This window comes from Macaca fascicularis, chromosome 1 (assembly GCF_037993035.2).
Source record: "Macaca fascicularis isolate 582-1 chromosome 1, T2T-MFA8v1.1".
Classification (NCBI taxonomy): Eukaryota; Metazoa; Chordata; class Mammalia; order Primates; family Cercopithecidae; genus Macaca; species Macaca fascicularis.
In genome coordinates, this window is record NC_088375.1 from 194,784,457 (window position 1) to 194,928,635 (window position 144,179).

The window sequence follows — 144,179 nt, forward strand, 5'->3', positions numbered from 1 at the left end:
TAGAGCTTCCAAGGCCACAGCGAGGGGTTTGGAATCATCCTCTGTTTTCAGAGGGTGATTAACCAGATGCTGTCTTGAGGTCTAGAGATAAGTTTATACTTCTTGTTAGGTTTTTTGAGGCCATGAATTAGATATTCAGGCACCAAGACCCAAGGCAGAGCAGAGTTGCAGAGCCTGACAATGGTTTTGGAATTGAGCAGAAGATGGTGTCAGTAAAGTTGGGCTTGCCAAAGACAAATAGGAAGAATTGGGGGATCAGCTAGCAGCATCCACAATCCCACTATCAGATAAGGCAACAGACTCACTCAGGCAGGTCAGTGCTTTTGCAGGGCGACAGACAACTCCTCTGTGCTGGCTCCTAAAGGAGGAGTCAATACATGGTTATACCCATTTTGTTGGTCCCACCCTAAGAACGAATCTTTTGGATATTAAAGGGACACAGCATGGTTTAGGCCAGCGCTAAGCATAGGAGAAACTACAGGTGGGGAATGGGAGAGTAACATCCCCGTACCCTGGAGTGTTCAAAAGGAGAGCCATCTTCCACCTTTATCTAAGATCCATCCATTCGATCATTTATTCCAACAACTCTTGGTCGTGTGCTTCTGCTCTGAATTGTTTTAGTTGTCATGTCAGGAATATAGTATTAAACAAGACAAAGTTTTTTTGTTTTTTTTTTTTTGAGACGGAGTCTCGCTCTGTCGCCCAGGCTGAGTGCAGTGGCGCAATCTCGGCTCACTGCAAGCTCCGCCTCCCGGGTTCACGCCATTCTCCTGCCTCAGCCTCCTGAGTAGCTGGGACCACAGGCGCCCGCCACCTCGCCCGGCTAGTTTTTTTGTATTTTTTAGTAGAGACGGGGTTTCACCGTGTTAGCCAGGATGGTCTCGATCTCCTGACCTCGTGATCCGCCCATCTCGGCCTCCCAAAGTGCTGGGATTACAGGCTTGAGCCACCGCGACCGGCCGACAAAGTTCTTTATGTCACTTCCAAAGCAGGTAATAAACAAATGGATATATAATATAATGTTAGGTGGAAAACTAAATGGTAAAGAGGATAAAGAGTGATAGGAGCATATACAGCTGGCCCTCCATATCTGCAGGTTCTCTGTCAGCAGATTCAACCAACCGGGGATGGAAAATATTTGGGGAAAAAAAGAGGGTGGTTGTGTCTGTACTGAATATGTATGGACTTTTTTTTTTCTTGTCATTATTCCCCAAACAATATAGTATAGCAGCTATTTACACAGCATTTACATTATATTAGGTATTATAAGAAATCTAGAAATGATTTAAAGCATATGGGAGGATGTGCATAGGTTACATGCAAATAGTATGCCATTTTATATAAGTGACTTCAGCTCCTTGGACTTTGGTATCAGAGGAGATCCTAGAACCAATTCCCCATGGATCCTGAGGGATGACTATATATTGCTTGGGGAAAGCTCTAAGGAGGTGACCTTTGAACAGAGATCAGAATGAAGTGAGGGTGAAAGCCATGCAAATACTTAGAGGAAGAGCAGTTCAGGTAGAAGGAACAGCAGATGTCTTGAGGTGGGAGTTGACCTGGTGGCCTCATAGAAGCAGGAGGCCAGTGTGCTAGAGCTCAGTGAATGAGGGGTGGTGGGGTGAGGGATGCAACCAGAGGCGTAAGGCTGGGAGTGTGGATGTAGTTAAGGAGTTAATGGCCTTAAAGGTCATCATAAGGATATTTGGTTGTATTCTTTTTTTTAAAGAAGGAGCCTCATTCTGTCGCCCAGACTGGAGTGCAGTGGCATGATCTTGGCTCACTGCAACCTCCGCCTCCTGAGTTCATGCGATTCTCCTGCCTCAGCCTCTCGAGTAGCTGGGATTACAGGTGCCTGCCACCATGCCTGGCTAATTTTTGTATTTTTAGTATAGATGGAGTTTCACCATGTTGGCCAGGCTGGTCTCGAACTCCTGACCTCAGGTGATCTGCCTGCCTCGGCCTCCCAAAGTGCTAAAATTACAGACGCGAGCCACCGCTATTGTTTTTAAAGTCATGGCACTAGAGGACATTATCTAGGGAATAAGTATAATCAGAGAAGAGACCGCAGGTCTAAGTGGTGACACTCTACCTTTAGAGGTTAGGAACAGGAGAAGCAAGTAGAATGAGAAGGCAGAATAATATTTCATTGCATGCATAGACCGCATTTTGTTAACCCATTCATTCTTCGATGAATGCGTGGCTTGTTTCCACGTTTTGGCTATTGTGAATAATACTGCTGTGAACACGGGTGTTCAAACATTTCTTCAAGACTCTGCTTTCAATTGTTTGAGTATATATATCCAGAAATAGAAATGCGGATCATATAGTAATTCTATTTTTAATTTTCTGAGGAACCACCATACTGTTTTATCCAGCAGCTATACCATTTCACATCCTCGCCAATGATGTACGAGGGTTAGAGTTTATCCACGTCCTCAGCAACACTTGCTATTTTCTGTGGTTTTTTTTTTTTTTTTTTTTTTGAGACGGAGTCTCGCTCTGTGGCCCAGGCTGGAGTGCAGTGGCCGGATCTCAGCTCACTGCAAGCTCCGCCTCCCGGGTTCACGCCATTCTCCTGCCTCAGCCTCCCGAGTAGCTTATTGTTAGTGTATCAAAATGCAACTGATTTTTGTGTGCTAACTTTGTATCTTGCTACTTTGCTGAATTCATGTATTAGTTCTGACAGGTTTTTATTCTTGTTTAACTTTCTTTGGTGTTTAAGATCAGAAGGTACATGTACAGGTTTGTTACAAAGAAATTTTGCATGATTCTGAGGTTTGGAGTATGAATGAATCTGTCACCCAGATAGTGAGCATAGTACCCAATAGGTAGCTTTTCAACCCTTGCTCCACTCCCTCACTTCCTGCTCTTGTATTTCCCAGTGTTTTGTATTTCCCAGTGAACTGTATTTCCCATTGTTCCCATCTTTATGTCCAAGTTTACCCAATGTTTAGTTCCCACTTCTTTTTTTTTTTTTTTTTTTTTTTTTTGAGACAGAGTCTCGCTTAGTCGCCCAGGCTGGAGTGCAATGGCGCGATCTCTGCTCACTGCAAGCTCCGCCTCCCGGGTTCACGCCATTCTCCTGCCTCAGCCTCCCAAGTAGCTGGGACTACAGGCGCCCGCCGCTTCGCCCGGCTAATTTTTTGCATTTTTAGTAGAAGCGGGGTTTCACCGTGTTAGCCAGGATGGTCTCGATCTCCTGACCTTGTGATCCGCCTGTCTCGGCTTCCCAAAGTGCTGGGATTACAGGCGTGAGCCACCGCGCCCGGCCTAGTTCCCACTTCTAAGTGAAAACATGAGATATTTGGTTTTCTGTTTCTGCATTAGCTTGCTTAGGATAATGGTCTCCAACTGCATCCACATTGCTGCAAAGGACATGATTTTATTCTTTTTTATGGCTGCTAATATTCCATTGCATATATGTACCACGTTTTTTAAATCCAATCCACATTGATGGGCACTTGGGTTGATTCAATGTCTTTGCTATTGTGAATAGCACTGTAATGAACATAGAGGTGCATATGTATTTTTGGTAGAATTACTTATTTTCCTTTGGGCACATACCCAGTAATGAAATTGCTGGGTGCAATGGTAGTTCAATTATTAGTTCATTAAGAAATCTCCAGGCTGGGCATGCTGGCTCATGCCAGCATAATCCCAGCACTTTGGGAGGCCAAGGTGGTTGGATCACTTGAGGTCAGGAGTTTGAGACCAGCCTGGCCAACATGGCAAAAACCTGTCTCTACTAAAAATACAAAAATTAGCCAGGCATGGTGCCGCGCACTTGTAGTCCCAGTTACTCTGGAGGCTGAGGCATGAGAATCGCTTGAACCCAGGAGGTGAAGGTCGCAGTGAGCCAAGATTGCACCACTGCACTCCAGCCTGGGTGACAGAGCAAGATTCTGTCTCAAAAAAAAAAAAAAAAAAAAAGAAATCTCCAAACTGCTCTCCACAGTGGCTAAGCTAATTTACATTCCCACCAACAGTGTATAAGTGTTCCCTTTTCTTTACAGCCTCACCAACATCTATTATTTTTCGACTTTTTAACAAAAGCCATTCTGACTAGTTGAAATGGCATTTCATTGTGGTTTTGATTTACATTTCTCTGATGGTTAGTGATGATGAGCATTTTTTCGTATGTTTATTGGCCATCTGTAAGTCTTTTTTTTTGAGAAGCCTGTTCGTGTCCTTTGCCTACTTTTTAATGGAGTTATTTGTTTTTGCTTACTGATTTAAGTTCCTTATACATTTTGGATATTAGAACTTTGTTGCATTCATAGTTAGTGAATATTTTCTCCCATTCTGTAGGTTGTCTGTTTCCTCCTTTGATAGTTTCTCTTGCTGTGCAGAAGCTCTTTTGTTGAATTAAGTCCCACTTGTCAAATTTTGCTCTTGTTGAAATTGCTTTTGAGAACTTAGCCATAAATTATTTGCCAAGGCCAATATCAAGAAGGGTATTTCCTAGGTTTTCTTCCAGGACTTTTATAGTTTTAGGTTTTACATTTAAGTCCTTAATCCACCTTGAGTTAATTTTTATATATGGTGACAGGTAGGGGTTTGATTTCCTTCTTCTACATACAGATAGCCAGTTATCCCAACACCATTTATCAAATAGGGAGTCTTTTCCCCATTGTTTTTTTTTTTTTTTTTTTTTTGAGACTGAGTCTGGCTCTGTCGCCCAGGCTGGAGTGCAGTGGCCGGATCTCAGCTCACTGCAAGCTCCACCTCCCGGGTTTACGCCATTCTCCTGCCTCAGCCTCCCGAGTAGCTGGGACCACAGGCGCCCGCCACTTCGCCCGGCTAGTTTTTTTGTATTTTTTAGTAGAGACGGGGTTTCACCGTGTTAGCCAGGATGGTCTCGATCTCCTGACCTCGTGATCCGCCCGTCTCGGCCTCCCAAAGTGCTGGGATTACAGGCTTGAGCCACCGCGCCCGGCCCCATTGTTTTTTCTTGTTGTTGTTAGATAGGGTCTCACTCTGTCACCCAGGCTGCAGTGCAGTGGCATGATCACAGCTCACTGCAGCCCCTACTTCCTGAGCTCAAGCAATTCTTCACCTCAGCCTCCTGGGTGGCTGAGACTACAGGTGTGTGCAACCATGCCTGGCTAATTTTTAAATTTTTTATAGAGATGAGGTTTCACTATGTTGCCCAGGCTTGTCTTGAACTTCTGGGCTCAAGAAATTCTCCTCGCCTCAACCTCCTTAAGTGCTGGAATTATGGGCTTGAGCCACTGCGCTGGGCCCCATTGCTTGTTTTTGTCGATTTTGTCCAAGATCATATAGTTGTACATGTGTGGTTTAATTTTTGAGTTCTCTATTCTGTTTCCTTGGTTTATGTGACTGTGTTTGTACCCATACCGTGCTATTTTGGTTACTGTAGCCGTGTAGCCTAAGTTTGAAGTTGTGTAATGTGCTGTCTCTGATGTTTTTATTTTTGCTAAGGATTGCTTTGGTGATTCTGGCTCTTTTTCGATTCCATATGCATCTTAGAATATTTTTTTCCAATTCTGTGAGAAATGATTTTGGTGGTTTGATAGAAATAGTATTGAACCTGTAGATTGCTTTGGGCAGTATTGCCATTTTAATGATGTTGATTTTTCCAGTTCATGAGCAGGGATACTTTCCCATTTATATGTATCATATCTAGTCTCTTTCAGCAATGTTTTGTAGTTCTCCTTGTAGAGATCTTTCACCTCCTTGGTTAGGGATGTTCCTAGGCATTTTATTCTTTTTGTGGCTGTTGTAAATGGAATTGTGTTCTTGATTTGGCTCTCTGCTTGAATGTTATTGGTGTATATATATGCTAGTGATTTTTGTATCCTGAAGCTTTACTGAAGTCGTTTATCAGTTCTAGGGGTTATTTGGCAGAGTCTTTAGGGTTTTCAAGGCATAGAATCACACCATCAGTGAAGAGATAGTTTGACTTCTTCTTTCCTTATTTTGTTGTTTTTTATTTCTTTCTCTTACCTGATTGCTCTTCCCAGGGCTTCCAGTACTATGTTCTGGAAGACATCCTTGTCTTCCAGGACATAGTGGACATCCTATGGACATCCTTGTCTTGTCCCAGTTCTCAAGGGGAATACTTCAGCTTTTGCTGGCTCAGTATGATGTTAGCTGTGGGTTTGTCATGGATGGCTCTTACTATTTTGACGTATGTTCCTTTGATGCCTAGTTTGGTGAGAATTTTATCATGAATAGATGTCAGATTTCATCAAAAAGTTTCCTGCATCTATTGAGATGATTGCATGCTTTTTGTTTTTAGTTCTGTTTATGCAGTGAATCACATTCATTGATTTGCGTATGTTGAACCAACCTTGCATCCCAGAAATGAAGCTTACTCGATCACGGTGAATTAACTTTTTGATGTGCTGCTGGATTTGGTTTGCCAATATTTTGTTGAGGATTTTTGCATCTATGTTCACCAGGGATATTGGCCGAAGTTTTTTTTTTTTTTTTTCCTTTCTTTCTTCTTCTTCTTCTTCTTCTTTTTTTTTTTTTTTTTTTTTGAGACAGAGTTTCATCCTTGTTGCCCAGACTGGAGTGCAGTGGCACGATCTTGGCTCACTGTAACCTCTGCTTCCTGGGTTCAAGCAATTCTCCTGCCCCAGCTTCCTGAGTAACTGGGATTACAGGCACACATCACCATGCCTGGAAAATTTTTGTATTTTTAGTAGAGACAGGGCTTCATCATGTTGGCCAGGCTGCTCTTGAATTCCTGTCCTCAGGTGATCCACTCGCCTTGGCCTCCCAAATTGTTGGGATTACAGGCATAAGCCACTGTGTCTGGCTGTTTTTTTTTTTTTTATTATGCCTGTCAGATTTTGGTATCAGGATGATACTGATTTCACAGAATGAGTTAGGGAGGAGTCCCTCCTCCTTGAGTTTTTGGAATTGTTTCAGTAGGATTGGTACCAGCTCTTCTTTGTGCATCTGGTAGAATTTGGCTGTCAATCCATCTGGTCCAGAGCTTTTTTTTTTTTTTTTTTTTTTTGGAGTTTTGCTCTTGTCTCCCAGGCTAGAGTGCAGTGGCACAATCTCGGCTTACTGCAATCTCCGCCTCGCAGGTTCAGCTCACTGCAACCTCCACCTCCCAGGTTCAAGGGATTCTCCTGCCTCAGCCTCCTGAGTAGCTGGGATTATAGGCACCTGCCACCATGGCTGGCTAATTTTTGTATTTTTAGTAGAGACGGGGTTTCATCATGTTGGCCAGGATCGTCTCAAACTCCTGACCTCAGCTTCAGCCTCCCAAAGTGCTGGGATTACAGGCATGAGCCACCATGCCCGGCCCCAGGGCTTTTTTTGATTGGTAGGTTTTATGTTACTGATTTAATTTCAGAACTCCTTATTGGTCTGTTCAGGTTCTCAGTTTCTTCCTTGTTCAGTCTTGGGAGGTGTATGTTTCTAGGAATTTATCCATTTCCTCTAGAGTTTTTTAGTGGTGTGCATAGAGGTATTCATAATAGTTTCTGAAGATCTTTTGTATTTTTGTGGGATTGGTTGTATTGTCATCTTTGTTATTTTTGATTGTGCTTATTTGGGTCTTCTGTCTTTTTTCTTTGTTAATCTAGCTAGTGGTGCATTACATTGATCTAGTTTCATATGTTGAACCATCCTTGCATTCCAGGAATAAATCCTACTTGGTCATGATGTATAATGCTTTTAATATGCTGCTGAATTTGGTTTGCTAGTATTTTGTTGAGGAGTTTTGCATTAATGTTCTTAAAAAAACATTGTTCCATAGCTTTCTTTTTTTAATCTGGCTTTTAAAATTAGGGTAATTCTGGCCTCATAGAGTGAGTTAGGAAGTGTTCCCTCCTCTTCCAGGTTTTGGAAAAGTTTGAGAAGGATTGGTGTTTGTTCTTCTTTAAATATTAGGTAGAATTCACTGGTAAAGCCATCACGTCCAGGGATTTTCTTTGTTAGGAGATTTTTTTTTAAGACTCCTGGAGACAATTTTTTTTTTTTTTCAGACAGCGTCTCACTCTGTCACCCAAGCTCTGAAGTGCAGTGGCGTGATCTTGGCTCACTGCAACCTCTGCCTCCTGGGTTCAAGCAATTCTCCTACTTCAGCCGCCTAAGTAGCTGAGATGACTGGCATGTGCCAACACACCTGACTAATTTTTTTGTATTTTTAGTAGAGATGGGGTTTCACCATGTTGGCCAGGCTGGTCTCGAACTCCTGATCTGGTGATCCACCTACTTTGCACCTACCCAAAGTGCTAGGATTACAGGCTTGAGCCACTATGCCCAGCCGAGATTTTTTATTACTGATTCAACCTCTTTATTAGTTACAGCTCTGTTAAGATTTTTTTTTTTTTTTTTTTTTTTTTTTTTTTTTTTTTGAGACAAGGTCCCATTCTGTCCTCCAGGCTGGAGTGCAGTGGCATGATTATAGCTCACTCACTGCAGCCTCAAACTCCTGAGCTCAAATGATACTCCTGCCTTAGCCTCCTTAGTAGCTGGGACTACAGGCATGCCCAGCTAATTTTTATGTTTTTTGTAGAGACAGGTCCTCACTATGTTGCCCAAGCTGGTGATTTGCATTTTTTAAACGTTAACCTCTCTAGTGCCTATACCCAACTTTCTTCCTGTGCTAGAGGATACAGAGCTTCAGCCTGGGCTTCTTCAGTAGCTGTAGATGGGTAGACTGCAGGCTCCCTAGATCCTCCTTCCACGCTTTCCTCAGACTAGATTCTGGAACTGTTGTCCTTTGAGGATTTGTGTATTTTGCAATGTCTGCCTTTGATGCTCATTCAATTATTATATAGGAACTTGTCGAGCACTAACCTTATGCGAGATCTTCTGAACACTAAGTGAATTAGACCTAGCCTCTGCTTTTGAGAACTTGCTAGTCTAAAGGTGAGACAATGAGGTAAGTAGATGGGTGCAGATACTCTGAATAAGTTGAGGACAGAGTGGGTAAGAGAGAACACAGGAGTAGGTATCTAGGAAAGAAATCACGCTTGAGATGAGGATTAGGGGACATGGGCAGTTCTTTTCAGAATCAACAAATTTTAGACAATCGAAAGTGAGATTTAAGTTAATTATTGGGTAATTTATTCAAGTGTTACATTAAAAACAATTTAAGAAACCAATTGGTACAAATGGGTCTTTATTCTTCCACCCTTATAAAGGTACCTGGTACTGGTACCTTTTGCTCTAACACTAAAGTATGAGAATGTCTCTCTAAAGAAGTAATGATTTGCCTGGAGAGGACTCCTTGAGAGAACATTTAGCTTGAGAGAAAGTAGATCAGACTTGCATAAAAAGAAGGATGGGATTAAAAAAAAAAAAAAAAAAAAAAGTGGCAGCTTCACTCAGGAGTAATTCATGTAATGCACTTCACCCTCATGATGGAGTCAGTTTTGGGGTCATCAGACTGCCTGACTACTCCCTACCCATGCATTCTACAAAGAAGCCTCCCTGATTATGTGGTTCTGCTTGCATAGAGCCCATGATGAAGGAATAGGCCTAGAGGAAAAATACACATGTAGAAGAAATTCATGCCATCTCTCTATATAGGAATCTGAGTGGGCAGCCAAACATTCAAAGAGAAAAAAAAGCAAAAACAAAATAGGTTTCCTAAAAAGCGGTAAGACTTACCACCACTAAAAATAAATGTTTGGCCGGGCATAGCGGCTCACGACTATAATCCCAGCACTTTGGGAGGCCAAGGTGGGTGGATAACCTGAGGTCAGGAGTGTGAGACCAGCCTGACCAATATGATGAAACCCTGTCTCTACTAAAAATACAAAAATTAGCCGGCATGATGGCATGCACCTGTAATCCCAGCTACTCAGGAGGCTAAGGCAGGAAAATCGCTTGAACTCGAGAGGTGGAGCTTGCAGTGAGCCAAGATCACGCCATTGGATTCCAGCCTGGGCAACAAGAGCGAAACTCCATCTAAAAAAAAAAAATACAATAAATGTCTTCAAAATTGGCTGGGCGAGGTGGCTCACACCTGTAATCCCAGCACTTTGGGAGGCCGAGGTGGGTGGATCACCTGAGGTCAGGAGTTCGAGACTGGCCTGGCCAACATGGTGAAACCCTGTCTCTACTAAAAATACAAAATCGGGCATGGTGGTGGACTCCTGTAATCCCAACTACTCAGGAGGCTGAGGCCGGAGAATCGCTTAAACCCGAGAGGCAGAAGTGGCAATGAGCTGAGATTGCACCACTGCACTCCATCCTGGGCAACAAGAGCAAAATCCTGCCTCGGAAAAAAAAAAAAAAAAAAAAAAAAGTCTTGAAAATTGTAAGGGAAAAAGAATAGGACCCTAGAATTGTTACAGAGAAACAGAGCCAGACACTAGTTAAAGGCAGTAAAGACAAATATTCAGTGCTATTGTAATAGGGAAGAGAAGTTCAGTAAAACTGAGCTCAATCTTAATACAGCAAATACAGCTAAGGATTCATAGCCAACAGGTAGACCGGATGAGTCAGTGAATAGAAATTTTCTAAGAGGAGACATCAAGGGTAGGGAGATTCTTGGTAAACTGGCCTAACGGGATTCTTGCTAGAGGCAGGCAAAGAACTTAGACATCAATGGTGGGGAATGAGGATCATGATCAAATATCATTGGTGATTAGATTTCAAGGATGAGGGGATTCTCTCTCTAAACTGATTTAGCAAGGTTGCTCTAAAACTGGGTAAAGCAGGCTGAGGACAGACAGATTAGGGCCTGTCTTCAGTTGAAAAGAAGGCTCAGAGGAGCCTGTCGAATGTGTGGTCAAAGAGAGAGTCTTTGTTAGAATTTGATATGTATTCACACACACTGCCAAACAATTATAAAGGCAAAGTAAGGAATATGTCAGAACTCAGAATGTTTAGTGCTACACACTCTATGTGGAAAATCACCCAAAGATAGACTTTAGCAAAATGAAAATGGAATCTAACAAAGAGGACCCTATGGGATGTAAGTAATAGAGGTATATGACCTGACAAAGTGAACAAAAGTTGGGGGGAAAATTATAAAAGATCTATTCGATTTTTTTTTTTTTTTTTTGATGGAGTCTCACTCTGTCGCCCAGGCTGGAGAATGCAGCGGCTCAATCTCAGCTCACTGCAACCTCCGCCTCCTGGGTTTAGGAGATCTCCTGCCTCAGCCTCCCGAGTAGCTGGGATTACAGGTGCGCACCACCACACCTAGCTAATTTTTGTATCTTTAGTACAGACAGGGTTTCATTATGTTGGCCAGGCTGGTCTCAAACTCCTGACCTCAGGTGATCTGCCCACTTTGGTCTCCCAAAGTGCTGGGATTACAGGCATGAGCCACCATGCCTCGTAATCCATTAGATTTTGATGTGTGGAAGGCTCCCTTTTGAGTTACAAAGTCTTAGTAACACAGTAATATATTTCCATCACTAAGGCTTTAATCACACCACTTGGCTCTAGAGCAAATATATAGAGGATTATAAGATAGTAAATTCTGAGTTTGAGTTTTTAATTTTTGGCCCATCTATATACAAATCACAAAATATTTTTAGTTCCAGAAAATAATATAAACATTACACTTTTCTCCCCCCACCGAGATGGAGTCTTGCTCTGTGGCCCAGGCTGGAATGCAAAGGCAGGATCTTGGCTCACTGCAACCTCCGCCTCCCAGGTTCAAGCAATTCTCCTGCCTCAGCCTCCTGAGTATCTGGGATTATAGGCATGCGCCACCACGCCCAGCTAATTTTTATGTTATTAGTAGAGACAGGTTTCACCATGTTGGTTAGGCTGGTCTCGGACTCCTGACCTCAAGTGATCCACCCACCTCGGCCTCCCAAAGTGCTGGGATTACAGGCATGAGCCACCGCGCCCGGCCAACATTACACATTTTTGTAATATTAACAAAAATTTAGAGATGGAAAGGAGAGGTGGAAAGAAAGGCAAGTTTTCTCATTTCTGTATCTTTCGCTATGGGGAGATACAGTATAAAGGTGGTAAATCAATAAATAATTAAATTAATTGAATCAAATTAAAATAATTATATTAATGATAAACGTTAGGAAAACGAAAAAGCAGAAATTGTTAACAGAATTGCCTCTAGGATGTAAGATTTAATAAGAAATGTGTAGAAAAACAAAACAAAACTAAAATAAATGTGGAGGAAAAGAGACTTTATTTTCTCTTTTATGCCCTTCATAAAATGTAAATATTGCATGTCTGTATGTGTATACCTGGTAAAAATTTTCAAAAACTTTAAAAGTTGTCTTAATGCTATGAAAAAAATTAATATTCTTTTCCATTGGGCAACAAAATAGATAAAAGTGGCCAGGCCTGGTGGCTCGTGCATGTAATCCCAGCACTTTGGGAGGCCAAGGCAGGTGGGGCGCCTGAGGTCAGGAGTTCGAGACCAGCCTGGCCAACATAGTGAAACCTCATCTCTACTAAAAATACAAAAATTAGCTGGGCGTGGTGGTGTGCACCTGTAGTCCCAGCTACTTGGGAGGCTGAGGCAGGAGAATCCCTTGAACTCAGGAGGCAGAGGTTGCAGTGAGCCAAGATTAAGCCACTATATTCCAGCCTGGGCGACAGAGTGAGACTCTGTCTCAAAAATAAAAAAGAAAGGAAGGGAAGGGAAGGGAAGGGAGGAAGGAAGGAAGAAAATATAAAAAGCATTTTCTCAAAAGATTTTACTATAGATGGCATGTCTAATATAATTTACTCACTTTTATGATCAGTTTTGTAGCCCTCAACAGCTAACAAACCAAGAAATCTTAATGTTGCTTTTATCCATTGCTGCCACTAGGTAACGGCATCATTGTCTTTTTTCATGGCCCAGATAATAGAATTAGGTTGTTTTTCAGTCCAAAAGTATTTAGTATTAATATATTTAGTCACTTGGTGAAATTTCTGCTCATTTTGTTGAAAAGCCAGTAAGTCTCTAGATCTTGCTTATTCATAAGTATGCTTTTTAATAGCAAGCAGCTTTATTAAAAATTTTAATCTGTAAAAAGTGTTTTCATTTCTCATGTCAAAAAAGAAAACTGAAACCGATGAGCATTCAGATACTTCTCTATGTTCCATTGTTCCTTGAATTATAGTCTATTCAGGGAAGAATATGCACCTTATTAACTTTCAGTACTAGTTAGGTTGAAATTCAGGCTTTGCAATTTCTCACTTCTTGTTACTATATTAATAAGCTTCAGTGGCTGTTTACTAAAATGACAGTCAAGAATTGACTTACACTGGGAGAACTTATTTGTCTCTCACTGAATGGTTCCTCTTTAAACCAAATCCAGAAGAAGTAGGAACTCTGTAGGTATTTTTCTACATGGATACTTTTAACTGTTTGATTGGAAAATGTTGTGGGGCTCTGAGGAGGTCAATGGAAGAGATGGACCAAGACTTGAGCTTTGTGGGATGGGTTGCATTTGTTTAATACAGATAAAGATGGCAAGCCTGTTCCAGATGGTAAAATGATTTGGGCATTTCCAGATGGTAAAATGATTTGGGCAAAGGAACAGCAGCAGGAATTTTCAGGGAATACTCTTTATATTAACAGATTAATTGTGTTATTATTAAATGTGGGAAGTAGGTTTGGGAAGATAGTTTGGGTTCTTATTTTGAATACAAAAGCTTGAACTACATCCTGAAGACTAGGGAGAAGTGTTGAAGGTTTGTTTTATGCTTTGTTGTAAGAAAAATCAACTTATTGTTCTTGTGAAAATAATATATTTTCATTGCAAATCATTTAAGCAATGCAAAAGAAAAAGGAAAACCTCCCTGAAATCTCATTGTTTGACAATTATACATCAGTAAAGCTGGGGGAAAATATTTTTTTAAAAAAACAACTCCCAAGTCCCACCATCTAAAAATAGTCATTATTAACATTTGATTAACATCATTCTAAATATCTTTTTATGCCTTTATATGAATAGAATGATAGATAAATAGGTATATAGACAAAGGTACTTCAAAATGGTATCATAGGTGTGTTATTAAAAAATAAAAAGTATTATATTCAAGTTTACTTGAATTTAACAGAATTGAGTTACAGTTAATTGAATTCTGTTAATCCTGAATTCTAATTTAAGTTAATTGAATTAAAGAATTCAAAAATTCAAGTTTACTTGAATTAAAGAAGCTAAAAGGAATAAAAAGGAAAAAAGCAATAAGTATAAGAAGAAACTTTAAAAATTTGGACTTCAAATAAGGGTTAGGAAAAGTGATTTTGACATTATGTTGTTTTGTTTATTTGAATTTAATTTAATTTAATTTTAATTTTATTTTATGAGACAGGGTCGTGCTCTGTCACCCAGACAGCAATGCAGTGGCATTGCAGCCTTGAACTCCTCCCACCCCAACCTCCCAAGTAGCTGGGACCACAGGCATGCGCCACTACACCCAGCTAATTTTTTTATTTTTGTGTTTTAGGAATGGGGTCTTGCAATATGCCCATACTGGTCTTGAACTCCTGAGCTCAAGTAAATCCTTCTGCTACAGCTTCCCTAGTTGCTGGGATTACAGGCAACTGCCCAGCTCTAGTTAAGAATACATTTTAAATTAGAATCTACTGTGAGCCCAAAGAGAGCACACTCGTACTATACTATCTTCCATTACCCCCCCGACAGGGCCCAGTGTTTCTTAGTCATACTATTTTACACTGTTAATTCATATAATATGTACATGGTATAAAGCAATGATGCACACAGGTATTCAGTATTAATTCTGTATTTAAACAGATTCAATGATCATCACAAATCCTTGTACCAAGACTTCTTAATTCTTGAAGTCTTAATTTTGCCCTATTTCTTAATTGGCTGAATTTCACTTTCAAGCATTTCCTCAAGAAGAATTTGAGAGAGCTCTTTTTTTTTTTTTTTTTTTTTTTGAGACAGATTTTCACTCTTGTTGCCCAGGCTGGAGTGCAACAGCATGATCTTGGCTCACCGCAACCTCCGCCTCCCAGGTTCAAGTGATTCTCCTGCCTCAGCCTCCCTAGTATCTGGGATCATAGGCATGTTCCACCATGCCCAGCTAATTTTGCATTTTTTTTTTTTTTTGAGACAGAGTCTTGCTCTGTCGCCCAGGCTGGGGTGCAGTGGCCAGATATCAGCTCACTGCAAGCTCCGCCTCCCGGGTTTAGACCATTCTCCTGCCTCAGCCTCCCGAGTAGCTGGGACTACAGGCGCCCGCCACCTCGCCCGGCTAGTTTTTTGTATTTTTTAGTAGAGACGGGGTTTCACCGTGTTAGCCAGGATGGTCTCGATCTCCTGACCTCGTGATCCGCCCGTCTCGGCCTCCCAAAGTGCTGGGATTACAGGCTTGAGCCACCGCGCCCGGCCTAATTTTGCATTTTTAATAGAGACGGGATTTCTCCATGTTGGTCAGGCTGGTCTCAAATTCCCAGCCTCAGGCGAGCTGCCCACTTTGTCCTCCCAAAGTGCTGTGATTACAGGCGTGAGCCACCATGCCCGGCCAGAGAGAGCTCTTTTCTCTGCTCTTTTGTATTTGTGGGAATCTGCCTAGTATCTTCATTTCCAAATGACATCTTGGCTGGGTATAATATTCTTGGACCATACTTTTGTTCTTTCAGAATTCTGTAGCCTGTGCTCCATTGGCTTCTGTCTCTGGAATGTTGTTGTTGAGAAATGTAAGGATAGCCTGAGTTTTTCTCCTTGCAGGCATTCTACTTTTTCTGCCTGGATATCTGAAGTTCAATAAGTTAATTACAATATTTTTCAAGGCAGAATATTCTGTATCAAGTGCTTTCTGTCTTGACCTTTCAAGCTGTAGATTAGTACTTCATTTTGGTGCAAACTTTTGTTTTTATATTTTTGAATACTTCTGTTCCATTTAATGAGTTCTCAATTTCAGGGACACCAATAACTGCTGTCTTCCATATCTACTGATTTCTACCTGATTGTTTTAATATCTTTGTGTTTTCATCTACCATTATTTTGATTATTTAAAATCTTTTTACATATCAATAATTTCATTTATGGGGTGTAAACGTCTTAAAAAAAGAAAAGAAAAAACTAATTCCACTTCTAGCCATGTCTATTGGTTCCTTGTTTTGAGGTATTTATTAGTCTTTGGATTCTCAAATGTGCAATTTCCCTATTCATCTTCTTCAGTTGTTTTATTATCTTGGTTTTGAGTTCTTATTCTATTAAGCTCATTTTCTTCTCTTTTTTTTTTTAAGAGACAGGGTCTTGACAGCCCAGGCTGGAGTACACTCATTTTATGTGTACAAACCAATGATTTTTAGCAAATTTATAGAGTTGTACAGCCATCATATATATATGTACATAAATACATAGTTATTTTCTTAGGCCCTATTTAACTTACTCTCCCAGTTCTAAAATGTATTTACCTACTTACCTATGCCTACTGCATGCCAACATGACTAGAGGCAGCTTTTCAGAACTCTTGGATAGTTCTGTTCCTGTCAATTGAGCTACTTGCCTACTAAATGACTTTGGGCTTACTTATTTATTAATATATCAGTGATATTTGCTATCATAATTTAGTTAAATTTTTGAAAACATGAACTATGAGCATAAAGAGAAAAGAGATGTTGCTGTGAAAACCAAGTTGAACGCACTGGAAAGGCTTATTAAAGGCAAGTTGTTAAAAAAGATTGTTAAAGTAACTCTGGGTCAGAAATCTGAGAGTGGAAATTCTTCCACCTAGAATAATTTCACATCCAAACACTGTAGCTCACACCTGTAATCCCAGCACTTTGAGAGGCTGAGGCGGGAGGATTCCTTGAGCCCAGGAGTTCCAGGCTGCAGTAAGCTATGATTGTGTCACTGTACTCCAACTTGGGGAATAGAGCAAGACCCTGTCGGAAAAAAAAAAAAAATGTCATCATAGCACTATTCATCATAGCAAAGACATGGAATTAACCTAAGTGCCCATCAACAGTAGACTGGATAAAGAAAATGTGGTAGGTATACACCATGGAATACTACACAGCCAAAAAAGGAATGAGATAATGCCGTCTGCAGCAACATAGATGGAACTGGAGGTCATGATCCTAAGCAAACTAATGCAGGAACAGAAAACCAAATACCACATGTTCTCACTTATAAGTGGGAGCTAAACATTAAGTACACATGGACACAAAGAAGGGAACAATAGACACTGGGGCCTACGTGAGGGTGGAAGGGGGAAGAGAGAGAGGATCGAAAAGTTACTTATTGGGTACTATGTTCATTACAGTGGTGACAAAATAAAGCGTACACCCAACCTCCTTGACACACAATTTACTTATATAGCAAACCTACATATGTAACCCTGAATCGAAAATAAAAGTAAAAAACAAAAAGAGTTTTGGCCTGGCACAGTGGCTCACACCTGTAATCCTAGAATTTTGGAGGCTGAGTGGGGCAGATTGCCTGAGCTCAGGAGTTCGAGACCAGCCTGGGCAACATGGCAAAACCCCATCTCTACTAAAAATACAAAAAATTAGCCGGGCATGGTGGTGGCATGCCTGTAATCCCAGCTACTCGGGAGGCAGAGGCATGAGAATCACTTGAACTCGGGAGGTGGAGGTTACAGTGAGCCGAGATCACGCCACTGTACTCCAGCCTGGGCGACAAGAGCGAAACTCTGTCTCAAAGAAAAAAAAATGCAGAATCATAAAGAATTATACAATACAGTATACAGTTTTGTCTTAAGAAAAATAAGCTTATTGCCGGGCGCGGTGGCTCAAGCCTGTAATCCCAGCACTTTGGGAGGCCGAGGCGGGTGGATCACGAGGTCAGGAGATCGAGACTATCCTGGCTAACATGGTGAAACCCCGTCTCTACTAAAAATACAAAAAACTAGCCGGGCGTGGTGGCGGGCGCCTGTAGTCTCAGCTACTTGGGAGGCTGAGGCGGGAGAATGGCGTGAACCCGGGAGGCGGAGCTTGCAGTGAGCCAAGATCAAGCCACTGCACTCCAGCCTGGGAGACACAGCGAGACTCCGTCTCAAAAAAAAAAAAAAAAAAGAAAAAAAAAGAAAAATAAGCTTATTGTATAAGCATTTTCTTTTAACTTAAGACTTACAAATTGAAGTAGCTTCAGGATTTTTCCATGAATATAGCCGTCTGAATGAAGTTTCCTGCCTTTAATGAACTATTTATAATTTCTTTTTTTTTTTTTTTTTTTTTTTTTTTGAGACGGAGTCTCACTCTGTCGCCCAGGCTGGAGTGCAGTGGCCGGATCTCAGCTCACCACAAGCTCCGCCTCCCGGGTTCCCGCCATTCTCCTGCCTCAGCCTCCCGAGTAGCTGGGACTACAGGCGCCCACCACCTCGCCCGGCTAGTTTTTTGTATTTTTTTTAGTAGAGACGGGGTTTCACCGGGTTAGCCAGGATGGTCTCGATCTCCTGACCTCGTGATCCGCCCGTCTCGGCCTCCCAAAGTGCTGGGATTACAGGCTTGAGCCACCGCGCCCGGCCGAACTATTTATAATTTCTTTAAAGGTTTCTTTAAACTGGAGCAATAAATCCCGTGGGTTTGTAATCAACTTTTCTTTTACAACATACTAAAGACATTTTTCATATCATTTTATGCAAATGTACCTCATTTTTCTTTTTTGAGAGAGACAAAAAAGAAACAAAAACCCCCTGTTGCCCAGAGGGTAGTGCAATGGCAAGATCATAGCTCAATGCAGCCTTGAACTCCTGGGCTCAAGTGATCCTCCCACCTCGGCTTCCCTAGTAGCTAGGATTACAGGCACATACCACTACCCCTGGCTAATTAAAAAAAAAATTTTTTTTTTTTTTTTTGGGTGGAGATGGGGTCTTGCTATGTTGCCTGGGCTGTATTCACTTTTTATTTATTTATTTATTTATTTATTTTGAGACAGAGTTTCGCTCTTGTTGCCCAGGCTGGAGTACAATGGCATGATCTCAGCTCACCGCAACGTCTGCCTCCCAGGTTCAAGCAATTCTCCTGCCTCAGCCTCCTGAGTAGCTGGGATTACAGGCATGCACCACCACGCCTGGCTAATTTGGTATTTTTAGTAGAGACGGGATTTCTCCATATTGGTCAGGCTGGTCTTGAACTCCCGACCTCAGGTGATCTGCCCACCTCGGCCTCCCAAAGTGCTGGGATTATAGGTGTGAGCCACCGCTCCTGGCCCTATACTCACTTTTTATAAAACTGGCCTCATATTATTCCATTGTATAGTGGATACACTCTAATTTCTTTACAAATTCTTTACACTATTTTTTTGATGGTTTTTTTTTTTTTTTTTTTTTTTTGAGACGGAGTCTCGCGCTGTCACCCAGGCTGGAGTGCAGTGGCCGGATCTCAGCTCACTGCAAGCTCCGCCTCCCGGGTTCACGCCATTCTCCTGCCTCAGCCTCCCGAGTAGCTGGGACTACAGGCGCCCGCCACCTCGCCCGGCTAGTTTTTTGTATTTTTTAGTAGAGACGGGGTTTCACCGTGTTAACCAGGATGGTCTCGATCTCCCGACCTCGTGATCCGCCCGTCTCGGCCTCCCAAAGTGCTGGGATTACAGGCTTGAGCCACCGCGCCCGGCCTTTTTTGATGTTTTGTTGAAAAAACTTGAGCAGAGAACTGAGATTATGAAGGTGGACTGAGGGATGAATCTGGCAATAGAGCATAAAATGGATTAAAGAGGAGAGAATGGAAAAGGAAATGATTGATGAGAGACCCTTGAAATAATCCAGCTGAGATTAGGCCAGTTAGTGGCCATGGGTTTTCCCCTCACTCTTATGCATCCAACATATGCTTTCGTCCGTCTTGAAGTCCCGACATTTCTAGAAAACACAGTTGTCTTTCTCCTCTCTACCTTAGCTCATCTCAGTCCTTCTGAATTTCATCTTTGCTTGTTGAAATCCTACCTCTCCTTCAATATCCAGAACAAACCCCACACCCTGCCATGATTGGTCCTGGCTGGAAATTGTCCCTCCTCCCTTTCTTCCTTCCTTTGTGCATGTTTCTTCCAAAGGCAGTACAGGGCAGTGGTGAAGAGCAACGACTTTGGACCCACCAATTTGCTATCTCTGTGCCCTTGGGCACCTTACTCAATGCCAGTTCTCAGTGCCTCAGTGTCCTCACCTGTCAGAGGGGGAGGAGTGCATACAGCGTTGTTATGAGGAGCAAATCAGTTAAAGTTTGTAAGAATAGTGCCTGATAGTATCTGATCAGCGCTGAATAAATGTTAGCAATTGTTTTCATTCACCGCAGAGGGCGGTCTACGAGAGCGCGGAGCCCCACTCGGCCAGCGGGGCCTGGCGGGGGACCTGTCGCGCTGAAAGCTCCAGGGTACGGCCAACGCCCATCAGGCTGCGCATCCGTTCGGGATGCGCAGGTTGCAGTCTGCAGCCGGCGGCGCCACGCCCAGGTGGGCGGAGCGCGGCTCCGGGAGGCGCGAGCCCGCGGTCATGTGACACAGTGAAGATGGCGTCGCCCAGCTGCCTGTGGCTCTTGGCTGTCGCCCTCCTGCCATGGACCTGCGCTGCCCGGGCGTTGCATCATCTGGACCCGCCGGCGCCGCTGCCGTTGGTGATCTGGCATGGGATGGGTGAGTGAGTGAGAAGCTGAAAAGGGTTTGGCGATTCTCTCTCCTCCTAGCCTCGGTTCGCATCTGCAAAATGCGGGTGTAGAGGGCGAGGACCTGGCCCCACAGCTCGCGGCTGCCTCGACATTTTAGGATTTGAAGGATTTGAAGGATCTGCATTGGAAAGAGAGAAGGGGAAGGAGCCGTCCTTTGATGAGCTCAAAGAGAGCCGCGCACGGCGTTGAGGTTTTACATGCTGTCCTTGATTAATCCTTACAGTAGTGGCGTCAGGATGCGGCATCTCGCACTTGATCAGGCTAGGTGAGCTGCGGCTGGCTACATAACTGGCGCATCTACCCTTTTATTTATTCCTTCACACATTGAACAGAGCTTTGTTAGGCACCTACAGTTCATTTACAAGTTGAGTAACCCTTATCTGAAATGCTTGGGACTGTGAAGTATTTCGGATTTTTAAAAAAATGTTTGCATATATACAACAAGATATCTTGGGGGTTGGACCCAAGGAAATTCATTTATTTTTCGTATACACCTTATACACATACCTGGAAGTTAATGTTTTTTTTTTTTTCCCCTGAGACAGAGTCTCGCTCTGTCGCCCAGGCTGGAGTGCAGTGGCCGGATCTCAGCTCACTGCAAGCTCCGCCTCCCGGGTTTATGCCATTCTCCTGCCTCAGCCTCCCGAGTAGCTGGGACTACAGGCGCCCGCCACCTCGCCCGGCTAGTTTTTTGTATTTTTTTTTTAGTAGAGACGGGGTTTCACTGTGTTAGGCAGGATGGTCTCGATCTCCTGACCTTGTGATCCCCCCGTCTCGGCCTCCCAAAGTGCTGGGATTACAGGCTTGAGCCACCGCGCCCGGCCTGCTGGAAGTGAATTTTATGCAATGTTTTAAATAATTTTGGCTGGGCGCGGTGGCTCAAGCCTGTAATCCCAGCACTTTGGGAGGCCGAGACGGGGGGATCACGAGGTCAGGAGATCGAGACCATCCTGGCTAACACGGTGAAACCCCGTCTCTACTAAGAAATACAAAAAACTAGCCGGGCGAGGTGGCGGGCGCCTGTAGTCCCAGCTACTCGGGAGGCTGAGGCCGGAGAATGGCGTGAACCCGGGAGGTGGAGCTTGCAGTGAGCTGAGATCCGGCCACTGCACTCCAGCCTGGGCGACAGAGCGAGACTCCGTCTCAAAAAAATAAATAAATAAATAAATAAATAAATAATTTTGTGCAACCTGTCACATGAGATCAGGCGTGGAAATTTCCAATTGTGGCATTATGTCTGCTCTGAAAAACTTTCAGATTTTGGATTTCGCATTTTCAGATTAGGATGCTCAACCTATATTAATTTAACACAGTTATTGAGCACCTACTAGGTGCTGAGGATACAGTAGGGAACTAAACAGGCTAAAGTCTTTGTTCTTTTGGAACCTACTCTCCAGTAGGAGGAGCAGATTATAAAGAAATTAATAAGTAAAACATAACATATCAAATGGTGATAAGTGCAATGGAGAAAAGTATAGTAGGGTGTAGGATAAAGATGAGGTGGGGGCTTGCACTTTTAATAAAGCAAAGTTGGGAAAGAATTCATTAAAAAAGTGACATCTGAATGCAAAACAGGTGGATGAGGACAGTTGCCATTTGGCTATCTGGTAGAAGGAACAGTAAATGGGAAAGCCCTGATGCAGAAGTATGTCTGGTATATTCAACAGACAGCATTCAGGTCAGTGTGGCTGGAAATGAGTGAGCAAGGGGAAGAAGTTAGGAGTTTAGTTTGGAAGGGAGGGGCAGTTACAGAAGTTATTGGGCCTAGTAAGACTAATGCAGGGACTTTGGCTAGAGTGTCATGGGGAACTTTGTGACCACATGAGTGACATGATCTGACACATTTTTTTTTTTTCTCTTTTTTTTTTTTGAGACGGAGTCTCGCTCTGTCGCCCAGGCTGGAGTGCAGTGGCCAGATCTCTGCTCACTGCAAGCTCCGCCTCCCGGGTTTGCGCAATTCTCCTGCCTCAGTCTCCCGAGCAGCTGGGACTACAGGCGCCCGCCACCTTGCCCGGCTTATTTTTTTGTATTTTTAGTAGAGACGGGGTTTCACCGTGTTAGCCAGGATGGTCTCGATCTCCTGACCTCGTGATCCACCCGTCTCGGCCTCCCAAAGTGCTGGGATTACAGGCTTGAGCCACCGCGCCCGGCCGATCTGACACATTTTTAAAGAATCACTTTAGTTGCTGTATTGAGAATAGATTGTAGGGGTTCATGGATAGTCACAGGGAGACAGGTTAGGAAACTATTGCAATAATTTAAACAAGAGATGATGATGGCTTGAAACTGTAGAGTAACAATAGAGGTGTTGAGAAGTGGTCAAAGTTTGGATAGATTTTGAAGGTGGATCGCTAACAGATCAGACTTGGAATAAGAGAGAAAGAAAGGAGCCAAGGATGACTCCACAAGTTTTGGCCTGGACAATTGGAAGGGTGAAGTTTTCATTTTACCAAGATGGGGAAGCCTGTAGGACAAGCTGACTTAGGGTGGGGGAAAGATCAAGAGTCTGCTTTTGGGCTTACTAAACTCGAAATCCTCATGAGACATCCAGGAAGTGTTGTAGAGGCATGGAGCGTGGAGTCTAGGACAGAGATACCGGCTGGAGATTTAAGTAGGGAGTCTTCGGCATACAGCTAGTAGTTAAAGGCCTGGTGAGATCACCTAGGAAATGAGTGTACACAGAGGACTGAGCCCTGAGGTACTCCATTCCCTTTGGAGGTGGAGGAAATGAGGAGAAACTAGCAAAGGAGACTATATCCGAACAACCAGTGAAGTGGAGGGGTCAGGAAAGCTCAGTGTCCTTGACGCCAAGTGAAGAAAGTGTTTCAGGAGGAAGGGCATGATCAACTGCATCAAATGTTGATAGGTCCTGAGTAACTGTATCAAATGTTAATGGGTCAAGGAAGATAAAGGCTGACAACTGATTATTGGATTTAGCAATATAAAGATGACTAATCTTGACAAAAGCAGTTTTGGGAGAGTGGTGACAGTGAGAGCTTCATTGGGATGGGTTACAGAAAAATATTCAGAGTAATTAGAGTGAGCAAATACAAACACTTTCAAGGTTCTGCACCAGGCCCTGGGGCTACTACTGTGGGGTCAAAAGAGGACACAAGTTAGGAGCTTTGTGTTTTCCCAGAGCTCACAGTCAGTTGCAGGGGAGGCAGAGGCAGTTAAGTAACCTACAATTACAGCTCAGTGTGGAGAACATTGTTTTCAGAGAAATAAAAGGAATAGACGATTCTCTAGGCAATAGCCTTTTCTTCTTCTAAAATTGGTGCTTAAGCTTTCTTGCAGGTTGAAAATGGAATGAGTAAGTTCGAAATGGGAAATGATCTCACTCCACTTCTCCTACTCAGTAGCCAGTTTGCTTCCTGTTCCTAGTTCTAGTTCCTTGAAATAGAAGAAACAAGTCTGGGATTAGGACAAGATGAAGAGGCTCCTGAAATGCAAATTTTAAGGATGCACTCACTCTCAAATTCAGGGTCAGCACTTACATAAACCTGAGAATGAGTGCCTCCTTAAATTTTGTGCCCTAGAGCAGGGGTCCCCAACTCCCTGGGTCGGGTCTGTGACCTGTTAGGAACTAGGCCACACAGCAGGAGGTGAGTGAGCCTGGAGCCTTACGGCCATGAGCTCTACCTCCTCTCAGGTCAGCAGTGGCATTAGATTCTCATAGGCGCTCAAATCCTGTTGTGAACTGCGCATGTGAGGGATCTGGGTTGCGTGCTCCTTATCAGAAAATAACGAATGCCTGATGATCTGAGGTGGAACAGTTTTGAAAAATTGTCTTCCACGAAACTGGTCCCTGGTGCCAAAAGTTGAGGACCGCTGTCCTAGATGCTTCATTTGCCTCACCCTAGTCCTGGCCCTGAAGACAAAACTTTGCATCTCTTCACCCCAAATATCCTGTGTGATAGGGGAAGGGAATGTGTACCTGTGCTTATTTTTCATTTGTAAATATGGTGTCTTAATTATCCTATATGGGCTTTTTGGGTTTTTTGAGACAGGGTCTCATTTTGTTGCCCAAACTGGTCTCAAACTCTTGGCCTCAAGCAACCCTCCTGCCTCGTCTTACCAAAGCGCTGGGATGATAGGTATGAGCCACCATGCTTGGCCTATATGGAATTTTTTTTTTTTTTTTTTTGAGATGGAGCCTTGCTCTGTTGCCCAGGCTGGAGTGCAGTGGCATGATCTTGGCTCACTGAAACCTCCACCCTTCAGGTTCAAGTGATTCTTCTGCCTCAGCCCCCCAAGTTACTGGGACTACAGACATGCGCCTCCACACCCGGCTAATTTTTGTATTTTTAGTAGAGATGGGGTTTCACCATGTTGCCCAGGCTGGTCTCGAGCTCCTGACCTCGTGATCCACCCACCTCGGCCTCCCAAAGTGCTGGGATTACAGACGTGAGCCACGACACCCAGCTCCTGTATGGACTTTTTTTTTTTTTTTTTTTGAGACGGAGTCTCGCTCTGTCGCCCAGGCTGGAGTACAGTGGCGCGATCTCCGCTCACTTCAAGCTCCGGCTCCCGGGTTCGCGCCATTCTCCTGCCTCAGCCTCCCGAGTAGCTGGGACTACAGGCGCCGCCACCTCGCCCGGCTAATTTTTTTGTATTTTAAGTAGAAACGGGGTTTCACCGTGTTAGCCAGGATGGTCTCGATCTCCTGACCTCGTGATCCGCCCGTCTCGGCCTCCCAAAGTGCTGGGATTACAGGCTTGAGCCACCGCGCCTGGCTTACTGTATGGACTTTTGAAGCTTGTTATTACTTAATGAACAGGAGCTAAGCAAAAAGTGTTCTTTCTTCTATTTTTTAAAATTGAGGTAAAAATTCATATAAATTTAACCATTTTAAATTGTGCAATTCAGTGGCATTTAGTGTATTTGCTATGTGCAACTAACACTTCTCTCTTTTTCAACGCCCCAGGAAAACACACATAGCCATTAAGCAATCACTCCCTGTTCTCCCCTCCTACTACTTCTTGATAATCTCCAACTTAGTTTTCTGTATATCAGTGGATCTGCCTATTCTTTTTGATCATATAAAAGGAATCATGCATTCTGTGACCTTTTGAGTCTGGCTTGTTTCACTTAGTGTAATGTTTTTGAGGTTCATTCAAGTTGTAGCATGTGTCAGCACTTTCTTCCTTTTTATAACTGAGTAATATTCCATTGTGTGAATATACCACATTTTGTTCAGTCATTCATTCATGGCCTTCTGGATGGTTTCTCCCTTTTGACTATTACAAATATTGCTGCTGTTAACATCTATATGCAAGCTTCTGTGTAGACGTGTGTTTTTATTTCTTTTGGGTGTATAACTAGGAGTTGAATTGCTGAGTCATTTAGTAATTGTATGTTTAACTTTTTGAGAAACCACCAAACTGTTTTTCACAGTGGCTGCTTATTACATTCCCACCAGCAATGTCCAAGGGATCCCGTTTTTCTACATCCTTGACAATACTTGTTGGTTTCTATTAAAAAGTATTATTAAAGACATCCTAGTCTGTGCGAAATGGTATCTCATTGTGGTTTTGGTTTGCATTTCACATGCTTTTCACATGCTAGTTGTTAGACATTTGTATATCTTCTTTGGAAAAATATCTGTTTAATTCCTTTTCCCGTTTTTTTTTTTTTTTTTTTTTTTTTGAGACAGAGTCTCGCTCTGTCCCCCGGCTGGAGTGCAGTGGCGCGATCTCGGCTCACTGCACGCTCCGCCTCCCGGGTTCCTGCCATTCTCCTGCCTCAGCCTCCCAAGTAGCTGGGACTACAGGCACCCGCCACCGCGCCCGGCTAATTTTTTTGTATTTTTTGTAGAGACGGGGTTTCACCGTGGTCTCGATCTCCTGACCTTGTGATCCGCCCGCCTCGGCCTCCCAAAGTGCTGGGATTACAGGCGTGAGCCACCGCGCCCGGCCCTTTTCCCGTTTTTAAATTAGGTTATCCTTGAGTTGTAAGTGAGTTATAAATTCCTAGTATATTCTGGATATTAAGCCCTTATTGGATAAATGTTTTGCAAATATTTTCTTCCATTCTGTACATTGTTTTCACATTCTTGATAATGCTCTTTGAGGCCTCAAAGTTTTTAAAGAGTAAATAATATTTTGACTTATGAGTTTCCATCATTGTTTTTTGTTGGCTAGGAGACAGCTGTTGCAATCCCTTAAGCATGGGTGCTATTAAAAAAATGGTTGAGAAGAAAATACCTGGAATTTACGTCTTATCTTTAGAGATTGGGAAGACCTTGATGGAGGTAAGGCGCTTCACAGCTGTTCCTTTGAGGAGTTGCTGACTGCTTTCATAGCATATACTGTTGAAATGCTTTGCCTTGTGTTTTTAGCAGCAAATCATACAATGATACTTTCACCCTTGAGTGGCTCGTGTGAGGATACCAACCTAAACGAGTTTACCTCTTAGAGAAGATGTCAGTGGTTGTTTTCAGTCCCATCCTGTCACTTGTCTCTGGCTTCTTTTTTAGGACGTGGAAAACAGCTTCTTCTTGAATGTCAATTCCCAAGTAACAACAGTGTGTCAGACACTTGCTAAGGATCCTAAATTGCAGCAAGGCTACAATGCTATGGGATTCTCCCAGGGAGGCCAATTTCTGTAAGTTCCTTTTTGTTACATTGTACCACTTATATGGAATGGATTTTTTTTTTCTTTTATTCAGATAAATCCACTCCTTCACAATTCAAGATTGTCACCTATCTTGGAAGGGAAATTTCCTAAAACGTTCCCGTGTATGAAGCTTTATGGAACTTAATTTCTCTTCTTTTTTTTTGAGACGGAGTTTTGCTCTTGTTGCCCAGGCTGGAGTGCAGTGGTGTGATCTTGGTTCACTGCAACCTCCACGTCCTAGGTTCAAGCGATTCTCCTGCCTCAGCCTCCCGAGTAGCTGGGACTACAGGTGCTCACCACCATACCTAGCTAATTTTTTGTATTTTTAGTTGAGATGGGGTTTCACCATGTTGTCTAGGCTGGTCTCAAACTCCTGACCTCATGTGATCCACCCACCTTGGCCTCCCAAAGTGCTGGAATTACAGGTGTGAGCCACCGTGCCCGGCCAGAGCTTAATTTATTTTCTATGAAAGTTGAAAGAAAGATTTGCATTCGCCTATATCAGAGGAAAATCCTGAAACTCTGTGGGTTTGGGGAACCACAGAGGATGACCAGCTTAATCTGTGATGCCGATTGTGGATACCTTTCCATCTGACAGTCGGAGCTGAAACTCCCTTTTATTCCATAGGAGGGCAGTGGCTCAGAGATGCCCTTCACCTCCCATGATCAATCTGATCTCAGTTGGGGGACAACATCAAGGTAACTTTGCCTCTTTGCTTTCTTTTTTCTCTGTTCTAACCCACATGACCATGTGATTTTAAAAAAATCTAGGAACTGTATTTGCACAAGACATCAGCCATCCTTGCAAAATCCTGTTTCTCTAGCTTTTAACAAACTAGCCAGCATTGCTGGAGACATAGGAAGAGACGTAGGATTCCAGAGGCCTGTATCACTAGGTTGACATCTACTTCTCTCCAATTTTGTTGACACGATTGCATGGAAGTGAGATGGTTATAGCCAGCCACATGGCAGGCGGTGGTTGAGGAGTTAGGAAGATCGAGTGACCTTTCCTGTTCTCTGACTTGGTGATATCCTCTTGAATTTAGGCTTAGGCAAAGAATAGTGTGTAAGCTCTTTTGTCTTTAAATTTAAACCCTTTGAGAAACAGCAGGTTTTCTGTTTAGACAGAATTCCATACTTTTGGGGAAGGATGTGTCTTTAGAATGGAATTTCATCTCTGTTGCGATGGGTATAGCTATTAGCTGGTATAATGTGGGAGCAGAATGATTCTCCATATAATCAGGAAACCTGGACTCACCCAATTAACTATTAGTCATAGGCAAGTAATTTGGTATCTTAGGTTCCACTCACAGAGGAAACCAAAATATGGTCCTGCCTGTCTTATAGGAATTTTTCAGAGGATAAAGTGAAATAATAGGTAGGAAAACACTTTTTAAAAGTATAAGGATTATACAAACACAAGTTGGTAAAACAAGCTTTATTATTCATTCAACAAATATTTATTGAAAACCTACTATATGCCAGGAACAAGACAGACAAGGTCCTTACGTTCATGAAATATATACACACACGCATGTGCACATATATACACATACATACATAGACATATGCACATATATACACACATACATAGACGTATATATGCACATACATGCACTTATATACACACATATATATACACACATATATATATGTACACGATAAAATAGAGGATAGCCGGGCACGAGGTGATGTATACCTGTAGTCCCTGCTACTTGGGAGGTTGAGGCTGGAGGATCATTTGAAGCCAGGAGTTCGAGGCACTGTGGCATGCTATAATTGTGCCTGTGAATAGCCATTGCACTTTAGTCTGGGCAACATAGCAAGACCCAAACTCTTGGAAAAAAACAAGAACAACAGGATACTGTGTGAAGGACACACTAATGGTTGTAGCACTTAAAGGAGTGGGCTCTGGGGCCAAACTGCCTGTGTCTGATCCTTATCCCTTATTGTCTAACCTTGGACAAGGTATTTAACCTCTCAGTTTTACAGTTTTCTATCTGTGATATGGGGAAAATAATGATATCTACTCCACAGGCTGGTTGTGGGGATTACATTAATTATTGCCAGTATTTTGCTCAGAACTATTCGTGGTACTCAAAACAGTGTTATTGATGAGGATGCTAAGGATGAAGTATAACTGGGGGAGGGGAAGGAAATGAGGATGGGTACTATTTGAGGTAAGCCGGTCAGATATGACTTGCCTAGGACCAAGACCTGAGAGCTGAAAATGAGTCCAGCCATGTGATGCAGCACATCCTCCAGGGATGAGCAGGTACAAAGATCCTTAGGCGGGAAGGAGTGTAAGCAGCACCAGGAGGAAGCTGGTGATGGTATTCGTTCTCTGCACTTTATTTTCATGAGGAACAAGTGAATGAGATCAGAGTTTGGTCCTGTTCGTTTTGTTTCTCACAGCGCCTTGTGCATAGTGGGTATTGGATACATGATTACTGAAGGAATGAATATTTGTCATCTACCTCTGTAGGTGTTTTTGGACTCCCTCGATGCCCAGGAGAGAGCTCTCACATCTGTGACTTTATCAGAAAAACACTGAATGCTGGCGCGTACTCCAAAGTTGTTCAGGAACGGTATGTATAGTTAGCTGAAAAGATTACACACCTGTCACCGTGTGAAAATACCATGCTGACTTTCATGCTCACAGTGATTCCAGCAGTAGTTCCTTATGACATTCAAATGAGATCTTTTTTTTATTGAAACAGAGTTTCGCTCTTTTTGCCCAGGCTGGAGTGCAGTGGCGTGATCTTGGCTCACTGAAGCCTCCACCTCCCAGGTTCAAGCAAGTCTCCTGCCTCAGCCTCCAAGTAGCTGGGGTTACAGGCATGTGCCACCACGCCCGGCTAATTTTGTATTTTCAGAAGAGACAGGGTTTCTCCAAGTTGGTCAGGCTGGTCTCCAACTCCTGACCTAAGGTGATCCACCCGCCTTGGCCTCCCAAAGTGCTGGGATTACAGGCATGAGCCACCGCGCCCGGACTTCAAATGAGATCTTTTTGTACCATCTGCTCAATTTCGTTGTAAACCTAAACTTGCTCCAAAAAGTCTATTAATTAAAAAACAAAGAAAGACAAACAAGGGCATTTTTCTATGTAAGAAGAATGTAATTATAACAGAATGAATTCCCATCTTTAAAAAACAAACAGAAAGCCTTTAGAAAATACTAAGCTCAAGGAATTATTGTTGGTATTTACAGGACAGATTCTTTATGTTGGTAGCTACTCCCTACATCACTGTCCCTGACTCCTCAAATGTGTTTGGGTATTTAGCATGGCCAGCCTGGCACGATGGCTCACACTTGTAACCCCAACTCTTTAAGAGGCCAAGGCAGGAGGATTGCTTGAAGCCAGAAGTTCAAGACAAGTCTGAGCAACTTAGTGAGACCCCTGTCTCTATTAAAATCTATTTAAAAAAAAAAAGATGCAGAATTACTTTTGTAGTGTGTGCTTGTTCATTTGTTTCCAAACTTAATTGTATATCAGAACCACAGGGAAATTCATTAAAAATGGATTCCCGGGCTCTATCCTTAGAAGTTGTAGGCCGGGCATGGTGGCTCACGCCTGTAATCCCAGCACTTTGGGAGGCAGAGGCGGGTGGATCATGAGGTCAGGAGTTTGAGACCAGCCTGACCAACATGGTGAAACCCTGTCTCTACTACAAATACAAAAATTAGCTGAGCACGGTGGTGCCTGTAATCTCAGCTACTCAGGAGGCTGAGGCAGGAGAATCGCTTAAAAAACCCAGGAGGCGGAGCTTGCAGTGAGCCGAGATTGCGCATCGCACTCTAGCCTGGGTGACAGAGGGAGACTCTGTCTCAAAAAAAAAAAAAACAAACAAACAGAAGTTGTGATGGTAGGTCTGATGTTCTCTAGATGATAGCTGGAGTTTGGGATCGACTAATATCCTGTGGGTTTTCCAAGTGTCTCATTCTTGTCAAATAACTACTTTTTATTACAGTATATTCTTGAAGCCATTTTCCAAGATACAGCCTTGTGACTGACTCATGTTGGAACAACCTACAGCTAGCTGTCTTTTCTCTTCCCACTCATTGGCTACACAAATAGCCACAAAGCTGTTTTGGGTCAACAGTACCACCTGATGGTTTTTATAGAAAACTAAGATACTCTGTACCTCTGTCTCCTTTTTTTACCCTCATGCTACACCAGGCTCTCCCCTTTGCCTGGTTTGATTGGCTGTGGCTAATCACAACTTAATTATTTATATTCTACATATTCTTTGCTCTCATGGATTTGCATGGTATTTAGACTTCATTCTTCCTCCTTTACTCTTGATTCTCACTCTTGCCCAGTTGCCTCCAAAAAGCCTATACTTTTCTTTCTTTGTGTGAACCAAAACAGCTCTTGGCAATCAGAATTCTGTTAGTGATGCTAAGTAAGCAGTCCATCGGGGGTGACAAGTGACACGTAAATACTGATTAAGGTGGGTGCGGTGGCTCATGCCTGTTATCCCAGCACTTTGGGAGGCCTTGGTAGGCAGATCACTTGAGGCCTGGAGTTCGAGACCAGCCTGGCCAACATGACGAAACTCCATCTCTACTAAAAATACAAAAATTAGCTAGGTGTGGTGGCGCACACCTGTAGTCTCAGCTACTCTGGAGGCTGAGGCTAGAGAATCACTTGCACCCAGGAGGCGGAAGTTGCAGTGAGCTGAGATTGCGCCTCTGCACCCCAGCCTAGGTGACAGAGTGAGACTGTGTCTCAAAAAATAAAAATAAAAGATACTGATTAAAAGCAGTAGATTGATGTGTTTATCTTCCTCCTTAAATTTTAATGAAGTGATAGCAGAAGAATAAAAAGTGATAAACCCACAAGAGCAGAGAGAACAGGGAGAAAGGAGGTAAGAGACCATAAAAAATGCCAACATGTTTTTGAAAGCAAGCAAGCAGATGAATGAGTGTGAGAACTGTTTTAGCAGAGCAGATGGTGAAGGCTTAAAGTAACAAGGAGAAATCATTTTGTCTTTGTGATACTGTCCTAGGTTGCCCCTGGTATTAGGGAAGATTAATTCTGGTTGCAAGAAGGAAACCATATCAAGCCAAAGTAAATTTTAAAAGAAAGTAATACTCTGTTGGTGCCTAAGGCCTCACAGGGCCTGGAATCAAGAATTGGGAGCCACGAGGAGCCAGGGTATTCGCTCTCCATTGCCATTGTTGCTTCTCTTTCTGTGTCGCTGCTGCTTCTCTCCATGCAGACCAGCTTCCCCTGCCACCCACATGATGGAAGGTGGCCTCGCACAGCTTCCAAATGTTTAATCTTCTGTTAGGAGATTGTCTCAGTTTGAGGCTAGAATCTCTCTGTCCTGATTCAGATTCTTCAGGAAGGGACCATGCCCCGGCTCAGGTCAGGTGTCCACCTCTGCTCTCATTAACTGTGGCCAGAAAAGTGGAACCATGCATACTCCTCATACCCACCTCCCTGTAAACCAGTAGGCGGGGCAGGAAGAGTGCAAGAGTGGGCCTTAGGCAGAGACCCCAAAAGAGGTCTTCCACATTCTTCAGATAACTTAACCTTAGCAAAGCAAACGTGATATCCTAATCCGCACAGTAACTGGTGAGGAAGCTCCTGGCTTGGCATGATGAGGGCAATGAGGAATGGTGTAACAGTTCTCGCTCTCCTTCCTGGATGTAAAATCTACCCTCTAGTTCCCTTTTGCCTTCGCAGGTTGCTCTCTGCCATGCCCCGCCCCATGCTGTACCCTCCCACCCCTACACTCCCTGCCACAATGAATACTTCAGTGTTGCCCTGGCCTCGGCCTTGGCCTCCATCTTCCCCTGTTCCAGCTCGGGGGAAGCTAGAGCTTTACATATCCTGTTTAATTTTCTTTTTTTTTTTTTTTTTTTTTTTTTGAGACGGAGTCTCGCTCTGTCACCCAGGCTGGAGTGCGGTGGCCGGATCTCAGCTCACTGCAAGCTCCGCCTCCCGGGTTCACGCCATTCTCCTGCCTCAGCCTCCCGAGTAGCTGGGACTATAGGCGCCCGCCACCTCGCCTGGCTAGTTTTTTGTGTTTTTTTTTTTAGTAGAGACGGGGTTTCACCGTGTTAGCCAGGATGGTCTCGATCTCCTGACCTCGTGATCCGCCCGTCTCGGCCTCCCAAAGTGCTGGGATTACAGGCGTGAGCCACCACGCCCGGCCTATCCTGTTTAATTTTCATAGCAACTTGCCCTCCCCAGGTCTGCTCGGGGCCCTGCTCCCAGTTTGCACCCCACCCGCAGTGGATCTCAGAGTGCTTGTCCCCAGTTGTCCCGTTTTCCCCACGTCTTTGTCCTCAGCTGATGAACTTGCAACTTTGTTTTCTGGAAATATTGAGGCATCTACTCAGGCTGTCTCAGAGACTTTTCAGCCATTCAGAAAAGTTACAGAGTAATGTACCAAACTACAGGCATACCTCAGAGATACTGAGGATTCGGTTCTACACCACCACGATAAAGTAAATACTATAATACAGCAAGTCACACAAATTTATTGGTTTCCCAGTGCATATAAAAGCTATGTTTACACTATACTGAAGGCTGTTAAGTGTGCAGTAGCATTATGCCTAAAAAAAGTACATGCCTTAATTAGAAAATACTGTAATGCTAAAAAATGCTAATGATCATTTGAGTCTTCAGCAAGTGATCTTTTTGCTGGTGGAGGGTCTTGCCTGGATGTTGATGGCTGCTGACTGATCAGGGTGGTGGTTGCTGAAGGTGGGGATGGCTGTGCTAATTTCTTAAAGTGAGACAATGATGAACTTTGTATCAATTGACTCTTCCTTTCATGAAAGATTTCTTTGTAGCCTACGATGCTATTTGGTAGCATTTTGGCCACAGTAGAACATCTTTCAGAACTGGACTCAGTCCTCAAACCCTGCCACTGCTTTTATGTAAGCTTATGTAATATTTATTCTAAATCCTTTGTTGTCATTTCATCAGTGTTCATAGCATCTTCACCAGGAATAGATTCCATCTCAAGAAGCCACTTTTTTGCTCATCCGTAAGAAGCAATTCCTTATCTGTTGTATGAGATTGCAGCAATTCAGTCACATCGTCAGGTTCCACTTCTAATTCTAGTTCTCTTGCTATTTCCACATCTGCAGTTACTTCCTTCATTGAAGTCTTGAATCCCTCAGCCACTCATGAGGGTTGGAATCAACTTTTAAACTCCTGTTACTATTGATATTTTGACCTCTTCCTGTGAATCATGAATTTTTGTTCGTTTTTGAGACAAAGTCTCACTCTGTCACCCAAGTTGGAGTGCAGTGGTGCCATTACAGCTCACTGCAACCCAGCCTCAACCTCCCAGGCTCAAGTGATCCTCACACTTCAGCCTCCTGAGCAGCTGAGACTACAGGTGTTAGCCACTACACCCCACTAATTTTTAAATTTTTTTGTAGAGATGGGATCTCGTTTATGTTGCCCAGGCTAGTCTCAAACTCCTGGGCTCCATTGATGTTCCCTCCTCACCCTCCCAAAGTGAATGGTACCCAGCCCATTAATGTTCTTAATGGCATCTAGAATGATACATCATTTCCATGAGGTCTTCCATTTACTTTGCCCAGATGTATCAAAGGAATCACTGTCTATGCAGCTACAACCTTGTAAATGTATTTCTTAAATAATAAGACTTGAAAGTTGAAATTACTGCTTGATCCATGGGCTGTAGAATGGATGTGCTATGGCAGGCATGAAGACACATTAATCTCTTTGTACCTCTCCATCAGAGCTCTTGGGTGACCAGGTGCTTTTTAATGAGCTGTAATATTTGTTTGTTTTTTAAGTTTGTTTTTAAACTTTTTTAAATTAAAAAACATAGTTTTTGAGACAGGGTTGTGCTCTGTTGCCCAGGTTAGAGTGCAGTGGTGTGATCACAGCTCACTGCAGCCTTCACCTTCTGGACTCAAGCCATCGTCCCACTTCAGCCTCCTGAATAGCTAGGACTGCAGGCATGCACCACCATGCTCGGCTAATTTTAGAAAGAATTTTCTTTCGTAGAGGTGGGGTCTTGCTATGTTGCCCAAGCTAGTCTTGAACTCCTGGCCTCAAACAGTCCTCCTACCTTGGCCTCCCAAAGTGCTGGCATTACAGGTGTGAGCCACCATGCCCAGCTGCGTGGTAATGTTTTGAAAGGAATCTTTTTTTCTGAGCAATAGGTCTCAACAGTGGGCTTAAAATAGTCAGCAAACCACACTGTAAACAGATCTGCTGTCATCCAGGCTTTGTGTTCCATTTATAGAGCACAGGCATAGTCATTTAGCATAGTTCTTAAGGGCCCTAGGATTTAAAAACCAAGCATTGGCTTCAACTTAAAGTCATCAGCTCCATTCGGCACTCACAAGAGAGTCAGCCGGTCCTTTGACGTTTTGAAGCCAGGCATTGACTTCTCCTCTATAGCTGTGAAAGTCCTAGATGGCATCTTCTTCCAATATAAGACTGTCTCATCTACACTGAAAATTCGTTGTTCATGGTAGCCACCTTCATTAAGTATCTCAGCTAGATCTCCTGGATAACTTACTGCAGCGTCTACATCAGCACTTGCTGCCCCGTCTTGCACTCTCACGTTATGGAGATGGTTTCTTTCCTTGAACCTTATAAACCAACCTCTGCTAGCTTCACACTTTTTTTTTTCTGCAGCTTCCTCACCTCTCTCAGCCTTCATTAAATTGAAGAGAGTTAGGTCGTTGCTCTGGATTAGGCTTTGGCTTAAGGGAATGTTGTGGCTGGTTTGATCTTCTATCTAGACCACTCACATTTTCTTTTTTTTTTTTTTTTTTGAGACGGAGTCTCGCTCTGTCACCCAGGCTGGAGTGTGGTGGCCAGATCTCAGCTCACTGCAAGCTCCGCCTCCCGGGTTCACGCCATTCTCCCGCCTCAGCCTCCCGAGTAGCTGGGACCACAGGCGCCCGCCACCTCGCCCGGCTAGTTTTTTTTTTTTTTTTTTGTATTTTTTAGTAGAGACGGGGTTTCACCGTGTTAGCCAGGACGGTCTCGATCTCCTGACCTCGTGATCCACCCGTCTTGGCCTCCCAAAGTGCTGGGATTACAGGCTTGAGCCACCGCGCCCGGCCGACCACTCACATTTTCTCCATATCCGCAATAAGACTGTTTTGCTTCCTTACTATTTGTGTGTTCACTGAAGTAACACTTCTAATTTTCCTCAAGAACTTTTTTTTTTTTTTTTGCATTCTATAAATGTTCAGAGTTCTAAACCTTTAAAAGGTTTCAAATACATGTATAAACACATTCTAGAATGTCACTCTGACTGTTGCTTCCTTTCACTTCAGTCTTATCTGCTCCTCTGACGTAGCTGGCTCCGTTGGGCTGTACGCCGCCCTGCCCCGCTGAGTGGGGTTTTCAGGACCACTGCCTCTGGGCAGCTCTTCCACTCTGGCTGGGGAGCTTATGTTGTAGAAATTTGTGTTTCACTCCCTGCCAACCTGGGATAGAGTTTGTTCGAATTTCCCCATGTGAGGCCTTGTGGTAACAGTGCCCGTTTTGAGGAGGCTGGAAGGGAAGGGAAAGTGGAGAGAGATTGGAAAGAAGTATAAAGAGTCCCCTTTGCTCCAGTTCCCAACAAGTTCCTCATCTCCATCTGAAACCACCTTAGCCTGGACCTTATTGTCTATATCACTATCAGGCTTTTGGTCAAAGCCATTCGACAAGTCTCTAGAAAGTTCCAAGCTTTCCCACATTTTCCTGTCTTCTTCTGAGGCCTCCAAACTGTGCCAACCTCTGCCTGGTACCCAGTTCCAAAGTCGCTTCCACATTTTTGGGTAACTTTTCAGTAGCACCCCACTCTGCTGGTACTTATTTACTATATTAGTCTGTTTTCACGCTATTGATAAAGACACACCCGAGACTGGGCAAATAGAGGTTTATAGTGGACTTACAGTTCCATGTGGCTGGGGAAGCCTCACAATCATGGCGGAAGGTGAAAGGCACATCTCACATGACAGCAGACAAAAGAAGAGAGCTTGGGCAGGGAAACTCCCCTCTTAATTTTATTTTTTATTTGTTATTTTTTTGAGATGGAATCTCGCTCTGTCTCCCAGGCTGGAGTGCAATGGCGTGATATTGGCTCACTGCAACCTATTCTTCCCAGGTTCAAGCGATTCTCCCTCCCTCACCCTCCCGAGTAGCTGGGATTACAGGCACATGTCACCATGCCTGGCTAATTTTTCGTATTTTTGGTAGAGACGGGGTTTCCTCATGTTGGCCAGGTTGGTCTCAAACTCCTGACCTCAGGTGATCTGCCCTCCTTGGCCTCTCAGAGTGCTGAGATTATAGGCATGAGCCACGGAACCCAGCCCAGCTCCCCTCTTTGAAACCATCAGATCTCATGAGACTTATTCTCTATCAAGAGAACAGCACAGGAAAGACCCACCCCTATAATTCAGTCACCTCCCGTGACATATGGGAATTGTGGGAGTTACAATTCAAGGTGAGATTTGGGTGAGGACACAGCCAAACTATATCAGCATGATAAGTACGACAAACCCCAGTGTCACAGGGGAAGCAAATATTGATGAACCCTTTGCCTGCATCTTTTACAATTTCTGTACTATGCTGAATAGTCCTTGTCTCAACAAGGTGTCTTGTTGACAGACTGTTTTATAGGTGCAAGTCTTGTCTTCTGTATTAAAGGGTAAGGCCTGGGACTTGAGGGCTTTGGCCTTTTGTCCTTGTTTTTTGAGACGGAGTCTCACTCCGTCGCCCAGACTGAAGTGCAGTGACGCGATCTCGGCTCATTGCAACCTCTGCCGCCGGGGTTCAAGCAATTCTCCGGCCTCAGCCTCCTGAGTAGCTGGGATTATAGGCGCCTGCCACCGCGCCCAGCTAATTTTTGTAGTTTTAGTATAGACGGGGTTTCACCATCTTGGTCAGGCTGGTCTTGAACTCCTGACCTTGTGATCCACCTGCCTCAGCCTCCCAAAGTGCTGGGATTACAGGCATGAGCCACTCCTGGCCGGCCTTTTGTCCTTTTAAAGTCTCTTGGTGGCCTTTGCACTGAGCGTGCCCGAGGCATACTGACTGACCTGCAGCTTGATCACCTCATTCTTTTTTCTTCCTACAGCCTCGTGCAAGCTGAATACTGGCATGACCCCATAAAAGAGGATGTATATCGCAACCACAGCATCTTCTTGGCAGATATAAATCAGGAGCGGGTAAGCACCCAAACCCTGTTCCCATAGATGTGCGTTCTTTTTCCTGTTTAGGTCCTCATAAACAAATCAGTGGTGACTACCCAAACTGTCCTGGGCAGATCCTAGGAAACAGAAGTTCTGTTTTTTTGGGAGGCAGTGCCTTTGAGATTCAGTTCCTTTTAGAGAGGTTGAAATTCAATTGCCTTTCTTCCCTTAAGTTCTTTCCCTCTCCCAGTGTTGAAACACACAGGATAAGCTCAGTAGGTTGCTGACTGGGCTAGGTGGAAATTCACAGCTGCTGTCTCAATGAGGGAAGCTTTCCTGATGGATCAGTTTGGGGGTGGATTTTTCTCTAGAGATTTACCTAGACGAGAGATACAGTAGGCACTGAGTATGTCCCAGACACAAACATGGTTTGGTAGGTTCTGGTAAACTAGATGGCTCAGTTTATATTAGACTCATCTGGAGAGTCTTTTGGTTTTTTGTTTTTAAACAGAAAGTTTGAAGGGAAAAACAAACCAAACAAAAAACAACACAGAACCACCCAGAATTTGCAGAACCACCCAGAATTTGCAGAACCACCCAGAATTTGCAGTTTCTTATTTTGTCTTGGCTTTCTCTGACTAGAAGCCTCTCACCTATGTGATGGACACCTATGGAGTGTGGTGTAAATTCATACTTGTACCTGTATGCCATGGCCGGTGGCATGTCAGTCAGATAGGAAGGCCAGGCGCGGTGTCTTACGCCTGTAATCCTAGCATTTTGGGAGGCCGAGGTGGGCAGATCACTTGAGGTCAGGAGTTTGAGACCAGCCTGGCCGACATAGTGAAACCCCACCTCTACTAAAAATACAAAATTAGCTGGACGTGGTGGCGGCCACCTGTAATCCCAGCTACTCGGGAGGCTGAGGCAGGAGAATTGCTTGAACCCGGGAGGCAGAGGTTGCAGTGAGCTGAGATGGTGCCACTGCACTCGGGCCTGGGAGACAGAGCGAGACTCCATCTCAAAAAAAAAAAAAAAAAAAAAAAAAGGGCTGTATAAGCAATCCCATGACTGGGTATATACCCAAAGGAAAACAAATTGTCCTACCAAAAAGACACTTGCACTCATGTTTATTGCAGCACTGTTCACCATAGCAAAGACATGAAACCAACCTAGGTGCCCATCAGCGGTGGACTGGATAAAGAAAATGTGGTACATATACACCATGGAATATTGCACAGTCATAAAAGAGAATGAAATCCTGTTCTTTGCAGCAACGTGGATGCAGCTGGAGGCCATTATCCTAAGCAAATGAACACAGAAACAGAAGACCAAATATTACATGCTCTCACTTATTATTGGGAGCTAAACATTGGGTACACGTGGATATAAAGATGGGAGCAATAGACACTGGAGACTCCAAAAGCTGGGAGGGAGGGGCTAGGGCTGAAAAACTTCCTGTTGGGCACTGTGTTCACTATTTGGGTGAAAGGATCAACAGAACTCCAAACCTCAGCATCACACAATATACCCTTGTAACAAAACTGCACATGTACCCCCCTGAATCTAAAATAACATAAAGGGTTTTTTTTTGTTTTGTGTTTTAGAGGGAAAAAAAAAAAAAAAAAAAAAAAAAAAAAAAAAAGCTGTACAGGTATATCCTAGGCAGGAAGCTGGAAAACAGCCCATATCCATGGGGAAGAAACATGGTGGCACAGGGTCAGGGAGACCAGAGAACTGGAAGGCTTTACTCCCCCTGCTGGTATCTGATGGTAATGACCTTAGGTGTTGCTGGCCTTTCTTTCAGGGTATCAATGAGTCCTACAAGAAAAACCTGATGGCCCTGAAGAAGTTTGTGATGGTGAAATTCCTCAATGATTCCATTGTGGACCCTGTAGATTCGGAGGTGAGACACTACTTAGGCCACATGCCAGGAGAGTAAATGGCATTAAAATAGAGCTGCCAGCCGGGCATAGTGGCTCATGCCTGTAATCCCAGCACTCTGGGAGGCCAAGGCAGGCAGATCACCTGAGGTCAGGAGTTCAAGACCAGCCTGGCCAACTTGGTGAAACCCCATCGCTACTCAAAATACACAAAGAAATTAACCAGGCGTGGTGGCAGCCACCTGTAATCCCTGCTGCTTAGGAAGCTGAGGCAGGAGAATCGCTTGAACCCAGGAGGCAGAGCTTGCAGTGAGCCAAGATCGTGCCACTGCACTCCAGCCTGGTTGACAGAGTAAGACTCTGTCTCAAAAAGAAAATAAAATGAAATTGAAATGAAATGAAATGAAAAAATACAGCTGCCTGCTGGGGGAAAAAACCTGCAGTCCCTTCCACCAACTTTTGTATAGAACAGTTCTTCACCTGAGGTCCATAAGCGGGACACTGAAGATTGTAATCTACCCCCCAACCCCAAAATTCTATGCAAAATTATGTAATTGCATTCTCTGGGGAAGGGTCTATAATTTTAATCCGTTTTCCAGAGACCAGAGGCCCAAAAAGTGTTCAGAATCAGCAGCCCAAAATATATCAGTTCCTAAGCTTGGCCTCCAAGGTCTGCCTTGATCTGGCTTCACCCTGTTTTCCAGCCTGATCCTCCTTGTCTGCACACTTCATACACTCTTGATCAAGCCATATTGTACTACTTGTGCTTTTTCTCTCGTATGCAAACTTTGTTCATGTTTTTCTGTCTCTAGAATGTACTTCCTTGGCTTCTCCACCTGACAGCTCCTATTCGTCTGTCAAGGACAGGATGCCATCCCCCTTCCAAGCAGAATGTGATCCCTTTTGTAGATCATCAGCCTGTGTTAGGACACTCCTCACGTTATGTCACACCACCAGGGATTGGCTGATTGTGGCCCACAGGCCCAGTCCATCCTGCTACCTGTTTTGGTGTTCCCCACACGTGAAGAATGGTTTTTACATTTTTTAATGGTTGGGGGAAAGAATTTGACATATAAAGATTATGTAAAATTTATTTAGACATAGAAAGTATTTTGACATATAAAGATTATGTAAAATTTAAATTCAGTGTCCTCATTGGAACAGTTTTACTTTTTACATACTGTCTGTGGCTGCTTTTGTTACAGTGGCAGCAGTGAGTAGTTGCAACCATATGGCCCTTAAAGCCTAAAATATTTTGTATCTGGCCTTTACAAAAACATTTGCTGACCTCTGTGCTCAACAGTGAATTGTTTCTGTGCCTTGCAAGACTGGGAGGTTTTTGGAAACAGATGATAGATTCATCCTTGAATGTCTAGAGCTCAGCCCAGGAATTTTTCACATTTATTGCTTAATAAATGTAGGAAGCAGAAATTCTGGGGAAGTGGAAAGCAGCCCCTCAGAAAGATTTAACTCATCCCTCGGGCTCCACCCTTAAGAAGAGATGACTCAGACGCACCCTATCCATTTTTCCTTCTTGCTACAGCTTTATGATGTTCACTTTGTTGGCAGTTTTGGCTTCTAACCAGTCTCAAATTAGTTTGGCAGTATGTGCTGTGTGTCATATCTGACCTTATTTCTTTTGCTTCTTCTGCAGTGGTTTGGATTTTACAGAAGTGGCCAAGCCAAGGAAACCATTCCCTTACAGGAGACCTCCCTGTACACACAGGTAACTGGCGGGGAATCTATCTTGGGAGGTTGTGCTGTCTTTTTCAGCTCCCAGTTCTTGAAGCTGCTAGGTTCTTTGGTGCTGGAGCCCTGCCCTGTACACCTCAGAGCACTAGGTACTCCTGAAACACCTGACTTATGTCCAATATGGGTGAAGCTTGTTAGGCTCTTGATTATTGCTCTAGCTTATCCGGCACTGCGTTACAGAAATTCACTACATCCTGAAACCTTACGGTTTCCAAGGAAGAACAGGAGAAACCTCATGTCTGATTCCCTTTTTTTGATAAAAAGGTTTTAAAACTAGCTGCCTTTGCTGAGGTGCGTCTGCTACAAATCCAGGAAGCCTCCAGGCATGATGAGGGGCATTCTTTTTTTTTTTTTTGAGATGGAGTCTCACTCTGTCTCCCAGGCTGGAGTGCAGTGGAGCAATCTTTGCTCACTGCAACCTCTGCCTCCCGGGTTCAAGCAGTTCTCCTGCCTCAGCCCCCTTAGTAGCTGGGATTACAGGTGTGTGCCACCATGCCCGGCTAATTTTTATATTTTTAGGAGAGATGGGGTTTCGCCATGTTGGCCAGGCTGGTCTCGAACTCCTGACCTCAGGTGATCCACCCATCTCGGCCTCCCAAAGTGCTGGGATTACAGGTGTGAGCCACTGTGCCTGGCCAAGGAACATTACTTTTAAACATTAACAGATGTGAAATCCTGTTTCTAAATTACACACTACAAGGGAAGCTCCTGCAGGAGACCGATTGGGACTAGAGTTGTGAATTTTGTTTAGCAGTAGGTCCTGTATCTTAAGCAGAAGTTGCAGTAATTTACCACCTCCAGTTCTGGGGCCTTCTACACTTTAAGGATTTTTTCTTTTTTGAGACAGAGTCTTGCTTTGTCACCTAGGCTGGAGTGCAATGGTGTGGTCTCAGCTGACTGCAACCTCCACTTCCTGGGTTCAAGCGATTCTCCTGCCTCAGCCTCACTAGTAGCTGGGATTACAGGCACACGCCACCATGCCTAATATTTTGTATTTTTAGTAGAGACAGGGTTTCACCATGTTGGCCAGGCTGGTCTTGAACTCCTTACCTCAGGTGATCCACCTGCCTCAGCCTCCAAGAGTGTTGGGATTACAGGCGTGAGCCACCATGCCCAGCCCTAAGGATTTTATATTGGAGACAGACTCTCCAAAATGCATAAGTACTACACCTGAACCAGTCACCTTCTACTAGAATTCCTCCATGTTATTTCAGAGGTCATTTGTCTCCTCTTGGCTTTTCTTTTGCATTGGGTGCCTCAACTTCAGTGGTGAGGTAAAAAGGGAAGCTAGAGTCTGATTTAAAAAAAAAAAAAGGCTTGAGAAATTACAGCTAAGAACTTCCCTATTGTGAAACTCAAAATAATGGTGGCCATGGCAGAAGCACCATTCTGGCACTGTTGTAACTGCTTATCTTCCCAACCAGGGGTTGTTCTCCAGCACCTAGGCTATGGGTAATGACATTTTCAACTCCAGAATATGGAAGTGTCCAGGGTTTGTTACCTAAGGCTTGCATATGGTTTTTTTGTTTTGTTCTTTGAGATGAAGTTTTGCTCTTATTGCCCAGGCTATAGTGCAATGGCGTGATCTCAGCTCACTGCAACCTCCACTTCCCGGGTTCAAGCAAATTTTCCTGTCTCAGCCTCCCAAGTAGCTGGGATTACAGGTGCCCGCCACCATGCCCAGCTAATTTTTGTATTTTTATTAGAGATGAGGTTTTATCATATTGGTCAGGCTGGTCTTGAACTCCTGACCGCAGGTGATCCGCCTGCCTTGGCCACCCAAAGTGCTGGTATTACAGGCGTGAGCCACCGCGCCTGGCCTGGGTTGGATGTTTTTTAAGTTACCTAGCTAATGTTCTCCTGTCTTTGGCTCAGTCCCACTTACCTATGGCATGCTGAGGCAGTGTTGTCCATGGCTTGCCCACCTATAGGTAGTCCTCTGACTCTGAGAAGCTTTTCAAAAAGCAGAATCTAGAACTCTATATAGTGCAGTCTCAATTACATATACATTTTTAATACTTAGAAAAAACTGGCCGGGTGTGGTGGCTCACGCCTGTAATCCCAGCACTTTGGGAGGCCGAGGCGGGTTGATCACCTGAGGTCAGGAGATCGAGACCATCCTAACACGGTGAAACCCCATCTCTACTAAAAATACAAGAAATTACCTGGGCGTGGTGGCACACGCCTGTAATTCCAGCTACTCGCGAGGCGGAGGCAGGAGAATCGCTTGAACCCGGGAAGTGGAGGTTGCAATAAGCCAAGATTGTGCCACTGCACTCCAGCCTGGGTGACAGAGCAAGACTCCATCTCAAAAAAAAAAAAAAAAAAAAAAAAAGAAAAGAAAAGAAAGAAAAAAAAACTAGGAGATATTCTTTTTGGCATTTTTGAAAATATACCTCAATTTTATTTTGACAATATATCTCGAGTTAACATATTTACCATTTTACTCCAAAACTTCATTAAGCTTTTTGATTAATTATGGCTTTCCCTCTGCAGGACCGCCTGGGGCTAAAAGAAATGGACAATGCGGGACAGCTAGTGTTTCTGGCTACAGAAGGGGACCATCTTCAGTTGTCTGAAGAATGGTTTTATGCCCACATTATACCATTCCTTGGATGAAACCCGTACAGTTCACAATAGAGCTCAGGGAGCCCCTAACTCTTCCAAACCACATGGGAGACAGTTTCCTTCATGCCAAGCCTGAGCTCAGATCCAGCTTGCAACTAATCCTTCTATCCTTATCTAACATGCCCTACTTGGAAAGATCTAAGATCTGAAGCTTATCCTTTGCCATCTTCTGTTACCATATGGTGTTGAATGCAAGTTTAATTACCATGGCGATTGTTTTATAAACTTTTGATGTGGTCAAGCTCAGTTTTAGAAAGGGAGTCTGTTGCAGATCAGTGCCAGAACTGTGCCCAGGCCCAAAGGAGACAACTAATTAAAGCAATGAGATAGATTCTGAGGGCAAACGTTTTTCCAAGATCTTGCCGGATTTCAAGCAAAGAGGTACCCAGGCCTGAGGTACTCACATAAATGCTTTGTTTTGCTGGTGATTTAACCAGTGCTTGGAAAAATCTTGCTTGGCTATTTCTGCATTTCTTAAGGCTGCCTTCCTCTCTGAATACGTTACCCTCTGTGCTATCATCTTATTATTAGGCAAATCCCACTGGCCTAGTCTTGCTTCTGTGGCACCCACTTTGTCTCCTCAGGTAGTGATGAATTAGTTGCTCTGTCACAAAAGGAGGGAAGTAGCATCCAATTAAGTTGCTTAAGAGAGGAAATGTACATCTTGTATAACTTAGGGAGTGAAGAAAATGTAGGCACGAAAGTGAAAAGTGAGGCAGCTAGTTCTTCCTATTCCATTCTTGACCAACCTGCCCTTTCTTAATATGACTAGTGGTCTTGATGCTAGAGTCAACTTACTCTGTTGCTGGCTTTAGCAGAGAATAGGAGGAACCATATGAAAAGATCAGCCTTTCTGACTTCAATCCCCAAAACATATTTACCAGCATACTCCAAACTGTTTCTGATGGGTTCTGTGAGAAAAGGATTGTTTGCTCAAAAAGCTTGGAAAATACTACACACTCCCTTTCTCCTTCTGGAGATCACCCACATTAGAGGGTCTGAGGACTCTGAGAATTCGTGTTACAGTAAACAAAACTAACAATCTCCCATTTCCTACACTACTTGAGCATGGAAATCATAGTCCCCACTCTGTGAAAACTTAACGCTTTTTGGAAGACATTTCTGTAGAATGTCAGTTTGGAGAAATGATGAGCTACGCCTTGATGAAAGAACCGTGTTGGTGCTGCTAAGTTTACCCATTATGGTTTTTCCTTTCTCTCTCTCAAGCCTTATTCTTCAACTAAAAGATGAGGATTAAGAGCAAGAAGTGGGGGGGATGTGAAAATAATTTTATGAGGTTGTCTAAAATAAAGAGTAGTTTCTTATGCTTGGTGTTTTCAGTATTTTTTACATTCCTGTACAGCAAGTATCACAGGTAAACAACTAAGCAAGTTTGGTATTAACTTTATTCTATTTTCTGTATAACTTTAAGTACATAAAGGTTTATTTCCACAGGCCTCAGGAAATGGGTAGAAATCACAGGACAATCTCTCTTCCCACCAAAAAAAAGTTGCATATTTTGGTAAGTGTTTGTCCTAGAGGGGAAAAACTGAAATTTACATTAGCAGTGCTGTGCAAGATTCTTACATAAATCAAGACCTAAAACCAGCCTGCAGTGGAGGTTTTAGTTCTCTGTTCAGGTGCTTGGACAGAAGCCATAAGCTGATGAGCATGACAGGGAAAAGCAGGCAGTGAAGACAGGTGACAGGCACCTAGCAGGGAAGGAGGATTCAGGAATGCCAGACTCCTTGAAATGGTGTGTTGTTTTTCCTTTTTTTTTTTTTCCTTTTAAAGTCATCTCTATAGGAAGGTGCTAGTCAGGGATCCCAGAGAAAGAAAGGGTTCAAGACTCCATTAACTGCCCTGGATAGCAGCTAGTACCGGAGACTCTCCTATCTCATGGTTGAGGCAGACCCAGGATAGAACAGAGAATAAAAGGAATGCTTATGGGAAACCATTCTGCATGGAATGCTAGATGGCCAAGCCTCAGCCTTCGGTCCAGTGCAACCCTTGCCTCACTTGTCAACAGTGAAAATTAGTTTGGTTAGAAGAACCATCTGGAAACACACCAGCTTCTGCTACCTTCATGCTCACTGTTAGAAAAAGATTAACCAGTGTGAACATTCTGATCTGTTAATTCCTGGGACTGTTTTCTTTCCAATGGACTGTTTGTTTGTTGGTAGAATAACCCCCAAAAGCTCAAAGCTAAAATGCATCATCAGTCCTAGTCGGCAGTTCCTTAAGAATGGACTGGCGGCGTGGTTGAGCTGATATGGAAAAGCTGCACCTTCCTGCAGAAGATCAACTGACCTGCTATCCCACCCCAAATTTCAGCCTGAGGTATATTTCAGTGAAGGCAGGTAGCTGTGCTTCTCAGAGCAGAGAAGCAGTTTTAAGAGCAGAAAGGTAGAGGAAATCTAGAAAAGAACCGTCTTGATACAGATTTATCCCATGGTGTGAAGGGAGGGCAAAGAACCCAGTGGCACTTCGCTTATCCAGCAATTTCTGTCACTGTGGTGACCAACTTCTGCCCATTCCAGAGGGTCTTGAACTGCTCAGGAACTGGGAATTCATTCTGCAAATAAAGAAGAGACAGCAGGTTTAAATCTGAGCTAAAGAAGAGCTGGGGCTAAATCTCACACATTTCTCCCAATGCTTGCTTCCACTTAACCCCAGGAGCACGGGAGGATGTAGCAAGAGACAAATCATAGAGCCATGCTGTGTTCTAGTGTTCAGCGATCCTGGACAGACAATAGTCTATGGGGTGTAAATAACAGTACATATGGCTTTATAGCACCAGCTTGACAAGGTGCCATGGCTCATCCCCATTCTTTTTTGCTACCTTGAGCTCCATTTAGGCAGAAAGCACCTTCCTTTGGAGCTCCACTACACTGGACTACCTCATTTCTGTGTGTTTTTGGTGTGCATTATTGGGTTTTTAGCTGCTCAGTGCAGAATGTTCATGAAACAGCTTTCTCCAATGCAAGAAATCTTCAGTCCCTTCTGTTTTTAACATCATACTAAAGAGATCAAGAAACTTACAAAGTCACCGCCTTCTGTAGGAATGAGGACATTCATCTCGGAAGATTTGGCACTGACTATTTCACAATCCAGGGAATTCTTGCTCAGGTAAGCATGGCAGCCATCTGTTTTGTTGATGGATATGGTTGGCACTTTACCCATTACCTGCAGAGTAAACCAAGAGAACTGAGTCCCAGCAGTTGGGGAGGACAAGAGTAAGTTGCAGGAAAAGCTTTCCTGTTTCACGTGACTCAGCAACTACATGAAAAGCTCACAGGTGCGCAAGACACTGGATACTTGGGTGGGTTGGGATGGGTCCTGAAAAGAACTCGCCTGAAGAGCCAACCCCTCTTCTGCCACGTCCAAAGCATCTCAGCTTACAGACTTTGTAGAATCAGATTCCCACGAAAGCAACATCTGTGGGTCTACCATGTCTCTTTCAATTAATTCCTCAGGGACAAAAAGAAGGAGCCAAAATATCGAGTTACCTGAACTTTGACATCCCTACTGTTGATTATCTCCACAATGCCCACCACGTCATCGAATACCAGACCAAGTTTCTTACAGTTATCTAGGAGAAGAAAAGGAGTTTGTCAACAGTATAACTTTAAAGGAAAGTAATATACATTTAGGAATCTTTAAGATAGGGTAGGTAAAATGATATTAGCCTTCTTGGGCTCTGGGACGGGGCTTGCATGGGACAGTGACAAAGACTCACCTACTGTAATGGAGTTAATTTTGCCCTTGATTTGCAATGTCGTGTTGACACACTTGTATATGTAAGCCACCTGTTTCAGCTCTGTGTCATCAATCACCAGGTTGGAAACATTTTCCTGATTTTCCTATTAGAGAGAGAGCCCAGGATTCTCATCATAAAGCACACACCAAACAAAAAAAAACCCAGGCTATCCCAAACTTTTTGTTATTGCAATTGAAGCCAGAACTCTGCCCTCATCTAGCTAAGCTCCATTTAACCCCGTCCCTACTCCTTTTCCCCGGGAGGCGGAGGTTGCAGTGAGCCAAAATCGCGCCACTGCACTCCAGCCTGGGCGACAAAGTGAGACTCCATCTCAAAAAAATGTAATAAAAATACCTGCCCCTGTCTAGGTATTTTTAACTTACCACTCTCCATTTCTTGCCCTCCAGTTCAAGTACAGCTGGCTCCTTCTTTGTGGCTGGTTTGGGGGACGGGCTGGTTTGGGGTTTAGGTGCAGAGAATGGCTTGGGGCCACTGCGTACTGGACCACTCTGAGCCTTCAGGGCAGGGTTCTTGTGAGTCTTCATGTCATCAGATACGTGCTTCAGGGCTGTAAGAACAACAGCTACCTTGTTCCTGTCCTTCATACCAGACCTCTGAGCTGCTATCATCACGTTAAACATCCTTAACAGAAAATTCAAAGCCAAAAACCAGAGCCTTTGAGGTGTTCTCTTGCAAGCAGTTTTGAAGAAGTACTTTTATCATTTCTCTTCTCCCCAAGGTTAAATTATATGGTTCCATTAACAATAACAACATGGAATGTGTATATACTGTGGTTGGCAATAGGGAGTAAATGCACAGAAAAAGACCTAGAAAGACATATCAAATATATATGCACAAATATGTAGTTTTTAAAGCAATAAAGGAAGAAAAATAAGTGACAGTAAAGAAAATTTGGTAAAAGGAAAAAACAAAACAAAACAAAAAACCCTCACTCCCCACAGCTAACTAACCCTACTTCCCCTACCTCCTCAGTCAGTGTTGGCATTTGCGACTCTACAATAGTTTTCTCTCTCTATATATATATGGTTTTGTTGGTTATGATCATACACATTGTTAATACATTTAGTTCAACTATTGACACTTAAAAACTTTCTCATGTTAACCTGTAGTTTAGTATCTTTCTAGGCCAGGCGCTGTGGCTCATGCCTGTAATCCCAGCTCGCTGGGAGGCCAAGGCGGGTGGATCACCTGAAGTTAGGAGTTGGAGACCAGGCTGGCTAACATGGTGTATTTTTAGTCTCTACTAAAAGTACAAAAAAATTAGTTGGATATGGTGGCAGGTGCCTGTAGTCCCAGCTACTTAGGAGGCTGAGGCAGGAGAACTGCTTGAACCTGAAAGGCAGAGGTTGCAGTGAGCCAAGATCACATCACTGCATTCCAGCCTGGGCAAAAAAGTGAGACTCTGTCTCAAAAAAATAAAATAAAATAAAAATAAAAGTAAAAATATATTTCTTTTATGTTTTAAGGGAAAAATAATTCATGATCTCCCACAGCAGGCTGACACACGCCTTGCTTTGAACATGGCCTGATCTATGTTAACTGTATAACAAATACTGAATGGCCTTTATCTCCACTATTCCTCGTGGTTGTAACTTACATACTAGATTTTTTTTTCTTAAACATTACGTGGTTCACTGTAGAAAAACATGTAACGATGGCATACATTTCATCAACAGGACATGTGGTAGTTAACTAACCATTTCTCTTACTGTTGGATTTAGGTTGTTACACCATTTTTAGCTACTATGATTCCTAGAAGTGGCTGGACAACTCAGACTTCCACCAGCTGTGTTAAGGGTATCTACTTTCTCTATACCAACATTAGGTCACTCTCATGCAAATTTTCCATGTAACCAGTATGCATCTTCTAAGGAAGTTAACCCCTAACACAGTGCCTTCCCAGAGGCCATGTGGTGCTACGGAAAAAGCTCTGGGGAAAACCGCCAGCTCTGTGCCTTGGCACAAGAGGGTACTCTATATATGCTACCTAATATTAAGTCACTTTCCCATGGGGCAGAGGGCTTCCTCCAACTGTGATCATCATTTTCAATTTCCATTTAAGCCAGCTTTGCTGTCCCTTAAAGGAACAGGACACAATGACTCCCACACAAGTCAGGGTTGTGGTTTACAGACTAGTTGTTGGGTTCTGGTTGGTGGGGTCTGGCCCATACAACTTGTTGTACTGACTGTTTGTGTCAAAGTGTTCACTCACCATGTGTGATGCTCTCCCCCTGATTAATTTGCGCAAACAGTGCTGAGCGGGAAGCGGACTCATCTGAGCCTGAACTGGTAGAGACTGGGGGAGGAGGGGGGCCTGGCGGAGGGGGAGGAGGACCTGATCCAGCAGAGGGTCCAGATGGCAGTCCACTCAGTTCTTTTGCCACAGGCCCCTGAAACAATAAGAGAAGGTAACATCGTCATCCTCTCTCTTCCCCACTGTACCATTCCCAGTAGCACCCTATATGTGGCCAGTGCACATGGGGTCCCCACTACAGCCTTTGAGGCAATGATTAATGCATCCTACCCATACCCAACTTGGCTTTATGCCTTCTCACCCTTTCCCGAAGATCCAGCTCTCAGTTCTATTTCTTGACCATCACATTTTGCCTTTGACCTCACCTGATTCCAGCTTTAAAAACTCTTTCCACAAATCTATTTGACATCTTCCTTAGTGTGTTACCAGTACCTCAGATTCAACAAGTTCAAAACTGATTTCATCATTTCCTGCCTGCTCCCCTCCCTGTATAATCGTCCCCTTGTCCCTGTTTCAGTGAAAGATGTTACCATCCAAGGCTGACTATTCAATCTTCTTTGAGGATTCCAACTTCTTCAACCTTATCAAATCTCTTTCTATTATCTTGGTGCTATCTCCTGCAAATGTTTTTCTACTATCTCCCAAACACCATGACTACTTTCATAATCCGAGCATGAGTCCTTATCCCTAACCTATACACTGAGACTCTTAAAGACAAATTGGATCATTATCACTCCCTTGCTCAAATATCTCATCCCAAAGTCTCAGCCTACCTTCCTTTCCAGCCTTTTCTCCTAAAAATCTGACCATTTCCCCTTATTGAAGCCAGAGATGACCAATCTCTACATTTACTCTGCATTTATTTTGTTTAAGCTGTGCCTTTTGTAGTATCCCACTTCTCACTGCCCTATACTTCTTTCAAGTCTCACAGAAGAATATATACCTTCAAAGCATAATCTCTTCTAGTGAGAAGCACTCTTCTTTTCCTCATATTCTAGAGTCTGTATCTTTATTATAGCATTTGGCTTAGTGATTTGTACTATTGTACTGGGGTTTTGCGTTCCTATTTTTAAGCGCCTTAAAGGCTGGGACAGTGTAACTCATTTGTGTGTGTCTCCCACTCCAGCACCAATCACTGTCCCTGACATGTTTATTGAAATTGAATACCACCAAGTATTCCTTCTCCTATGATCCTTGCTTCCTTTACTCTTTTTTCCCTTTCTTTCTCCCCCTTTTCTTCCTCCCTTCCACTGAAAAAACTAGCATTCCCTCACAGACTTTGGTAGTGCTGAAGTCTAAGAAACCTGTGGACCCCACGCTGGAGAGAGAAAGCGGGAGGGAGGGAGGGAGGGAGGGAGGAAGGATTCACTAACCGTTTTGCTCCAGGCCAGTCCGGTGGTATGGAACTCCTTAATGTAAGCCTGCAGCTCTGTCCATATACTTAAATAAGCTTTGACCCAGTCTACATGCTTCTTATCCCTGGGAGGATTAAAGAAGAACTTGTCACAGGTGGTCCAGGTACATAACAATGGTGATTCCAGAACCCTTCTTTCCTATGGGCTCACATTCTCCTACCTGTGGTGTTTCTTAGGCTCTGCTCAATGGCAGCTTTTCTGTCATCACCAAACTTCTATGTATACACAACCTAGTCTATTACCCTAATCAGACCAAACTCCACTAAGATAGAGACTCTGGATTCTATCTCTATCTCTCATAGCAATGTTTCTCAAACTGTTTTAAGTACCAAAACTTTTTTTCTTTTGACCATTTGCTTATTGAAACTTTTTCCAAAGTAGAACCTAAACACAATCTAATATGTAAAACTGATAAAAGAAGACAAGCAGACATTCTGTACATAAAACCATGGTAGAGAGGAGAGCTCTTAAGTATCACTGTGGAACTCTAAGAAACTTAACTGCCTTACGAGACAATGCCTTATGTCAAAATATGCCCACCCCCACCAAAAGCAAACTTAAACTTTCCTTTAGGAGGAAACAGCACTAAATTATAGAAATAGCATTGTACCTATGGTCCAAGTCCCCTCTCTTCTTGTATATTAGCTGGGAAGGTTATTTAGCCTGAGACTTAGTTTCCTCAACTGTAAAGTGATGGGATAATGGTGGGATATATCAAAACACTGTCATGCTTAATTCCATGTTGCTAGAAGGATAAAGAAGTGCCTGTTGTTCTGGGACACATTTCACTCACAGGAAGGTGCAGTATTCTTTAAAAAGAGTAGTTAATAAATGTTTGTTGATTGATGAAGGATGGAAGAAAGGAAGGGTTTGCGTAGACATGCAACTTAATAAATTTTGCCTGCAATCATTCCAGTTCAAAACCAGCAATGGAGAAGTCAGAACTGGTAGACGTATGTGGTTAGACATACAAGGACTGCCTTATGTAATACCTGCATTGGCTAGGCAGCCTTACTCTCACTTTAACTGACTGCATGAAGAATTTCTATTAAGTCCTATTGAACCCTTTGCCATTGGGCCAGATAACAAATTCTCAACAAAGAAACAAAATCTTATATAAAGGGCATTAGTCCATGTTACTGTCAGCAAAACTTCCTAAACCGAGAAGGCTAAAAGGGCCTCTACCAACAAAGGAGAGAAAGCAGAAGTGGAAGCAGAAACATTTCCTGTTTGCAAATGCAGCTGTGAGACAGTATCTATAAAGCTCTCCAGAAAGCAGCCCTGAGATAAAACCAGCACAGTGGCTAAGGGCAGCCTTCAGTAACTCCAAAGTGCTACTCCAGCAAGTAACCAAATGGGTTTATCCTTTACCCCTTGAGAAAAGGCTGAACTTGGCTGGGCACAGTGGCTCATATCTGTAACCCCAGCATTTTGGGAGGCCAAGGCAGGAGAATCATTAGAGACCTGCCTGGGAAACAGTGAGATCTCATCTCTACGAAAAAATTAAAAAATTAGCCAGGCATGGTGCAGCATGCCTGAAGTCCCAGCTACTTGGGGGACTGAGGTGGGAGGACTGTTTGAGCTGGGAGGTTGAGGCTGCAGTGAGCTGTGATTGTGCCACTGTACTTCAGCCTGGGTGACAACACGAGACACTGTCTCAGAAAAGAAAAAAAGAAAGAAAAGAAAAGGCTGAACTTACACATCTTTGTACTCTTTGAGGACTCGGTTTGTATAAAACATGGCAGCATCATTCATTTCTTTCACATAAGGGCCAGGCTTGGGAGCCTAGAGAGAAACAAGCTGTCAGTGACTCAGGACCTCTCCAACTATATTGCCTTGCCTCTTAGAATCTATACCCACACCCCCAGCCCTGGAATCTGCACTGCTCACCATAGCCACCCAGCCCAGGGCCTGGATACTTTCGCTGACAGCTGACAGGTGATTAAACAACTTGCTGCCTCGGTTCTTCTCCCGAAAGGTTATCACTTCTTTGATCTGCTCTGAGATGGGTGCCAACAAATCGGAAAGCTTATTCTAGGAAAAGATACAAGAAAAGATTCAGGTTAACATCTTTCCACAAAGGTGTCTATGCCTTCTGATCCTGAAGGTAAGAATTCTCTATGGACTCTAGTGAGTACCCAAATAAACTGCATTAGTCCTGTCCTGATTCCTAAGGCTAAAATACTGCTCATCATCTCACTCTCCTTATAGAGTTCCAACTCCTCAGGCTGTACCTGATGGTTCTTCATGATCAGGATCCATACTTCAGCTATACCACAATACCTCCATTTCAGCCACTTGTCTCTTTTCTGTTCCACTTAGAGGACATACACTCAGGACATCATTCCTGTGCCTTACTCATGATGTTCTCTTCTTTTTCCATGAATCCACATTTTCCTCATGCTTCATGAGGGTCCTCCAACCCAGCCACACCAGCCTCCTACAGCATTTGTTGTCAGAATAACCAATTTTGGCATTTTATCACTCACCAATACAAACTATTAATGGACCCATGTGAATATGTTTTACTTTCTCATTAATTCTTCAAAGATGAGCTCTTTTATCATCATTAAAGCCCTCAATGCATTGCTAGTCATGTAGTAGCTGCTGAGTAAAGAACTGATGAATCAAATGCAATTAGGGGGCTTAGTCTGGGCATGGTGGCTCACGCCTATAATCTCAGCACTTTGGGAGGCTAAGGCAGGAGAGATGCTTGAGACAAGGAGTTCGAGACCAAACTGGACAACACAGCACGACTTTGTCTCTACAAATAATAGAAAGAATTAGGGCCAGGCATGGTGGCTCACGCCTGTAATCCCAGCACTTTGGTAGGCCAAGGTAGACAGATCGCTTGAGTCCAGGAGTTCAAGATCAGCCTGGGCAACATGGCGAAACCCCATCTCTATAAAAATACAAAAATCAGCTGGGCATGGTGGCACATGCCTGTAGTCCCACCTATTCAGGAGGCTAAGGTGGGAGAATCATTTGAGCCTGGGAGGTGGAGGTTTCAGTGAGCCGAGATCCTGCCACTGCACTCCAGTCTGGGCAACAGAGTAAGACTTCATCTCAAAAATAAATAAATAAATAAATAAATAAGCAAGCCAGGCGTGGTGGCGCACACTGTAGTCAAGGCTACTCAGGAGGCTGAGGTGGGAGGATCATTTACGCCTGGGAGGTCAAGGCTTCAGTGAGCTGTGATTGCACTACTGCACTCCAGTCTGGGTGACAAAACAACACCCTGTCTCAAAAAACAGATTTTTAAAAAAAATAATAAAATAAAAAACAATTAGGGGCTTAGCATTCAAGTAGGCACCTTGGCAAAATGGATGAATTTTGTTTGTTTGCACCCTTCCTCCAAAGCTCCATTTCCTGAACATCTCAATTCTCAGATCTTAACCATTCAGGACAGATTAAGAATTAGAATCTAATTCGACAGATTAGAATTAGATGGTATCTATATATACATACACACACATTGTTTTTTGAGAGAAGGTCCTGTTCTGTCGCCCAGGCTGGAGTGCAATGGTGTGTTCAGGGCTCACTGCAACCTCAAACTTTCAGTCCCAAATGTTCCTCCCATTTCAGCCTCTCAAGTAGGTGGGACTATAGGCATGTACCACCTTGCCTGGCTACTTTTTTTTTTTTTTTTTTAATTTTTTAGTAGAGACAAGGTCTTGCTAAAGTGCTGGGATTACAGAAGTAAGCCAGTATGCTTAACCAGAATCTAATATATATGACATTATTTTTATATTATCTAGGCATGCTGAGAGTCAAGGGTTTTAATACAGCATTTAGGACAACTTGCTTTATTATTCCTCTGTAGGAAAGCCAAATGCAAAAGAAGGAAACCTATTTTCTTTGACTCCAAGAGAAATCTAAATTTTCTCTAATTCAGCTTTTCACATCTTGCACCATAAAATTCTGAGGTGGGAGTAAAATTAAAGGGAGATTCTCCCAACCAGTGAAGGATGAAGAGAGAAGCAATACTACAGGAGTTTTAAGATCTCCACAGGAGCACTACTAAAGCCCATCCACAGTGAAGCAAAAGAATCATCTTTAAAGGGCTTTGGAGACACTATGATGAATGTGGACTCAGCAAAGAGGGAGGCAAGCAAAGTCCCAGGAATAACCACGGGCCTATGCAAAATGACAGAGAAAAAGTCAGTAGAGACCATTAAGTACTCAATAGTACCTTCCCATTAAGGCACTTGAAGTATGGCTCTACCTCTGGGACTTGGTATGAATATATATTATCAAAAGCCTAGTAGGTCTATTTTAAAATGTTATAATAGCTTGACAGAAATCTCTCAACTCGTCCTGAGCATCAAACCAAAATGAAACCAGCTAGTAGTGAACTTACATCTGCTGGCTGTTGACACTGAGAAGCTGTAACCAACAGAGCTCGCTCCAACTTCAAACCTGTGTGGACCATCTCCGCCTGCCAGAAAGAAGAATCAGCTATTGATGACACATTATAACTGAAGAAGTCTTGATAAGAATAACCTGAAACCTCTACTTCCATGTACTCTGATAGCAACCCAGGCACTTCATGTTATCCTCCTCATGTATTCCGGATTCCAGGGACTGATAGCAGAATTACATATACTACTGTTCCTACTGGAACTCATCAGGGACACACATCCAGAGTTGGAAGTGAAGTTAAATGAATAATCACCTAGCCTTAAATGAAGTCATGTTAGCACCTTACACATGCATTGTGATACTGTGCACTGAAAAATCCTTCCTATTTCACATCAGCAAAATAAAACAAACGGCAACCAAAAAAACACCTTTCTTTTCTCAAAAATTGGAGACAGGAGTAAAGGCAAAGGCCTAAATTTATGCCAAAAATTCTCAAGGTATTTACTCCTTTAGGTTAAAGCTATCTCTCAAATGCTAGATACCATGACCCATTAATAAATAAATAAATAAATTTAGTGAGCTTAATACAGCAAAAGTATGAGTGCAGCACACCAACTTCAAGTTATTTCCAAATAAAAAGTTAAAAAAAAAAAAAAAGTATAGCAGAAGTAGTACAAATATCATTTTGTGAAACTTTTATCTCAGTTACGAATATGTTCTTTATTTCTAAGGGTCATTCGTAGTCAAAAGAATTTAAGAAGCATGAGACTATAAGCACTATTAAAATACAAAAATTCAAAGAAAGCAATCTATTTTTTTCTGGATTTGCATTTTTAAAACACAAATGATAAATGTTTTAAAGTTTTTTCAAATGTTACAGAACTGTATAAAGTAAAAATGCAAGCCTCCACACCCTTATTAAAGTCCCAGTCCCACTCTCTAGAGCCAAAACCATTGGCAACAGATGGTATTTGAGAGGCTCAAAATAGATTTTCCAAAACCCAAGCAACCAGTCTTGGAGAAAGGTTTAGGTGAAGAAGATCCCGAGCATGGTTACTGTTTATAAAGGATCATTCGGTGAGCTAGCAGGAAGGTTTTTTGGGTCCCAAAAATAGAGGTAGAATGTATATGTGAGTGTGGGGTGGGAGTAGGCAGTGGTGGTGATGACGTAGGAGGCATAAAGGAAGGTGGGAGGAAAGGCACCTGTCACTGCCTACTTCATGTTCTTGCTGTGGGTTAAGTGTGAAAATAACCCACATTAGCATAACTAATAACTATCAAGCATAGTTTTATAAATGCTAAGTCATGATAATGACTCCTTTAAATAAGCCACTGTAAGTTTGATTATATAATATGTTGGGATCAAACGAGTGCATGTTCTTCGCTACAAAGATGAACAGAACCATATTTTATGTACCAAGCAAGCTTTCTGTACAAATATGTGATAAAAGCAAGGGGCCTAGAAAAATAGGAGGAATCGTTTCTGTGGCTGGACTGAACTCCTCAGTACAGGTAAAAGAAAAATAACATGTGTAATGCCTCAAACCAAGAGGCACTTCTCAAGGAGCTCTTAAACCAAGGATGAGGACCTTGGCTGACTGAAGAAAGCTGTCAGTCCTTAAAAGAAGGGGAAAAAGGCAAAACATCCTTACATGTTTCTGCACGTCTCCCCCAATCTCTTTACTGATCTTCAAGTACTCTGCCACAGGACCAGCAAGCAGTGAGTCAAATGCCTGCACATACGGAGCTGCTCCTGCTAAAGACAAACACACCACGAAGAATCAGCCATGCATCAGAAGGAGGCTTCTTTAAAATGTGCTTCTATATGGAAGTGAGGAGGCAAGGTAATACAGTCAACAGGATACTGGAACAGGAGTAAGGAAACCTGGGTTCTAGGTTCAGTATCACCACTAACTGGTGTGTGACCTTGACTAAATCCCTTTTCCTCTCTGAGCTTAATTTTCTTTATCTATAAAATGAAAATAAACAAAATGATCCTCCAAGGTTTCTTTTAGTGCTAACATTCTATGTTTCAATTGCTGCATGTGCAAAATGTCCAATTTGCCAATTGTTTGGAGACAGGAATTTTATTATCACTTGTCATTTGACTTATATTGGAGTCATTCTGCTAAAGAAAGAACAGGAAATATCACACAAGCAGGAAGTTCTTGTGTTAAAATAACTTAACCACAGGCCTCCCTGTACAAGTCATTTCCTTTCCTCTCTTATCTGTTCACAGCAATACAAATTACAAAAGATAAACTATCTAGATTAAGTTTTGGGAAGTTAGCTCCAAAGGAGAGAATAATAGAAAATTTTCAGGCCAAGACACTCAAAGAAAGCATTCTGCTGGGCTGTGGACTGCTTACCTTTTGAAGGACTGTCTCCATACCCACGGTGCATGTCAGAGGTATGGGACACTGCCTCCAGGCGGCCCACTGCCCTCTCCAGTCTTTCTACCAGATTTTGCATGTCAGCCATAATGGACCACCTGCTGAAACAGATCAAATGTCATTTGTTATTTAAATATTAAATAGCACCTACAGAGAGAAAAACAGAAAATTACTGGTCACCCCCAGGTGGATGAAGAAGATGCCAATTCTCAGGAACAGAATAGTTTAATAAAATTAAGATGTCATCTGCAAAATGGAACAATACAAAAAATCAGATAAAAAAGTAGTCTAGTATATTTACAAAATCAAAAGACCTCAGTAAGCAAGAGAACTGCTCAGGAAAAGGTGTTCACTGAAGTAAATGCTTACTCATTCAAATACTTACTCAATATTTACTATGATACTGTGTGTGGAAAGTTAGAATTTGTAAGGATAGTCATATATATTATCTCAGTTTGAGCCTCCCAACAACTATTCAGGAACAGAAGGATGATTACTACATGCTTAGTGATAGAAAACTTAGTTTCAGTGAAGTTAAATGACTTGCCTAGTCACACAGCCAGTGAATAGAGAAGCCAGTACTCAATTCATCTTCTGGCTCTAAGTTCAGTGTGTTTTTTCCCACAACATCCTCTGCCTGAATGTGAAATATCCCAAACCAAGATGAACAGGATATTTACTCTTCCCTCAATAATTTTTTTTTTTCAGACAAAGTCTCGTTCTGTCACCCAGGCTGGAGTGCAGTGGCAGGATCTCAGCTCACTGCAAGCTCCGCCCCCCCGGGTTCAAGGGATTCTCCTGCCTCAGTCTCCCAAGTAGCTGGGGTTATAGGTGCACACCACCATGCCCGGCTAATTTTTTGTAGTTTTAGTAGTGACAGGGTTTCACTATGTTGGCTAGGCTGGTCTCGAACTCTTGACCTCAAGTAATCCACCTGCCCTGGCCTCCCAAAGTGCTCGAATTGCAGGCGTGAGCCACTGTGCCCAGTCTGCCCTCAATAATTTATAGTCTAATGGGGAGACTTAACATATGCACTAACAGCTAGGAAACAAATAGAAAAAAAATGTTAAGGTGACATAAGAAAGTTGCTGATAGAGAGGCATGAGATTTCAAAGACGGGAGGAATATATCAGCTGGAAGGATCAGATAAGGATATGATGGAGAAGCTGCCATTTGAGCCAGCCTTCAAATGAAGATGAGAAAGATCTGGACATGCAGTAGGGAAGGACACTAGACACATCCAAAAGAACTTGTTATAGATCTTTCACAAGTACTATCTTATCTGAACTAGCCTAACTCAATGTCTAATATCCCAAAGAAAGTAAGCTCCAAGAGAGAAAGGACCTTATATAGCTTGTTCCTTATTGTATACTCTACCATCTAGACTACTACCTGGCAGGTAGTAGATGTTCAATAAATATTTATGAAGTTATGAACCTCACAAATAGCATTCCAAAACTCCAGAGGGACAAGGGTGCTAAAAGTTGCCCATAAGTCACACATAAGAGTAAAATATGATCAATGCACTGCTACATAAAGTATTTGAGACCCTAAGTGATCTCATAAAAACCAGTCAGTGAAATTTCAATCCAAGCTTTGACTTGGAAAAGATTCCATTTCATGAAAGCATCGATTCAGGTAACTGAATTCAGTTCAAGTAACTGAAGCTGAATGAACTCAACTCCCTTGAAGCTGCCTAAAATGACCAGAGCAATTATGATTCCCCCAAAGATGACAGCATGCCAGAATTATCTCAATTTAACACATTGTCCTCCCTGTGGAAGAGATAAGCAGCTCACAAGATAAAGTAAGGAAAACAATATAATCTCTGTCCATTCTTCTCTGTGTACAAGCTCTGGTCTCTATGGACCCAATCACTTGTCAGAAAGTGTTGTTTAAAAGAGAAGCAAAGGAAAAAAATGAGAATGAGAACCAAACAAACCTTTCCACCCCTGGCCTGCAGCAGCAGCAGAAGCCTCCAGGTCTCTGTCCACTCTCAAATAGAGAAGACCATAAACAGTCAACATACTTTCCCTGATGTTATGACACTATCAACTGATATCTGAATTCCTGCCCTGTTCCATTATGCATACTGATCAAGGCACAGACTCACATATATATACAATCCACCACGCTATAAATCCAGGAGAAAAGGCAAGGAATGCAATAAACTACTATGCTACCTTCCATGAACAGATACCACTCGGTTCTGTTATAAAACAAGTTCCTTCATACATGGATGTTTCAGGTTGAGACCACTGTTAACATGAAGACACAGTACATGTGTTGCTAGAGGCTGCCAGAGTTTGTGAACATTTACCAATCTTAAATGCTGAATAATAGAGCTTCATGGGACTTTGGCTCCCTTTTTCCTTTTTTTTTTTTTTTTTTTTTTTTGAGATGGAGTCCGGCTCTGTCGCCCAGGCTGGAGTGCAGTGGCCGGATCTCAGCTCACTGCAAGCTCCGCCTCCCGGGTTTACACCATTCTCCTGCCTCAGCCTCCTGAGTAGCTGGGACTACAGGCGCCCGCCACCTCGCCCGGCTAGTTTTTTTTTTTTTTTGTATTTTTTAGTAGAGACGGGGTTTCACCGTGTTCGCCAGGATGGTCTCGATCTCCTGACCTCGTCATCCGCCCGTCTCGGCCTCCCAAAGTGCTGGGATTACAGGCTTGAGCCACCGCGCCCGGCCTTTTTTTTTTTTTTTTTTTTTTTGAGACGGAGTCTCGCTCTGCCGCCCAGGCTGGAGTGCAGTGACTGGATCTCAGCTTACTGCAAGCTCCGCCTCCCGGGTTCACGCCATTCTCCTGCCTCAGCCTCGCGAGTAGCTGGGACTACAGGCGCCCGCCTCCTCGCCCGGCTAGTTTTTCGTATTTTTCAGTAGAGACGGGGTTTCACCGTGTTAGCTAGGATGGTCTCGATCTCCTGACCTCGCGATCCGCCCGTCTCAGCCTCCCAAAGTGCTGGGATTACAGGCTTGAGCCACCGCGCCCGGCCACATTTTTTCCATATTTCACTTGTATTTGTAGGCTTTCGCTGCTAAACAATCTACAGTCTGCTGTCTGACTTAAGCAGAATGAAAAAGGACAATACAGCTACCATTTATAGCTAATCTCATTTTACCACTAACCAAATACAAAAGAACAGAAACTGTTTTTTTGTTCTTGGTGGGAGTAAGATGAGATTTGAGATGTTATGGAAAACAATGTCCAGAATTGAAGCGTGACATTGTAATGTGAAAGATACACCTTTTCTCATTCCCTACACACATGTACATTCTTCAGGTGGTCATGTACACTCCTAAACCTCTGACTACCCTCATTGTAGTAATGCCAGCCTATTTGCCAGGTGGTACCACCATAACCACCTATAGACTAAAGACTACCATAACAACCTATAGGCTAAAGACTACCACAGCAGCATATCCATCTAGCTCAGGCCATTCATCTGGATTAAATTTTAGATTCAGGTCAAGTACTGTGGCTCACAACTATAATCCCAACACTCTGGAATGCCAAGGTGGGAGGAAGTGTTTAAGCCCAGGAGTCCAAGACCAGCCTGGACAACATGGCAAAATTCCATCTCTACAAAAAATAAAAAAATTAGCCAGGCATGATGGTACACACCTGTAGTCCCAGCTACCCAGGAGGCTGAGGTGGGAGAATTACCTGAGCCCAGGAGGTCGAGGATACAATGAATAGTGATTGTACCACTGCATTCCACTGCACTCCAGCCTGGGTGACAGAGTGAGACCCTGTCTCCAAAAATAAAAATAAAAAAATAATAAAAATCCAGCTTTCACCTAGACATCTCTACCTGGATGTCCCAAAGGCAACCTGAAATGTCCAAAACCAGAAATCATCTTCCCTAACGTTGCTCTAGCACTGCCATCAATCACCTGATTGATCAAGTCAGTAACTGGAAACTGTTAGGCAGTATTATATAGTAGGTAAGAGTGTTCTTTAGGCTGGGCGCGGTGGCTCACACCTGTAATCCCAGCACTTTGGGAGGCCGAGGCAGGCGGATCACCAGGTTAGGAGATCGAGACCATCCTGGCTAACACAGTGAAACCCCGTCTCTACTAAAAATACAAAAAATTGGCCGGGCGTGTGTGGTGGTGGGCGCCTGTAGTCCCAACTACTTGGGAGGCTGAGGCAGGAGAATGGCATGAATCCGAGAGGCAGAGCTTGCAGTAAGCCAAGATTGCGCCACTGCACTCCAGCCTGGGTGATGGAGTGAGACTCCATCTCAAAAAAAAAAAAAAAGAGTGTTCTTTAGAGAAATCAGAGAGATTGGAGGTTTGAATAACAATATGCACTGGCTTTGTGACTATAAGGAGTTATCAAACTTTCTGAGACTCAATTTCCTTATCTTTATAATGAAGACAATAATAGTACAAAAATCCAAATGGCTTCAGTGAGAATAAATGAAGGAATTCATGTAGAAGTGCTTGGCACAGTCCTGGAAAATAGTAAGGATTCCACAAACTCCCCCACAACATCTTATCAGTCATCAAAATCCATAGGCTTATGAATAGATGCCCCTTGCCTCCATCCTGACTGATAAGAGTTAGGATAGTGGCCAGGCACAGTGGCTCACTCCTCTAATCCCAGCACTTTGGGAGGCCAAGGCAGGAGGGTTGCTTGAGGTCAGGAGTTCAAGACTAGCCTGGGCAACATAGGGAGACCTCGTCGCTACAAAAATAATTTAAAATTTTTTCTAAGCATGGTGGTGTACAACTGTGGTCTCAGCTACCTCGGAGGCTGAGGTGGGAGGACGGCTTAGGCCCAGAAGGTAGAGGCTTCAGTAAGCCATGATTGTACCACTGCACTCCAGTCTGGGCAACAAAGCAAGATCTTGTCTCAAAAAAAAAAAAAGGATATCAAGACTTCACCGGCCGGGCGCGGTGGCTCAAGCCTGTAATCCCAGCACTTTGGGAGGCCGAGATGGGCGGATCACGAGGTCAGGAGATCGAGACCATCCTGGCTAACACGGTGAAACCCCGTCTCTACTAAAAATACAAAAAACTAGCCGGGCGAGGTGGCGGGCGCCTGTAGTCCCAGCTACTCGGGAGGCTGAGGCAGGAGAATGGCATAAACCCGGGAGGCGGAGCTTGCAGTGAGCTGAGATCCAGCCACTGCACTCTAGCCTGGGCGACAGAGTGAGACTCCGTCTCAAAAAAAAAAAAAAAAAAAAAGACTTCACCAAGATTACTGCAATGACTTCTTGGCTAGTCTCCCCTAGTTAGAGTAATAAACTTTCTTCATCCATTCTCCATATTATAGTCAGAGTGATATATCTCAACATTTCCCAGAGTTTTAAATGGCATTAAAGAAATATTTATATTTGCATTTGAGATATAATATTACAGTTGCATTTGACACATACCCCAGAGCATTCAGGGTAAAGTCCAAACAAGAATTCCTCTAATCTGGTCCTGTTTAATCTTCTACCACTCCTCAGTTTTATCTCTTGCTACACCTTTCCTTAGCACACTACAGTAACCTGGGACTACTTGCGTTTTCCAGAAAGAGTCATGCTTTCTCTCACTTCTGAGCCTTTATAATGCTATCCACGCTGCTTAGATGTTTTCCCTTTCCCATCTGCCCCTCTAGAACTCCTATTGTCCTTTAAGTCTCAGCTAAGGTATCACCTCCTGGGGAAGTATTTCTAGTATGTGCTACCTCAACACTATGCACTTATCTCTGTCACAACACTGCCCAAACTGGTTTAAAATCATTTATTTGGCCAGGCGTGGTGGCTCATGCCTGTAATCCCAGTACTTTGGGAGGGCAATGCGGGCAATCACTTGAGGCCAGGAGTTTGAGATCAGCCTGGCCAACATGGCAAAACCCCGTCTCTACTAAATCCCGTCTCTACTAAACATACAAAAATTACCTGGGCATGGTGCCACGTGCTATAATCTCAGCTACTACAGAGGTTGAAGCACAAGAATGGCTTGAACCTGGGAAGGGGAGGTTGCAATGAGCCAAGATAGTACCCCTGCACTCCAGCCTGGGTGACAGCAAGATTCTGTCTCAAAACATTAGTAATAATAAAATAAAATAAAATAATTTATTTAATAGTCTTCAGCACAGTCTAAGAGTTTATGGCCATACTCCCCTGAATGCATCTGATCTCCTCTAGTCAACAGGCAACTAGCCACCCTAAGGCAAGGACCATGTCTTGCCGCTGTAATTCCAGTACTATAAACATAGGAGGCATTAAAAACACTGTATATTTGGCTCACGCCTGTAATCCTAGCACTTTGGGAGGCCAAGATGGGTGGATTGCGTGAGCTCAGGAGTTCGAGACCAGCTGGGCAGCGTGGTGAAACCTCGTCTCTACTAAAATATACAAAATTAGCCAGGCGTGGTGGTGTGTGCCTGTAGTCCCAGCTACTCGGGAGACTAAGATACAAGAATTAGTTGAACCTGAGAGAAGGAGGTTGCAGTAAGCTGAGATTGCGCCACTGCACTCCAGCCTAGGCAACAGAGTAAGATTATGTTTCAAAAAAAGAAAAAAAAAAAACAGTAGGCTAATAAGGGTGTTTAAGTAAGAAATTAAATAAATAAAGGCTCTTACTCACTCTCCCCTCAACACAGCGTGGCTATCTTCCTTATTGAATCCATGGAGAAGTGGTTTTTTTTCCTTTTTCTTTGTTTAATTTTTTGCTTATCTGCTCTTGCAAGATCTTACAAACCCTCCTGTCTTTCAAATAAATGTTGCCTTCTCAGGCACAAATCACACTGATTAAGTACCATAAGGAAAGTACTCTTCTTAGAATATATAATATTAATTAAATATAATAATCATAGTTGTAAATGCTTAACATTATTAATCTGTTGATTCTTTTGAGACTTAAAATAATCCTGCACGGTATGTTATGCAGACATTGATCCCTGCTTTTAGAATGAAGAAACTGAACTGACATTCACAGCAGTTAAAAGCTTGCCAGAGATCAAACCACCAGTAAGTAAAGAACCCAGGCCTAGAGCACAAATATTCTGAATCCTACGCTGCGGCTCTTCTCGCTACTCCACAATGGCTTTTAAGAAATTAAGTGACTACATGGTTTATCATAGTATCCAGTCCTGACTTGTTTGCTAAGCACAGCACTATGGGCTCAAGGCTCTTTATGGTGTCTTTAATTACATTATTAGCATCTTCCATTTTTCTTTCTTTGAGATGGAGTCTCTCTCTGTTGCCCAGGCTGGAGTGCAGTGGTACGATCTCAGATCACTGCAACCTCCACCTCCTGGGTTCAAGCAATTCTCCTGCCTCAGCCTCCTGAGTAGCTGGGACTACAGGTGCATGCCACCACACCAGGCTAATTTTTTGTATTTTTATTAGAGATGGGGTTTCACTGTGTTAGCCAGGATGGTCTTGATCTCCTGACCTGGTGATCCACCCGCCTTGGCCTCCCAAAGTGCTGGGATTACAGGTGTGAGCCACCACGCCTGGCCAGCATCTTCCATTTTTCTGCTTTTAATTTTCTCCATGGAGGCCAACTTTTTTTCAATCACATATAGAATAGATGAGACATATTTGGAAAGCAAATGTTTAAAATAAGGCTTCTCAGGCCAGGCATGATAGCTCACACCTATAATCCCAGCACTTTGGGAGGCCGAGGCAGGAGGATGGCTTAAGGCCAGAAGTTCAAGACCAGCCTGGGCAACATAGCAAAACCTCATCTCTTTTATTAAAATAAATAAATAAGGTTTCTCCCAAATACAGAAGTATCAGAGCAGAGAACTGTATGTCTGCCTCATCTTGCTCCTTGCCATTTCTAATTGTCAATAACCAAGAACTATATGTAAACTTCCATAAATGAATGTCTGGATTCCCAACTACTTAAGCATTCATCATAAAAGCTTCAGAAACAGAGGTGGTCAAAATTACACAAATCCAAATAAAATTAGGAGACTGAGGCCTGAGTTCCAAGCTGTACATACTAACTGTGTAACTTTACACAGTCACATAACGGATTGTAATCCTCATCTAGCATACAGAGATATATAAGGATCAAAAGAGGTGATTTCATAGATATGAGTTATCACTTCAGAAGTCTTAAAATGCAATTCAAGGCCGGGCACGGTGGCTCAAGCCTGTAATCCCAGCACTTTGGGAGGCCGAGACGGGCGGATCACGAGGTCAGGAGATCGAGACCATCCTGGCTAACACGGTGAAACCCCATCTCTACTAAAAACTACAAAAAACTAGCCGGGCGAGGTGGCGGGCACCTGTAGTCCCAGCTACTCGGGAGGTTGAGGCAGGAGAATGGCGTGAACCCGGGAGGCGGAGCTTGTAGTGAGCTGAGATCCGGCCACTGCACTCCAGCCTGGGCAACACAGCAAGACTCCGTCTCAAAAAAAAAAAATGCAATTCAAATGTAAAATGTGAGCACTACATATTACGTACTGGAATATAGGCTCAAGGATGGGAATTCGTCCATTCTACCTCCTGCACTGACTGTATCTTCCAGTACCTAAAAAAACTAGGCATATAGAAGATGATAATAAAATCAAAGTGCTTAGCATTGTGGGCCTACTGAAGAAACAGACGACACATGGTCCCTCCCTTCCAGAAGCACACATATTGGTTAGGACAACAAAATAAAATGTGAATGGAATAAATACTGTAGATTATATTTGTTAACATTTTTTGGTTTTTATTTAAAGAAAAAAAAAAACCAGCTGGGCCAAGGCGGGCGGATCACGAGGTCACGAGATCGAGACCATCCCGGCTAACATGGTGAAACCCTGTCTCTACTAAAAAAAAAAATACAAAAATAGCTGGGTGTGGTTGTGGGCACCTGTAATCCCAGCTATTTGAGAGGCTGAGGCAGGAGAATGGCATGCATGAACCCAGCAGGCAGAGCTTGCGGTGAGCCAAGATCACTCCACTGCACTCCAGCCTGGGCAACAAAGCAAGACTCTGTCTCAAAACAAACAAACAAACAAACAAACAAACAAATAAACAGGGTCTGGCTCTACTGACCAGACTGGAGTACAGTGGTGTGTTCACAGCTCACTGCAGGCCTTGACCTCCTGAGTAGCTGGGACTACTAGGACTATAACTACATGCCCCCATGCCTTGCTTTTTGTGTGTGTGTGTATGCGTGTGTGTATGTGTGTGGTAAAGACAGAGTTTCACTATGTTGCTCAGGCTAGTCTCAAACTCCTGGGCTCAAACAGTCCTCTTGCCTCAGCCTCCCAAAGTGCTAGGATTACAGATGTGAACCACCACACCCAGCCTATATTTTTAAAGGTTTTAAGGGAATATCCAGTTGGATTAGGGAAAGTTAAATTATCAGCCTATTCTTGCAGATTTTTCTTCACAGAATGTTGTTGCTATGGTTCTGAATTACATAAATATTACTACATGCTCTGAGAGTTCAGAGGAAATCAATGAGGACTGGCGGTAGTTTGGTTTCAGGAAGGAAGTGAGGCATCTTGAAGAGGTAAGAGAAAAAAGGGAAGCCATTCCAGAGCAAGTCAAAAGCAAAAAAGGAGACCAAGCAGGCTATGCACAGAAAATGTGAGTGGGTTAGCCTGTATAGAACATGGAGTATTATAGAAAACAAGGATGCATGAGCAAGCTGGGCCAGATTATGGAGGGCACTGAAAGCCAGGGAAAATTTAAATTTGATGTTGTGATAAATGTGAAGTCACTCAAGCGTTTTGAGAGTGAACGAATAATATGATGAAAGCAAAGTGCTTACAAGTACTCTGATAAACAGAATGGGATGTGGAGACAAGTGATGATATTAGGGTCTAGAAAGTTAGATCAAAAGCTGTTATTCATCTAGCTGTAAAATAAGGCTACTACAAAAGATATTTGTATTTATTTATTATTATTGTGATTTTTTGAGGTGGAGTCTCATTCTGTTGCCCAGGCTGGAATGCAATGGCATGATCTCAGCTCACTGCAACCTCCACCTCCCAGGTTCTAGTGATTCTCCTGCCTCAGCCTCAGCCTCTTGAGTAGCTGGAACTACAGGCATGCATGCACCACCATGCCCTGTAAATTTTTGTATTTTTAGTAGACAGGGTTTCACCATGTTGGCCTGGCTGGTCTCAAACTCCTGATCTCAGGTGATCCACCCACCTTGGTCTCCCAAAGTGCTGGGATGACAGGCATGAACTACGGTGCCCAGCCTACAAAAGATGTTTCAAAGGAAAAAAATCCACAACATCTGGTGTCTAACCAAATATTGGAACAAAATGAAAAGAATCAATTAACCTGTAAATAATCATCTTTAGGCAATTAAGAGACCAGCACCTGAATTAAGTGCTGTACGGAATATAAAAGAAAGGTAAAAATAGAAAAGAAAGGTAAAATAGTTTCCCTGTCCTAAGGGAGTCAAAGAGAGACAGGAGAGCAGGAGAGACAAAGCTATTGACTCACTGGTTCTCAGGATTAGAGGGATTCTAGAAATCATCTTGTAAAAATACCACCTTATGCCAGAACAGTCCTTTCAATTAGCAATTAGTCAGGCAGCCTCTGCTCAGACACCTTCAGTGATGGAGAACCCAAGACTTCTGGAGGCAGCCCATTCCATTCAGACAGCTCAAAGTATTAAAAAGTTCTTCCTTATATGGAGGCAAATCTGCCTCCCTGCAACTTCCACCCACGAATCTTGGTTCTGCCCTTGGAGGTCACATGAAACAAGTGTGCATTAAACTGAGAACAAGTACTAACTGTATGGTACTGACTGTGAGCACAGTAGCATTCAGAGAAGGGAGACAAAGATGACTCCAGATTTGCAAATATGGGGGCCTTAAGAGAATAATGACATTATGGGCAGAAATGGGTTGTGGCAAGTTCTAGTTAGGGCAACAAGATGAGGTCAGTTTTGGAAATGCTGGGTTTGAAAAGAAGACAAAGCTTCTAAGTGGAAATGACTAGCAAGTATTTAGAAATGAAACCTGGGAAACAATCAAGACTGGAGATAATGTTTGCAAATCATTGGCAAAGAACTATCATGAAGTCATGAGAATAGACCAGCTCTTGGAGGGATATCATGCAGAGCAAAAAGAAACTATGAGCTTGATTCTCCAGCAATGTGTATTGTGGTTTGAAACCAAACAACCAGGCCGGGCGCAGTGGCTCATGCCTGTAATCCCAGCACTTTGGGAGGCTGAGGCAGGTGGATAACCTGAGGTCAAGAGTTTGAGACCAGCCTGGCTAAAATGGCGAAACCTCGTCTCAACTAAAAATACAAAAATTAGCCAGGCATGGTGGTGCACGCCTGTAATCCTAGAAATCATCTTGTAAAAACACCATCTTATGCCAGAACTGAGGCACAAGAATCTCTTGAACCCAGGAGGCTGAGGTTGCAGTGACCCGAGATCACGCCACTGCACTCCAGCCTGGGCGACAGAGAGACACCCTGTCTCAAAAAAAAATCAGAAATGGCTAGTGATTCCTGCCAAAGCTGCTTCACACTCTCATACTTCTAACAACTTAACCCAATTCCTTCTGCCTATTCAAGGAAGTCATTCAGAAGTAAATGGAACCAGGTTACTCGTGCAGTTCTTGTCACATCCCACCAGGCAATGAAGCCAGTAGCATGAATTTCCACTTGAGTAGGAAGTTGCTATGCTTGAAATGTTTTCTACTTTGTCCCATAGTTGTTTTTCTAAGTCATCATCCTTAAGTAAAATTGAAAAGAAAGCAACCGTACAAATCAGCCTGTCTACTATGGTAGCCCAATTGATTTGCTTCAAAATGCTTCTCTTGCCCTTAATTTTGTAATCCTGTTCCTGAGGTTTTATCCTAAGAAAGTAAATCATAATGTGAGGAAAGTGATAAGCATGGAGATGTTTGCTGCAATGTTAGATCTATCGATCTATCTGTATCTATCTTGGACTTCTAATTATAGGGGAACAGCTAAATGGAGTGTGGAAAAAAAACTTGAACACAAAATTTACAATATTTGTTACATGTGGGTGATGGGGTTTTTGACAATTTCTACCTCAGTGTTCCAAACTTTGTTTTAACATATAATCTTTTATAATGATAATAAAAATCTCTACTTGAGTATCTCTTCTAAATTACCACTAAACTATATATTAGTTAGTTCTACTTCTAATAAATTCTTATCACTAGGTTTTAACATGTCACAAAGTAAAACCTACACATGCTACCAGAAGATACAAGTTGGCTTATCACAGAAACCAAATAACAGGAACCACTTTGCCCCAGTAAAGATGCCAGTTAGGCCAGGTACAATGGTTCATGCCTGTAATCCCAGCACTATGGGAGGCCGAGAAGGGCAGATCACCTGAGGTAAGGAGTTCGAGACCAGCCTGGCCAACGTGGCAAAACCCTGTCTCTTTAGCCAGGCATGGTGGTGGGCACCTGTAATCCCAGTTACTCAAGAGACTGAGGCAGGAGAATTGCTTGAGCCTGGGAGGTAGAGGTTGCAGTGAGCCGAGGTCAGGCCACTGCACTCCAGCCTGGACAGAACAAGACACCATCTCAAAAAAAAAAAAAAAAAAAGATGCCATCTAAATCTAACCCAAATCAGGAGCCACTGTTCTCCTCTAAGCATTTGGTTTCACTGATTAAACCAATGACATTTAGTGCCTGAGTCACTGCCACCCAAGGTTTAGATTTAAAAAGAATGGCCTATCTTCTAGGGAGAAAAGGAATCCAACCCATTATCAACACCTGCCTCCTGTTTCCTCCTTACGCATGTCCTTTATCTGAAACTCCAGGAGTGAGTAAAGTTACTGTATAAAGTGAAATTAGACTTGGGAACTAGCTGTTTCAATGTCTGGGGCAAACAGGTAACTTTGTGTGGTCATGGGTTCTCTTCTCTCCTACGTTCAAAGAATATTATGAAGACTAACTGCACAGAGCATTCAGCAGTCCCTTTCTACTTCTACATGTGTTATAGCGTATAAGGGAAAACCGTATTGACTGATTTCAGCTTGAATAGTTGCTTTAAAAGAACAGCATTTCCCACTCTCATATTTAAAGATGGATTCAAGGATGACGTTTGTCCTTAGCCATGATTCATCTACAAGTAGAAATATGGAAATATTGTAAGTCTATAATTAACTAAAGTATAGGAATTTCAATGCCCTCTGGAGGGAAAAAAATGCCCTCTGGAGGAAAACAAAACAAAACAAAACAAAACAAAGCAAGCCTGCTCCTTCCATTAAACATTTCAACTATTTTCCAGCCAAATGGGAAAGTTTGGCACAAAAGGTCTGGTAATACAAGGCAAAAAAAGCAGCACTGTAGCTGAGGCATATTTTTAGAACTTTGTTTTTATCAGGTTAACATACAGTACATCAAGAAGAAATTGCATGGTGAATGCTGTAGCTGCATTAATTTAAGGTTATGAAACTACAGTCATGCATTACGTAATGACATTTTGGTCAATGATGGACCACATATACAACAGTGGTCCCATAAGATTACAATACCCTATTTTTACTGTACTTTAAAAATGTGGCCAGGAACGGTGGCTCATGCCTATAATCCTAGCCCTTTGGGAGGCTGAGGCTGGAGGAAGGTCAGGAGTTTGAGACCAGCCTGGCCAATATAGTTAAACCCCATCTCTACTAAAAATACAAAAATTAGCCGGGCGTGTTATTGCACACCTGTAGTCCCAGCTACTCGGGAGGCTGAAGCAGAAGAATTGCTTGAACCCGGGAGACGGAGGTTGCGGTGAGCAGTGAGCCAAGATCATGCCACTGCACTCCAGCCTGGGTGGCAGAGTGAGACTCAGTCTCAAAAAAAAAAAAAAAAAAAACCAGTTTAGATAAACAAATACTTACACTGTGTTACAAACTGCCTACAGTATTAGATACAGTAACATACTATACAGGTTTGTAGCCCAGGAGCAATAAGTTACACCATATAGTCTAGATGTGCAGTACCATCTAAATTTGTGCAAGTACACTCTATGATGTTCCCACAATGATGAAATCACCTAATGACAAATTTCTCAGGATGTATCCCTGTCATTAAGCAACACATGACTGTATAATTTTATCAACTAAAATAAATGTGAATACTCGATAAACTATATGCAACTTTAGTGTTTGTTTTTTGTTGTTGTTGTTGTTGTTTTGAGACAGAGTCTTGCTCTGTCACTCAGGCTGGTGCAGATCATGCAGTGGTGCGATCTTAGCTCACTGCAACCTCCACCTCCCCAGTAGTTGGGATTACAGGTATACGCCACCACACCTGGCTAATTTCTGTATTTTTCGTAGGGACGGGGTTTCACCATGTTGGCCAGGCTGGTCTCGAACTCCTGACCTCAGGTGATCTGCCCACCTTGGCCTCCCAAAGTGCTGGGATTACAGGCATGAATCACCACGCCTAGCATATACGCAACTTTAAAATAAATAGTCCCGGCCTGGCGCGGTGACTCACACCTGTAATCCCAGCACTTTGGGAGGCTGAGGTGGGTGGATTACCTGAGGTTGGGAGTTCGAGACCAGTCTGACCAACAAGGAGAAACCCCATCTTCACTAAAAAAAATACAAAATTAGCTGGGCGTGGTGGCGTATGCCTGTAATCCCAGCTACTCGGGAGGCCAAGACAGGAGAATTGCTTGAACCCAGGAGGCGGAGATTGAGGTGAGCCGAGATCGTGCCACTGCACTCCAGCCTAGGCAACAAGAGTGAAACTCCATCTCAAAAATAAAAAATAAAATAAATAGTCCCTGTCCACTAAAACCAAGCACTCTGAATACAAGCAACGCGAACAAAACAGGAATTTACATAATTTTCAATAGAGAGGGAAATCTGCTGACTTACACTGCAAACAAAGAAGCTTGCTTCTAGTACTTAAATCAATGGCATTTCTCTAAGATCACATCTGCCAGGTGTGGTGGCTCATGCCTGTAATCCCAGTGACTCAGGAGACTGAGGCCAGAGAATCACCTGAGGCCAGGGGTTTGAGATCAGCCCAGACAACATAGTGAGACCCTATCTCTGAAAAAAATCAAACTTTTGGCCAAGCGTGCAGTGGCTCATGCCTGCAATTCCAGCACTTTGGGAGGCTGAGGTGGGTGGTTCCGTTGAGGAGTTTGAGATCAGCCTGCCCAACATGGCAAAACCTTGTCCCTACTGAAAATACAAAAATTAGCTGAGTGTGGTGGTGTGTGCCTGTAGTCCCAGCTACTCGGGAGGCTGAGGCGGGAGAACTGCTTGAACCCGGGAGGGGGAAGCTGCAGTGAGCCTAGATCGCGCCACTGCACTCCAGCCTGGGCAACGGAGCAAAACTCCATCTCAAAAAAACAAAAAACAAAAGAAAGAAAAAACACTGTAGTCCCAGCTACTCAGGAGGCTGAGGTGAGAAGATTACTTGAACCCAGAAGTTGGAGGTTGCAGTGAGCCATGACTGCAACATTGTACTCCAACCTGCACACCCAGAAATTCCTTGAAGGGTAATTTCTTGAGGCTTCAACAAAAACAAATGATTCATTCATTGCAGGGTACTGAGTGCTTATCATGTACCATTGACTGTGCTAAGTATGGCTATGGGGCCTGCCCTCACAGAATTTAGTTGGGGACATTGTACAATCATAGCTACGATACTTTCTAATGCAGCAATTCTCAACCAGGGGCAATTTTGTCCTCCAGGAGACATATGGCAATGTCTGAAGACATTTTTGATTGTCACAACTGAGGAAGTGTTATTGGCATCTACTGGGTAGAGACAGATGCTGCTTAATATCCTACAATACACAGGACAACTCCATAATAAAGAATTATATGGCCCAAAATGTCAATTGGGCCAACGTTGAGAAACCCTGTTCTAATTTAACAAGGAGCATAGGGAGGTGCGAAAGGTTAAGTAAATGCTAGTTCAGGACTTTCTAAATTAGAAAGTCAACGTGTACCATCTAATAAAAATTAAGATAAGGGCCTAAACTGTGGAGAACTCTGTAAGATGGACAAAAGAGTCTAGAATTGATTCTTTGCAAATATGAAGTCAGTGAAGAGTAACAAGATGAAAAATGCTTCTTCTTAGAGAACTTTAAATTAAAGATTAGTCTGGTTGTCACAGAGAAGCTGAAGTATAGGTCATGAATGCCAGGTTAGCACAAATAAAGAAAGAAACTGATGGCAACATTTCAAAGGAATAATCACTAGGATTGGGTAAGATACCGCTCAAGAACTCTCAGATTTCAAATCTCAGCATTAAATTTCAAACCAGAGGTTCAGCTTCCAGTGACACTTTACATTTGCTTAAGTTAAAAGAAAAATCTTTGATTCACAATACTTCACAAAAAACTGAAAGGAGGAAGTCACCTTTTTTTTTTCTTGTAGAGACAGGGGTCTCACTATGTTGACCAGGTTAGTCTCCAATTCAGCCTCAAGAAAGTAACTTTTTAGCCGGGCGTGGTGGTTCAAGCCTGTAATCCCAGCACTTTGGGAGGCCGAGGCGGGTGGATCACGAGGTCAGGAGATCGAGACTATCCTGGCTAACATGGTGAAACCCCGTCTCTACTAAAAATACAAAAAACTAGCTGGGCGTGGTGGCGGGCGCCTGTAGTCCCAGCTACTTGGGAGGCTGAGGCAGGAGAATGGCGTGAACCCAGGAGGCGGAGCTTGCAGTGAGCCGAGATCACGCCACTGCACTCCAGCCTGGGAGACACAGCGAGACTCCATCTCAAAAAAAAAAAAAAAAAAAAAAAAAGAAAGTAACTTTTTAAAAGCTAAAAAAAAAAATAACTGCAACCAGGAAAAAGGGTGAGAATAAGAGATCATCCGTGAGAATAAAAGATCATCTGTAGGTTGGAAACAAAACATTTTACAGACTCAATAGCTAACCTCCAAAGCAAAAATATACTCACTGAATCTTAACAATATCACCACCTTTGGTTTGCACATCAGGCTGTATTCTACAAAGTACTTTCACTGCTACCATTTTATTTAAACTTCTCTGAGATATCAATTATGCCCACCTAATTGAGGAAGTATTTCTGGAAAAAGCGAGAAACTCCTTTTTTTCTTTTTTTTTGAGACAGAGTCTCATTGTCACCCAGGCTGGAGGGCAGTGGTACAATCTCAGCTCACTGCAACCTCCACCTTCCGGGTTCAAGCGATTCTCCTGCCTCAGCCTCCCGAGCAGCTGGGACTACAGGTGTGCGCCACCACGCCCAGCTAATTTTTGTATTTTTAGTAGAGACGGTGTTTCACCATGTTGGCCAGGCTGGTCTTGAACTCCTGATATCAAGTGATTTGCCCACCTCAGCCTCCCAGAGTGCCAGGATTACAGATGTGAGTCACTGTGCCAGGCCCAGAAATGTATTTATGCTGGACCTGGGCAAATCAATCAGCAAACTGCCAACCACAAAATCAAATCCAAACAAATTCAACAAGGTATTAAAAGCCCTTTACCCCGGGCGCGGTGGCTCACACCTGTAATCACAACACTTTGGGAGGCCAAGGCGGGCGGATCACGAGGTCAAGAGTTCAAGACCAGCCTGGCCAGCATGGTAAAACCCTGTCTCTACTAAAAAGACAAAAATTAGCAGGGCATGGTGGCGTGCACCTGTAATCCCAGTTACTCGGGAGGCTGAGGCAGGAGAATTGCTTGAACTTGGGAGATGGAGGTTTCAGTGAGCCGAGATGGCGCCACTGCACACCAGCCTGGGCAACAGAGCAAGACTCCGTCTCAAAACAAACAAACAAACAAACAAACAAAAGCCCTTCACAACTTGGCTGACATCTAACCTTTTTTGCAGTCTGGTCTTCTGCAAAACTCCAGGCCCCAGTATTTCACTAAACAATTCAGGCCCTCTCCTGTCTCCGTTATCTTTACTCTTGCTGTTTCCTTTAGCTGACCCACCTTATTAGACATCTTTGCCTGGATGTGCTACAAACACCTCAAACTAAAAACATTCAAAATGCATTTTTTTCCCATGTCACTTCCCTAATTTACCTCTCATACTCTTTATCTGAATGGTACTACCCAGTTCCCTAAGACAGAAAGCCAGGCAATTGTGCTACTCTTACTTCTTCATTCCCATAATCAGCCTCCAATTCTACGGATTCTATCTTCTTAATATTGCTCACATATGATCCCTCTACATTCCCATTTCCACCGTCTTAGTTCATGTCTTAGTTCATGTCTACAGCAAGAGCTTCCAAACACTGGTTTACTTCCCCCATAGGCCTGGTCCCCTCCTACTTGACAGAATGAACTTTCTAAAATATAAATCTGATGACATCATTTTCCTGCATAAAACCCTTCAAAGCATCTCTATAGCTTTCAGGGTAAAAATCCAAATTCTTTAGCATGACTTACAATGTCCTCCACATATGACTGACCTGACCACATCTCACTTCCTCCACTTCCCCAACCATTACTAGAATTCCAGTGACACTGAACTAGTCGTGGTCTTTCAGCTGTCCAGTTCTCCAGGTCCTTGCACCTGTAGTAGTCTCTGCCTGGAAATCCCTTTTCCAGATTCCCTATATAGTTAAATAAATATTTCAAGAGTTAGCCTCCCATTTCCTCCTGGAAGCCTGGACAACTGGCTCAGGTATTTCTCCTCTGTGCTCTTGTAGCCCTGTGCTATGCGCTATGAAACTGTAAGCCATCCCTCATTTACTTGTCTATTTCCTCTCCCACTGTAAACTCCAGAAGAACTGTATTCTTTGCCACAAAGGCTGTCTCATTAAAATGTGCCTCATACATGCTAAGGTCTTAACAAATATCTGGTGGGGCCGGGCACGGCGGCTCACGCCCATAATCCCAGCACTTTGGGAGGCCGAGGTGGGGGATCACCTGAGGTCAGGAGTTTGAGAGCAGCCTGGCCTTCATGGGGAAACCCCATCTCTACTAAAAATACAAATAAATAAATTAATTAAAGTCTGGTAAATGATAAATGTGCTGATCTGCTCAAGGATTTTCACTTGAAGAGAGATCCCACAAAGAGCTTCAACTGACACAGTTCTGATGCTAACCTGTCTCAAATGTTCTCATTCCCCTCTTCGAACACATTCCTATTTATCCTTCAAAATTCATCTTAAAAACTCTGCTTCTTCAGAAGGGCTTTTCCTGAACCCCTTGTTACATACTTTCAGAGCACCGTGTTCTTTCCTAACTCTCATCAACATAATTATTTCTTAAACATCCCTGCAAACAGTGCTAGCTCCATGCGGGCAGGGTCTACATTGTTTTGTTTTAAAGCTGCATTCCCCGCATCTGGGAAAATGCTGGCACAGAATAAACACAATTTGTTACGCTGAATTTAATCCTGTGGGGTCAGCAGAGATCTCCACTTAAATGATGAAAAAAAGGAGGCTCAAAGAAGTTAAATAAGGCACCTATGGCCATAGACACTTGGCACTGCGGCCAGACCAAACCTGAGCCGTCTGGTTTCAGGTCCAGAAGTACACACCTTCAATAAAGTTAGCCTGGCTTTTCAAAACAAGAGCAGCAGCCGAGGAGGAAAAGGAGGATATCTGCCCGTAAATACAAGGATTTGCCCGCCTCTCTTTTAAAAACTCCCTAGGCATTTCAAACGGCTCAATTTGGGAAGAGGGGAAAAAAAAGTTCCACGCAGCGATGGCCTTTGACCTGCAGCAGCCTTAGGGGCAACACCGACCGGAAGACCATCCCAAGTTAGAGAGGTTCCGAGCAACAAGGGAAGGAACCGGGGCTGGTCATCTTAGGAACCAGGACCATGATTCTGATTATTTTCCTCACTCGCTATATATCTCGGACTAGCCTCTTCTCTAGGGATCAATTTACCCATCAGTGCAATGGGAGCATCAACAGGGAACAAGAAAGACTCTCCGATCTCGGAGGTTCCTTCCAGTCAGAGCACCTCAGGAATCAGGCCTCCGCTGAAAATGATGGGCGGCACTGCGAAATCGGGCAGAGGGGCCTCCCTCGGGCAACCGGACTCAGCTGCTCACCCCGGCCCCACCTCAAGAGACCGCGCCCAGGAGTCCGGGTCGGCCTGAGGGCCTCAGCCCCGGCCCTCTCGGCAGGGTTCACGACACGCGCGCAGGCCAGAAGGGCCATTAACAACACCAGGGGCCCATGGGCCACGGAGGAGACCCCAGTCCCTACCAAGCTGCACACCCTCACCTCAGAGTTCTGCCTCACCTCCGGACTACGATCAGCCGCTCTCCGCTTCCGGCAAGAACCGCCCAGCAATCTCCGCGCGACCCACTTCCGGGCCCTCACTGGGCGCGGCACCCCCACCGGAAATGAGCCGCCGGCTGAAGCGCTAGGCTGGCCCGCGACTGGGCAGGAAGTCTCACGGCCCCGCTCGTGACTCCGCCCCCCTTTGCCACGCCCCGGAGAAAGCGGCCCAGCTCGCACAGAGGGCACTTGGGGAAGAGCCCCGCCCTCAAGGCGGGAGCGACGCGAGGAGGGCGGGCTCACAAGCGAGGTCACGCCCTCGTCCCTCTTTACCTACCCGGAATCGTCCCCGAGACCCGGGCGCAGGAAGGGCAGAAGTCCCTGGCTAAGCTCCTCTCTAGAAGGAACAGAAGAGTGGCCAGTTCTCTGTCAGTTTGGTCTCAGTGGCAGAGGCCGGTTCCTTTCCGCTGCAGTCCGGAAAGGGTCTTGGAACGACTGGGGTCCAGGATTCTCTGAGGGCAGGAATCCGGTCGGCCGTCAGCTCTTGGTGGGGATCGAGGCCAAGCTCCCCCTGTCTCTGGGCGTGCATACCTCGGTTTCCCCGTTTGTGACGTGGGAAGGCAATTAGTCTGGACATTGTTGTGGGAGGACTTGCGGAGACTGGGCGCAGGGTGTGGGGGTCAGTGAGGGCGCTGTGGGTCAGCCTCAGGCCGGCTGGCAGTCCCGGGACTGGGAAGGTAAGAAACCCTCCGCTCTCACCCCACTTCCTGTTTGGTCGGTGTGTTTTGTGACCATAGATGGTCAGGTCTGGGGCCGCGCGAGAGCCTCCGCCCTTGTGGTTTTGGAGCCCTTCCTCCCGGCGCGCAGGGTGTGGTCCCCGAGAATAAGATGAGCAAAATTAAAGCAGATCCTGCACCCACCATGCTGAAATCCGGCTTCTGAGGCAGCCTCGCCCTGGGCTGCGCGGGCCCAGGCGGCTGCTACTCGCTTCAGGGGGAGGTTCCGCACGGTGGCTGCCGCGCGCAGGGGAGGATTCACTTCCTTGCTCCTTGGGCTGGGAGATCCGATATTTGTTCCCTCAAGACTCACGCTCTCCAACCGGTCATTATCCTCCCACAAAGATTTATTTCTAGAAAAAACTGGCGAGTGCCACAGTTCCCGCCCCTTCGGCTGAAAGACTGTGACAGCTCCGTGTTTCAAGTTGAATGCAGGAGTTATATGGCAGAGTCAATCATTAAACAACTAAAGTTCTTACAATAACAGCTACCATTTACTGCACGCTGACTACTTGCCAGACCTATGCTGAGTTCTTCAAGCGTATTTTCATTTACTCCTAATAGCAACTCTCGGTGGTTGGTACCATTATGTCCTCTGGTTTTCAAATGAGGAAGCTGAATAACTTGCCAAGGTCAGAAAATAACTGTTGAAACTGAAGGAAACACATCTGTCTGACTCTAAATCCCAGGAGCTTAATTAGCCCCTGTGATAGACCACACTGCAGTCATTTGAGGCAGTTTTGAGGCGGTGAATGCCTCTGGATCTGGAGACACACTGGGTTCCAGTGCTGGCATAGGCCCTCTACTAGGGGTCAGACTTTGGTCAGGTTACTTTGGACGGGTTACTGAGCCTCTTCCTAACTATATGGCTCCCAGCATGTTTAAAAGAACATGACAACATGAAAAAATATGGTATAAAAGTCATAGTAGGCCGGGCGCGGTGGCTCAAGCCTGTAATCCCAGCACTTTGGGAGGCCGAGGCGGGCGGATGACAAGGTCAGGAGATCGAGACCACAGTGAAACCCCGTCTCTACTAAAAATACAAAAAATTAGCCGGGCGCGGTGGCGGGCGCCTGTAGTCCCAGCTACTCAGGAGGCTGAGGCAGGAGAATGGCGGGAACCCGGGAGGCGGAGCTTGCAGTGAGCCGAGATCGCGCCACTGCACTCCAGCCTGGGCAACAGCGTGAGACTCCGTCTCAAAAAAAAAAAAAAAAAAAAAAAAAAAGTCATAGTATATTTTAAATATTGACATTTAACTAAAAACACTGTCTCTCACACAAACTCTAACTTTATTTGGATATAGTCTTTGACTCTGCATTTGGTTCTTCTAAATCTCTTTCTGGATTAGGGACAGAAGGAACATAGACCATACATGCATTCTAGAGGAAGAGGAGAGAGAAGAGGAAGCAGGAAGGAGAAGGAAGAAAGTTTCCTCATCTATCAAATGGGGAATATTCATGGGGCTGTAATGAGAAACAGAAGCAGTAATGTATGTGAAACCACTTTGTAAAATGCTTCATTATAAAGAATGTACACACGACTTAAGTTACAGCCCCTGCCCTAAGGAATGTCCGGTCTTTTAAGAAGTCTAGATACATGCACTTGTAACTCCAGTAAGAGATTGGAAGATAGTTGAAGAACATCCATCACATGAAGGGCTGGGCGCAGTGGCTCACATCTGTAATCCCAGCACTTTGGGAGGCCGAAGCAGACAGATCATGAGGTCAAGAGATCAAGACCAGCCTGGCCAATATGGTGAAACCCTGTCTCTACTAAAAAATACAAAAATTAGCTGGGCGTGGTGGCAGGCATCTGTAGTCCCAGCTACTTGGGAGGCTGAGGCAGAAGAATCGCTTGAACCCGGGAGGTGGAGGTTGCAGTGAGCTGAGATTGTGCCACTGTACTCTAGCCTGGCGACAGAGCGAGACTCTGTCTCAAAAAAATAAATAAATAAAAGAATATCTGTAACATGTATTTATGCACTGAAAAAAATTATTGAGCTACATAGTAGCAATTATTGGAAGAGTTCAATAATTGCTATGTTATTTTGTACCAAGCACAACTGGGGATCCAGCAGTGGACAAGTCAGACCCTGTTACTGCTCTCATGGTGCTTACAGTCTATTTTGGAAATAGTATTACCATTTGGAGTGGTCATCAGAAGATGTGCTGCCTTCTGTCTTCCAGCTTTTTCCTCCTCACTGATCTTGCCCCTTGTCCAGGACCCATTGCTTCATCCGTGGTGAGTTCTCATCTAGCACATGTTCAGTGAGTGCCTTGAATTCAGAATAGTAATTTCCTAGGCAGAGATGGACGGACAGATCGTTGCAGAGCAAACATGAATGAACAGTAATGGAGATGGGAATCTGTGCTGGGCTGAGGTGAGAGGTTCCTGCAGGAGAGGAGTAGGAGATAAGGCTAAAGAAAAGGGGGTTGAGCAAACTGCCGGGCCAGAGAGGTCAAACCTTAGTGAGAAAGCAAGGAGGCACTAGTCATACTGTATTTTAGAAATAAAAATCTAGCTACCGTGTAGGGCATGGCCTTCAGTGGGCAACAAAAGAGGCAGGGAGAACTGCTAGAAGATAAGCACAAAGATCTAATTAGAATCTGAATCAAAGCTGTGGTATGCGGATGCAATCAAGGAGAGAATGCAGAAGATACTGTTCTCATAAAGGGGGAAATGATGGTGATGATAAAAAGATAATAAATGAAAAGGGGATAATTTGCATATGAGACTTCAGACTAGATCTGGTACAGCTCCTATGGTTTGAATGTTTGCATCCTCTCCAAAATTCATGTTGAAACTTAATCCCTAATGCAATAGTATTAAGAGGTGAGGCCGTTCAGAGGTGAGCAGGCCACGAGGGCACCTCTCTGGTGGATGAGATTATGCCCACTAAAAGGGCTGAGGGAACTAGCTAGGCCTTTTGCCTTTTTGCTTTCTGTGCAGCTAGAAGGTGCCCTCTTAGAAGCAGAGACCAGGCCCCCACCAGACACTGAACCTGCTGGCATCTTGATCTTGAACTTCCAGCCTCCAGAACTATAGGAAATAATTTTATTGCCGGGTGCAGCAGCTCACATATGTAATCCCAGCACTTTGGGAGGCCGAGGCGGGTGGATCACCTGAGGTCAGGAGTTCGAGACCAGCCTGGCCAATATGGCAAAACCTCATCTCTACTAAAAATCCAAAAATTAGCCAGGTGTGGTGGTGGGCGCCTCTAGTCCCAGCTACGCAGACAAAAACCCAGCTACTCGAATCTCCTGCTGAGGCAGGAGAATCACTTGAACCTGAGAGGTAGAGGTTGCAGTGAGCTGAGATCACACCACTGCATTCCAGTCTGGGTGACACAGCAAGACCGAAAGACAGAGAGAGAGAGAGAGAGACAGAGAGAGAGAGAGAGAGAGAGAGAGAGAGAGAGAGAGAGAGAGAGAAATAAAGAAATGTATATTATTTATGAAGTGCCCAGTCTAGGTATTTTGTTATAGCAGCAGGAATGAACTAAGACCATGTATACATTCTCATTCAATACTGCTTTTCCTTCTTGGCAGGTATTACAATCCTTATTCATCATTTGTGCAATTATCTTTTAATATCTTCCTCTCCTGTAAGTTCAGTGCATTCTGAACCTGCAGAATCACTTTGTCTCTGAGGGAGCCACCCAGGTTTCCTCTATATCTCCCAGGATTTCAGACACAGAAGTCTGGCGGTTCATCTGGAGCCTCTCCCAGCCTGACTCAGAGGACTGCCTGCATCTGTGCAACCTGGCTCAGAGCCTGTCAACGTTTGGGCAGATCCTATATTCCCCTGCCAAATGGGCTAATGACAGACAACCATCTGTGTGACCCTATCTTTCTTCCCCTCCAAGGGTATGGCCCCAGATTTCAACCTCAGATAGGGTATCAGGCCCAAAAATTAGGAGTTGGCAAAAGAAATAGCTGCAATATAGAAATATGATTAAGATCTGGTTTTGGGGTCACTCTGAAACTGAATCCCAGCTCTGCCAACTGTGTGATCTTGGAGTTATCCTCATTTAACCTCAGAGAAGATATTAATACCCATCTTAAGTGGTTGATAGGAATTAGGACAGAAAACTAAAACACTTGGCTCACAGTAAACACTCAATGAGTAGTAACAATTATTACTAAGTATAGAGAACCTATTGTCTGTTTCCCTGGCAAAGGCCACCAGAAAGCAAAATAAGGTCTAAAGTGTCAACATACTAGATGGTGCCACCAGAACTACAACTGTCGCTATCCCCAGAAAGTTTTCCCATAGTCCCCGCTTCTTTGTATTGCTAACTTTTTATTTTTTTAAGACAGAGTCTCGCTCTGTCGCCCAGACTGGAGTACAGTGGCACGATCTCAGCTCACTGCAACCTCCGCCTCCCGGGTTCAAGCAATTCTCCTGCCTCAGCCTCCGGAGTAGCTGGGATTATGGGCACACACCATGCCCGGCTAATTTTTGTATTTTTAGTGAAGAGGGGGTTTCACCATGTTGGTCAGGCTGGTCTTGAACTCCTGACCTTGTGATCCGCCCGCCTTGGCCTCCCAAAGTGCTGGGATTACAGGTGTGAGCCACTGTGCCTGGCCTTTTTTTTTCTTTTCTTTTCTTTTTTAAGACAGAATCTTGCTCTGTTTTCCAGGCTGGAGTGCAGTGGTGTAATCATAACTCATTGCAGCCTTGAACTCCTGGATTCAAGTGATCCTCCTACCTCAGCCTCTGGAGGAGTACCTGGGACTGCAGGTGCATGCCACCATGCCCAGTTACTTTTTGTATTTTTTTGTAGAGCTGGAATCTTGCTATGTTGCTCTGGCTGGTCAGGAACTCCCAGCCTCAAGCAATCCTCCTGCCTTGGCTTCCCAAAGTGGTGGGATTACAGGCATGAGCCACTGCACCTGGCCTGTATTGCTACCTTTGGACTCAAAGTTAGGCCAGGTGCAGTGGCTCATGCCTGTATTCCCAGTATTCTGAGAGGCTGGGGCGGTAGGAACACTTGAGCCCAAGAGTTCAGGACCAGCCTAAGCAACATAGTGAGACCTCACCTCAAAGAAAAAAAAAAAAAAATTAAATAAAAAAATCCACAAAAGCAAAATTGGGCCTGTGCCCTTGGCTGTAAATGAGACCAAATAAATCAGTTAGGAATGTGAATGGTTTTGCCCACAGATAATAGAAAACTTGACTGTAGTCACTTTTTTAAAGTCAGTTTTTCTCACATGCAAGAAAAATGAAGGTAGGCAGTTTTACTGGCTCAGTAATGTCAGAGCTTATATTTCTGCGATTCACTTCACCTTACCCTTGTGGTTGTAAGTTGGCTGTTGCAGCTCTAGTGCCATCAAATCATGTTTAAGGGACAAGGAAAGAGGAAGGGGAACATGCAGCGTTTGAAACTGGAAAGCTGACGTTTTCTAAGGAACCCACAAAGCATATCCTGCTTCCTGACTCATAGCCAGATCTAACAGCAAATACTTCAGCTTTTTTGCCCCTGAGAGGAACACATTTGAGATGCATTTCACGGTGTTTTTGAGGGCCCCTAGAGGGCCTAAGCCCAGTTGTCCATAGCGGTAACCACTCATTAACATACCAAGTTAGCTTTTCTCCTTTCCCTAACTTACTTGTGTTAGGGAATCCAAATTAAAGAGAATGGAATTGGCTGAGTCTGCTACACCTGGAAAGTGACAGTGAGCTTTGATAGTGTTTAAGGTGCGTGCTCACTCTCTGTCTCTCTCTCTCTGTCTCTTATGTTTGGGATATTGTCCAAACATATAAAGGGGATACAGATTCTGAGTGTACAATAAGAATGATAGATGTCCACTATAATAAACCCTTGTGACTGCCTGACATCAAAATACACCCTTTTCTATACTTCAAAAAACAAAACTCCAAACTGATACAACCCTCCCTTTTATAACCTAAATTGTACTCACTATACTCACCTCCTACCCCTCCAAAAGGAAATTATCTCAAATCCTCATCAGTAACTTCATCCAGCAACAAGTCCAGGATCTCTGAATAATGTTCATTCTTTCTCCAGTTCATAATAATCTTGCCTCAATATTCTGTAGCCTATGAACTGAACTTTCTTTCTTTTTCTTTCCTTTCTTTTTTTCCTCTTTTCTTTTCTTTCCTTTCTTTCCTTTCTTTCTTTCCTTTCTTTCTTTCTTTCTTTCTTTCTTTCTTTCTTTCTTTGCTCTCTCTCTCTCTCTTTTTTTCTTTTCTTTCTTGAGATGGAGTCTCACTCTGTCACCCAGGCTGGAGTGCTATGGCTCAATTTCACCTCCCTGCAACCTCCGTCTCCCAGGTTCGAGCAATTCTCCTGCCTCAGCCTCCCGAGTAGCTGGAATTACAGGCATGCGCCACCACGTGGACTGAACTTTAAAGTTAACCGCTGTAACATGCCACACCCTATATGTATTCGTGGGAGAAAGGCAAATGAAAGGAGAAGAAAATTCGATACAACATGTAGATATTTAACTGGCATAGTGAAAAACTTTCTGTAACTGATCACAAAGATTTAGTTATCTTTGACTTCATGTATCCACTACCCATTCTATATCCTCTTTGTCTTGAGCCAGCACCTCAGTTCACTAGGGTCATAGAGATGGAAAGAGAAAGAGGCATGAAGGAGGCATGCCACTGTCTTAAACGTCCTGATCCAGAAGTGGGACATACTAATTTCACTTACATTTCATTGACTAGGACTTAATCATATAGCTTCTGTTGGGGGCTGTAACTGAGTTTCCTATAGGTGACCAAACCCTCTTTCTTGTGGGATTGGAGACATTGGTGGTCATTCCTATATAATATTCTCACAATTTTCCATTAATTTTTAGCACTGGATTTACAAGAAGTAGGAGGTACGCCTAGTATTCTCTGGGTTATGTGCATAATTCTACACTCTATTGTATAGTGACAGTTCTCTTTTACCTTGAAAATAGGCCCATACCCGAGCTAACCATGATAACCGGTGCAGGTTAAATTTAACATCAGGCTCTCTATGGTGGATAGCCCTGATTTGTACCAATTGACAATTTTTGTGGTGTAAATACTCTCACTACAGTCAATTGTAAGCTACCAAGGTTATGTCACTGAATGTAGAGTTGAGAAAAATGCACTGTGGTATGCAGAACTAAGGTGCTTCAAAGATGTGCACATCCTAATCTTAGGGACCTGTGAATATCTTACTGTAAATGGCAAAGGGAACTTTGCAAATGTGATTAAATTAAGAATCCCGGCCGGGTGCGGTGGCTCAAGCCTGTAATCCCAGCACTTTGGGAGGCCGAGACGGGCGGATCACGAGGTCAGGAGATCGAGACCATCCTGGCTAACCCGGTGAAACCCCGTCTCTACTAAAAACTACAAAAAACTAGCCGGGCGAGGTGGCGGGCGCCTGTAGTCCCAGCTACTCGGGAGGCTGAGGCAGGAGAATGGCGTGAACCCGGGAGGCGGAGCTTGCAGTGAGCTGAGATCCGGCCACTGCACTCCAGCCTGGGTGACAGAGCCAGACTCCGTCTCAAAAAAAAAAAAAAAAAAAAAAAAGAATCCCGAGATGAGGAGATTATCCTAGATTATCCAGGTAGGCCCAATGTAATCACATGGATCCTTATAAGGGAAAGAGGGAAACAGGAAAGTCAGAGTCAAGAAGCTTAAAAGTCAGACGAAGCTCAGAAATCAGATGAAGCTCAGAAGAAGCGATAGTACGATGAAAGCAGAGGTCACAGTGATATGACCAAGGCCACATTTTCCCCTAGAGGCTCCAGAAGGAGCACTGTTGAGCTGTGGCATGGGGGCAATGGTATTAAAAGGATTATGGTATCGGCTGGCTTTGTTAATGGCATCTGAAGTGTTGAAAAAAGAAGTAAGATCTGGCTGGGACAGGTGGCTCACTCCTGTAAACCTATCACTTTGGGAGGCCGAGGTGGGTGGATCACCTGAGGTCAGGAGTTTGAGAGCAGCCAGGTCAACATGGCAAAACCCCATCTCTACTAAAAATACAAAAATTAGCTGGGCGTGGTAGCACGTGCCTGTAATCCCAGCTACTTGGGAGGCTGAGGCAGGAGAATCTCTTGAATCCAGGATGCAGAGGTTGCAGTGAGCTGAGATCACACTACTGCACTCCAGCCTCGGTAACAGTGAGACCCCATCTCAAAAAAAAGAAATAAGATCATGTTACTTGGCCGGGCGCGGTGGCTCAAGCCTGTAATCCCAGCACTTTGGGAGGCCGAGACGGGCGGATCACGACGTCAGGAGTTCGAGACCATCCTGGCTAACACGGTGAAACCCCGTCTCTACTAAAAAATACAAAAAACTAGCCGGGCGAGGTGGTGGGCGCCTGTAGTCCCAGCTACTCGGGAGGCTGAGGCAGGAGAATGGCGTAAAAACCTGGGAGGCGGAGCTTGCAATGAGCTGAGATCCGGCCACTGCACTCCAGCCTGGGCGACACAGCAAGACTCCGTCTCAAAAAAAAAAAAAAAAAAAAAAAAAAGATCATGTTACTTATCAACGCCATTATGTAAGGCAACTCTGGCTGGAGTGATACACTGCACGATTATATATTTATTTGCTTCTCCTTCATCGGCCATTTCTTTCTGTCGCTTTCCCTGACTTCTCTGCTGCACATGCCAGTTCTTAAAAGTCCAGTCTTAGTTATTATCTTTATTCCAATGCCTCTCTGGTATGTCTGCTCTCCTTTTATGTAGCTTTAGTTTCTAGAACATCTTTCTTCAACTCCACTCAATGACATTGGACAATATGCCAGTGAGTCACCACAAGATGGCAGCCTTGCTAATTTTGGCTGCACTGAATTCAGTTATTCATTCCTTCAAGTTGGAGGGGTAGGGGATGTTCTGAATAAGACTTTAATCTTACTTATTTAACATTTCTTGACAGCTTGCTCAATAATGGGTCTTTTAACATATTAGTGTTGTTGTCTTTTAATGGAGAAAGCTAGGTATTCCCTTTGCAGATTAGAAAACTGAAGTTGAAAATGATTAACTTGTTCAAAGTCAGGACCTGGATTTGAAACCAGAGTTTTCTGAGTCCAGAGCCAGTGCTCTTTCTGTTACATAACTGATTCATAAGATGCAGTATTGTTTAAAGTTTTTTTTTTTTTTTTTTAATTACAAGTAACAAGCTGGGCTTGGTGGCTCATGCCTGTAATCCCAGCACTTTGGGAGGCTGAGGCTGGCAGATCACTTGAGGTCAGGAGTTTGAGACCAGCCTGGCCAACAAGGTGAAACCCTGTCTCTACCAAAAAGTACAAAAAATTAGCCGGGCACAGTGGCACACACCTGTACTCCCAGCTACTCGGGAGGCTGAGGTGGGAGGGGAATTGCTTGAATCTGGGAGGTGGAGGTTGAAGTGCAGTAAGCCAAGACCGTGCCACTGCACTCCAGCCTGGGTGACAGAGTGAGATCCTGTCTCAAAAAGCAAAACAAAACAAAATAAGATTACAAGTAACAGAAAACCAACTTGAGCCAGTTTAACAGCAACAACACAACAAAGTATTTGCAGTACCTCATGGAAACTTAGGACAGAAATGATACCCTGGCTGTAAAAGAGAGAACAGAGGCAGGGATTGGAAAGGCTTGAAGGTGTGGGGGAAGAGAGACAGAAAAATGGGGAAAGGAAAGGGAAAGGAAAAACTGGGGAGGTCCAAGAGATTAACTTCTGTCCCATCCCCCGTTCAACTAGACTGGCTTCATTTTAATGCATTTTACATATCAGGGCCCCATGCAATGTGTTACTTGAAAATTAAGGATTCATTACATTATTATTATTATTATTATTATTATTGAGACAGAGTCTTGCTCTTTCACCCAGACTGGAGTGCAGTGGTGCTATCTTGGCTCACTACAATCTCCATCTCCTGGGTTTAAACGATTCTCATGCCTCAGCTTTCCAAGTAGCTGGAACTACAGGCATGCACCACCATGCCTGGTGAATTTTTGTATGTTTTGTAGAGATGGGGTTTCGCCATGTTGGCCAGGCTGGTCTCGAACTCTTGGCCTCAAGCAATCCACTCATCTCAGCCTCCCAAAGTGCTGGGATTACAGGCGTGAACCACTGTGCCCAGCCTAAGGATTCACTATATTAAACAATACTTTTTAAAAAACCATGTATATTAAGGCATTCCCCCATTGTTGGACAGTTAGGGTTGTTTGTTTGTTTGTTTTGAGACAGAGTCTCACTCTGCCACCCAGGTCGGAGTGCAGTGGCACTATCTCGGCTCACTGCAACCTCCACCTTCTGGGTTTAAGCCATTCTCCTCCCTCAGCTTCCCAAGCACCTGGCATTACAGGCACATGCTACCATGCCCGGTTAATTTTTTTGTATTTTTACTAGAGATGGGGTTTCTCCATGTTGCCAGACTGGTCTCGAACCCCTGACCTCAGGTGATCCACCTGTCTCTGCCTCCCAAGGTGCTGAGATTACAGCGTGAGCCACCGTGCCCAGCCCTAGGGATTTTTTTTCTAATTATTCACTCTAATAAGTAAAATTATAATGAATATGTTATGTTGCCATAGGCAGTACATGAAATCATAAAGTAATTCCACTTCCCCTGACTCTTACAAGTTTTCTTAGGGGAGCAGGGAGGCGGGTGTGGTCACAAACAGTTCTAGCCTGTGACCAAAGTCTAATGCTACTTAAGTCTTCCCTCGCTGTGCCCTAAGACCGCAAATATTTAGTAAGCATCTAACTGCAAGCCAGGCACTACTGAACACTATGGATACAATGGTGAATAAAATAGGCACAGTTTGTCATCTTGGAGCTAACAATCTAGTAACGAAGACAGACACCAAATACTGTACTAAATAATTACAAGAATCATAAGCAAAGTGCTGCCAAACAGAAGTTCAGAAGGATAAGGAAACACATGACAGGGTGAGCGGATTTAATCTGGAAGGATTAGGGCAGGATGCCCTGAGGAAATGCTATTTAATATGAGATCTGATGGGTGAGTATGAATTAGCCAGACAGTAGAACAGGGCAGAGAGAAAAAATAAGTTCCAAAGGTGAGAGACAGCATAGTAGGTTCAAGGAATTGAGAAAAGATTAGTGTGATTGAGCACAGAGAATAAAGGGAAATGAGATGAAACTGAGGCAAAATAAATAGCAGGGTCCAGATCATGCACAACCTGTGTGTTATATTAAAGATTTTGGAATCTATTCCAAGGGAAGTCACTGAAGGACTTTAAACTGAGAACATGCATGGTCCTATTTGTGTTTGAACAAGAACATTCTAGCCATAGCATGAAGAAGGGCCAAAGTGAATGCAAGGAGGCCAGAGAATTTAGCTGTTGAAGAAGTCCAGGCAAGAGCTAATGATGGCTTGGACTGCAGTAGCAGCAGTCGGGATGAAAAGAAGTGGACAGATTTGAGAGTGAGTGATCTAGGAGGTAGAAATGACGGAAGCTAGTGACTGATCTTTTATGGGTGTGTGTGTGTATGTGAGAAAGAGGGAGTAGTCAAGTGGACTTTCAGTTTTCCGGCTTGAGCAGCTGGGTGGATGGTATTTCCTTACAGACACTGGGAGCACTAGAGGATGAGGAAGTTGATGGGAAAACGTGGTAAGTTCTGTTTAAGACATGTTCAAGTTGAGGTGTCTGTGAGATTTCCTGAATATGCAGGACTGAAGCTCAGAAGGCAAGTCTGGCCAGGAGGTGTAGACTTAAGAGTTCTAAGGTTTATTTTTTTTTTTTGAGACAGAGACTTGCTCTGTCACCCAGACTGGAGTTCAGTGGCACAATCTTGGATCACTGCAACCTCTGCTTCCTGGGTTCAAGTGGTTCTCAGGCCTTTGCTGCCCCATTCCCACCCCCAGGAGCTGGGATTACAGGTGCATGCCATCATGCCCAGCTTTTTTTTTTTTTTTTTTTTGAGATGTAGTCTTGCCCTATTGCCCAGGCTTCAGTGCAGTGGTGCAATCTTGGCTCACTGCAACCTTCGCCTCCTGGATTCAAGCGATTCTCCTTCCTCAGCCTCCCAAGTAGCTAGGATTACAGGCGCCCGCCACTGCGCCCAGCCCTAATTTTTGCATTTTTAGTAGAGACGGGGTTTCACCGTGTTGGCCAGGCTGGTCTTGAACTCCTGGTCTCAAGTGATCTGCCCACCTTGGCCTCCCAAAGTGCTGGGATTACAGGCGTGAGGCACTGCACCTGGCTGTGGAGTTCTAAGATTGAAAGAGTACAGAGTGAGGCAAGAAAAGGGTCAGCCAGAGCTACTCACAGAGCTACATGAAGAGTTAGAAGCCAGAAAAGAAGATGGAAAAGGAGCAATTAGAGAGTTAGCAGAAAGTCAGAAAACTACATGGTCCAAAAAAGCCAAGGGAAGAAACATTTCAAAAAGGCAGTGGATACCTGTACTAAATGAAATAGAGTGATCACATAAAAAGGATTAAAAAGTATCCCTTGGATTTTAAGACATGGTGCCTTTGGTGATATTTTCAGAAGCATTTTTTGCAGACTGGTAGTAGGCAGAGACTAGATAAAGTGTAATGGGAAGTGGGAGGTGAGAAAATGGGGAGAGCATGTAGGTTACGCTTAAAAATTTTCCTCTGAGAGTGGACAAACAAAAGGGGTTGAAGGGAGACTTATTAACCCAGCTCTTCAAGCTAAAGATTGAAGAGTTGAATTTGATTTGACTCTTCTATTCCTCTTATGTCCCCTTTCCAATATATCAGCAAAGCCCATTGGCTCTAATTTCAAAATATATTCTGAATCTCTCCACTTACTCGTTTTCTTCACTGCTGCCTACTCCAAGCCACCATCATCTCTTGCCTGGACTATCATAAGAGCCTCTCGATTTATCTAATTGATCTCTCTCTGCCATTCATTTCCTACATAGCAAATATATGAACTAACGAGGGAACTTATCCTAAATACAATGGTGGGAAAGGCTAGAGTTGCTCTAGAGTTGCTCCCATTGCTAGAGTTGGTCTAGAGTGGCTCCCCTTCAAAACAAGGGAAAATGGGAGGCATACAGCAGAGACAACTCTGAAATCCAACTGATTTAGGTTGATTAGAGCTTAGTCCAATTGCTAGGGAGTTGTTCATTGTGGTTTCAGCTCCAGTGTCTGGGCTCTTTACACTCTCTGAATCATCCTTCCTTTTCTACAAGAAAATTGAGTTTGTATTGTATATGAGTAGCCTTCTCAGCCTGCTTCCTCCCTATAAAGGGCATCTTCCCATTTTGTACTGTCTATGTCCCAATTAGTCCTAGCTGATAGATGCTTCTGCCAGAGTAATTCTCATAGAAGCTTTGTGGGTTCCTTATGCATCAATTTATTATCCACTCCAACAAAGCTACTCTCATAAATCTCTTTGAGACAAGCACTTCCTTCCCTTGAGAAACTGCTCCAAAATGTCCTTAAGATCTTTGGAGAGACTTTTTTCTATCAGATGAATTCTATAAAGCATCCTATAAAGCATTCGATAAAGGTCTTAACCTTTAACTTATTTTCTAGATAATATTTTCCTGACGGTTTCTTGGATTTTACTTCTGCCCAGATCCATTTCTTAATTTTAGAATCATTTGCCATCTGGAGAGGCTGACAGTGAAAACAGTTTTACGTTCAAGCCAAGTAAGTCCTGGTCCTAGATATATATCTCTCTTAGCTTTATTGAGATATAATCCACATACCATAAAAGTCTCCCATTTAAAACATACAGTTCAATGTTTTTAGTATATTCACAGAGTTGTACAACTTTTTCCATGATCAATCTTAGAACATTTTTATCACACCAAAAAGGGACCTGGTACCCATTAATGATCATACTCTGTCCCCCCTCGCCCCTGCCACCTCTGTCTTACTCTGTTTGTGCTGCTACAACAAAATACATGAGACTGAATAATTTATAAATAATAGACATTTCTCACAGTTCTGGAGGCTTGGAAGTCCAAGATCAAAGCACTGGTGTTTGGCATCAGGTGAGGGCCTTCTCACATGGCAGAAGAGATGGAACCCACTAACTCAAGGCCTTTTATAAGGGCCCTAATGCCATCCATGAGGGCTCGGCCCTTATTAATTATCTCCTAAAGGCCCCACGTCTTAATACTATTACACTGGTGATTCAATATCAACATAGGAATCTTGGGGACACATTCAGACCACAGCATCCCACAACCCTCCCTGCCCAGCCATAGGCAATCACTGATCTACTTTTTGTCTCTATAGATTTGCCTATTCTGGGCATTTCATATGTTAAATAAAATTTATGGTCAGGCACAGTGGCTCACCTACCCAGCTAATTTTTTTAATTATCTGTAGAGATGAGGCCTTACTGTTGCCCCGGCTGGTCTTGGTCTCAACCAATCCTCCAACCTTAGCCTCTCAAAGTGCTAGGATTATAGGTGTGAGCCACTGTACCCAGTCCTATAAATTGATTTTTTTAAAACAAAGACAACTCAACCATCTGCAACAATAGGGGCTATGATTCATCCCACTGACCTCACTCATTCAAGTTTCTCCTCAGGAAGAGAGGCCTGTGAGAGCTGTAGAGGAACTTCTCTCCAATGATGTATGGTAGATGGATCTTGGCAGTGCAAGGGATGGGCCATGTGAGCAAGGGGTGGACAGTGTGCACAACCTCTTACATCCACCTTCACAAAGAGAATCTGCTGTGAGGCGTGGAGATAACTGCCATACCTCTGGGATTTGCCACAGCATTCTTGCCAAGGCACGCTTTCCCTGGATTCATCCCAGCCAATGACCGAGCCCCAGGGCATACTACAGCTGGGCCATTTCTGCCTTATGTGGGACTCCTTTACTGGGCAATCAGCCTGGCCAAGAGTTTTTTCAGAGCTGCACTAACACTCGGAGCCTCTTCCTATCCAATTCTCCTTCTTTCCTTCTCTCCTTTCACGGGTGTCAGTCCTGCACTATGACCTGAAGATTCTCCCTGTCTATTCCTGCTTCTTCTTATCTTTTCACAGTCATTTTCCTCTTGAACTTTTTTCTTTTTTAGAAACAGGGCCTCACTCTGTCACCTAGGCTGGAGTGCAGTGGCTCGATTATATCTCATCGGAACCTCGAACTCCTGGGCTCAAGCCACCTCCCGTCCTCAACCTCAATCTCTTGAGTAACTATCTGCCTTGAACTCGTGAGAGGACTCAAATTTATGCAGCTTTTAGCTGTTTCTAAGGAAAAGTTTGATATGGGTGCTACCATAATGAAAGCCTAAAATGTGGAATTGGCTTTGAAACCACCTGGCTGACTGAGGCTGGAAGGACCTTGAGATGTGGCATGTGGCTCGCGCCCGTAATCCCAGCATTTTGGGAGGCTAAGACAGGCGGATCACCTGAGGTCAGGAGTTCAAGACCACCCTGGCCAATATGATGAAACCCTGTCTCTACTGAAAATACAAAAATTAGCCGGGCATGGTGGCAGGCATCTGTAATCCCAGCTACTTGGGAGGCTGAGACACGAGAATCGCTTGAACCTGGGGGACAGAGGTTGCAGTGAGCTGAGACTGCACCACTGCACTCCAGCCTGGGCAACAGAGTGAGACTCCATCTCAATAAATAAATTAATTAATTAAAATTTATGGGAGGCCATTGATTTGGACTAGGTTCCTGCACTCAGCCTAATAGACCAAACCAATGGAGTTTTAACTACAGTGACTGAGCTGAGATTATAGGCGTGCACCACCACACCCAGCTAATTTTTATATTTTTAGTAGATGTGGGGTTTCACTCCGCTGGCTAGGCTGGTCTTGACCACTCCTGACCTCAGGCGATCCACCTGCCTTGGCCTTCCAAAGTGCTGGGATTACAGGCATGAGTCACCGCGCCTGGCCTATTTTCTACATGATTTTGCAATGGTTTTCCAGCTTAAAATTTAGAGTCAATTTGTTCATGTAAAGAGGATATCAAATACCAATATCCTAAAATATTAACAAACTATTAAGTGTAAAACTCCCCCAAATTCAGCTTAATATGAAGCATGCTACTTGCATCATAGAATTTTCAAATATTTCAGGTCACATTAACAAAGAAAGGAAAAATTGGGTTACTGTTGCCAAAGATGTCACAGATAGTATGTAATTCTGACAGGCAGATCCAAGACAGGGAAGCAGTTTAAAACAAAACAAAACAAAACAGGTTTGACTTAATAGGTTATACTTAGAAAATGTTACCCAATATTAGAAAATATATATTTTTGTCAAGAATTTCCACGGAGCTTTTATGAATGTTGACTGTGCTCCAGGTTACAAAATGAGTCTCAAACACCAAAGAATCAGTATACTTACCACATGGGGTGTCTCATTATAATTGGAGGACAATAACAACAGTAACAGCAACACCTTAAAATACCCTGTATGTTGGAAAAATTTTAAATATACTTACTGCTAAAGTGATCAAAGAAGACACCATACAAGAAACGTATCAGAAAATACTTAGAATGATTTTAAGAACACTATGTTGAAATGTATAGGATGTACTTAAGGAGAAATGCATAGCCTTACGTGCTTATATTAGAAAAAAAGATAGGCTGAAATTTAAGGAGCTAATCTTTAAAGTCAAGATGTTAGACAAAAAAACAACAAAGAAAGCAGAAGTGGCAGGGCATAGTGGCTCACACCTGTAATCTCGCCACTTTGGAGGCCAAGGCGGGAGAACTGCTTGAGGCCAGGAGTTCGAGACCAGCCTGGGCAGTATAATGAGACCCCCATCTCTAGAAAAAAATTTAAAATTAGCCAGGCATGGTGTCTCAGTCTCCGCTACTCAGGAGACTGAAGCAAGAGGATCACTTGAGCCCAGGAGATCAAGTCTGAAGTGAGCCGTCATCACATCACTGCACTCTAGCCTGGCAACAGAGCAAGACCCCATCTCTAAATAAATAAATAAATAAAACCAAAAAAAAAAAAAAGAAAGAAAGTAGAAGTAATGAGATAATAAAAACAAGAGGAGAAAAAAACAATAGGAGAAACTAAGCAGAAAACAAATATATGTGATAAAAGAGATTGATGGAACCAAATGTTGGTTCTTTGAGAAAAGTGATGAAATAGACAAACCACTGGTGAAATGATGAAGAAAAGAACACACACACACACACACACACACACACACACACAAAAAACAGAAGTAAAAAAGAGGACATACTACAAGTACGGCAGAGACTTATGATGTACATATTTAAAGACTGTCTACCCCAGCCTGCCCTCTGGCCAACACCATTCATGTCCATTCCATGTGCAAAATATACTCACTCTCCTCCCAGGACCCCCAAAATCTCATCCCACATGGTATCAGCTTGAAGTTCACGGTCTCATTACCTAAATGAGGTCTAGGTGCAGATGAAGCTCTTCAGGTGTACCTCCTTGAGTGTGGGTTCCTCTTGATATGAAGACCTGTGAAATACAGTCAAGTCATCTGTAACACAAACACAACATCCAATAGTCATATGAGGATGGAAAACTAATAAATGCTCCCATTCAAAAGGGATGAAGAAGAGGTACATAACAGTCAGTGTTCCATAGTAATTCTGAAATCCCAGTCACACGCACATTTCTGTGTCCTTGATTGGGACCCAATCCTGCTCACTGCAACCTCCACCTCCTGGGTTCAAGTGAGTCTCCTGCCTCAGCCTCCAGAGTAGCTGGGACTACAGGCACGCGCCACCACACCCAGCTAATTTTTGTATTTTTAGTAGAGACAGGGTTTCACCATGTTGGCCAGGATAGTCTCAATCTCTTGAACTCATGATCTGCCCACCTTGGCCTCCCAAAGTGCTGGGATTACAGGCGTGAGCCACCACACCCGGCCTAATTTTTGTATGTTTAGTAGAGACAGGGTTTCACCATGTTGGCCAAGCTGGTCTCAAACTCCTAACCTCAAGTGATCCTCCTGCCTCAGCCTCCCAAAGCGCTGGGATTACAGGCATGAACCACGGAGCCTAGCTGGGTGTGATTGTGTTCTAATACAACTTGATTTACAAAAACTGGAGGCAGGCCAGGTTTAATCTAGGGGGCCATAGCTTGCTGGTCCCTGATCTAGGAAAGAAAAGGAAGTTCTGCATATCAATCCCAATAATACAGCAGAAAAATAGAGCAACCCCAATTACAAAAAAGAAAAAACATGGAAAGGTACATGAGTAGGCAATACACAGAAGAGGAAACTCAGAAGAATAATAAGCAAGTGAAGAGATTCTTAAATGCAATTACAATCAGAAAAATGTAAATTAACGATCTAATCTGAGAGCAAAAATTAGAGATATGACAGTGAGATTTGTTGGGGAGAGAGGAACTCCATAGTAGACATAAAGACTGGTGCCACTACTTTAGAGGGCAGTATGGTGGTACATAGTCAAATAGTGTGTCTGTATACTTAATGGTCAAGCAAATTGGCTTCCGAGTCAATATCTCAATGAAATTCCTACCCAAGTCCATAAAAGTTCATGAACTAGAATCCTGTAATCCCAGCACTTTGGGAGGCTGAGGCAATGGATGACCTGAAGTCAGGAGTTCAAGACCAGCCTGGCCAACATGGTGAAACCCCATCTCTACTAAAAGTACAAAATTAGCCGGACTTGGTGGCATGCACATGTAATCCCAGCTACTTGGGAGGCTGAGACAGGAGAATCACTTCAACCCGGGAGGCAGAGGTTGCAGTGAGCCAAGATCATGCCATTGTACTCCAGCCTGGGCAAAAAAGAGCAAAATTCCATCAGAAAGAAAGAAAGAGAGAAAGAGAGAAAGAGAGAGAGAGAGGGAAGGAGGGAGGGAGGGAAGGAAGGAAGGAAGGAAGGAAGGAAGGAAGGAAGGAAGGAAGGAAGGAAGGAAGGCAGGCAGGAAGAGAAAGAAAGAAAAGAACTAGAATCTTCATTGCAGCATCACTGGTTTCAGTTATTTGCTCTTTCTCTCTCTCTCTCTCTCTCTCTCTCTCTCTCCCCCCCCCCGTGTGTGTGTGTGTGTATATATTTTATATATATATTCCCTTCATTCCATAGCCCAATTCTCATATATACATATATGAGAGAGAGGGAGAAGTGGAAGAATTGCATGAACCAATGGCGGTAATGTGCCATGGAATGCAGACAATGATTAATCACATCTGAGGTTAAAATAAAAACAACATATAATATAAAAAGCCAGAGAATATGAATTTTTTTTTTTTGAAGGAATAAAGCAACTTTATAGGGAGATAAACCTCAGCAGGGCTATGAAACCCTCCTCAATTCTTCAGACTTGGGACTGGCCATCCCCACAGGCTTACATGTAAGAGTGTGCTGAGTAGCATCTGAGTCAGTATGAGAAACATCTGAATAACAGTGTGTAATGCCCCCTTGAAGTTACCAAGGTTTGAATCAGTGTACTCTAAATTCTGAATGTATATGGGTGATGACTAAATAAGCGCAGGTCATATCTGAATCAGCCTACCCAGTCCATAGTATCCAATATACATGGCATGATTCCCTAAAAATGTTATTATATATTAGTATATGCATACCAAAAAAAGGTGGAGGACTTTGCTATAATCTATTGATAGAGTTATTGGTGAGATGTGTGTGGCAGAGACTGGCCAAAAGTTCAACAAATCTCTTTCCTCTTCTGCCTGGCCACTCATCAGCTTACATTTCTCAGTCTCTCTTGCAGACAACTATGGCCATGTGCCTGAAATCTGGCCAATGGAATTGTGGACAATTCTCCGAGCTCCTTCTCCTTCTGTGGCAACTTTGAAAGCTGTGTGTTCAAGATGAAGACAGAAGATAGAAGGAACCTGGGTCTCTGAATCATTGCTTGGAGAAGAGCAATTTGATCAGTGGTGTGAAAATAAGTAATTCAAAATCTAAGCTATTGGGCCGGGCGCAGTGGCTCACGCCTGTAATCCCAGCACTTTGGGAGACCAAGGCAGGTGGATCATTTGAGGTCAGGAGTTCGAGACCACCCTGTTGCTACTAAAAATAAAATAAATAAAATTTAAAAAATAAAAAAATTAGCCAGGCATGCTGGTACATGCCTGTAGCCCCAGCTATTTGGGAGGCTGGGGCACCAGAAACGCTTAAGCCCAGGAGGCAGAAGTTGCAGTGAGTCAAGATTGCGCCACTGCATTCCAGCCTGGACAAGAGAGCAAGACTCTGTCTCAAAAAAAAAAAAAGAAAGAAAGAAAGAAAAAAATCTAAGCTGTTGGAACATTTAATTATTTTGAGCTTTAAAGAAAGGTGTTTATGAGGCTTGAGTCATGTGACAGGCAGCTGTAACCTAGGTAGCTGTAAACATTTTTTTTCTGATTATAGATTAGTCTTCTTATGTACATAATTTTGTAAAATGTTGTAAATGACTAAAGGGTACTTCCCTTTAGTCCCACATCACTGTTGCTCTTCATTATAGATTAACTTCTATACATAATTTTATCAAATTTTATAAAATTTTAAAAAATTTTGTGTGTGGCCAAAAGTTCAACAAATCTCTTTCCTCTTCTGCCTTGCCACTCATCAGCTTACATTTCTCTGTCTCCGTTGCAGTTAACTATGGCCATGTGCCTGAAATCCGGCCAGTGGAATTGTGGACAATTCTCTAAGCTCCTTCTCCTTCTGTGGCAACTTTGAAAGCTGTGTGTTCAAGATGAAGACAGAAGATAGAAGGAACCTTATAAAATTGTATAAAATTTTTTAAAATTATGGATAGAAGTTAATCTTATATAATGTATTACATAATTATCTTATGTAATTATCTACATAATTTTGTAAAATGTTGTAAATGACTAAAGGTACTTCCCTTGTACTTCCCTTTAGTCCCACTTCACAGTTGATCTTCATTGTAGATTAACTTCCCTCCTACCTCTGTCACACAAAACCTTCATGACTGTCACATTATATACTCTTTTCAATTAGAAAATAAATGAAACCAAGCCACAAGGAAAAGAAAACAAATTAACTGGCCGGGCGTGGTGGCTCACACCTGTAATCCCAGCACTTTGGGAGGATCACCTGATGTCGGGAGTTTGAGACCAGCCTGACCAACATGGAGAAACCCTGTCTCTACTAAAAATACAAAATTAGCTGGGCGTGGTGGCACATCCTATAATCCCAGCTACTAGGGAGGGTGAGGTAGGAGAATCACTTGAACGTGGGAGGCGGAAGTTGTGGTGAGCCAAGATCGCACCATTGTACTCCAGCCTGGGCAACAAGAGTGAAACTCCATCTCAAAAAAAAAAAAAAAAAAAATTAAGTGATTGAATTGTTTTAATTCATAAACCAGCTTTGTATGAAAAATGCTCCTGTTAAATTTCTTTGTTTTCTTCCTTTATAAACAAGACCTTAACTTTTGACTTCAGAGTACTGACCCCATTTCTCTGGAGTCTGTGTTTCCTGAATGGGTATTTCCAGATTTTCACTGAATAAACGCCTTAAAAATTTTTTTTTTTAGAAACTGAGTCTCACTTACGGCCGGGCGCAGTGGCTCAAGCCTGTAATCCCAGCACTTTGGGAGGCCGAGACGGGCGGATCACGAGGCCAGGAGATCGAGAGACGATCCCGGCTAACACGGTGAAACCCCGTCTCTACTAAAAAATACAAAAAAAACTAGCCGGGCGAGGTGGCGGGCGCCTGTAGTCCCAGCTACTCGGGAGGCTGAGGCAGGAGAACGGCGTAAACCCGGGAGGCGGAGCTTGCAGTGAGCTGATATCCGGCCACTGCACTCCAGCCTGGGTGACAGAGCAAGACTCCGTCTCAAAAAAAAAAAAAAAAAAAGAAACTGAGTCTCACTTTGTTGCCCAGTCTGGTCTTGAACTCCTGGCTTTAAGCAATTCTCCTTCTTGGTCTGCCACAGTGCTGGGATTACAGGTGTGAGCCACTGTGCCCAGCCTGAATAAACTCTTTAAAAATGGGTTCTGGGCCGGGCACGGTGGCTCACGCCTGTAATCCCAGCACTTTGGGAGGCCAAGGTGGGCGGATCACGAGGTCAGGAGATCGAGACCATCCTGGCTAACACGGTGAAACCCCATCTCTACTAAAAATACAAAAATTAGCCAGGCATGGTGGCGGGCGCCTGTAGTCCCAGCTACTCAGGAGGCTGAGGTAGAAGAATGGCATGAACCTGGGAGGCGGAGCTTGCAGTGAGCCGAGATCGCGCCACTGCACTCCAGCCTGGGCGACAGAGTCCGTCTCAAAAAAAAAAAGAAAAAAAAGCATTCTGATCCTTTTGATTCTTTCAGGTTGACAGGGGCAAAATTCTGTTTTAGATTTCACTGGTAAAAGATAAAATCTTATCTTATTAGGCATTTGAGATGTTAGGATTGATCTGTTAAACTGCTAACATTACATTAACCCCTACATTAGAGTTATAGGAAACTGCAACTTTCTACATTTTACATTTACGTATTGTTTGCATTTTGCAGAGCTTTACATTGCATTTATAATCAGCATTGTATGCAATATAGATTTTTTTTTTTTTTTTTTTTTTTGAGACGGAGTCTCGCTCTGTCGCCCAGGCTGGAGTGCAGTGGCCGGATCTCAGCTCACTGCAAGCTCCGCCTCCCGGGTTCGGGCCATTCTCCTGCCTCAGCCTCCTGAGTAGCTGAGACTACAGGCGCCCGCCACCTCGCCCGGCTAGTTTTTTGTATTTTTTAGTAGAGACGGGGTTTCACCGTGTTAGCCAGGATGGTCTCGATCTTCTGACCTAGTGATCCACCCGTCTCGGCCTCCCAAAGTGCTGGGATTACAGGCTTGAGCCACCGCGCCCGGCCGCAATATAGATTTTTAAAGTTTGTGTTTCAAAATTTATAGCCAGCTCTTTCTCCTTGTTCTCTGGGTAATTCTTTTGCTTAACATTTTGGTGGAAAATGCAAAGCTGGGTGGTGTTACCAAAAGGCTTGTTGCCCAAGGTCTGTAAATATAGAAATCAATTTGCTATCATTTCTGGGTTTTTTATTGAACTATCATTCACATACTATAAAATTCACCCTTTCAGTGTACAATTCAGTGGTTTTTAGTATATTTACAAGATTGTGCAAATATCACCACTATCCAATTCCAGAAATTTTTCATTACCCCAAAAAGAAGATCCATACTCATTAGCAGTCATTCCCTGTTCCTCTCACCCCACACTTGGCAAGCACTGATCTACTTTCTGTCTCTATGAGTTAGCCCACTTTGTACATTTCATATACGTGGAATCATTCAAAGGTGGCCTTTTGTGTTTGGCTTTTTCACTAAGCATAATGTCTTCAACTTTCATTCATGGTGCAGCATATATCAGTACTCTCTTTTTGGCTGTATAATATTTTATTTATGGATATACCACATTTTGTTTATCCATTTATCAGTTGATAGACATTTGGGTTGTTTTATGAATAATGCTGCTATGAACTTTTTTTTTACATAATCTTTGATTTTCTTTGAGACAGAGTCTTGCTCTGCTGCCCAGACTGGAGTGCAGTGGTGCCATCTTGGCTCACTGTAACCTCCACCTCCCAGGCTCATGTGATTTTCATGCCTCAGCCTCCTGAGTAACTGGGATTAAGCTTGCACCACCACGCCTGGCTAATTTTTGCATTTTTAGTAGAGACAGGGTTTCGCCATGTTGGCCGGGCTGGTTTGAACTCCTGAGCCTAAGTTATCTGCACACCTCCGCCTTCCAAAGTGCTAGGATTACAGGGGTGAGCCACTGCACCCAACCTGCTATGCACATTCTTTTTTTTTTTTTGAGATGGGATCTTGCTGTTGCCCAGGCTGGAGTGCAGTGGCACAATCTCGGCCCCACTGCAATCTCCTTCTCCCAGGTTCCAGCAATTCTCTTGCCTCAGTCTCCCAAGTAGCTGGGATTACAGACTCATGCCACCATACCCGGCTAATTTTTGTATTTTTAGTAGAGACAGGGTTTCACCATGTTGGCCCGGCTTGTCTTAAACTCCTGACCTCAGGTGATCTGCCCTCCTCGGCCTGTCAAAGTGCTGGGATTACAGGCGTGAGCCACTACACCCAGCCTGAATATTCTTAACAAGACTTTTTTTTTTTCTTTAAGATGATCGTAGGCCGGGCGTGGTGGCTCAGGCCTGTAATCCCAGCACTTCGGGAGGCCGAGGTGGGTGGATCACGAGGGCAGGAGATCCAGACCATCCTGACTAACACAGTGAAACCCCGTCTCTACTAAAAATACAAAAGATTAGCAGGGTGTGGTTGCGGGCACCTGTAGTCCCAGTTACTGGGGAGGCTGAAACAGGAGAATGGCATGCACCCGGGAGGCGGAGCTCGCAGTGAGCCGAGATCTCGCCACCCCACTCCAGCCTGGGCGACAGAGCCAGACTCCATCTCAAATAAAATTTAAAAAAAAAAGAAAAAGAAAAAGAAAAAGATGATCATTTGCTTTTTATTGATACAAAATATCTTATGTATTTATGGGGTACATGTGAGCATTTGTTACATACATAGAACATGTTATGATTAGCTGTGCGTGGTGGTACACGCCTGTAGTCCCAGTTACTGGGGACGCTGAGGCAGGAGAATTGCTTGAACCCGGGAGGTGGAGGTTGCACTGAGCCAAGATCGTGACACTGTACTCCAGCCTGGGCGACAGAGCGAGACTCCGTCTCAAAAAAAAAAAGAAAAAAAAGAACATGTAATGATCAAGGCAAGGTATTGGGGGCAGGTATCACTTTGACTTTTATCATTTATCATTTCTATGTGTTGATAACATTTCAAGTCCTCTCTTCTAACTACTTTGAGATACACTATACAGTGTTGCTAACTATAGTCACCCTATTCTGCTATTAAATATTGGGACTTATTTGTTCTATCTAACTGTATGCTTGCACCCACTAATCAATGTCTCTTTATTCCCCCTTCCCACGCATACCCTTCCCAGCCTCTAGTATCTATCATTCTATTCCCTATCTCCTTGAGACCAATTTTTTATTTTTAAAATTTTTTTTATTTTATTTTTTTTGAGACAGAGTCTTGCTCTGTAGCCCAGGCTGGAGTGCAGTGGCACGATTTCGGCTCACTGCAAGCTCCGCCTCCCGGGTTCACGCCATTCTCCTGTCTCAGCCTCCCGAGTAGCTGGGACTACAGGCGCCCGCCACCGCGCCCGGCTAATTTTTTGTATTTCTTTTTTTTTTTTTTTTTTTTTTGAGACGGAGTCTCGCTCTGTCGCCCAGCCCAGGCTGGAGTGCAGTGGCGCGATCTCGGCTCACTGCTAGCTTCGCCTCCCGGGTTCATGCCGTTCTCCTGCCTCAGCCTCCTGAGTAGCTGGGACTACAGGCGCCCACAACCGCGCCCGGCTAATTTTTTGTATTTTTTTTTTTTAGTAGAGACGGGGTTTCACCGTGGTCTCGATCTCCTGACCTTGTGATCCGCCCACCTCGGCCTCCCAAAGTGCTGGGATTACAGGCGTGAGCCACCGCGCCCGGCCAATTTTTTGTATTTTCAATAGAGACGGGGTTTCACTGGGTTAGCCAGGATGGTCTCGATCTTCTGACCTCGTGATCCACTCGCCTCGGCCTCCCAAAGTGCTGGGATTACAGGCGTGAACCACCGCGCCCGGCCGAGACCAATTTTTTAGCTCCCACATACGAGCGAGAGCCTGTGGCATCTATCTTTCCATGCCTGGTCTATTTCGTTTAACATCATAACCTCCAGTTCCACCCATGTTGCTGCAAATGACACAATTTCATTCTTTTTTATGGCCATATAGTATTCCATTGTGTACATATGCCATTTTTAAAAATCTAGTTGTCCACTGATGGACACTTAGGTTGATTCTGTATCTTGTCTATTGTGAGTAGTCCTGCAATAAGTATGCAAGTGCAGGTATCCCTTTGATACACTGATTTCTTTTCCTTTGAATAAATACCCAGTAGTGTGATTTCTGGATTATATGGTAGTTATATTTTTAGTTTTTTGAGAAATGTCCATACTGTTTTCATTAATTGTGGTACTAATTTACATAAGAGATCCCTTTTCTCCATATTTTGGCCAGCATCTATTGTTTTTTATCTTTTTATAGTAGCCATTATAGGCCAGACGAGGTGGATCATGTCTATAATCCCAGCATATTTGGAGGCTGAGGTGAGAGAATCACTTGAGCCCAGGATTTTGAGACCAGCCTGGGTAACACAGTGAGACTCCATCTCTTTTTTTGTTGTTGTTTTGAGATGGAGTCTCACTCTGTCACCCAGGCTGGTATGCAATGGTGTGATCTCAACTCACTACAACCTCCATCTCTCAGGTTCAAGCAATTCTCCTGCCTTGGCCTCCCAAGTAGCTGAGATTACAGGCACGTGCCACAACACCCGGCTAATTTTTTGTATTTTCCGTAGAGATGGGGTTTCACCATGTTGGCTAGGCTGGTCTTGAACTCCTGACCTCAGGTGATCTGCCCACCTTGGCCTCCCAAAGTGCTGGGATTACAGGAGTGAGCCACCACGCCCAGCCAAGACTCCATCTCTACAAAAACATTAAAAATTAGCCAGGTGTGGTGGCTCATACCTGTAGTCCCAGCTACTTGGGAGGCTAAGGTAGGAGAATCACTTCAGCCAAGGAGGTCAAGGCTGCTGTGAGCTATGACTGTGCCACTGCACTTCAGCCTGGGTGACAGAGCGAGACCCTATCTCAAAAAATAAAATAAAATAAAAAATAGGCTAGGCACGGAGGCTGACGCCTATAATCCCAGTATGTTGGGAGGCCGAGGCAGGCGGATCAGGAGGTCAGGCAAATCACGAGGTCAGGAGTTCAAGACCAGCATGACCAACATGGTGAAACCCCATCTCTACTAAAAAATACAAAAAATTCGCCGGGCCTGGTGGCACTTGCCTGTAATCCCAGTTACTCAGGAGGCTGAGGCAGGACAATTGCCCGGGAGGTGGAGGTTGCAGTGAGCTGAGATCACATCATTACTGTCCAGCCCAGGTGACAGTGGGAGACCCTGTCTTTAAAAAAACCTTTTTTTTTTAAATTAAAAAAAAAAAATAGCCATTCTCAGGCATGGTGGCTCCCATCTGTAATCCCAGTGCTTTGGGAGGCTGAGGCAGGAGGATCACTTGAAGCCAAAAGTTGGAGAGAAGCTGGGCAACATAGTAAGATCCCATCTCTACAAAAATTTTAAAAATATAGGTTACATAAAGAAGTGGAAATTAATTGATTGGGAATTTGTTGAGGGAAGGATAGACAGATTAACGAAAGATATGGGACAGGAAATAACGGACTTTTTCTGTATTTTATGTTTTCTTTAACATATAATCCATTAGTATCTTGTTATTGAATCAAGGTAATTATTACACCACCAGCACACACACACATACATAAACACACAAGCATTAAAGTCATTAGGGAAATGCAAATTAGAACCACAGTGAAATGTCACCCCATACCCACTATGATGGTTATAATTTAAAAAAAACAGACCATAGCAAGTGTTGGAGAGATTGTGGAGAACTTGAAACCCTGATACGTTGATGGTAGGGATGTAAAATGGTGCAGCCACTGTGAAAAATAGTTTGGCACTTCCTCAAAAAGTTAAACATAGAATTTCCATAAGGCCCATACGACCCAGTCATTCTTTATTATTATTTTATTATTCTTATTTTTTGAGAAAGAGTTTCCCTCTGTCGCCCAGGCTGGAGGGAAGTGATGTGATCTCAGCTCACTGCAACTTCTGCCGCCCAGAGGTTCAAGCAATTCTCATGCCTCAGCCTCCCACGTAGCCAGGATTTCAGGCAAGAACCACCATGCCCAGCTAATTTTAGTATTTTTAGTAGAGATGGGATTTTGCCATGTTGGCCTCAAACTCTTGACCTCAAGTGATCCGCCCACCTCGACCCCCCCAAAGTGTGGGATTATAGGCATGAGCAACCGCCCCGGCTGTGACCCAGTCATTTTACTTCTAGGTGTATACTCAAGAAAATTGAAAACAAACTTCTATACAAAAGTTTATATACAATATTTGCAAACCATTCATCCAACAAGGGATTAATATCCAGAATATATGAGGAACTCAAACAACTCAACAATAAAAAACAAATAATCCCATTAAAAAGTGGGTTAAGGATATAAATAGATATTTCAAAAGAAGACATACAAATGACCAACAGGTACATGAAATAAATGCTCAGCATCACTAAGCGTCAAGGAAATGCAAATCAAAACCAGAATGAGATATCATTTTATCCAAAAAAGAATGATTGTCATTATGATTATAATTATTGTTGTTATTCTAAGAGTCAGGGTCTTGCTCTATTGCCCAGGCTAGAGTCAATGGCATGACCATAGCTCACTGTAGTTCAAGCAATCCTCCCACCTCAGCCGCCCCAGTAGCTAGGACTACAGGCATGCACCACCACAACTGGACAATATTTTAAAATTTTTTCTAGTGATGGGATCTTGCTATGTTGCCCAGCTGCTCTCCAACTTTTGGCCTCAAGCAATGCTCCTGCCTCAGCCCCCCAAAGCATGGGATTACACATGTGAGCCACCATGCCTGAGAATGGCTATTATTTTATTTTATTTTATTTTTTGAGATAGGGTCTTGCTCTGTCATCCAGGCTGAAGTGCAGTGGCACAATCACAGCTCACAGCAGCCTTGACCTCCCTGGCTCAAGTGATTCTCCCACCTTAGCCTCCCAAGTAGCTGGGACTACGGGCATGAGCCACCACACCTGGCTAATTTTTAATGTTTTTGTAGAGATGGAGTCTCGGCTGGGCGCAGTGGCTCACGCCTGTAATCCCAGTGCTTTGGGAGGCTGAGGCAGGAGGATCACTTGAGGCCAAAAGTTGGAGAGCAGCTGGGCAACATAGCAAGATCCCATCACTAGAAAAATTTTTAAAATATTGGCCAGATGTGGTAGTGCATGCCTGTAGTCCTAGCTACTGGGGCGGCTGAGGTGGGAGGATTGCTTGAAATCAGGAGTTAAAGGCTACAGTGAGCTATGGTCATGCCATTGACTCTAGCCTGTGCAATGGAGCAAGACCATGACTCTTAGAATACCAATAATAATCATAATCATAATGACAATCATTCCTTTTTGGATAAAATGATATCCCATTCTGGTTTTGATTTGCATTTCCTTGACGCTTAGTGATGCTGAGCATTTATATCATATACCTGTTGGTCATTTGTATGTCTTCTTTTGAAATATCTATTTATATCCTTAACCCACTTTTTAATGGGATTATTTGTTTTTTATTGTTGAGCTGTTTGAGTTCCTTGTATATTCTAGATAATAATCACTTGTTGGATGAATAGTTTGCAAATATTGTACATAAGCTTTTGCATGAACATTTGTTTTCAGTCTTCTTGAGTATATACCTAGAAGTAAAATGACTGGGTCATGGCCGGGGCAGTGACTCATGCCTGTAAACCCAGTACTTTGGGGGGGCCGAGGTGGGCGGATCACTTGAGGTCAAGAGTTCGAGACCAGCCTGGCCAATATGGCAAAACCCATCTCTACTAAAAATACTAAAATTAGCTGGGCATGGTGGTGCTTGCCTGAAATCCTGGCTACACGGGAGGCTGAGGCATGAGAATTGCATGAACCTCTGGGTGGCAGAGGTTGCAGTGAGCTGAGATCACACCACTGCACTCCAGCCTAGGTGACAGAGGGAAACCGTGTCTGAAAAATGAAAGAAAAAGAAAGAAAGAAAAAGAGAGAGAGAGAGAGAGAGAAAGAAAGAAAGAAAGAAAGGAAGGAAGGAAGGAAGGAAGGAAGGAAGGAAGGAAGGAAGGAAGGAAGGAAGGAAGGAAGGAAGGAAGGAAGGAAGGAAGGGCCGGGCGCGGTGGCTCAAGCCTGTAATCCCAGCACTTTGGGAGGCCGAGACGGGTGGATCACGAGGTCAGGAGATCGAGACTATCCTGGCTAACACGGTGAAACCTCGTTTCTACTAAAAAAATTCAAAAAACTAGCCGGGCGAGGTGGCGGGCACCTGTAGTCCCAGCTACTCGGGAGGCTGAGGTGGGAGAATGGCGTGAACCTGGGAGGTGGAGCTTGCAGTGAGCTGAGATCCGGCCACTGCACTCCAGCCTGGGCGACAGAGCCAGACTCCGTCTAAAAAAAAAAAAAAAAAAGAAAGAAAGAAAGAAAGAAAAAGAAAGAAAGAAAAGAAAGAAAGACTGAGTCATACGGGCCTTACGGAAATTCTATGTTTAACTTTTTGAGGAAGTGTCAAACTATTTTCCACAGTGGCTGCACCATTTTACATCCCTACCATCAGCATATCAGGGTTTCAAGTTCTCCACAATCTCTCTTGTTTTTTTTTTTTTTTTAATTATAGCCATCTTAGTGGGTGTGGGGTGACATTTTTTTCTTTTTTTTTGAGACGGAGTCTCGCTCTGTAGCCCAGGCTGGAGTGCAGTGGCCGGATCTCAGCTCACTGCAAGCTCCGCCTCCCAGGTTCACGCCATTCTCCGGCCTCAGCCTCCCGAGTAGCTGGGACTACAGGCGCCCGCCACCTCGCCCGGCTATTTTTTGTATTTCTTAGTAGAGACGGGGTTTCACCGTGTTAGCCAGGATGGTCTCGATCTCCTGACCTCGTGATCCGCCCATCTCGGCCTCCCAAAGTGCTGGGATTACAGGCTTGAGCCACCGCGCCCGGCCAACATTTCATTGTGGTTTTAATTTGTGTTTCCCTAATGACTTTAATACTTGTGTGTTTATGTATGTGTGTGTGTGCTGGTGGTGTAATAATTACCTTGCTTCAATGACAAGATAGAATGGATTATATGTTAAAAAAACATAAAATACAGAAAAAGTCAGTTATTTCCTGTCCCATATCTCTCATTCATCTGTCTATCCTTCCCTCGACAAATGCCTCAATTAATTTCCGCTTCTTTATGTAGCAAGATGGCTAGATTGAACATAACTTGAGAGTCAGTGCTTTTGATGAGTGAATCCAGTAATACCCTTCTCTCCACCTCTACATGTCTATTTAAATCTATCTAGTCTGCTTGAGCTGCCATGACAAAATAATGCAGAATGAATGGTTTAAACAGCAGAAAGGTATTTTCCTATAGTTCTAGAGGCTTGAAATCCTAAGATCAAGGTGCCAACCAATTTGGTTCCTGGTAGGGGCTCATTTTCTGGCTTGCAGACAGCCACCTTTACGTTCTTACATGGCCATTCCTCAATGCATGCATGAATAGGAGTGGGGGTAGTCCTCTGGTGTCTCTTATAAGGACGCTAATCCTATCAGATAGGGTCCCATACTTATGACTTCATTTAACCTTAGTTACTTCCTTAGAGGCCTCATCTCCATATACCACCACTGTGGGTTACAGTTTCGACATATGAATTTGGGAAGTACACAAACATTCAGTGTATCCACTGATTTTCTCGGAACTTCTTAAGAAACAAAGTCTTGATCTCTGTCCACCATCTGATTAAGACACATACAAACTGATCTGATGGGTTGGTACAGCCCTGACTGATCACAGGGAACTCAACTGTGGGTTTGAGAGAAAATTCAAGAGGAGGAAGCTTCATGAGGCTAGCACAAAAAGCCAAATTCAGCAATAGGGACTAACTGTAACAGCACACTACACTGCACAGTAGCAATAGCACCATTCACACCATAACCTGTGTAAGTTTCCCTTCCAGGAGTTTTTTGTAGTGCACAGCCTGTAAGGCCATACCTCAGATACTGGTCCTGAATACAATGTGTCAGGAATTACTGGTACCCTTCCTAAAACCTTTTCCAATTCAGATACTGTGGAGTTATGCCTGGGGAGAAAATTGTAATATGCATTTGTTTAAAATACTGAATCACTAAATATTATCTCATTTCTGGGTCCTCTTTGCAATGAGACCCTCTTAATTGAGTTAATGCCAAGAGATTAAGTACTAATTAAAATTATTTGGCCACAAGCAACAGAAGCCAACTCTGATGAACTTGAAAAAGAACATAAAGGAATTTTTTGAAAGAAAATGTGAAAATTGGCCGGGCGCGGTGGCTCAAGCCTGTAATCCCAGCACTTTGGGAGGCCGAGACGGGCGAATCACGAGGTCAGGAGATCGAGACCATCCTGGTTAATACGGTGAAACCCCGTCTCTACTGAAAAGTACAAAAAACTAGCCGGGCGAGGTGGCGGGCACCTGTAGTCCCAGCTACTTGGGAGGCTGAGGCAGGAGAATGGCGTGAACCCGGGAGGCGGAGCTTGCAGTGAGCTGAGATCTGGCCACTGCACTCCGGCCTGGGCGACAGAGCAAGACTCCATCTCAAAAAATAAAAACAAACAAACAAACAAAAAAAAAAGAAAATGTGAAAATTTACAGAGTCAAAAGACAATTTGGAAAAAGAAAAGAAAAGAAAAAAGAAAGAACAGTGTGAACAGCCAAGTATCAAGATGTACAGGAATCAAGGCAGTTCTGGACATGTAGGTAACAGAAATGCATTGAAAATCCCTTCAGGATACTGCCCCAAAATGAATCAGCTTCAAGTTTTCTGTCTTCCTGTCTCCCACTAAAATTTTCTTCCAGAGAAATCACTTCCAATTGATCTAGCTGGGATTGGGTATCATCCCCTGACTAGGGAAGGACATTGAATGATGATTGACAGCCCCACCAAACCAGTGTGTAGTCGGGGAGGGGGTGTTCTCCAAAGAAAGAGGTAGAATGATGATAGAGAAAAACAACAGATGTCCTCTGCATTCCAACCATGGGTTGCCAAGCAATGTCTTCCCACTTTTTAAAAATACCACATACAATTTTTTAAATGCCTCTGCCTAACATAACTATCTCAGATGCAAACAAAAGATACACTCAATTCCTTCTAAAAGCAGACAACCCATGTTCATTTATTTCTTTCCAAGTTCCATCACAACCCCTCTCTATAGTTTGCAATTTGTGGACAAAATTACAAATTTAACCATCATCAACCCACACCACACACGATTCTAAGAGAAAAGAGAAAGAAAATTACTTTAAAAATATATCTGACTTTAGGCATATTACTATAAGTAAGTTATACCTCAATAAAAGAGAAAAAATATCCATGACGCAGCAAGGAAGGAATACTGGTAGAAGCTACAGGCCTCATTCATGGAACTGATCATGGTATTTATGACCTCTCTCATCCCCCACCCAGTTACATTCTCTTGCCATTGATTGGCCAGCACATCAGTTGGTTTAGTGCTTTGCCAGGTAGGTTGTGGCACTCAGCCTTCAAGGTAGCACCAAATGACTCTCACCTCTTGGTCCATGCCTTTGTGTAGTCCCTTCCCGTATTAGGTATATCCTAGAATATTTTACATTGTTGGAATTATAGCCCTTCCCCAGCATAGCTACATTTTCAGCTCTAAATTGATCAGTTTCTATCACTTTGGTAAACTATTTGTCTGTCTGGTTTCGGCTCTTTCTTCACTTTGGACCCTGGAGATGTTTTTTTTTTTTTTTTCTTTCAACTTCATTCGACATTTCTTTAAATTTTGGCCAGCATTTCTTTTTTTTTTTTTTTTTTTTGAGGTGGAGTCTCACTCTTGTAGCCCAGGCTGGAGTGCAGCAGCGCCATCTTGGCTCACCACAACCTCCGCCTCCCAGGTTCAACCAATTCTCCTGCCTCAGCCTCCCAAGTAGCTGGGATTACAGGCACCCACCACCACATCCGGCTAATTTTTGTATTTTTAGTAGAGAAGGGGTTTTGGGCCGGGCGCGGTGGCTCAAGCCTGTAATCCCAGCACTTTGGGAGGCCGAGACGGGCGGATCACGAGGGCAGGAGATCGAGACCATCCTGGCTAACACGGTGAAACCCCGTCTCTATTAAGAAATACAAAAAACTAGCCGGGCGAGGCGGCGGGCGCCTGTAGTCCCAGCTACTCGGGAGGCTGAGGCAGGAGAATGGCGTGAACCCGGGAGGCGGAGCTTGCAGTGAGCTGAGATCCGGCCACTGCACTCCAGCCTGGGTGACAGAGCGAGACTCCGTCTCAAAAAAAAAAAAAACAGGCCGGGCGCAGTGGCTCAAGCCTGTAATCCCAGCACTTTGGGAGGCCAAGGCGGGCGGATCACAAGGTCAGGAGATCGAGACCACAGTGAAACCCCGTCTCTACTAAAAATACAAAAAATTAGCCGGGCGCGGTGGCGGGCGCCTGTAGTCCCAGCTACTCAGGAGGCTGAGGCAGGAGAATGGCGGGAACCCGGGAGGCGGAGCTTGCAGTGAGCCGAGATTGCGCCACTGCACTCCAGCCTGGGCAACAGCGTGAGACTCCGTCTCAAAAAAAAAAAAAAAAAAAAAAAAAAAAGAGAAGGGGTTTTGCCATGTTGGCCAGGCTGGTCTCAAACTCCTGACCTCAGGCGATCCACCTGCCTTGGCCTCCCCAAGTATTGAGAATACAGACGTGAGCCACTGTGCCCAGCCTGGCCAGCATTTCTAAATATTTATTACAAGAACATCTTCAGATTATCTAGTCAGCAGATGCTGAATTGAATGTTCTGTGTGTTTACTTTTCTGTCTCTCCAACAAGACTACGAGCTTCATAGAGATTGTCTTGCTCATAATCGTGCTCAAGTAAACTAGCACTGTGCCTGGTACTTAGTAGGCATTTGTTACATACATGTTGAATGAATGAATGTAACCAGGGAAGGAATGCCATAACCAGACATGAATTGTCTCCTTTTGGAAGGAGTTGAGTACATTTTTTGCTTGCATGTGAGATAGTTACAAAAATAAAGAAATTAACTGATTAATGAAGATATATCAGACTTGCCCATTTAAGATTCTCTTTCAGAATTGTCTCCTGTTGATAATGAAACCTCAAGAGTTGCCTTTTACATATTATTGCTTGGCCTACAAATTCAGTGGTTATTTGAGTTTTACTTCTTCTTATATGTTATTTTTAAGCCTTGAAAGTCTCCAGAGGAAATGGAATTTGGCTATGCTGACCTAGTTATAACACTGACTAGACATGGCTTGCTCTATGTCCTGGTAATATAAATAAAATTTATTTCCGTGAATATATTATTTGCATTGGCATTTATAGAGATTAATATTTAATTGATGACTATTTTAGTGATTGACTTGAAAATTTACATTGTTTAGAATAGGTATCCCTTAGACTGTGGAGTCATAGCCCTGGTCAATTTCATGATCAAAAAAGAGTTATTGAATTAGACTCAATTTAGTAAACTATTTCACTGTCTTTTAAAAAAAAAAAAGAATTCTCAATTGTCTTTTTTCAAACATGTGTTTACCCTCATCTTCCTTTTTTCTTTTTTCTTTATTTCTGTCTTTTTTTTTTTTTTTTTTTTGAGACAGAGTTTTGCTCTTGTCACCCAGGCTAGAGTGCAGTGACACAATCTCGGCTCACTGCAACCTCCACCTCCTGGGTTCAAGCAATTCTCCTATCTCAGCCTCCCGAGTAGCTAGGATTACAGGCGTGTGCCACCACACCCAGCTAATTTTTTGCATTTTTAGTAAAGATGGGGTTTCGCCATGTTGGCCAGGCTGGTCTCGAATTCCTGACCTCAAGAGATCCTCCCGTTTCGGCCTCCCAAAGGGCTGGGATCACAGGCATGAGCCACTGCGCCCAGTCATCTCTCTTTTTTCTGTAACTTCATCTACTAGGTCAGGTCAAACTCTAGGAAGCAACCTTCAATCCTCTTTTCCTCCCATCTCTCAACCCCCACCTCACCCACTCCACGTTCAATTCTTTAGCAGTCCTCTTGTCTCTCCCTTCAAAAGATATCCAGGATCCAACCACTTCTCAGAAGTCCCACCTACCAACACTAAACCCACATCATCTCCTGCCTATACCACTGCAATACCCCCTTAATTCATTTGCCTGCTTTTACTCTTGTCCCCACTATCAGCTCTCCACACAACAGCTAGAGGGAACTTTTCAAAATACAAATCAGATCACATCAGATATATAGTCACAGGTCAATTTAAAAGACAGTTTCCAGCCTGTCCAACATGGCAAAACCTCGTCACTACTAAAAATATGAAATGTAGCTGTGTGTGATGGCAAGCACCTGTAATCCCAGCTACTCGGGAGGCTGAGACAGAAGAATCCCTTAAACCCTGGAGGCCGAGGTTGCAGTGAGCCAAGATCAGCCACTGCAACCTAGCCTGGGTGACAGAGTGAAACTCTGTCTCAAAAAAAAAAAAAAAAAAAAAAAAGACGGCTGGAAAACATAGCCTCTGTGTCATCCCTGGCTATACTGTAGGAAGCCAGGGCCCATCTCATTAAAAATGGTGTGATATTCCATCCCTAGCAAATTAATTTTTTTTTTTTTTTAAAAAGGAGGGAGATCTTACTGCCAAAGGAACTTATAAATAGCAGAGCTTGGCCTAATCATCTTGGCTCTTTTCCACACTTCATAATGCAGTGCAAACAACCTCTGAACAATCAGCATAATGCTGAGAAAATAGTCATAATAACCCGGATGTTTTCCGGATAGATTCTTGCTATTTCTACTTGTTTCTCTCATTTCAAAGTTGACCTTTAATGAGCTAGTGAAAGGCTGGTTTCTGTGATGATCCAGGCTTCCTGCTCTGCTGTTATGCCACCCATTCAGCAGTAATGAATACGGTGGAATTTGGTCCTTTTCCACATTGCCTTCCAGAAGGAATGACAGCCAGAAATAAAGCAGGCAGAAAGAAGTTTCCCAAATCTCAGACAGGCTTAGAGGCAAATTTACCATGAAGCTAAGGAAGTTTAAAATTTAGGAACCCTTACTTGCAAAACAGCCTTCCAAGGACTTGTACCTAATTTTATATTCATATTTCTTTTTTTTTTTTTTTTTTTTTTTGAGAGAACTCTTGCTCTTGTCCCCCAGGTTTGAGTGCAATGGCTGTATCTCAGCTCACTGCAAACTCCGCCTCCCGAGTTCAAATGATTCTCCTGTCTCAGCCTCCCAAGTAGCTGGGATAAAGGCGCCTGCCACCATGCCTGGCTAATTTTTGTATTTTTTAGTAGAGACGGGGTTTCACCATGTTGGCTAGGCTGGTCTCGAACTCCTGACCTCAGATGATCCACCTGCCTCGGCCTCCCAAAGTGCTGGGATTATAGGCATGAGCCACCGCGACTGATCATATGCTTTTTCTTAAAGGACTCCACCTGTTTGAAAGCAAGCTTTCAGTTCCTCTTCCTAGGTTTTATGACAACTACCAGGAATAGGAGACATGAAGAACTGGGGGAGGAGAGCAGCAAATGCAAAGCTCCTATGGTCTTCCATTCTGCTGGCATGAGGTTATCAGGTTGCTGACGGGATGAGAAATCTTCTGTCCTAACCATCCCATGTCATCAGCATCCATACTCCTTTTTTTTTGAGAGAGAGTCTCACTGTGTTGCCCAGGCTGGAGTGCAGTGGCGCCATCTCAGCTCACTGCAACCTCTGCCTAGGGATTACAGGCATGCACCACCACGCCTGGCTAATTTTTGTGTTTTTAGTAGAGACGGGTTTTCACCATGTTGGCCAGGCTGGTCTCAAACTCCTGACCTCAGGTGATCCGCCCACCTCAGCCTCCCAAAGTGCTTGGATTACAAGCATGAGCCTCAGCATTCATACCATTAACACAGCAAACACTGCTCTTAGTACTTCCTAAGAATTCTAACAGATTACGAGCTGCATGGTAATGCATGGTTTCGCATCAGCGAAACCCCATTGGGAAAGAGTTTCCTAAATATCTTGATGGTGAAACTCCATGTTTGCTTGATCATCTCTTCTTCACAGAACAGTACAGAGACCAGTTTGCAATAGATAGTTCCACTTGGCCTTGTCTCTCTGCCACTGAAGATATGGGCTGTGAACCACTGAAGTCTGGGCATGATGCGTTTCAACTTCTTGAAATGCAGCTTATTAAACTGAACTTGGCTTATTGAACTTAACTAGAAGTGGCGGGGCATGGTGCCATGCCTGTAACCCCAGTACTTTGGGAGGCCAAGGTGGGCAGATCACTTGGGATCAGGAGTTTGAGAAAAGACTGGCCAAAATGACAAAACCCCATCTCTACTAAAAATACAAAAAATTACCCGAGCATGGTGTCAGGCACCTGTAATCCCAGCTACTTGAGAGGCTGAGGCAGGAAGGAGAATTGCTTGAGCCCGGGAGGTGGAGGTTGCACCAGTGAACTGAGATTGCACCACTGCACTCCAGCCTGGGCGACAGAGCAAGACTGCATTTCAAAACAAACAAACAAAAAACTGACCAGGTATGGTGGCTCACACCTGTAATCCCAGCACTTTGGGAGGCCAAGGCAGACATATCACCCGAGGTCAGGAGTTCAAGACCATCCTGGCCAACATGGTGAAACTCCGTCTGTACTAAAAATACAAAAATTAGCCAGGCATGTAATCCCAGCTACTAGGGGAGGCTGAGGCAGGAGAATCTCTTGAACCCAGGAGGGGGAGGTTGCAGTGAACCAAGATCGCACCACTGCACTCCAACCTGGGCAACAGAGTGAAACTCTGTCTTAAAAAAAAAAAGAAAGAAAGAAAGGCTGGGCATGGGGGATCACGCCTGTAATCCCAACACTTTGGCAGGCCAAGGCGGGCAGATCACGACGTCAGGAGATCGAGACCATCCTGGCTAACCCGGTGAAACCCCGTCTCTACTAAAAATACAAAAAATTAGCTGGGCGTGGTGGCACGTGCCTGTAATCCCAGGATTTGTAGTTACTTAGGTAGTTCCATTCTTAGGCAAAATTGTACAAAGTGACTTAACCAGCATTATTAGCACCTTCCAGGTGCTAACAGTGGCTTCCCCTTCATCATCTCTAAAGCAGGACCTTAAAGATTTACTGAGGTATGTCTTCAGTAAATTTTCTAATGTTTAAGACTCACCATAAAGAAGCACCTGCCAAAATGATATAATCTTCAGATGCACAAAATTCGACTTCATCTCCTCCATACTTCAGAGACTGGCAAACTGAAGATTTTGTAAAATTTCTTTTTTTTTTTTTTTGAGACAGAGTCTCGCTTTGTCGCCCAGGCTGGAGCGCAGTGGCACGATCTTGGCTCACTGCAAGCTCTGCCCTCCAGGTTCAAGCAATTCTCCTGCCTTAGCCTTCCAAGTAGCTGGGATTACAGGCGCCTGCCACTGCGCCCGGCTAATTTTTTTATTTTTATTTTTAGTAGAGATGGGGTTTCACCATCTTGGCCAGGCTGGTCTTGAACTCTTGATCTCACGATCCACCCACCTCAGCTTCCCAAAGTGCTGGGATTACAGGCATGAGCCATCGCGCCTGGCTTACGAAGTTTCTACTTACAGATCAAGTTAATAAAATATCAATATATTAGTGATTAAACAGGTACACAGAACATTATATGTTTCCCAGCAGTGTGGAAGTCAATGTGATAACTCAAGTTTCCAGTCTGGCTAAAAGTCACTCGTCTTCTAATTTTACCTAATATTCTGTGCTTCCCTCCTACTTATTAATTATCACATAACTGGCTGGGCACGATGGCTCTCACCTGTAATTCCAGCACTTTGGGAGGCCAAGGCAAGCAAATCACCTGAGAGGTCAGAAGTTTGAGACCAGCCTAGCCAACATGGTGAAACCCCATCTCTGGTAAAAATATAAAAATTAGCTGGGTGTGGTGGCGTGCACCTGTAGTCCCAGCTACTTGGGAGGCTGAGGCAGAAGAATCTCTTGAACCCAAGAGGCAGAGGCTGCAGTGAGCCAAGATCGCACCACTGCACTCCAGCCTGGGTGACAGAGCGAGTCTCCATCTCAAAAAAAAAAAAAAAAGAAAGAAAAAAAAATCACATAACTGAGGAGGTTCCCTGGCAAGTTGCATGGTTAAATAAAGCCAACTTTTTTTCCTTAGGTTTGTATAGCTGTATCATATGTATTACAGAGGATGGATTCCATTAAATGTAAGACCCTACCTGATGGGTTCAAATATTGAAGTTGGAGATTCAGAACTGGAGAGAGCAAAATTACTCGGCATAATAGAGGAAAACAGCTTTGGGGGACAGAGGGTAGTTCTAGAGGAAAGAGGAAATGGGAGGGGGAGAGAATGAAGCCAGGAACATTGTAAAAGATACAGAGTTAAAGGTTAGTGAGAAACCCTTAGAATAGTAGGACAACTGAAAAAAAAATTAAGATTTGAGTTGATCCTTATGCAAAGTTTAAGTGTACATCACTTCAATTTAAACACTTCCTTCATCATCTCCCTGTCCTCCACCTCCAAATCTTTCTTTTTTTTTTTTTTTTTTGAGACGGAGTCTCGCTGTGTCGCCCAGGCTGGAGTGCAGTGGCCGGATCTCAGCTCACTGCAAGCTCTGCCTCCCGGGTTTTTACGCCATTCTCCTGCCTCAGCCTCCCGAGTAGCCGGGACTACAGGCACCCGCCACCTCGCCCGGCTAGTTTTTTGTATTTTTTAGTAGAGACGGGGTTTCACCGTGTTAGCCAGGATGGTCTCGAACTCCTGACCTCGTGATCCTCCCGTCTCGGCCTCCCAAAGTGCTGGGATTACAGGCTTGAGCCACCGTGCCCGGCCTCCACCTCCAAATCTTTCATAATACATGCTACCCATATGGAGGCTTAGTATGAGTAGTATTTGTACAACTTGGAGAAAGCAATGAGATCATATATGTGGAAGGAATCCCAAAAGCAGAGGGATCATGTGAGAATGGAATCCATGGGAATTCATGGGATCCTGAAAAAGGCTATGGGCTTCCTTCATGGGGTCTGAGATTGGAGGTTACCAGCAATTTTAAGTAATCTCAGAGGGTAGAGAGCTGGGCCACACATAAAACCTGTGTGGTTGTCTCTCCTTTTCTCATTCTACAAGGCATGTCTGGAGATGGGGAGAGTCCTGGGCACTGCCCTTGTTCCATCTCCATTTGGGTCCGTGTCTGTTGGCAGATGTTCCTCTGCAGCCCACTGATTCGCAATGAGGCCTGCCACTCAGGCCATGGGGCATAGCCTTGGGAGTCATGCAATGCACATGGTGCCTGGCCGACACTCCTCTCATCAAAACTGTGAGCTGCGCCACTCAGAGAGGGGGCACCTGTTTATAACTTGCACCAAGGGGCCCTGTGAGATAGAGGTAGCCCTGCTGCCTCCAGCTGTCAGAACAGGAAGGGGAACTTACCCCTCCCACACCGGTCCTTTGTAACACCTCCTCACCTACCTTCCCCTGGAGGTTTACACAGTTCTCTACCCTTGGGTTTTACAAATTGTTCCTGCCCTAGCGACCTCACTCCCTCTACCCCTGTAATTTGCAAAGCTGCCTCCCTCACCATGGAGTTGGGACTTCTTTTTGCAATACAGAACAAGTTGTATTTATTTCTTTGATCCTTGGCCTTTCAAAACTGTGCTCTCTTAGGCCTGCTGGGGATAATAAGCAAGCCTATTGAAGAGTCAGGTACCTCTTAAATGGCTTCTCCCTTTTCTACACAAAGACATAAAGGCACTGCCAAAGCTTTGAAACTAAACCTAGACTCCTGCAGTCTGTGCTTGTGTGTATTACATAAAAAGGAGCCTAGAGAAAGGGAGAAAGAAGGGGACGCAGAGCGAGGTTTCCTTTTTATTTAATTTATTTATTTATGTTTTGAGACAGAGGCTCACTCTGTTGCCCAGGCTGGAGTGCAGTGGCAGGTTCTCAGCTCACCACAGCCTCTGCCTCCCGGGTTCAAGTGATTCTCCTGCCTCAGCCTCCTGAGTAGCTGGGACTATAGGCTAATTTTTGTATTTTTAGTAGAGACGGGAGTTTCACTATGTTGGCCAGACTGGTCTCGAACTCCCGACCTCATGATCCACCCACTTAGGCCTCCCAAAGTGCTGGGATTACAGGCATGAGCCACTGCGCCCAGCCAAGAGTGTGTTTTTCTTTTTCTAGTTGCAATTGTTTGCATTTTTGGATTCTTCTGAAATCAGTACACAGGGACTCAGGGAGGTTATAAAGATTGCCTGAAGTCACACAGCCAGTGCATTGCGAACTGGAAGTTAACCCCAGGACTTCATGCTGCAAGTGTAGTAGGGCTCTCCTGCTACAGCTAAGCTAGCCACCGAGCCTGGAGTAGAAAGATGTTTTCCCTTCAGGGGAGACATATTACTGTCCCTCAGCGGGTGAAAACAATGGTATAGGACCTAAATATTTCTACAATCAAGAGAGTTAAAGTAAGTACCCAAAACACCCAACTCCTGAGGTGTCTGCCCACTTCACTCCCAGGTGGGCAGTCTTACATACCAAGTGTGTGTTCGATGACTCTGCCACAGTGGATTGGACCAGCAATATCGCTCTCACTCTTGTGATCTCTCTCTCTCTCTCTCTCTCACACACACACACACACACACACACACACACACACACATCTGTAATTAGAATCAGGAGTATCCAATTCTATCTGGGAAGGTTGAACAGAGGAGATACATACCTGGGAGCTGTGGGTTGGCCTGTTCTACCTGCCATGTGGAACGAGCAGCTGAGTGGTGGTGTGCAGAGAGGGGAAGAACCACTTATGAGAGGAGGAAATATGACGGGATTCCTGATATCTTTAGTTCCCGGTCCCACCGGGTTTCTACTTCATTTGGGGAGTCACAGAACTTGGAACAGAGAGCAATACATCCCAAATCAACCATTTCCAAACTATAAGTCAATACCAATTTATCACATGTTTTCATGTAACAAGAGGCCATATAGATTAATGATTTTTTTTTGTCACCCAGGCTGAAGTGCAGTGCCATGATCTCGGTACACTGCAACCTCCTTACCCCGGGTTCAAGCTATTCTCCTATCTCAGCCTCCGAGTAGCTGGGATTACAAGTGCATGCCACCACGCCCAGCTAACTTTTTGTATTTTTAGTAGAGATGGGGTTTTGCCATATTGACTAGGCTAGTCTCAAACTCCTGACATCAAGTGATCCACCTGCCTTGGCTTCCCAAAGTGCTGAGATTACAGGCGTGAGCCACCATGTCCAGTTAGATTAATGATTAAAAGCCCCAATGAGGACATGGACTGCTTGGGTGAGCAGGGTAAGTTTATCAGTATCTGTTTCCCGAACTATAAGACAAGAATATAGGCTGGGCATGGTGGCTCATGTCTGTAATCCCAGCACTTTGGAGGGGGCCGAGGCGGGCTGATCATGAGGTCAGGAGTTAGAGACCAGTCTGACCAACATGGCGAAACCCCATCTCTACTAACAATACAAAAATTAGCCAGGTGTGGTGGCTGGCACCTGTAGTCCCAGCTACTCAGGAGGCTGAGGCAGGAAAACTGTTTGAAACAGAGGCGGAGGTTGCAGTGAGCCAAGATCACACCATTGCACTCAAGCCTGGGTGACAAAGCAAGACTCCATCTTCAAAAAAAAAAAAAAAAAAAAAGACAGGAATATAATACTGAATAGTAGCTTTCTCATACAGTTTTTGTGATGATTAAATTAGTGGATCTGTCTCAGAATAATGACTCAAACATAGAATGCAGTATATAAATGTTATCTATTATTCACATTTGTTTTCTCCTCCTTGCTCCTATTTCATATGTCACAAAGTTAACCACTACCAATACTTCCTGTATAAGGTAGTGAAGAAAAGGAGAGGCAAAATTTTGGTTAATATATGCAAACATATACACAACAAAGAAAGGAGGAAAATCGACCAGGCACAGTGGCTCACGCCTGTAATCCCAACACTTTAGGAGGCTGAGGCGGGCAGATCACCTGAGGTCAGGAGTTCAAGATCAGCCTGGCCAACATGGAGAAACCCTACCTCTACTAAAAAATAAAAAATTAGCTGGGCATTGTGGTGTATGCCTGTAATCCCAGCTACTCGGGAGGCTGAGGCAGGAGAATCGCTTGAACCTGGGAGGCAGAGGTTGCAGTGAGCCGAGATTGTGCCATTGCACTCCAGCCTGGGCAACAAGAGCAAAACTCTGTCTCAAAAAAAAAGAAAGAAAGGAAAGAAAAGAGGAAAACATACACAGTTGTAAAAGTGTATTTCTGTATCAGGTCACATGGCCAAGACCCAACAAGTCAAAGTGTTACCCTTGAGGTAGCAATTACATAGTAGGTCCTGGAACTAAGGTCTTCTGATCCTAAGTTCAATGCTTGTTCTATCACCCTATATGTCCTGCAACCAACCACCAGTTGCAGTTTCCTTGGGAAGAGTGTAAAAACCTAAACCCAGAGGGTATTATGAAAACTGCTCCGGGCTGGGTGTGGTGGCTAACACCTGTAATCCCAGCACTTTGGGAGGCCGAGGCGGGTGGATCACCTGAAGTCGAGAGTTCAAGACCAGCCTGACCAACATGGAGAAACCCTGTCTTTACTAAAAATACAAACTTAGCTAGGCGTAGTGGCGCATGCCTGTAATCCCAGCTACTCAGGAAGCTGAGGCAGGAGAATCACTTGAACCCGGGAGGCGGAGGTTGCGGTGAGCCGAGATCACGCCATTGCACTCCAGCCTGGGCAACAAGAGCAAATACTCCATCTCAAAAAAAAAAAAAAAAAAGTAAAAAAAGGAAACCTGCTCCATGTCTCTACTTCTGGTTGGGGAACCAGGCTATTCCAACTTGGCCTGTCCAGTGGGGCTTCCACACCTATGTAATTGATGAAGAGGAAGAAGGCTTAGTAGTGATAATATTTGATTTTGAGAAGTATTTTGCAAAGAATCCTGTAGCAAAAAATATATATCTGCTAATGTTTAGGAAATGAGGAAGTGCAGAAATCACAAGAAACCACCACCAAATGGTGGTGGTTTCTTCTGCCACCTGCCAAAGGCATCAAAGTGGGTGATTCACAGGAGGATGTCTGGAAGCTGCACCCCAAGCTCTCATCCTCTATCTGCTGAAGCCCCAGGCCTACTCACCACCAACAGAATTATAATGGCCTCTCCTTTCCTTCTGCCATCCAAATTTCACATGAGCACCTCTCATTTGCAGCATACAGGCTAGAACCCTGTTTGGGGAGGCTAAGAAATATAGTTCTGAGGCTTCTAGCTCCCAAAATATAGGAGAAAGCATAGGAGGAAGTGAGAATGAGGCAGAGATGCCAACAATCTGGTATGGTGTACACCAAGCTTGTCTATCCCATGGCCCATGGGCCACAAGCAGCCCAGGATGGCTTTGAATGTGGCCCAACACAAATTTGTAAACTTTCTTATAACATTATGAGATTTTTTTTTTTTTTTTTTTTAGCTCGTCAGCTATGATTAGTGTTAGTATATTTTACATGTGGCCCAAGATACTTCTTCTGCCAATGTGGCCCAGGGAAGCTAAAAGATTGGACACTCCTGGTCTATACCTTTGGCTAGTCGGTGAAATTCATATACACTCTTTTATCTATGTTTAACTTTCAAACAACAGTATTAATGACTCTAGCTAATATGATGCACCTATGTGGCAGACCAGGTCTCACTAACCCAGGCCTCCATAACAACTGTCTCAGCATTGACTGACTGAGGGGTTGAGTTACATATTAAAAGCTGATAGAGGCAGTGTCCTTATACAAAGGCTGGAATGTAACAAAAGCTCACCAGGAGCTTTGCCCAGGCCTTTCATGGGCCTTGAATCATGACAAGATAATGAAGCAATTCTCAACAGGACTCATTTAGGATTAAATAAGTTTCATTAGGGGTCTGAAGAAACTCCCCAGACCTCCACGAATAAGTTTACTGAGAGTCTGAAGGAACTCCCCAAACCTCCATGACTTAGCAGAAGACAAGATAAGGGTAATTACCCCAGCACCTGGAGCCATTTGGATTAAATAAATTTACCGAGACTCCAGTGGAAGTTCCTCAGGACTCAGATCTCAGTTATAGGAGAAGTTAGTCACTTATGTCTTTAGATGAATGCACAGTTATACATAGACATATAGCTTAGAAGGCACATATGCTCTGGAAACTGTAATTTTAAGTTGGTCTGGTGATATTTTCCAGACCTTTCCCCTGTACCCAGTTACAGAAATCCACTCCCTCCTTTCCCAGTTTATCTGCATCTCGTTATTGGGCCATGAGAATAAGCAGCCCTTCCCTTGATTTGACCTGGGAACATCTATTCCTCATATAAATAAAGGTGTTGTTACGGCTGAACTGCATTCCCTCCAAATTCCTATGTTGAAGCCCTAACCCCCAGTTCCCCAGTTCCTCAGAGTCAGACTATATTTGGAGATAGGGCCTTTAAGAGGTGATTATGTTAAAATGAGCCCATTATGATGGGCTCTAACCCAATCTGACTGGTGTCCTTGTAAGAAGAGGAAATTTGGGTTTGGTGCAGTGACTTACACCTGTAATCACCGCACTTTGGGAGGCCAAAGCGGGCGGATCACTTGAGATGAGGAAGTTGAGACCAAGAGGAGAGGCTTGGGAGCAAACCAAACCTGCTGATACCTTGATCCTAGACTTCCAGTTTCCAGAACTGTGAGGAAATAAATTTCTGTTGTTTAAACCACCCAGTCTGTGGTATTTTTGTTTGTTTTTGAGATAGTCTCACTCTGTCGCCCAGGCTGGAGTGCAGTGGCGTGATCTCGACTCACTGCAACCTCTGCCTCCCAGGTTCAAGCAATTCTCCTGCCTCAGCCTCCCAAGTAGGGGGGATGACAGGCATGTGCCACCATGCCCAGCTAATTTTTGTATTTTTAGTAGAGACGAGATTTCATGTTGGCCAGGCTGGTCTCGAACTCCTGACCTCAAGTGATGTGCCTGTCTTGGCCTGCCAAAGTGCTGGGATTACAGGTGTGAGCCACCATGCCCGGTCCAGTCTGTGGTATTTTATTTTATTTTTATTTTATTTTATTTTTTGAGATGGAGTCTCGCTCTGTTGCCCAGGCTGGAGTGCAGTGGCACGATCTCAGCTCACTGCAACCTCCACCCCTCCAGGTTTAAGCAATTCTCTGCCTCAGCCTCTGGAGTAGCTGGGATTACAGGTGCGTGCCACCACGCCTGGCTAATTTTTTTGTATTTTTAGTAGAGACGGGGTTTCACCATCTTGGCCAGGCTGGTCTTGAACTCCTGACCTTGTGATCCACCCGCCTCGGCCTCCCAAAGTGTTAGGATTACAGGCGTGAGCCACCGCGCCCGGCCTGTGGTATTTTATTACAGCAGCCCTTGCAAACTGAGGCAGGTATGCACCCTCTCCCCATAGTTACTGGTTCCTTCTCAGGGTAGTTATTAAGTCTTCTAATTGAGTCACAACCCTACCTCAATATCCTGTGAGTGGAAGACTAAATCCTAAAATTAACCACTACCAATACTTCCTGTTTAAGATAGTGAAGAAAGAGAAAAGGAAAAATTTGGTTAATGTATACAATAAAGGGCCGGGCACAGTGGCTCATGCCTGTAATCCCAGCACTTTGGGAGGCTGAGGCGGGTGGATCACGAGGTCAGGAGTTCGAGACCAGCCTGGCCAACATGGTGAAACCCCATCTCTACTAAAAATACAAAAATTAGCTGGGCATGGTGGCCCATGCCTGTAATCTCAGCTACTCAGGAGGCTGAGACAGGAGAATCGCTTGAGCCCAGGAGGCTGAGGTTGCAGTGAGCCAAGATCACGCCACTGTACTCCAGCCTAGGCGACAGAGCAAGATTCCATCTCGAAAAATAAATAAATAAATAAAATAAAAATAAATAAATTTTGAGATGCCAGTTAGTGGTGTAAATAGAGACATCAAGTATAACTGTGTATATTCAGCAGAGAGGATGAGCCTGAATAAATAGTTTGGAAGACAGTGAATGTATTAATAAATCCGCAGGACCAGAGGAGATCACCTAGATCAATGATTCTCTACTGGTATGACCTACTCATTAGAGAAAATTCTGGAAATGTGGCACAACATTGACGGGGGAGGATGTCATGATGATTAGCGTAAGGAGCTCTACACGGGGGTTCAGTGGGTGGGGCCAGGGCTGCTAAACATCCTGCAATACACAGGACAATCCTGCACTACAGAAATTGACTCACATTCCATATGACTCTCAATTGTCCTATCAGACATTCATTTGGTGAAAAAGATGTTTATTATTTATCTCAACCTAGAATCTAACTCTGTTTTCCACATGAACCAAAGTATTTTCTGTATGGTTTTAATATACACTGGGTTTCCCAGGAACACCATTTCCATGTAATTGATGAAAGAGTGTGCTTTGTTTTGTTCAGAAAATCAACAACACACTGCTTGCTGAAGCTGCCAGTCCAGTTCTCCTGGACTGGTCTGCATGTAGCAACTTTGACAGACGCACTGATTCTAGGAATGACTACAAGTATCTGATGTTTACACTGGGGCTTCTGATAAAGTTGTGCGTAATTTTTACATGTTCAAACATATTTGTATGCATTAATTTCCTCTTATTTTTCTTTGCATTGCATTTAGGAAATTAAATTCATTTGTTTGAAATTATGCATGTAGACCGGGTGTGGTGGCTCATGTCTGTAATCCTAGCACTTTGGGAGGCTGAGGCAGGTGGATCGCCTGACATCCGGAGTTCAAGACCAGCTGGGCCAACATGGTGAAACCTCTTCTCTACTAAAAATACAAAAATTAACTGGGCGTCATGGCGTATGTCTGTAATCCCAGCTACTCGAGAGGTTGAGGCAGGAGAATCACTTGAACCCCGGAAGCAGAGGTTGAAATGAGCCAAGATCGCACCTTTGCACTCCAGCCTGGGCAACAGAGCAAAACTCTGTTCCAAAAAAAAAAGGGAAATTATGTATGCAGATAATTGTGAGGGGGTATTCTCCATTTGCCCCTCCAGATCCACTCTGCTCTTCCATACCTTGCTTCCTGACCCAGGAGACTGTTACAGATGGTATCAACCAGCTGTCTTGCCCAGTGGCTTCCCGCTGGGTTCAGCCAAGGCGAGATACCATTCCCTCATGTTGGCCCCTCAGGCCTAAGGGTGGCAGATACTCTCTCCAGTGCTCCACAGTTCCTTGTTGGTTCCCTTTACTTTACCCACATCTTGGCAATAATCCCTTCATTAAACTGGCCTCAATTGGACTTGGTTTAAGTATTCCATCTGTTTCCTGCCAGGCTCTAACAATCACAGTAGTTATATTATCTCCGAATCTCATTTCAGGACAGGAAAGGGCCAAGTTACAAAAGCTTCGTTATAAAAAGAGAGTAAATCCAGAATGTGGAACATTCTACAGGACAATTGAGCTTGTCTCTGCAATAAGTCAATGGTATAAAAAATAAAGGGTGGGGAGGAGAACTGCTTGCGATTAAAAAGGTTTTAAGGACACAACAAAATGTGATGTGTAGACCTTTTTTGTATCCAAATTTGAATAAACCCACTGTAATAAGACATACCTGAGAATTAGGGAAAGTATAACTACAGACTGGGTATTAAATAGCACCAAAAAACAATTTCACATTCTATTAGGTATAATCATGGCCTTGTGGATATGCAAGAAAATGGTCCATGTCTTTTTTCTTTTTTTCTTTTTTTGAGACAGAATTGCACTCTGTCACCTAGGCTGAAGTGCAGTGACGCAATCTCAGCTCACTGCAACCTCTGCCTCCCAGGTTCAAGCGATTTTCCTGCCTCAGACTCCTAAGTAGCTGGGATTACAGGCACGTGCCACCACGCCCAGCTAATTTTTTGTATTTTTAGTAGAGATGGGGTTTTGCTATGTTGGCCAGGCTGGTCTGGAACTCCTGACCTCAAGCGATCCACCCGCCTCGGCCTCCCAAATTGCAGGGATTACAGGCATAAGCCACCACACCCAGCCGATAAGAGCAGTTTTAATGTAATGGTGGGGGCCAAACCTCCTTGTGTTTGAGCTCAATCTCTCAGATACAACCTCTATGGGTACTGCCCCATTTCTCCGCTCTCTTTTACAGCACTCCCTGTGGTTAGGGTAAGTGGATTGGAGTGGGCTCAAGGGAGAATGGGAGTAGAAAAAGTGGAGACAGAGCTGGGCACAGTGGCTCATGCCTGTAATCCCAGAACTTTGGGAGGCCCAGGCGGGAGGATTGCTTGAGTCCAGGAGTTTGAGACCAGCCTGGGCAATATGGCAAAACCCTGTCTCTACCAGAAATACAAAAATTAGCCAGGCATGGTGGCGCACACCTGTACTCCTACGTACTTGGAAAGTTGAGGCGGGAGGATCACTTGAGATGGGGAGGCAGAGGTTGCAGTGAGCCCACATCGTGCAATTGCACTCCGGCCTAGGTGACAAAGCCAAACCCTGTCAAGAAAAAAAGAGAAAGAGAGAGAGAGAAAGAAGAAATGGGGACAGGATAGAGTCAACCTTTTGAGATGTTTTGCTCTTAAAGTGGATTATAGAAATGGGATGGTATCTAGAAAAGAGTGTGCTATCAAGGGAAGGGTGTAGATTGGTTTGGTCTTTAAGACAGGAAATATCATAGCATGTTTGTAAGTTCCCAAGACTGCATCAGTAGAGAGGGAAAGATGGAAGATTTGAGAGAAATAAAATAATTGGCCTGGCACGATGGCTCACACCTGTAATCTCAGCACTTTGGGAGGCTGACATGGGCAGATCACGAGGTCAGGAGTTCAAGACCAGCCTGGGCAACATGGTGAAACCCTGTCTCTACTAAAAATACAAAAATTAGCCAGGTGTGGTGGTGCACGCCTATAATCTTAGCTACTTGGGAGGCTGAGGCAGGAGAATCGCTTGAACACAGGAGGCAGAGTTTGCAGTGAGGCGAGATTGTGCCACTGCACACCAGCCTGGGCCACAGAGCAAGACTCTGTCTCGAAAAAATAAATAAATAATTGTGGAAGGAAAGTGCTTGGATAGAGGAGAGGAAATGGGATCTGGTGCACTGGTGGAAGGTTTGGCCTTAAATGAAAACAGGGCAGTTCTCTCTTATTAAAAGCAGGAAAACAGAACATGTGGGCACAGACGCCAGGAGTAGGTAGATGTCGTGGGAGAATGGTAGAGGTTCTTTTCTGATTGCTTTTCTAATGAAATAAGAAGCAAATCATCAGTTGAGAGTGAGAATAGGGAGGCGACTTTGGGGGCTTGAGGAGGTAAGAGTGAACTAGTTGACTAAGAGAGTGGGAGTTGGCTACGGATCAGGGAAATGAGCAGCATTACTGGCCCATTTAGATAAAACTAGTCGATATTATGTATTTTTTTCAACCATTGGTATGGACTGGATTAAGAACCCCCCAAATTCATACGCTGAAGCCCTAATCATCATTATAATGGTATTTAGAGGCAGGGCTTTTTGGAGGTAATGAGGTTTAGATGAGATTATGAGGATAGGGTCCCTATGACGGTATTAGTGTCCTCATAAGAAGAGTAAGAGAGACCAGAGTGTGCTCTTTCTTCAGTATGTGTGGACAGAGAGAGAAGTTGGCCATCTGCACGCAAGGCAGAGGGGTCCTCACTAGGAACAAAATCTGCCAGCATTTGATCCTGGACTTCTCAGCCTTCAGGACTTTGAAAAGTAAATACTTGTTGTTTAAGCCACCCAGTCTTTGGCATTTTGTTATAGCAGCCTGAATAGACTAAAGCAATCAGATTGAGCCTGAGCTCTGGATTTAAACTCGAGTGAATCTAGGCGAGATCTGTGGCGCGGAAAGGGAACAAGAAAGTAATACTGATGAGACTATGGAATCTAAGATATGTAAGATGACAAGTTAAAAGGCAATGAAAAGGTGATAGGGTCAATGGGTTGGATGTCATGAAGAGGTTGACAAATTATTGGATTCAGAGTATTAGAGAGAGTGAGCCAGAAAGATAAAAGGTGATGGTCAAAGAACAGGATGTTTTTGTTTTTGTTTTTCTGAAACAGGATCTTACTCTGTCGCTCAGGCTGGAGTGCAGTGGTGCAATCATGAGCTCAAGCAATCCTCCCGCATCAGCCTCCCGGGTAACTGGGACCACAGGCATGCACCACCATGCCTGGCTAATTTTTGTATTTTTGTGGAGACGGGGTTTCAATATGTTGCCCAAGCTGGTCTCAAACTCCCGAACTCAAGCAGTCCTCTTGCCTTGGCCTCCCAAAGCACTGGAATTAATAGTCATCAGCCACTGCGCCCATCGGCCTAGGATGTTTTAAAATAATCAAAATACTTCTTGAACTTCAAGATCAATGCAAATATTTTCAAAATTTAAAATGTAGAGGTTTCATAGAATTAATATGTGAACTTAGCAAGACTACTGGATATGAGATCAACATACACATGTATTTGTTTATACTAGCAACAAAAAATTAGAAAATGAAATTTAAAAAACAATGTTATTTACAACAGTATCAAAAATATCGAATGCTTAGGAATAAATCTATTGAAAGATGTTCGAAATTTCAACCTGTGGCCAGGAGTGGTGGCTCATGCCTATAATCCCAGCACTTTGGGAGTCTGAGATGGGAGAGTTGCCTGAGCCCAGGAGTTGGAGACCAGCCTGGCAACAGAGCAAGACACCACCTCTACAAAAAACGTAAAAAGAATCATAATAAATATTCAAAGAAAAAAAAAAAGACCTCAACCTGAAACATTCTCTCTCTCTTTTTTAAGCGACAGTGTCTCACTATTTTGGCCAGGCTGGTCTCAAACTCCTTGGCTCAGGGGATCTTCCTGCCTCAGCCTCCCAAGTAGCTGGGACTAAGGGCATGCACCACCATGCCTGTTTCTATAAAACATTCTTGAGATAAATTAAACATGACCTAGGCCAGGCGTGGTGGCTCACGCCTGTAATCCCTGCACTTTGGGAGGCCAAGGCGGGTGAATCACGAGGTCAGGAGATCGAGACCATCCTGGCTAACACAGTGAAACCCTGTCTATACTAAAAATACAAAAAATTAAGCCGGGTATGGTGGTGGGCGCCTGTAGTCCCAGCTACTCAGGAGGCTGAGGCAGGAGAGTGGCGTGAACCTGGGAGGTGGAGTTTGCAGTGAGCTGAGATCACACCATTGCACTCCAGCCTGGGCGGCAGAGTGAGACTCTGCCTCAAAAAAAAAAAACAAACAAAAAAAAACATTACCTAAATAAATGGACAGATATTTCATGTTCATAAATTAGAAGACTCAATACTGTTAAGATATCAGTTTTTTCCAAATTAGTCCATAGATTCAGTGCAATTCAATCAAATTCCCAGCACATTCTGTGCATGTGTGCGCACGTGTGTGTGTGCATGCGTGCGCAAACATGGACAAGCTGATTCCAAAATACGTATGGACAATCAAAAAACCTTGAAGTTTGGCTGGGCGTGGTGACTCACACCTATAATCCCAGCACTTTGGGAGGCCAAGGCGGGCAGATCACCTGAGGTCAGGGTTCAAGACCAGCCTAGCCAACATGCTGAAACCCCATATCTACTTAAAGTACAAAAAAATTAGCTGGGTGTGGTGGCGTGCATCTGTAGTCCCAACTACTTGGGAGGCTGAGGCAGGAGAATCGCTTGAACCTGGGAGGTGGAGGTTGGAATAAGCCAAGATCACGCCATTGCACTTCAGCCTGGGTGAGAGAGTGAGACTCCATCTCAAAAACAAGACAAAACAAAACCTTGAAGTTGAAAGACTTACACTACCAGATTTCAAGATTTACTATATAAATCTATGGTAATTAAGACAGGGGATTCTTGGAGTAAGGATAGCTGAGTAGATCACTTGAACAGAATAAAGAGTCCAGGGCCAGCCGCGATGGCTCACGCCTGTAATCCCAGCACTTTGGGGGGCCGAGCCAGGTGGATCACCTGAAGTCAGAAGTTTGAGACTAGCCTGACCAACATGGTGAAACCCCATCTCTACTAAAAATACAAAAATTAGCCAGATGTGGTGGTGTGTACCTGTAATCTCAGCTACTCGGGAGGCTGAGGCAGGAGAATCACTTGAACCTGGGAGGTGGAGGTTGCAGTGAGCCGAGATCACCCCATTGCACTATAGCTTGGGCGACAGCAAGATTCTGTCTCAAAAAAAAAAAAAAATTAGAGTCCAAAAATGGACCTATACATACAGGTTCTCTTGATTTACGTCACTGTAATGAAGTAGGGGAGGGATGTCCTTTTACTAAAAGGTGCCAGAATAATTGGATAAGTACAGAGAAAAATAAACTCTGACCCTCAACTCACACTATACGTAACAATTAATTTGAGTGGATCATAGACCTGAATAAGAATGACAGGCCTTGATCTCATTTCTAGGGACAAGATCTGTCTTCAAATTTATGCAGATCTTCGATGGGACAAAGAGAAGGGTTGTATTGTGCAGATGCCAAAGAGAGGATCTAGAATCTGTGGGGACAAGCCACAAGGAGATAGCTTTCAAGATGAAGGAAACCTTTTTTTATGCCCTTCACAAATGAAACAGGCTGCCTCGAGCCAAAATGAGCTGGCTGCCAAGGGCATGAGCAAGCAGAAGGCAGCCACAGGAATCCCACACATCAGGTGGGGTTGGATTAGACAGCCTAGGTCTATTCCTCTGCCTCTGCTACTCCTTCAAGGAACAGCAAGGAGTAGAACAGCCCCTCCCACACTGTGAGTTGTCCCTTTGTGTTAACAGAAATGGCCAAGTCCATCTGCTGAAAGCCATAGATTGCTGCGGGACTAGCTCTGGAGTCTGAGCCCTGATGGCAGTGAAAAGGGAGGGAAGGACACAGGACAAAAGTCTTGGTTCTTAAGAAACTGACAGGCCAAGCAAGGTGGTTCACGTCTGTAATCCCAGCACTTTGGGAGGCCAAGGAGGGAGGATCACTTGAGCTCAGGAGTTAAGACCAACCTGGACAACATAGGGAGACCCTGTCTTTACAAAAAATAAAATAATTAGCTGGGCAAGGTGGTGCGCCTCTAGTCCCAGCTACTCAGGAGGCTGAGGCAGGAGGATTTGTTGAGTGCAGGAGTTCCAGGTTGCAGTGAGCCATGATCACACTATTGTACTCCAGCCTGGGGGACAGTGAAACCAAGAAAGAAGAAAAAGAGAAGGAAAGAAAGAAAGAAAGAAAGAGAGAAAGAAGAGAGGAAGGGAGGAAGGGAGGGAAGGAGGGAGGGAGGAAGGAAGGAAGGAAGGAAGGAAGGAAGGAAGGAAGGAAGGAAGGAAGGAAGGAAGGAAGGAAGGAAGGAAACTGATAAATTTGGTGGGAAAAATGGCCAGGCGCGGTGGCTCACACATGTAATCCCAGCACTTTGGGAGGCCAAGACAGGCAGATTACCTGAGGTCAGGAGTTCAAGACCAGCCTGACCAACATGACGAAACCCTATCAATATTAAAAATACAAAAATTAGCCGGGCGTGGTGGCACGCACCTGTAATCCCAGCTACTTGGGAGACTGAGGCAGGAAATTGCTTGAACCCGGAGGCTGAGGTTGCAGTGAGCCGAGATCCTACCATTGCACTCCAGCCTGGGCGACAGAGCGAGACTTGTCTCAAAAAAAAAAATTGGTTGGAAAACAAAAATAACTCTGAGCTAGGAGTAAGACAGATTCTCTCCTTCTGCCTGTGGCTGACTGTGTGACCTTGTGCAACTCCCTTGTCCTCTCTGAGTCTAGGGGCTAGGCTGGGTAGTTCTTGGGCCTTCTCTAGTACTGGCATCCTTTGAGGCCACACGGATGGCCACCTGGGCCAGATGGGAGTCACTGAAGGGGAAGGTACTGGGATGAGTGACTGTGGTAACTGTAGTGGCAGACAGGAGAGAGACTTTAGAACTCATTCCCCATCTCTTATGAAACACAGTAAGGGCAAACTGTCCTGCCCTTTCCTATTTCTCTGACCCTCAATAGCCCTAGGACATCCCAGACTCCTCCTAAGCCACCCAGGCCACCTTGGATCACCTTGGGGCAGGAATCCAGTCCACTCAACCCAGGCTAATTTAACAGGATTTCTGCCAGACAAAGGACAATTTCCTGGATGGTGAGCAGGCAGGGCTGGGCCTCGTTAGGACTTGGGCCTCACCCCAGAAAGAGCCTTAAGCCACAGCAATCAGGGACTTCCTAGATTGCCCCGGAGATATAAGCCCCACCCAACCCTGCCCAGCTGCCCTGGAGGAAAAAAGTAGGCTCTAGATTTTATCCAACACACCCAGTCCTAAACCTTCTCTGACTGCTACCTCCTGTCATCACTGCCTCTTTCTTCTCCTCTCTTCCCTGTCTCCATTCTTTTCAACATATTTATGACTCCTACTTTGTGCTAGGCACTGTGTTAGATCCTAGGTATACAAAGACTTGTGATCCAAAGTGGGTCCTGCCCTAGGAACTCGAAGCCTAGGAAAGACATAGACATGTACAGTTGGTTCTTATGACTTGTAATTGTTATATTCCATATAGTCACCGTGAAAACTGAATTAGCAAATACTAGACCATTTTTCCTAGGGGAAATGGAAAATACAAAATTAGGTTCCTAAGAGCCTCTGATCATAATACTTTTTTTTTTTTTAAGATGGAGTCTCGCTCTGTTGCTCAGGCTAGAGTGCAGTGATGATACAGCTCCAATGAGTGGAAGAACACCAGGGCTCTTGGTCCTCATGCCAGTTTAGATAAAATGACATGGACACATATGGAGGGTTTAATAGGCAAGAAGGAAGGGAGAAGAAAGAAGACAGAAGCTGTCCTGTACAGAGACAGAGGGAGGCTCCAAAGCTGAGAGAGGAGACTCCACATGCCACGGACACCAGCCAGGTATATGAAGAGGCTGGAGGAGGTGGTGTTTGATTTGCAGAGGGCTCAGGAGATTATTCATGTCATTCATGTAGCCAACAAAAAAAACTGGCCCTCCCACCCTAGCCTTTTCAATATGCAGATACAGAGCACCATGATGTTCTACACACTTGGGGATATGTGGGGGAGGCTATTTTGCCAGGCACATATGAGGCAAGGGCTAGAAGCAGAGGGCAGGAATCCCCATGTTTGGGTGGACCCAACTTCTAATGACCTGCATGTGCATATCAAAGGTTGCGGCCCAGGTCTAAGAGCCAGGGCTTTCATGCTAGATAAGGAATGTTTTTGGAGCTGCTTTAAAAATGAAAACTCTCCCAGGACCCCTTTTCCTCTCTGTCTGCCTAAAATAACTTCTTAATAACTCCTACCACAGTGATGCAATCCTGGCTCACTGCAACCTCCACCTCCCAGGTTCAAGCAATACTCTTGCCTCAGCCTCCTGAGTAGTTGTTATTACAGGCGCGTGCCACCATGCCTGGCTTAAATTTTGTATTTTTAGTGGAGATGGGGTTTCGCCATGTTGGCCAGGCTAATCTCAAACTCGTGACCTCAACTGATCTGCCCGCTTTGGCCTCCCAAAGTGCTGGGATTACAGGCATGAGCCATCGCACCTGGCTTGATCACAACGCTTTTATTAAATGATCAATACATAACCATGTTTTACATGTGCTTCTGTTTAAAGACACCTTATTTAATTGGTATTGTTGATTTGTTGACATTCAACTCATTATAACTCATGCCTGAATGAAGCTTATCTAACACACATATTTTCTCTGTAAGGCACATCACAGCTGTCTTAGTCTATTTTCTGTTGCTATAACAGAATACCTGAGACTGGATAATTTATCGAGAAAAGAAATTTCTTTCTTATAGTTCTAGAGACTGCAAAGTCCAGGAGCATAGTGTCAGCATCTGGTGAGGGCCTTCTTGCTACATCATATCGTGGTGGAAGATGTCACATGCAAGAGGGCAAGAGCAAAAGTATTGAGTCAGGTCGCTCCTCCCCTCCATGTAAAACCACCAGTCCCATCATAGAGGTCCCATCCCGATTATCTTATCTAATTCCAATTACATCCCAAAGGCTCCATCTCCAATCAACATATGAATTTGGAGACTAAATTTCCAGCATGTGAAATTTGGGGGACACATTCAAACCACAGCAACAGCCTTCTTGTGCTTAGGAACACTAGACAACACTTCAGCACTCTGTTTGGGGCAAGAAAAAGTATGAAAATGAAAAAACATGGCTCTAAATAGACCACAAAAAGGACACTTGTTAACAATACCAAGTGAAAAAAAGAAGGGCATCACCTTGTTCAGCCTCAGCTGGGAACATGCACATTAGACAACTTGAAATTTTTGTCACTCTGTGCATATCTATGAATGACCATGAGTATTAATATGGGAGTTGGGAGCTAAGCTATGAGGACACAAAGGCATAAGAATAATCCAGTGGACTTTGGTGATTCATGGGAAAGGGTGGGAGGGGAGTGAGGGATAAAAGCTACACATTGGAAACAGTGTACACTGCTTGGGTGATGGGTGCACAAAAATCTCACTAAAATCACCACTAAAGAACATATTCATGTAAACACCATCTGTTCCCCAAAAACCTACTGAAATAAATAAAATAAAACAAAATAAAATAAAATAAAAGTTCAGGCCAGGCGTGGTGGCTCACGCCTATAGTCCCAGCACTTTGGGAGGCCTAGGTGGGCGGATAACTTGAGGTCAGGAGTTCGAGACCAGCCTGGCCAACATAGCGAAACTCTGTCTCTACTAAAAACACAAAAATTATCCAGGCGTGGTGGCAGGCACCTGTAATCCCAGCTACTCGGGAGGCTGAGGCAGAAGAATTGCTTGAACCCGGCAGGTGAAGGTTGCAGGGAGCTGAGATCACGCCACTGAACTCCAGCCTGGGTGACAGAGTGAGACTCCATCTCAAAAAAAAAAAAAAAGTTCATAAAAAAAATTAATTGTATTTCTATACACTAGCAATGAAAAAAATATGGGGGTCACAAATAAATGTTAGCAAGTAGACAAATTCATAAATATGGAATCTGTGAATAATGAAGATTAACTGTGTTTTGCTCTAGGAGATCCTGGAGGAATCTTTGACTCAGGTTGGAAGCATCAAGAAAGACTCCCAGAGAGATAATACTTTAGCTATGTCCTGAAATACAGGGAGGTCCACGCAGGGGGCCCGTGACCAAAAACTAAGTTATGTGGTTTGACAAATAATTATTTCCTTCTTATTCAGAAGCATTTTGTTGTCCTCATACATGAGGTCACCTCTTTCACTGTATCTTCTAAGTCATCACTGAACAACAGAACTTTCTACAATGATTGAAATGTTCTGATACAGCATATTCTGTAAGTAACCAATTAGTTACTTAATTCTGTAAGTAACCAATAGTCATATGTGGTGATGAGACTTTAAAATGTGATTAGCGTGATTGAGGAATTGATTTTTAAATTTATTTGATTTCAATTATGTGGGATATGATGAGGTTTCTCTTCAAATAGCCTGATCAATCCTTTATTCTTTCATTCATAGTACCCCCCGCCCAACCCCTTTTTTCTTTTTCTCTTTTTTTCTTCCTTTCTGCCTTTGTTACATGCCCAGACATGCCACAGTACCAGGCGTTATCAGTACCAGCTCACATTCCTTTCCTTATTTGGAAAAAAGACTAGCTCTCTAGCTCATTGCAGATACCCCTCCCCCTTTCCCCTCTCTCCCTTACGTGCCCACCTTATCTAAAAAAAAGTTCAAATGTTTAGCCAACCAGGATTAGAGTGTACAACCGACCCTGGCCAATGGGGAAAGGGTACAAGGGCAGGACTTGCTTCAGGAATAAAGGCTCTCATGCCCCTTTGTTCAGGTGTGTTCTCATGGTGACTGACCAAGGAGAAGCACCCCTCTGTGCAGAAGTAAAATTGCTTTGCTAAGAATCCTTTGTTTGTAGGCCGGGCGCGGTGGCTCAAGCCTGTAATCCCAGCACTTTGGGAGGCCGAGACGGGCGGATCACGAGGTCAGGAGATCGAGACCATCCTGGCTAACCCGGTGAAACCCCGTCTCTAGTAAAAAAATACAAAAAAATAGCCGGGCGAGGTGGCGGGCACCTGTAGTCCCAGCTACTCGGGAGGCTGAGGCAGGAGAATGGCGTAAACCCGGGAGGCGGAGCTTGCAGTGAGCCGAGATCCGGCCACGGCACTCCAGGCTGGGCGACAGAGTGAGACTCCGTCTCAAAAAAAAAAAAAAAAAAAAAAATACAAAAAACTAGCCGGGCGTGGTGGCAGGCGCCTATAGTCCCAGCTACTCGGGAGGCTGAGGCAGGAGAATGGCGTGAACCGGAAAGGCGGAGCTTGCAGTGAGCTGAGATCCGGCCACTGCACTCTAGCCTGGGCGACAGAGCAAGACTCCGTCTCAAAAAAAAAAAAAAAAAAAAAAAAGAATCCTTTGTTTGAGTGTTCAATTTCCTTAGGATTTTGAACATTATTCCCAACAATTCAGCTTACTGTAGTTTATATATATATATATAAAGGGGATTGATTTTTGTGTAATAATTTTATACCCTTTTCCTTACTGAGACTTCTCATTGTTTTTAGTAGTTTTTCAGTTGATTCACTTGGGTTCTCTTGGAATACAAACATGTCATCGACAAATAAAGATAATTTTACCAGGCCGGGTTCAGTGGCTTACTCTTATAATCCCAGCCTTTGGGGAGGCTAAGGCAGGCGGATCCCTTGAGTCCAGCAATTCAAGGCCAACCTGGGCAACACGGTGAAACTCTGTTTAAAAAAAAAAAAAAATATATATATATATATATATAAATTTAAAAATTAAATTTAAAATTTTACATATATCTTTCCAATTTTTCTTTTTCTTGTCGAATTACATTATCTAATGCAATTTATATTGCTTGTTTATATCGGCCAATGAAATGTATAATGGCTGCGCATGGTGGCTCATGCCTGTAATCCCAGCACTTTGGGAGGCCAAGGCGGGCAGATCACCTGAGGTCAGGAGTTCGAGACCAGCCTGACCAACATGGAAAAACCCCATCTCTATTAAAAATACAAAATTAGCCAGGCATGGTGGTACATGCCTGTAATCCCAGCTACCTGGGAGGCTGAGGCAGGAGAATCGCTTGAACCCAGGAGGTGGAGGTTGCAGTGAGCCGAGATTGCTCACCACTGCCCTTCAGCCTGGACAACAAGAGCAAAACTCCAATCTCAAAAAAAAAAGAAATGTTGTATAGTAGTAGTGGTGATAGTGTGTAGGCTTGTCCCTGACAGTGGAATTCCTAAGTGTGATTTCTTCCCTATTTATATGAAAATGTTACAAACAAGGGGCAAATGAATTTTTTTGGCCCCCAGGCTTGCTCATGTTTGCTGTGTTTAGAAGTTGCACTCACTGTTTCCCAAGATAGAAATCTAGACATTGCCGGGCTCTGTGGCTCACACCTGTAATCCCAGCATTTTGGGAGGCTGAGGAGGAAGGATCACTTGAGCCTAGGAGTTCGAGACCAGTCTTGGCAACATAGCGAGACCTCGTCTCTACAACAAAATTAAAAAATGAGACAGGAGGATCGCTGAAGCTCAGGAGGTGTAGGCTGCAGTGAGCCATGATCGTGCCACCACACTCCTGCCTGGGCGACAGTGAGACGTTTTCTCAAAAACGAACAAATGAAAAAGAAATATAGGCTGGGTGTGGTGGCTCACGCCTGTAATCCCAGCACTTTGGGAGGCCAAGGCGGGTGGATCACAAGGTCAAGAGATAGAGATTATCTTGGCCAACATGGTGAAACATCTTCTCTACTAAAAATACAAAAATTAGCTGAGCATAGTGGCACGCGCTTGTAGTCCCAGCTACTTGGGAGGCTGAGGCAGGATAATCGCTTGATCCCAAGAGGCAGAGGTTGCAGTGAGCCAAGACTGTGCCACTGCACTCTAGCCTGACGACAGAGTGAGACTCCAGCTGAGAAAAGAAAAGAAAAAAAAAAGAAAAGAAAAAGAAATATAGACATCACTTTCATATTCTCTCCCCGTCTCCCTCTCCATCTCAATTATATCCAGTCCTACCAGCTGCCAGATCAGTCCTTTTCTATCTCCACTGCCTCCACTAATCTTGTACTCATCAGTACCATTCATTCTTGGAACATTACATGAACAGCCTCTTCATTAGTCTTCCAACTTCCCCTTTCACCTTCTTCAATTCTCCCTCAGAGCAGCTGATAAGTCTTTCTTTTTTTTTTTTTTTTTTTTTGAGACGGAGTCTCGCTCTGTCCCCCAGGCTGGAGTGCAGTAGCCTGTCACCTTGCCCGGCTAGTTTTTTGTATTTTTTAGTAGAGATGGGGTTTCACCGTGTTAGCCAGGATGGTCTCGATCTCCTGACCTCGTGATCCGCCTGTCTCGGCCTCCCAAAGTGCTGGGATTACAGGCTTGAGCCACCGCGCACGGCCAGCTGATAGGTCTTTCTAAACTCTTGAGCTATCATATGGCTTCCCTACTTAAAACTCTTCAATGACCTCCTTCTCCTCTTAGGATAAGGACCAAAATGCTTAACACAACCCACAAAGCCATGTTGTGGACCATCTGCCTCTGCCTCCATCCTCAGCCTCATCTTGCATCCCATTCCTTCAATCTTTGTGCTCCAGCCACACGGGCCTTTCTGTTCCTTGACTCCACCATGATCTCCCTGGCCTCTGGGCTTTAGCACATGCTGTTCCTTCTCCCTGAAATACTCTCTCTCTTGCCGGGCGCGGTGGCTCAAGCCTGTAATCCCAGCACTTTGGGAGGCCGAGACGGGTGGATCACGAGGTCAGGAGATCGAGACCATCCTGGCTAACACGGTGAAACCCCGTCTCTACTAAAAAATACAAAAAACTAGCCGGGCGAGGTGGCGGGCGCCTATAGTCCCAGCTATTCCGGAGGCTGAGGCAGGAGAATGGCGTGAACCCGGGAGGCGGAGCTTGCAGTGAGCTGAGATCCGGTCACTGTACTCCAGCCTGGGCGACAGAGCGAGACTCCGTCTCAAAAAAAAAAAAAAAAAAAAAAAAGAAATACTCTCTCTCTTTTCTTTTCTTTTCTTTTTTTTTTTTTTGAAACAGAATTTCACTCTTGTTGCCCAGGCTGGAGTGCAATGGCATGATCTCGGCTCACTGCAACCTCCGCCTCCCGGGTTCAAGCAATTCTCTTGGCCAAGTAGCTAGGATTACAGGCATGCACCACCAGGCCTGGCTAATTTTGTATTTTTTGTAGAGATGGAGTTTCACCATGTTGGTCAGGCTGGTCTTAAACTCCTGACCTCAGGTGATCCATCTGCCTCAGCTTCCCAAAGTGCTGGGATTACAGGTGTGAGCAATTGTGCCTGGCCTCATTCACTACACTCTGGCCACACTGGTCTCCTTCCTGTCCTTCCAATATTCCAAGCTCTTTGAGGCCTTGGGGTCTGCGTTGTGTCCTCTACTTGCAATGCTTTCTCTCTAAGCTCTCTTCACATTTGGCTAATTCTCATCTTTAATGAAGGTCACTTTCTTTTTCTTTCTTTTTTTTTTTTTTAATTTTTTATTTTTAGTAGAGATGAGGTCTCGCTATGTTGCCTAGGCTGGTCTCGAACTCCTGAGCTCAAGTGATCCTTCCACCTCAGGCTCCCAAAGTGCTAGGATTACAGGCACGAGCCACTGTGCCCAGTCAAATGTTACTTTCTCAGGACATTCTTTCCTGAGCACTTAAAAGCAGCTCCGTACCAGTTCCCTCCATCACATCTCCTCGCTTCTTTCATGATGCTTATTACGATATAAATTATTTACTTATCATTGATCTCCACCGAGAATGTAAGCTCTATTTTGTTCACCACTTTATCCTCAGAGCCTAGTTGGTGTATGGCATATAGTAGACTCATTGTAAATATCTGTTCGGATCCATGGAATCGATGGCGGATCTGGAATTTCTTCTTTGAAATGTGGAGGTGCTGCTCCTTTCTTCCAGCAGGTGGCGCCAAAGCTGTACCTGGTCCTTAGCGGAGGTGTGGATGGGCTGTGAGGTTGGCAAGACAGGGCAGCAGGGCCGAGTGAAGAGGAAGAGACAAGGTTTGTTGTAGTAATGCTGGATTCAAGCATAGAGGAAGTCAATATGGCTCTTCTCCCAAAGAATAACTAGGTATGATCTGTCCAGAAGGGACCTAGAGTAGCCAATGACCCAAGAGACATTGCTTCCCCTCTTCACCCGTCCCACCCCCAAAGCAGCCCCCAGGAATTGAACAGGGGATCTTGGAAGAGGAGAGCAATTTTCTGTGAGTGTGAAACTGGAGAGAAGCAAGGGTGTTCAAGTCTAAATCCCCATAGGATGTTTAGGGGAAACTGTGACCTGGAGAGAGGTGTCACAGTGGGTCAGTGGGAGTTGGGTCTGATGCCCAGCCAAAGCCTGCTCTGGTCCCAGCTCCCATTCACTCAGCTCCACGTGCCTGCCCCACCCCACCATGCCTGGCCCTCCGCTCAGTGTGGGAGACCACCATGAAAGAGATGAACCCTTAGGGATGTCCCAAAGGCAGAGGGGTAGGGACTGCTTCAGAGGGGCTTGCTGGAGTCAAGACACATTGGATGGGTGTCTGCCAGGTGGAGCTGCAACAGGTGTGTCCTAGGGCCAGGTAGATGGCCTGCAAAAAGAGCTGCATCTAGATCTGGGTGTGGGGAGGTCAGTAGGGGTCTCAGACAGGAACTCACAGGATTTCTAGGAAACTTTTTGTTTTGTTTGAGACAGGGTCTTCTTTCCTCTGTTCCCCAGGCTGGCGTGCAGTAGCACAATCATAGGTCACTGCAGCCTCAGATTCCTGGCAAGAGATCCTCCTGCTTCAGCTGCCTGGGTAGCTGGAACTACAAGTTGCAAGCCACCACACCTGACTAATTGTTTTTTCTTTTATAGAGTAGGGGTCTCACTATGTTGCCCAGGCTGGTCTTGAACTTCTGGCCTCGTAATCCTCACACTTCAGTCTCCCCAGTAGCTGGGATTACAGGCAGAGCCATTACATCCAGCTTACAGAAATGTTTCTAAACAGGCGAGCTACTGAGTTATCTTGGACAGTTTGCAGAAAGAAAGTGAGGAGATCAAATTAAAGTCAAGGAGACCAGACAGGATGCTGGTCTATTCACCCAGGTAAGAGAGCATAATGCCTG

The 144,179-nt window shown here is 44.0% G+C and overlaps 2 protein-coding genes and 1 long non-coding RNA gene across 15 annotated transcripts; 2 read left to right on the plus strand and 1 right to left on the minus strand.

The window, feature by feature from the left end:
- Positions 1-20,347: 20,347 nt before the first annotated feature.
- On the plus strand, positions 20,348-45,854 carry PPT1 (palmitoyl-protein thioesterase 1). 2 transcript variants are annotated; one of them, XM_015452101.4, is made up of 9 exons: positions 20,348-20,777; positions 26,656-26,765; positions 26,991-27,118; positions 27,759-27,829; positions 29,616-29,718; positions 38,215-38,305; positions 40,074-40,172; positions 41,804-41,875; positions 44,398-45,854. In XM_015452101.4, exons 2-9 carry the CDS (start codon positions 26,682-26,684, stop codon positions 44,518-44,520), a joined length of 771 nt encoding a protein of 256 aa, XP_015307587.1. In that variant the 5' UTR covers positions 20,348-20,777; positions 26,656-26,681; the 3' UTR covers positions 44,521-45,854. The 2 variants fall into 2 exon arrangements, with proteins under 2 accessions (XP_015307587.1, XP_045229727.1); XM_045373792.2 differs by having other exon boundaries at positions 20,348-20,480.
- A 63-nt stretch (positions 45,855-45,917) lies between these two features.
- CAP1 (cyclase associated actin cytoskeleton regulatory protein 1) lies at positions 45,918-79,850 on the minus strand. Of its 12 annotated transcripts, none has more exons than XM_074011235.1 (13): positions 79,144-79,850; positions 58,711-58,832; positions 57,994-58,094; positions 56,340-56,417; positions 53,870-54,013; positions 53,679-53,764; positions 51,938-52,043; positions 50,523-50,700; positions 48,673-48,857; positions 48,269-48,392; positions 48,039-48,121; positions 47,572-47,715; positions 45,918-47,104 (listed from the first exon to the last, which is right to left on the minus strand). In XM_074011235.1, the coding sequence occupies exons 2-13, from the start codon at positions 58,820-58,822 to the stop codon at positions 47,021-47,023; spliced, it is 1,425 nt and encodes a 474-aa protein (XP_073867336.1). In that variant the 5' UTR covers positions 58,823-58,832; positions 79,144-79,850; the 3' UTR covers positions 45,918-47,020. The 12 variants fall into 12 exon arrangements, with proteins under 12 accessions (XP_073867336.1, XP_005543905.1, XP_065380710.1 ...); XM_005543848.5 differs by having other exon boundaries at positions 57,994-58,097; XM_065524638.2 differs by having other exon boundaries at positions 58,711-58,835.
- On the plus strand, positions 79,146-100,451 carry LOC135966297 (uncharacterized). Its single transcript, XR_012422038.1, has 4 exons — positions 79,146-79,543; positions 80,931-81,823; positions 99,163-99,343; positions 100,044-100,451. It is a non-coding gene; the product is annotated as an uncharacterized lncRNA (long non-coding RNA).
- The last annotated feature ends 43,728 nt before the right edge of the window (positions 100,452-144,179 follow it).

What these genes read in the sequence shown, in the direction of transcription:
- PPT1 (XM_045373792.2), top strand. Translation starts at nt 20,357, where the DNA reads ATGGCGTCGCCCAGCTGCCTGTGGCTCTTGGCTGTCGCCCTCCTGCCA. An exon ending in CAGATATAAATCAGGAGCGG is followed by an intron (nt 38,306 to 40,073) that starts GTAAGCACCCAA and finishes CCTTTCTTTCAG; the next exon opens with GGTATCAATGAGTCCTACAA. An exon ending in AGACCTCCCTGTACACACAG is followed by an intron (nt 41,876 to 44,397) that starts GTAACTGGCGGG and finishes TTCCCTCTGCAG; the next exon opens with GACCGCCTGGGGCTAAAAGA.
- CAP1 (XM_005543848.5), bottom strand. Translation starts at nt 58,822, where the DNA reads ATGGCTGACATGCAAAATCTGGTAGAAAGACTGGAGAGGGCAGTGGGC. An exon ending in AGGGCAAGAAATGGAGAGTG is followed by an intron (nt 48,393 to 48,672) that starts GTAAGTTAAAAA and finishes TCTCTCTAATAG; the next exon opens with GAAAATCAGGAAAATGTTTC. An exon ending in CTACAGAAGGCGGTGACTTT is followed by an intron (nt 47,105 to 47,571) that starts GTAAGTTTCTTG and finishes CTTTATTTGCAG; the next exon opens with AATGAATTCCCAGTTCCTGA.